The sequence below is a fragment of the Ascaphus truei genome, chromosome 6 (assembly GCF_040206685.1).
Source record: "Ascaphus truei isolate aAscTru1 chromosome 6, aAscTru1.hap1, whole genome shotgun sequence".
In the NCBI taxonomy this organism is placed as follows: domain Eukaryota; kingdom Metazoa; phylum Chordata; class Amphibia; order Anura; family Ascaphidae; genus Ascaphus; species Ascaphus truei.
In genome coordinates this window covers 109,626,676-109,769,320 of record NC_134488.1, presented here as the reverse complement: position 1 = coordinate 109,769,320, position 142,645 = coordinate 109,626,676, and the positions used below count along the sequence as shown (strand labels likewise).

At 47.1% G+C, this 142,645-nt stretch overlaps 2 protein-coding genes across 6 annotated transcripts; one reads left to right on the top strand and one right to left on the bottom strand.

Annotated features, from left to right (window-relative positions):
• The first annotated feature begins 63,241 nt into the window (after positions 1-63,241).
• RCN3 (reticulocalbin 3) lies at positions 63,242-79,158 on the top strand. 4 transcript variants are annotated; one of them, XM_075605754.1, is made up of 7 exons: positions 63,242-63,891; positions 65,966-66,200; positions 71,347-71,540; positions 74,897-75,069; positions 75,617-75,677; positions 76,485-76,684; positions 78,917-79,158. In XM_075605754.1, the coding sequence occupies exons 1-7, from the start codon at positions 63,828-63,830 to the stop codon at positions 79,022-79,024; spliced, it is 1,035 nt and encodes a 344-aa protein (XP_075461869.1). In that variant the 5' UTR covers positions 63,242-63,827; the 3' UTR covers positions 79,025-79,158. The 4 variants fall into 4 exon arrangements, with proteins under 4 accessions (XP_075461869.1, XP_075461870.1, XP_075461868.1 ...); XM_075605755.1 differs by lacking the exon at positions 63,242-63,891 and adding an exon at positions 65,283-65,351; XM_075605753.1 differs by lacking the exons at positions 63,242-63,891; positions 71,347-71,540 and adding exons at positions 65,364-65,448; positions 71,086-71,279.
• A 6,716-nt stretch (positions 79,159-85,874) lies between these two features.
• Positions 85,875-96,439, bottom strand: NOSIP (nitric oxide synthase interacting protein). 2 transcript variants are annotated; one of them, XM_075605757.1, is made up of 9 exons: positions 96,295-96,439; positions 95,575-95,684; positions 94,948-95,053; positions 94,398-94,479; positions 93,244-93,385; positions 92,642-92,769; positions 91,770-91,957; positions 90,031-90,139; positions 85,875-86,133 (listed from the first exon to the last, which is right to left on the bottom strand). In XM_075605757.1, exons 2-9 carry the CDS (start codon positions 95,642-95,644, stop codon positions 86,062-86,064), a joined length of 897 nt encoding a protein of 298 aa, XP_075461872.1. In that variant the 5' UTR covers positions 95,645-95,684; positions 96,295-96,439; the 3' UTR covers positions 85,875-86,061. The 2 variants fall into 2 exon arrangements, with proteins under 2 accessions (XP_075461872.1, XP_075461873.1); XM_075605758.1 differs by lacking the exon at positions 96,295-96,439 and adding an exon at positions 96,036-96,273.
• Between the last annotated feature and the right edge of the window lie 46,206 nt (positions 96,440-142,645).

The window sequence follows — 142,645 nt, the reverse complement described above, 5'->3', positions numbered from 1 at the left end:
CAGACAGTGGTGTTAGAAGCAAAGGAGTGAGACCTACCTGAACCTTCACAGACATGGCAGCAAATTACCATGTGGGACATTAAACTCTCCAGTGCTCCCCGCACATCATTCACTCCCATTGCTCCATTTTGCTAAACGGTCTGCACTCAGTACAAAGAGGCCCATTTATTAAAGCCTCCTAGGTGCAAAATTGGGACAAAAACCAGTGCAGAAAATAGCACAATGATTATTAAAGAAACTGGTGCAGTCATTTTTTTCTAGTTTTGCTCCAGTTTTTGCAGCAGAATGAAAACAACCCCCTATGTCTCAAAGCAAAAGAGGTGCAATTCTGGGCCACAACACGGCCCCGTAAGTAGTGATCGATTGCAATAGGATTTAAAAAAATATTTATAAATATGTGGGTATACATATAGATATATATAGATTCAATACCTCCCACCGAACCCCAGCATGATGGACACAGCACACAGCAGTCACTAAGTTGCAAGACATATGTGTATTATACAAAATCCATATTTAGAACACCAATGTTTCGGTTCACAAATCAACCTTCATCAGGGCTACGTCAATGTATCAAAGAGCTTTGCAACCATTTTTTTTGAGAAACTGGGGAAGCAGATAGTCAGTGCAATTAAAACCAGATTCAGTATCAAATGTTACACCTATAACTGGCCCAGTTTTCATGTATCTTTGCTGTGAGTATATCCGGCAGGTCTGCGGTGAGTATATCCGGCAGGTCTGCGGTGAGTATATCCGCCAGGACTGCAGTGAATATATCTACCAGGTGTGTGGTGAGAATATCTGCCAGGTCTGTGTGGTGAGTATATCTACCAGGTCTGCGGTGAGTATATCCGCCAGGACTGCAGTGAGTATATCTACCAGGTGTGTGGTGAGTATATCCGCCAGGTCAGTGTGGTGAGTAAAGGGCGTTGTCAGAATGCTCAAATACCCAGCTATGTATTAAGTAATCAATCCCAAAGCATAGGTTGGTGTATAACATGAATGTGAGTTAGTCCATGAAGTCAAATAAAGCCATGAATCCCTGAAAACCGAGAGTGAATGAGGAAACTCACCACAATCAATTTCATTGGGGGCAATAAGTAAACAATAAGAGCTGTAGACTCACAGACACCTCCTTGTAGGGATGACATGCTTCTGCTGGTAAGGTCCAAGTAGATGTGAGAAGAGTAGAGCACCGACAGAAACTGGAGTCAGGAGAGGATCCGAGTAACCAAAAAATCTTTAATGGAGTTAAAACAGCACAGGGAAAAACCTCCTACGCGTTTCGAACGTCTTGTTCTTTATCAAGGAGTTCTCCTTGATAAAGAACAAGACGTTCGAAACACGTAGGTAGGAGGTTTTTCCCTGTGCTGTTTTAACTCAATTTTAGATTTTTTAGTTACTTGGATCCTCTCCTGACTCCAGTTTCTGACGGTGCTCTACTCTTCTCACATCTACTTTGTGGTGAGTATATCCACCAGGACAGGGGTGAGTATATCCACCAGGACAGCGGTGAGTATATCCGCCAGGACTGCGGTGAGTATATTCGCCTGGACTGCGGTGCGTATGTCCGCCAGGACAGCGGTGAGTATATCCGCCAGGACTGCGGTGAGTATATCCGCCAGGACAGCGGTGGCGTTAACCTCTGCTCCAAATCTAAGAAGTAAGATTAACCCGGTTCATACATCTGCCCCTGGCACAAACTGATGCAGATGAAAATGTCTACACCATTGTTATGGAGACTTATCCCCTTTCTAGGAACAGTTGCATTTGTATAATTTGTTAAGATATGGAGCATGTGCAGGATTAGAGGCACGTGGCTAAGTTTGCCAGGTGTCCAGTATTGAACCGGACTGTCTTGTATTTGGACACTGTCCAGTAAAAAATTGGAGATAATACTGGACATGTATGTGTCTGGTATTACCTCTCTGGACATAGTGACCTGACCGGCTTGGGTGGCCGCGAGATTTCCCTGAACAGGGAGCGAGCAGGACTGTTGATAAAATATGTTAAACTTTTCATGCAGTGTCTTTATACATAATGTATAACCCTGTTCACTTAATGTAACCATGTATTTGTCATTATAACTCTGTGCCCGGGACATACTTGAAAACGAGAGGTAACTCTCAAAGTATTACTTTCTGGTAAAACATTTTATAAATAAATAGGGGGCTGGGCAGCTTCCTCCATCCTGATTGGCTGCCTTACCCAGTAGCAGCCAATCAGGAGGAGTTGTCAGGAGCATGGGGTTGGGGCCAAGGTAAGGAAGAACCAGAATGGAGTGGAGAGATGTGAGAAAGGTGTGTGTCTCGACCGTGTCGCACCTTATACCATTGTGTCCGGTATTTTTGGAGAAGCCTCCTAGCAACCTTATGACGTGGCACCCCTAGGTGATTGCATAATTAAACCAATTGTGCACAGCATTTAAACAGTACCCAAACAATCTCACTGAGGTAACTACGACCCCCTAAAGCAAGAAATACTAGTATTAAAAATTATAAGAATTTAATAAACCCCCCATTTAGAATAAAGCTGTACAATGATAACAGGTGGGAAAGTATTTCTTTCTTTAGGGGGTTTTAGTTACCCCAGTTAGATTATTACTGTTTGATTGCTGTGGACAATTGGTTTAATTCTGTATGACAGTGGTTGGGTGGGTGAATGACAGTGGGTTGAATGACAGTGGGTGGGTGAATGACAGTGGGTGGGAGACAGTGACTGGGGGGGTGACAGTGACTGGGTGGGTGACAGTGACTGAGTGGGTGACAGTGACTAGGTGGGGGGCAGTGACTAGGTGGGGGGCAGTGACTGGGTGGGTGACAGTGTGTGACAGTGACAGTGGGTGACAGTGACTGGGTGGGGTGACTTACCTTGACCGGGTGGGTGCAGCTTGCTGCCAGACGCTTCCCCCTCCTGCCCCCGATATCCCTGCGGCAGCTGCCCAGGATGGGAGGTGGGCTTGGGGGCATGGGAGGTGGGCTCGGGGGGCGCGCGGGAAGAAGTGGGCCACAGGAGGAGCTGGTACTTCCCCCTCCGTCCCACGTTGGGAGCGGGGGGGAGGAGTGGGCCGCAGAGGAGCTGTTACTTCCCCCTCCGTCCCATATTGGGAGGGTGGGAGATGGTAGCGGGCCCTGCTTGTCCTGCGCATGCGCACCAGGACCGCGGGGAATCGCCGCCATTTTTAAACGTTTTTATTATTATTATTATTTATTTAATTAACTGGCGCCCGGGACGCCAGTGCCCTTTGTCCCACCCTGTTGGCGGCCCTGCCCTTAGTTAGCAGTGGAACACCACGCACACTACGTGCTTGCGCGATGATGTCACAGTTCTACATGTTTCGGCGGCGCTTGCCGACTTCGTCAGGGAACACAATTGTGCGTGGTGTTCCGTGGGTGGGTGCTCCTACTGCAGCAAGGGATTCTGGGAAAAGACATGCAAATGAACACACAATGTGTCACCTTTTGCCTGGAATATCCATTCACATGTGATATTCTTTATTGGCTATATGCTAACGGTGGAGGTTTTCTGTTGCCTTTTTCACCCACCATAACTTAAAATTTATATGGTAAACCTACCCAGCCTAGAAATATTTCAAGGCAAGTATAAACCAACCTCACACTGATGATACCCATCAAAGTTGAAACATATCTGTGAGTGGTTTGTACTTGCTTTGCTAGTCCCATGCTGTGTTTAAAAGCTGTGTGAACGACGATGCATTAACTTAAATGGGCTCCCTGTGAATGGATATTCCAGGCAAAAGGTGACACATTGTGTGCTCATTTGCATGTCATTTCCCAGAATCCCTTGCTGCAGTGGGAGCACTGTATGCGAGGTGATAATGGTTGAAAGGCAGGGTTGCAGACCTGTCTAAGACATGTGAATGTGCTCACAAGTGATATTCTTTATTGGCTATATCCAATCCTGAGAGGGTTGAAAGGGTTTCTTGCCTTTCCGGGCCCAGGTATTAGTGCTCTTGGGCCCAGCAACAGGTTGGGGAGTGTCAGGGCTAGCAGGGGCTAAGGCCTTCGGCTGGTTCTATAGTGCGGCCGCGTGCTACGCCGTGCGCGCGCATGACAGTTATAGATGGCTGAGATCAGCCAGCCCTTCTATACAAGGGCCGCGCGCGCACACGGCAGGGAGCGGGGAACCGACAGACTGCGGCGAAGACGGTGGGAGGGATGATTTTGCGCCGCTACTGGCGCTCAAATGTGTGTGTGTGTGTGTGTGTGTGTGTGTGTGTGTGTGTGTGTGTGTGTGTGTGTGTGTGTGTGTGTGTGTGTGTGTGTGTGTGTGTGTGTCAATGAGTGCACAAATAAAACATTTTTTATTTATTCAACTTTTTTTTGTTTAAAAAAATCTTATTTACACCATTATTTCCCTCACACAATCTATATACACACACATATACTCACACACAGACATATACACACACATATACTCACACACACACACAGACATATACACACATATACTCACACACACAGACATATACACACACATATACTCACACACACACACAGACATATACACACACATATACTCACACACACACACAGACATATACACACACATATACTCACAGACATATACACACACACACACACACACACACATATACACACACACACACACACACATATACTCTCACACACACAGACATATACACACACATATACACACACACACACACACAGACATATACACACACATATACTCACACACACACAGACATATACACACACATACTCACACACACACACACACACACAGACATATACACACATACTCACACACACACACATATACACACACACACACACACACACACACACACACACACACACACACACATATATACACACACACAGACATATACACACATATACTCTCACACACACACAGACATATACACACACACATACTCACACACACACACACACACACACACACACACAGAGACATATACACACATATACTCACACACACACACACATATACTCACACACACACACACACACACACACACACACACACACACACACACACACACACACACACACACACACAGACATATACACACATATACTCACACACACACACACACACACACACACACACACACACACACACACACACACACACACACACAGTACCTGTTGCTCCTGGCAGCAAGATTCTATACAAACTAAAAGCATGCGACACATGCACACATGCGAGCACGGCCGCAACCAGTATAGAACGACCCTTAGGCTTCTCAATGTCTCTGGGCGAGTCCAATGTTTTTGGCCCAGCTTCCCCCCGGGCAGTCACTTTACCCGGCAGTTATTTCTTGGGTTCCGGTTCTGGAACCAGGGCACCCTGGAGCATCCGCTCCCAAGGCCTCAGTCCATGCCACACTTCTCTGCACGTAGGCCGCACCTTCTCTCCTGGATGCCGCAGGCAGTGACACCGCCAATTTAAGGTAGAAGGCCGAGGGCATGTAGCAGTCCGGCTGGCATCTCCACCGGGGAAGTCGCAGCAGGGACAGATGCTTTTCAAGAAGCACTCCCCATTTACTTCCAATACCAGGAAGCCTCCTGGTAGTCGATACTGAGAGATCTTACAGCTACTCATGGTAGGATAGTATAGTGGAGCAAAATTCGAAGTACAGTTCGCTTGCCACGAGGGAACTGAGGGTGCGGCAGCTCGCATCCGGCACCACCCCTGTCATTGGACAGTCATTGTGGGCAGGATTAGTGCCTCCACCCCTTGGTGATAAGAGGAGCACAGAGTATAGTGGAGAAAGGCGTGGCCTCGGCTTTGGCACCGTGCACTCACAGCAGATGGGACGCGGCTCCTGCTTTTGAGCCCTTGCACAATCTTGCAGAAAAGAACTTGCAAAATTTTGCAGATAACACGCTGCTCCCGTTTTCGGCGGGAACTACCATTTTGTATGACCACGTCCAGCATATGGCTCACTTTTCAGGGGAACCTCCATTTTGGTTTGAATAAAGTACATTTGCAGCTCCCTTTTCGGGGGCGTGTTGTGCATAGCTGCAGCTCCTCAAACAAAGGGTCTGCGGGCGCCACTCCTCAGATACCTGCCCGCTCACACCGATTAGTAAAGTTGGGTAGGCAATAGTTTCCCCGGGGATGCATCAGGGAACTACCCCCATAATCTTTATAGTGTAGTTGGTTAGGCAACAGTCTCCCCGGTGTCGCATCAGGGAACTGCCCCCACCTTCTTCTGGTAGCAGAGTGGACTGTAGTCTCCCTGGAGGTGCCTCAGGGAACTACCCCCAGTCTTCTTCTTAGGGTAGCATAGTACGGCTCGCAGCTCCCCCAGGGAAGCCTGGGGTAGCGCTCCCGCACAACTTCTAAGGGTAGAACCATGCACAGCGGCCCCTTGCTAAGGGGACTGCCATAGTATAGTGCAGCTCTTCAAGACTTGCCCCTCCTAAGATGCCTGCCAGCATATTCAGTACAGAGGGTAGTGCAGGCCTGCATGGCACAGACCACAGTCCCTTACACACCCTAGAACACTAAACACAAATCAGACATACATGTGCATGGTGACTAGGAGCATGTCTCCAGCTCTGCTGTGAAAGCCTGCCCTGTTGAGGATCTCAGCAGCGCCTCCAAATGTAGCGGTGTTTCCCCCATCCTCTGAGAGATTCCCCCATCTACCAGGTGTGTGGTTGATGCTGCATACTTGTTGATTCACAGAAAGGCTGAGATACAGCTGATGTTGTTGGGGAAACAGGACAGGCTTTAGGGGTGATAGCTGGTTCCCCTTTCTTCTGGTGTCAGCACCTCATCTGCCACAGGCTCCAGGAGAGCTGGAATCAGCCCGTGCGGAAGAACTCTCTCGTACTCCCCCTGACTGACTACAAGCCCAGGTAGGAGTATATTTGAAAACAGGAACATCTTTATTCTTCTCCATCATAGAGTACAGCATATAGGCAGCATTACATACTATAACACTGGTCGCCAGCCTCAGGATAGTCCCTAGACTCAACCCCCGGTCATGGGCCCCAGAGGTCGGTCCTAGCTCTTCCCCTACTCCCTGATGGAGCAGGGGGTATGGTACTCACTCCCACTCCCCTAAGTGAGTGGATAGAAGATGACAGAGCCCTGAACACCTCCTATGTGAGACCAGTCTCTCTCAAGGGGGAGAGACAACTGAAACAATAAAAGGGCAGAGGATCCAAAATGGCCCCGGAGCCCTCATAATGGCCGCCGGGCATCCGGAGTTTGCAGGGATTAGCTTTCTCCTCCACTCCCCCTCACCACGAGGCAGCGTGGAGTTGCGCGCACAGCAGCCGGGGGGGGGGGGGGGAGTAGGAGGACAGGCTATTTAAACCCGCAGCACGAGGGAGAATGCACTAATCCTGTTTTTTCCCACCCACCATCCCAGGAAGAATGCTGTTATGTCTAACCATTTCTTATGAATCTGTTAACAGATCCATTGTTACAGCTTTGGCGGGCGGAACTGTCAGGCCAGTCATCATAGGGACACCGTAAATACCTGAAATGGGGCTTCACCCGATGCGGATGGGCCGCCAGGTAACAGTCCCCCGGAGAAGATCGTGCTGGCTGGAGGCACCGACGCAGGCGGTCGGTCGCAGTACACCTGGCACCAATCTTAGGTAGCTGGGCTCTATCCTATGTAGGTAGGCCCACGCGGCCATGAAAAGGGGGACCTATTGTGTATGGATGACAGGGCCGTGGTAAGGGGCGAGAGTGCTCCTCGCGGCAGAGACTGTGTCTCCCGGTTGATGCGTGTCGTCATTTATGGCCTGACAGTTATTTGATAGTATTGTTAAACAATAAAGCTGTGACCATTTTTACTTCCACAAAAAACTGTGTCGTCTAAGTTTGTATGGGGGGGTAGGCAAACCACGCAGTAGGCCCGCTAGGCCGTTATTGGGTGTGCAGCCCCTTAAGTACCCTGGGGGAGGGTCCACGGTCTGAGCTCCTTATTGGGCAGAACACAGGCCTTGCCTGATTCCCCCCTTGTCACTCAAGGGAGCTGGATTGGGCCTAACACTGCCTGCACTGTACCAGGACTTAAATGTCAGGCAGGGTTGATAGTAGCAAAGCCAGGCATGGCTACACATATCAGAATCTTATAAAGCAATTTTGTGTTTACTCCTGTTTCAGTTAGAATTTACTATTTTTTATGACATAGAAACATTGTTTTAGGTTTGAAGAGAAATCTATGCTGATAGTGAAGTGTGGACTTGCCTTTTTTAGAAGCAGTGTTTTGTAACACGTCGGCATACCCTTGATGGGCAAAGAACAGATTCTGTTTTGCCGAGGTAAGGAAATTATTAATAAAAAGAAACTTGCAAAATAGGCATGGGCGTTTTTTATATTGATAAATTCTGTTCTCTATTTCATCCAATTTTGAATTAATTGTGACTACAGCAAGATGTCTATTCGTACTCTACACTTCAATATCACATGGTGTCTGGAGCAGAAAGGTTCTGGAGTTTTAAAGGAGCATACCAAGCAATTGAAAAAAAAATAGGTAGGAAGCATGAGGTGTCTCTGGAACTGAACCCCATTCATTTCAGCTACAGGGACCCCCTGTTTCCTGAGATATTTCCCTCCATAGGTGCTGTCGATGAACTATGATTATTAAATCTTAACCACTATATTGTTTACCTAGACGGGAATTCTACCAGGGGCACTTGCGGACAGGGCCGACAGGGGGGGGGGGGGGGGACAGTGATATTGCTGTCCCGGGCCCGCCCAGCAAGGGGCCTGGCCTTGGCAAAACTACTGTTTCCATTCTGTGCAGGCAAGCCGGGCCCTCCCCTTTCCTGGCTGCCGCCCTTCTCCCTTCTTTCCTGCAGTACTGCAGGGCCCTCCCCTTCCCTCAGCACCGCCCCCCCTTCCCTCAGCACCGAGTGGGAGAGGTAGGGGTGTAAGAGAGAAAGGGGGGATGGAAAAGGGCGACGGAGGAGTGTAAGAAGGGGTGTGTGTGAGGATTGGACCCCAGCTCCGCCCCAGTGATGCGTCTCGTGACGAGATGGGTGACGCACGTCACGCTACCAGGTTGGTGGATACCGTACACACCGCTCGCAGGCTCTGCCCCATGATGTCATGGCTGATGCGCATCCTACACGAGTTACAACCAGGCACCACACGGCCCTCCGAAGTCTTGCTCTCAGCAATTATGCTACACCTGCTCTTCTCCCCGCCCCTGCCTATTGGTGGACTGAATACATCTGAGGGGGCGGTTCCCATTCATTACCTTGCAGCCTTGTGCTAACCTGCAATTGGTTACCTGCCCTATTTATGCTCACCAAATCCTCCCCCAATTTGGCTGAGCATAAACCTCTGTGTATATGACGAAGTGCTTGCCCCAAACGCACCCTGCTGCCTTGCTGTTACCTTGCCTGTACTTATCTTGTTTATCTTGTTCCTGTTTTGATCTCGGCTTGTATCTGGATCTCGGCCTCTCTGACCCCGTACTTCGGCTCGCAATTGGACTTCTACCTTCTCTACTCCTGGACCCCGGCTACGCACTACGACCATCCGACTTCTCCAACCCCAGACCGCAGCAAGCACCACGACCATCCGACTTCTCCAACCACGGCGAGCATCACGACCATCCGACTTCTCCAACCCCAGACAACGGCGAGCACCACGACCATCCGACTTCTCCAACCCCAGACCACGGCGATACCACGACCATCCGACTTCTCCAAACCCAGACCACGGCGAGCATCACGACCATCCGACTTCTCCAACCCCAGACAACGGCGAGCACCACGACCATCCGACTTCTCCAACCCCAGACCACGGCGAGTATCACGACCATCCGACTTCTCCAACCCCAGACCACGGCGAGCATAACGACCATCCGACTTCTCCAACCCCAGACCACGGCAAGCACCACGACCATCCGACTTCTCCAACCCCAGACCACGGCAAGCACCACGACCATCCGACTTCTCCAACCCCAGACCACGGCGAGCACCACAACCATCCGACTTCTCCAACCCCAGACAACGGCGAGTATCACGACCATCCGACTTCTCCAACCCGACCACGGCGAGCACCACGACCATCCGACTTCTCCAACCCCAGACCACGGCGAGTATCACGACCATCCGACTTCTCCAACCACAGACCACGGCGAGCACCACGACCATCCGACTTCTCCAACCACAGACCACGTAGAGCACCATGACCATCTGACTTCTCCAACCCCAGACCACGGCGATACCACGACCATCCGACTTCTCCAACCACGGCGATACCACGACCATCCGACTTCTCCAACCCCAGACCACAGCGAGCACCACGACCATCTGACTTCTCCAACCCCAGACCACAGCGAGCCCCACGACCATCCGATTTCTCCAACCCCTGACCACGGCAAGCACCACGACCATCCGACTTCTCCAACCCCAGACAACGGCGAGCACCACGACCATCCGACTTCTCCAACCCCAGACCACGGCGATACCACAATCATCCGACTTCTCCAACCCCAGACCACGGTGAGCACCACGACCATCCGACTTCTCCAACCCCAGACAACGGCGAGCACCACGACAATCCGACTTCTCCAACCCCAGACCACGGCGAGCACCACGACCATCTGACTTCTCCAACCCCAGACCACGGCGATACCACGACCATCCAACTTCTCCAACCCCAGACCACGGCAAGCACCATGACCATCCGACTTCTCCAACCCCAGACAACGGCGAGCACCATGACCATCCGACTTCTCCAACCACAGACCACGGCGATACCACGACCATCCAACTTCTCCAACCCCAGCAACGGCGAGCACCACGACCATCCGACTTCTCCAACCCCAGACCACGGCGAGCACCACAACCATCCGACTTCTCCAACCCCAGACCATGGCGAGCACCACGACCATCCGACTTCTCCAACCCCAGACCACGGCGAGCACCACGACCATCCGACTTCTCCAACCCCAGACCACGGCGAGCACCACGACCATCCGACTTCTCCAACCCCAGACCACGACGAGCACCACGACCATCCGACTTCTCCAACCCCAGACCACGGCAAGCACCACGACCATCCGACTTCTCCAACCCCAGACAACGGCGAGCACCACGACAATCCGACTTCTCCAACCCCAGACCACGGCGAGCACCACGACCATCCGACTTCTCCAATCCCAGAGCACAGCGAGCACGACCATCTGACTTCTCCAACCCCAGACCACGGCGAGCACCATGACCATCCGACTTCTCCAACCCCAGACCACGACGAGCACCACGAACATCCGACTTCTCCAACCCCAGACAACGGCGAGCACCACGACCATCCGACTTCTCCAACCCCAGACCACGGCGATACCACAATCATCCGACTTCTCCAACCCCAGACCACGGTGAGCACCACGACCATCCGACTTCTCCAACCCCAGACAACGGCGAGTATCACGACCATCCGACTTCTCCAACCCCAGACCACGGCGAGCACCATGACCATCCGACTTCTCCAACCCCAGACCACGGCGAGCACCACGACCATCCGACTTCTCCAACCCCAGACCACGGCGATACCACGACCATCCGACTTCTCCAACCCCAGACCACGGCAAGCACCACGACCATCCGGCTTCTCCAACCCCAGACCACGACGAGCACCACAACAATCCGACTTCTCCAACCCCAGACCACGGCGAGCACCATGACCATCCGACTTCTCCAACCCCAGACAACGGCGAGCACCACGACCATCCGACTTCTCCAACCACAGACCACGGCGATACCACGACCATCCGACTTCTCCAACCCCAGCAACGGCGAGCACCACGACCATCCGACTTCTCCAACCCCAGACCACGGCGAGCACCACAACCATCCGACTTCTCCAACCCCAGACCATGGCGAGCACCACGACCATCCGACTTCTCCAACCCCAGACCACGGCGAGCACCACGACCATCCGACTTCTCCAACCCCAGACCACGACGAGCACCACGACCATCCGACTTCTCCAACCCCAGACCACGGCAAGCACCACGACCATCCGACTTCTCCAACCCCAGACAACGGCGAGCACCACGACAATCCGACTTCTCCAACCCCAGACCACGGCGAGCACCACGACCATCCGACTTCTCCAATCCCAGAGCACGGCGAGCACGACCATCTGACTTCTCCAACCCCAGACCACGGCGAGCACCATGACCATCCGACTTCTCCAACCCCAGACCACGACGAGCACCACGAACATCCGACTTCTCCAACCCCAGACAACGGCGATACCACAATCATCCGACTTCTCCAACCCCAGACCACGGTGAGCACCACGACCATCCGACTTCTCCAACCCCAGACAACGGCGAGTATCACGACCATCCGACTTCTCCAACCCCAGACCACGGCGAGCACCATGACCATCCGACTTCTCCAACCCCAGACCACGGCGAGCACCACGACCATCCGACTTCTCCAACCCCAGACCACGGCGATACCACGACCATCCGACTTCTCCAACCCCAGACCACGGTGAGCACCACGACCATCTGACTTCTCCAACCCCAGACAACGGCGAGTATCAAGACCATCCGACTTCTCCAACCCCAGACCATGGCGAGCACCACGACCATACGACTTCTCCAACCCCAGACAACGGCGAGCACCACGACCATCCGACTTCTCCAACCCCAGACCACGGCGATACCACGACCATCCGACTTCTCCAACCCCAGACCACGGCGAGCACCACGACCATCCGACTTCTCCAACCCCAGACAACGGCAAGGATCACGACCATCCGACTTCTCCAACCCCAGACCACGGCGAGCACCATGACCATCCAACTTCTCTAACCCCAGACCATGGCGAGCACCACGACCATCCGACTTCTCCAACCACAGACCACAGCGATACCACGACCATCCGAGTTCTCCAACCCCAGACCACGGCGAGCACCACGACCATCTGACTTCTCCAACCCCAGACAACGGCGAGTATCATGACCATCCGACTTCTCCAACCCGAGACCAGGGCGAGCACCACGACCATCCAACTTCTCCAACCCCAGACAACGGCGAGCACCACAACCATCCGACTTCTCCAACCCCAGACCACGGCGATACCACGACCATCCGACTTCTCCAACCCCAGACCACGGCGAGCACCACGACCATCTGACTTCTCCAACCCCAGACAATGGCGAGTATCACAACCATCCGACTTCTCCAACCCCAGACCACGGCGAGCACCACGACCATCCGACTTCTCCAACCCCAGACCACGGCGAGCACCATGACCATCCAACTTCTCCAACCCCAGACAACGGCGAGCACCACGACCTTCCGACTTCTCCAACCCCAGACAACGGCGAGCACCACAACCATCCGACTTCTCCAACCCCAGACAACTGCGAGCACCCCGACCATCCGACTTCTCCAACCCCAGACAACGGCGAGTATCACGACCATCCGACTTCTCCAACCCGACCACGGCGAGCACCACGACCATCCTACTTCTCCAACCCCAGACCACGGCGAGTATCACGACCATCCGACTTCTCCAACCACAGACCACGGCGAGCACCACGACCATCCGACTTCTCCAACCACAGACCACGTAGAGCACCATGACCATCTGACTTCTCCAACCCCAGACCACGGCGATACCACGACCATCCGACTTCTCCAACCACGGCGATACCACGACCATCCGACTTCTCCAACCCCAGACCACAGCGAGCACCACGACCATCTGACTTCTCCAACCCCAGACCACAGCGAGCCCCACGACCAACCGATTTCTCCAACCCCTGACCACGGCAAGCACCACGACCATCCGACTTCTCCAACCCCAGACAACGGCGAGCACCACGACCATCTGACTTCTCCAACCCCAGACCACGGCGATACCACAATCATCCGACTTCTCCAACCCCAGACCACGGTGAGCACCACGACCATCCGACTTCTCCAACCCCAGACAACGGCGAGCACCATGACAATCCGACTTCTCCAACCCAAACCACGGCGAGCACCACGACCATCTGACTTCTCCAACCCCAGACCACGGCGATACCACGACCATCCAACTTCTCCAACCCCAGACCACGGCGAGCACCATGACCATCCGACTTCTCCAACCCCAGACAACGGCGAGCACCATGACCATCCGACTTCTCCAACCACAGACCACGGCGATACCACGACCATCCAACTTCTCCAACCCCAGCAACGGCGAGCACCACGACCATCCGACTTCTCCAACCCCAGACCACGGCGAGCACCACAACCATCCGACTTCTCCAACCCCAGACCATGGCGAGCACCACGACCATCCGACTTCTCCAACCCCAGACCACGGCGAGCACCACGACCATCCGACTTCTCCAACCCCAGACCACGACGAACACCACGACCATCCGACTTCTCCAACCCCAGACCACGGCAAGCACCACGACCATCCGACTTCTCCAACCCCAGACAACGGCGAGCACCACGACAATCCGACTTCTCCAACCCGACCACGGCGAGCACCACGACCATCCGACTTCTCCAATCCCAGAGCACAGCGAGCACGACCATCTGACTTCTCCAACCCCAGACCACGGCGAGCACCATGACCATCCGACTTCTCCAACCCCAGACCACGACGAGCACCACGAACATCCGACTTCTCCAACCCCAGACAACGGCGAGCACCACGACCATCCGACTTCTCCAACCCCAGACCACGGCGATACCACAATCATCCGACTTCTCCAACCCCAGACCACGGTGAGCACCACGACCATCCGACTTCTCCAACCCCAGACAACGGCGAGTATCACGACCATCCGACTTCTCCAACCCCAGACCACGGCGAGCACCATGACCATCCGACTTCTCCAACCCCAGACCACGGCGAGCACCACGACCATCCGACTTCTCCAACCCCAGACCACGGCGATACCACGACCATCCGACTTCTCCAACCCCAGACCACGGCAAGCACCACGACCATCCGACTTCTCCAACCCCAGACCACGACGAGCACCACAACAATCCGACTTCTCCAACCCCAGACCACGGCGAGCACCATGACCATCCGACTTCTCCAACCCCAGACAACGGCGAGCACCACGACCATCCGACTTCTCCAACCACAGACCACGGCGATACCACGACCATCCGACTTCTCCAACCCCAGCAACGGCGAGCACCACGACCATCCGACTTCTCCAACCCCAGACCACGGCGAGCACCACAACCATCCGACTTCTCCAACCCCAGACCATGGCGAGCACCACGACCATCCGACTTCTCCAACCCCAGACCACGGCGAGCACCACGACCATCCGACTTCTCCAACCCCAGACCACGACGAGCACCACGACCATCCGACTTCTCCAACCCCAGACCACGGCAAGCACCACGACCATCCGACTTCTCCAACCCCAGACAACGGCGAGCACCACGACAATCCGACTTCTCCAACCCCAGACCACGGCGAGCACCATGACCATCCGACTTCTCCAACCCCAGACAACGGCGAGTATCACGACCATCCGACTTCTCCAACCCCAGACCACGGCGAGCACCATGACCATCCGACTTCTCCAACCCCAGACCACGGCGAGCACCACGACCATCCGACTTCTCCAACCCCAGACCACGGCGATACCACGACCATCCGACTTCTCCAACCCCAGACCACGGTGAGCACCACGACCATCTGACTTCTCCAACCCCAGACAACGGCGAGTATCAAGACCATCCGACTTCTCCAACCCCAGACCATGGCGAGCACCACGACCATACGACTTCTCCAACCCCAGACAACGGCGAGCACCACGACCATCCGACTTCTCCAACCCCAGACCACGGCGATACCACGACCATCCGACTTCTCCAACCCCAGACCACGGCGAGCACCACGACCATCCGACTTCTCCAACCCCAGACAACGGCAAGGATCACGACCATCCGACTTCTCCAACCCCAGACCACGGCGAGCACCATGACCATCCAACTTCTCTAACCCCAGACCATGGCGAGCACCACGACCATCCGACTTCTCCAACCACAGACCACAGCGATACCACGACCATCCGAGTTCTCCAACCCCAGACCACGGCGAGCACCACGACCATCTGACTTCTCCAACCCCAGACAACGGCGAGTATCATGACCATCCGACTTCTCCAACCCCAGACCACGGCGAGCACCATGACCATCCGACTTCTCCAACCCCAGACAACAGCGAGTATCACGACCATCCGACTTCTCCAACCCGAGACCAGGGCGAGCACCACGACCATCCAACTTCTCCAACCCCAGACAACGGCGAGCACCACAACCATCCGACTTCTCCAACCCCAGACCACGGCGATACCACGACCATCCGACTTCTCCAACCCCAGACCACGGCGAGCACCACGACCATCTGACTTCTCCAACCCCAGACAATGGCGAGTATCACAACCATCCGACTTCTCCAACCCCAGACCACGGCGAGCACCACGACCATCCGACTTCTCCAACCCCAGACCACGGCGAGCACCATGACCATCCAACTTCTCCAACCCCAGACAACGGCGAGCACCACGACCATCCGACTTCTCCAACCCCAGACAACGGCGAGCACCACAACCATCCGACTTCTCCAACCCCAGACAACTGCGAGCACCCCGACCATCCGACTTCTCCAACCCCAGACAACGGCGAGTATCACGACCATCCAACTTCTCCAACCCCAGACCACGGCGAGCACCACGACCATCCGACTTCTCCAACCCCAGACAACAGCGAGTATCACGACCATCCGACTTCTCCAACCCCAGACCAGGGCGAGCACCACGACCATCCGACTTCTCCAACCCCAGACAACGGCGAGCACCACAACCATCCGACTTCTCCAACCCCAGACCACGGCGATACCACGACCATCCGACTTCTCCAACCCCAGACCACGGCGAGCACCACGACCATCTGACTTCTCCAACCCCAGACAATGGCGAGTATCACAACCATCCGACTTCTCCAACCCCAGACCACGGCGAGCACCACGACCATCCGACTTCTCCAACCCCAGACCACGGCGAGCACCACGACCATCTGACTTCTCCAACCCCAGACAATGGCGAGTATCACAACCATCCGACTTCTCCAACCCCAGACCACGGCGAGCACCACAACCATCCGACTTCTCCAACCCCAGACCACGGCGATACCACGACCATCCGACTTCTCCAACCCCAGACCACGGCGAGCACCACGACCATCTGACTTCTCCAACCCCAGACAATGGCGAGTATCACAACCATCCGACTTCTCCAACCCCAGACCACGGCGAGCACCACGACCATCCAACTTCTCCAACCCCAGACCACGGCGAGCACCACAACCATCCAACTTCTCCAACCCCAGACCACGGCGAGCACCACAACCATCCGACTTCTCCAACCCCAGACCATGGCGAGCACCACGACCATCCGACTTCTCCAACCCCAGACCACGGCGAGCACCACGACCATCCGACTTCTCCAACCCCAGACCACGGCGAGCACCACGACCATCCGACTTCTCCAACCCCAGACCACGACGAGCACCACGACCATCCGACTTCTCCAACCCCAGACCACGGCAAGCACCACGACCATCCGACTTCTCCAACCCCAGACAACGGCGAGCACCACGACAATCCGACTTCTCCAACCCCAGACCACGGCGAGCACCACGACCATCCGACTTCTCCAATCCCAGAGCACAGCGAGCACGACCATCTGACTTCTCCAACCCCAGACCACGGCGAGCACCATGACCATCCGACTTCTCCAACCCCAGACCACGACGAGCACCACGAACATCCGACTTCTCCAACCCCAGACAACGGCGAGCACCACGACCATCCGACTTCTCCAACCCCAGACCACGGCGATACCACAATCATCCGACTTCTCCAACCCCAGACCACGGTGAGCACCACGACCATCCGACTTCTCCAACCCCAGACAACGGCGAGTATCACGACCATCCGACTTCTCCAACCCCAGACCACGGCGAGCACCATGACCATCCGACTTCTCCAACCCCAGACCACGGCGAGCACCACGACCATCCGACTTCTCCAACCCCAGACCACGGCGATACCACGACCATCCGACTTCTCCAACCCCAGACCACGGCAAGCACCACGACCATCCGGCTTCTCCAACCCCAGACCACGACGAGCACCACAACAATCCGACTTCTCCAACCCCAGACCACGGCGAGCACCATGACCATCCGACTTCTCCAACCCCAGACAACGGCGAGCACCACGACCATCCGACTTCTCCAACCACAGACCACGGCGATACCACGACCATCCGACTTCTCCAACCCCAGCAACGGCGAGCACCACGACCATCCGACTTCTCCAACCCCAGACCACGGCGAGCACCACAACCATCCGACTTCTCCAACCCCAGACCATGGCGAGCACCACGACCATCCGACTTCTCCAACCCCAGACCACGGCGAGCACCACGACCATCCGACTTCTCCAACCCCAGACCACGACGAGCACCACGACCATCCGACTTCTCCAACCCCAGACCACGGCAAGCACCACGACCATCCGACTTCTCCAACCCCAGACAACGGCGAGCACCACGACAATCCGACTTCTCCAACCCCAGACCACGGCGAGCACCACGACCATCCGACTTCTCCAATCCCAGAGCACGGCGAGCACGACCATCTGACTTCTCCAACCCCAGACCACGGCGAGCACCATGACCATCCGACTTCTCCAACCCCAGACCACGACGAGCACCACGAACATCCGACTTCTCCAACCCCAGACAACGGCGATACCACAATCATCCGACTTCTCCAACCCCAGACCACGGTGAGCACCACGACCATCCGACTTCTCCAACCCCAGACAACGGCGAGTATCACGACCATCCGACTTCTCCAACCCCAGACCACGGCGAGCACCATGACCATCCGACTTCTCCAACCCCAGACCACGGCGAGCACCACGACCATCCGACTTCTCCAACCCCAGACCACGGCGATACCACGACCATCCGACTTCTCCAACCCCAGACCACGGTGAGCACCACGACCATCTGACTTCTCCAACCCCAGACAACGGCGAGTATCAAGACCATCCGACTTCTCCAACCCCAGACCATGGCGAGCACCACGACCATACGACTTCTCCAACCCCAGACAACGGCGAGCACCACGACCATCCGACTTCTCCAACCCCAGACCACGGCGATACCACGACCATCCGACTTCTCCAACCCCAGACCACGGCGAGCACCACGACCATCCGACTTCTCCAACCCCAGACAACGGCAAGGATCACGACCATCCGACTTCTCCAACCCCAGACCACGGCGAGCACCATGACCATCCAACTTCTCTAACCCCAGACCATGGCGAGCACCACGACCATCCGACTTCTCCAACCACAGACCACAGCGATACCACGACCATCCGAGTTCTCCAACCCCAGACCACGGCGAGCACCACGACCATCTGACTTCTCCAACCCCAGACAACGGCGAGTATCATGACCATCCGACTTCTCCAACCCGAGACCAGGGCGAGCACCACGACCATCCAACTTCTCCAACCCCAGACAACGGCGAGCACCACAACCATCCGACTTCTCCAACCCCAGACCACGGCGATACCACGACCATCCGACTTCTCCAACCCCAGACCACGGCGAGCACCACGACCATCTGACTTCTCCAACCCCAGACAATGGCGAGTATCACAACCATCCGACTTCTCCAACCCCAGACCACGGCGAGCACCACGACCATCCGACTTCTCCAACCCCAGACCACGGCGAGCACCATGACCATCCAACTTCTCCAACCCCAGACAACGGCGAGCACCACGACCATCCGACTTCTCCAACCCCAGACAACGGCGAGCACCACAACCATCCGACTTCTCCAACCCCAGACAACTGCGAGCACCCCGACCATCCGACTTCTCCAACCCCAGACAACGGCGAGTATCACGACCATCCGACTTCTCCAACCCGACCACGGCGAGCACCACGACCATCCTACTTCTCCAACCCCAGACCACGGCGAGTATCACGACCATCCGACTTCTCCAACCACAGACCACGGCGAGCACCACGACCATCCGACTTCTCCAACCACAGACCACGTAGAGCACCATGACCATCTGACTTCTCCAACCCCAGACCACGGCGATACCACGACCATCCGACTTCTCCAACCACGGCGATACCACGACCATCCGACTTCTCCAACCCCAGACCACAGCGAGCACCACGACCATCTGACTTCTCCAACCCCAGACCACAGCGAGCCCCACGACCAACCGATTTCTCCAACCCCTGACCAAGGCAAGCACCACGACCATCCGACTTCTCCAACCCCAGACAACGGCGAGCACCACGACCATCCGACTTCTCCAACCCCAGACCACGGCGATACCACAATCATCCGACTTCTCCAACCCCAGACCACGGTGAGCACCACGACCATCCGACTTCTCCAACCCCAGACAACGGCGAGCACCATGACAATCCGACTTCTCCAACCCAAACCACGGCGAGCACCACGACCATCTGACTTCTCCAACCCCAGACCACGGCGATACCACGACCATCCAACTTCTCCAACCCCAGACCACGGCGAGCACCATGACCATCCGACTTCTCCAACCCCAGCAACGGCGAGCACCACGACCATCCGACTTCTCCAACCCCAGACCACGGCGAGCACCACAACCATCCGACTTCTCCAACCCCAGACCATGGCGAGCACCACGACCATCCGACTTCTCCAACCCCAGACCACGGCGAGCACCACGACCATCCGACTTCTCCAACCCCAGACCACGACGAACACCACGACCATCCGACTTCTCCAACCCCAGACCACGGCAAGCACCACGACCATCCGACTTCTCCAACCCCAGACAACGGCGAGCACCACGACAATCCGACTTCTCCAACCCGACCACGGCGAGCACCACGACCATCCGACTTCTCCAATCCCAGAGCACAGCGAGCACGACCATCTGACTTCTCCAACCCCAGACCACGGCGAGCACCATGACCATCCGACTTCTCCAACCCCAGACCACGACGAGCACCACGAACATCCGACTTCTCCAACCCCAGACAACGGCGAGCACCACGACCATCCGACTTCTCCAACCCCAGACCACGGCGATACCACAATCATCCGACTTCTCCAACCCCAGACCACGGTGAGCACCACGACCATCCGACTTCTCCAACCCCAGACAACGGCGAGTATCACGACCATCCGACTTCTCCAACCCCAGACCACGGCGAGCACCATGACCATCCGACTTCTCCAACCCCAGACCACGGCGAGCACCACGACCATCCGACTTCTCCAACCCCAGACCACGGCGATACCACGACCATCCGACTTCTCCAACCCCAGACCACGGCAAGCACCACGACCATCCGACTTCTCCAACCCCAGACCACGACGAGCACCACAACAATCCGACTTCTCCAACCCCAGACCACGGCGAGCACCATGACCATCCGACTTCTCCAACCCCAGACAACGGCGAGCACCACGACCATCCGACTTCTCCAACCACAGACCACGGCGATACCACGACCATCCGACTTCTCCAACCCCAGCAACGGCGAGCACCACGACCATCCGACTTCTCCAACCCCAGACCACAGCGAGCACCACAACCATCCGACTTCTCCAACCCCAGACCATGGCGAGCACCACGACCATCCGACTTCTCCAACCCCAGACCACGGCGAGCACCACGACCATCCGACTTCTCCAACCCCAGACCACGACGAGCACCACGACCATCCGACTTCTCCAACCCCAGACCACGGCAAGCACCACGACCATCCGACTTCTCCAACCCCAGACAACGGCGAGCACCACGACAATCCGACTTCTCCAACCCCAGACCACGGCGAGCACCACGACCATCCGACTTCTCCAACCCCAGACAACGGCGAGTATCACGACCATCCGACTTCTCCAACCCCAGACCACGGCGAGCACCATGACCATCCGACTTCTCCAACCCCAGACCACGGCGAGCACCACGACCATCCGACTTCTCCAACCCCAGACCACGGCGATACCACGACCATCCGACTTCTCCAACCCCAGACCACGGTGAGCACCACGACCATCTGACTTCTCCAACCCCAGACAACGGCGAGTATCAAGACCATCCGACTTCTCCAACCCCAGACCATGGCGAGCACCACGACCATACGACTTCTCCAACCCCAGACAACGGCGAGCACCACGACCATCCGACTTCTCCAACCCCAGACCACGGCGATACCACGACCATCCGACTTCTCCAACCCCAGACCACGGCGAGCACCACGACCATCCGACTTCTCCAACCCCAGACAACGGCAAGGATCACGACCATCCGACTTCTCCAACCCCAGACCACGGCGAGCACCATGACCATCCAACTTCTCTAACCCCAGACCATGGCGAGCACCACGACCATCCGACTTCTCCAACCACAGACCACAGCGATACCACGACCATCCGAGTTCTCCAACCCCAGACCACGGCGAGCACCACGACCATCTGACTTCTCCAACCCCAGACAACGGCGAGTATCATGACCATCCGACTTCTCCAACCCCAGACCACGGCGAGCACCATGACCATCCGACTTCTCCAACCCCAGACAACAGCGAGTATCACGACCATCCGACTTCTCCAACCCGAGACCAGGGCGAGCACCACGACCATCCAACTTCTCCAACCCCAGACAACGGCGATACCACGACCATCCGACTTCTCCAACCCCAGACCACGGCGAGCACCACGACCATCTGACTTCTCCAACCCCAGACAATGGCGAGTATCACAACCATCCGACTTCTCCAACCCCAGACCACGGCGAGCACCACGACCATCCGACTTCTCCAACCCCAGACCACGGCGAGCACCATGACCATCCAACTTCTCCAACCCCAGACAACGGCGAGCACCACGACCATCCGACTTCTCCAACCCCAGACAACGGCGAGCACCACAACCATCCGACTTCTCCAACCCCAGACAACTGCGAGCACCCCGACCATCCGACTTCTCCAACCCCAGACAACGGCGAGTATCACGACCATCCAACTTCTCCAACCCCAGACCACGGCGAGCACCACGACCATCCGACTTCTCCAACCCCAGACAACAGCGAGTATCACGACCATCCGACTTCTCCAACCCCAGACCAGGGCGAGCACCACGACCATCCGACTTCTCCAACCCCAGACAACGGCGAGCACCACAACCATCCGACTTCTCCAACCCCAGACCACGGCGATACCACGACCATCCGACTTCTCCAACCCCAGACCACGGCGAGCACCACGACCATCTGACTTCTCCAACCCCAGACAATGGCGAGTATCACAACCATCCGACTTCTCCAACCCCAGACCACGGCGAGCACCACGACCATCCGACTTCTCCAACCCCAGACCACGGCGAGCACCACGACCATCTGACTTCTCCAACCCCAGACAATGGCGAGTATCACAACCATCCGACTTCTCCAACCCCAGACCACGGCGAGCACCACAACCATCCGACTTCTCCAACCCCAGACCACGGCGATACCACGACCATCCGACTTCTCCAACCCCAGACCACGGCGAGCACCACGACCATCTGACTTCTCCAACCCCAGACAATGGCGAGTATCACAACCATCCGACTTCTCCAACCCCAGACCACGGCGAGCACCACGACCATCCAACTTCTCCAACCCCAGACCACGGCGAGCACCACAACCATCCGACTTCTCCAACCCCAGACCACGGCGAGCACCACAACCATCCGACTTCTCCAACCCCAGACCCTAGATCAATAAAAGTATAATTCCAACAAGTTTCGTAGCAACTATAAAGGCCACTTCATCAGGGAAATCATTCCCTGATGAAGTGGCCTTTATAGTTTCTACAAAACTAGTTGGAATTATACTTTTATTGATCTATTAGTACCCTTAGTATTCTATCACTTTGCTGGTTAAGTGAAGAGTTCTATTTCGGCATATTCTCAGCCGACGCCTCTCCGGTGACGTCATCTTTGTTTGTCGGCGTGTATCGGCACTCAGTGCACTAGCGTGGGAGGCAGAGCTGACCCTGATCGGTGAGACTGTCCCTCTACCAGCTACTCCTAAACGGAGCTTGGGACTTGTCTACCTGGATTACGTGGAAGCCTAAAGGGAACCCTCCGCTTCTAAAAGAACCCAGCAGATGAAATTGGGTGATCCGCTGCAGCCTTCTCCTGTGTTCTGATACCTGAGTGGTAACAACTGTCATAGTTACAGTTACATGCCTGTTTTACCTTTATCTGATGTACGCAGAACCTTGAATTACTTTTTAATATAAATTGTTCATTCTTACTTCACCATGAGCGTTGTGCGCTGTTTTGTGGGGGTTTTTTTGTCTAGATTCAGGGTCTTGGACCACCCTATCACAGCAGCAGACGCTCCTTATTGGTAACCTAGTTACTTATACTCACTTGGGTATTAAGTGGTTAATGCACTTTATTTCAATTCACTGTTTATTCATTATAGTTGCGCACTTGTACTGTGTTTTTCACTTGCCACATCTCCCTTTTGGGGGTGCGGGCAAAGGGTGCTACATTTGTATTTGGGGGGGTATATGTATTGTTTTTTTTATATGGCTTGCGTTTTTTTATACGTATTTGGGGGTGTTATATGGATTTGAGGGGTTTATATGGATTGTTTTTTATATATGTATTTGGGGGGTTGTATATATTTGGGGGGGGAATTTATTTTTTATGTATTTGGGGGGGTTATTTTGGTAGGTATTTGGGGAGGGGTTTGGTATGAATTTTGTGGCGAGATTGTGTGAGGGGGAGGGAATGAGTGAGGAGGGGGCATTGAGAGAGTGGGGTAATTGACAGGGATGAGAGGAGCAAGGGAGGTAGTAAGAGTGAGACGCAGGGGAGAGAAATACATGTGAGGCGGGGGGAGGGATTGAGTGAGAGTCGGGTAATTGATAGAGGGGGGAGAGTCAGAGGTGAGACGGAGGGGAGAAAAAAAAAGAGGGAGAGAAATAGAGGGGGCCCGTGAGGTGTGAAATGGGGGGGTTCGCAAGACCGCGGACATGGGGGGAGGGGGGGCAGGCGGTCGTAACTCTAGTCCTGGGCCCCGGGAAATTTATCCGTAGCCCTGCTTGTAGCCCACCAACCCCCTCTTATCAGAGAGAGATTTTGATTGCAGTGTTACCAACACACTCTGCTGATATAACAATTCAATCAATTCTTTGCTGGACCAAGTCCTGATTTAGAATGCAAAAAGCACTCAGGATATGGGTAAATGCCAGGTGGTCATAATCTGTGTCAGCATAAATCTGCTCTTCTGTTGATGGCTGTGTGCAAGAAATTCTCATTCTGCAAGTCACCTGGGATTCACGACGAAGGACGCCGAATTCAACACAGCATCTGGGACAGGGATCTGCCGTGGAGGATGTTAAATATTAACAGCCGCGTACCGGCGAGACTAGCAAATGCTTCACCCTGATTTCTCAGAGCATGCCAGCCTGGAGACAAATCAACCTTCTTTATTCACCCAGAGGCATTAACAAGCTTGGTCATTGACCCACATGGACCTTTGCCACAGCACAAGGAGGATGAAGGGTCACATATGTAATGATGTTAATTGGAAAGGGACATGAAGCTTGACTGATGACACTGCTGTTAATAATGTAGGAGAAGGTTGGATAACATTGCATTTTGTTTTAGTCCATTCACATTTACTGTTATGACGAGAAACTGGTGGTTATGTGAAACACTAGTTAAATAAACTCTTTTCTCTGTAGCTCCTTGCTGTATATAGGAAATATATTTAGCACTTGATTTGCCGGTGCTGTAGAAACCCTCTTTAAGGTAATGAGTTCGTTCTTTACAGGTGCAGTGATTGACCCTTGATTTTGAGATGGCAACACAGTGAATGAGATGGGACAGCAGCTGAGGTGCAACTCTAGTTAAAGACAAAATAGGTATTAACCATGGTGTTATCTAAAAGTTACACCACCCCTGCTGCACTCATTTGCAAATCATGCAAACTTGATCTCTCTTACACGTTATAAAAATGTTATTGCAAACAAATAATAATAACTGTCTCTAGTACTAGCTGGATCACTTCAATCTATGTAGTAAATTGAAGTCGCTCTAAAACTGCATGTTTATTTCCCTAGGGGGTTTAAGATTTTTTGGGATTGTCAAAACCCAAACTTTTGCATCTCTGATCCAGTTGAAAAACACCGCTTTGGAATGATGGGCGAAGGACCAGTTTGCATTAAACACTATTCATTCATCTTCTCTGAGCGAGTTTTAATTTTTTTAAAAAGTACAAAGTAAAAGTGAACAATATTTTTTTTTAAACCATTCAGTATTGTCAGGAGATGGAGCGCAACCGATGTTACAAAGCAGAGGGAAGAGACAGGTAACCCAGAGGAGTCAAACCTTGGCACCTCCATAGCAGGCCCATTGGGGACGCTAGGGAAGGGAATACGGAGAGCACAAACAATAAAGAGACTATGCAAGCTGTAACATATATATTGTTATTGAGCTTTCATCAACAGTGATTAATAACGCTAAGTTCCTGGCGCCCATCATTGCATTACCAACACCCAGCCTGCGCGAACCCAGCACCCTGACAGGGTAACCAACACTGAGCAAGCCAATTTATGAGACACTTGATGTAAACGCCTTAGGATGCCGGGCAAGGAGAGTTACATAAGATTATTGGATGAATGGTTCATTTTGCATCCGCATTAACTAGTAAAAAAATAAGTCACAGTAAGTCACATGATGGAACGGGATTATTCTCGCAGGATTATTGCTCCCTTAAAACCCTTAGTAAATAGCGATGTTGTTCATGATCAACTATGAAACCACTTGTTAGAGCTTAGTGAATATGACCAAAGAAGCACTAATTTCTTTATGCATGTTTCAATATCATCTGCCAGCCAATGTGTGTACAAAAGTGTTTGCAATGTATGCAAACAAGGCTGGGTCGCCGTGTTGGTCCTTTCTTCCATAGAGTAACATAGGAGGGGTAGGGGGTATGATACCTTTTATTGGAGCAACAAGTAGTTGATCTGTTACAAGCTTTCTAACCTCTCAGTAGAGTAGGACCTGATGAAGGACCCGGAGAGGTTGGAAAACTTGAAACATATCAACTAGTTCTTGGTCCAATAAAAGGTGTCATACCCGCTACTCCTTCTCCCTCCTTTGTTACTACTTTGCAATGTATGAATCCTTTTTTTTTTATCAATTCTCTTCTCACTGCCATTCCCTTTATTTCAACCCTATTATAATCCTCCTATTTAGCTTCCTTATATCCCTTCTTCAAAACCCATTCCCTCCTTTTCACCGTTTCTCCTGTATGGACCCCCCTCCTCTCCTGTACAACGTGTAAATGTTTAATTCATGTACAGCGTGCGCCTGCAGCTTCATCTCAGGCCAGTGACACCAGATCCTTTGTGACAGGCCCTCCTGCTCTCTGCAGACATCTCAATCCCAGATTCCATAACCTGAGGGCGCTAGATCTGCACCGTGCTAAAGGCAGCTATCAAGAGGCCTGATGTGTGTCGTTACCAAACTCTGAAACAAGACACAAAGGGTACTGTACCTACACCGCCTCTAAGGCAAAGGCACCTACTATATCTCCAAGGCAGCGCTCGCCTTGACATGCTCTCAGCTGCTTACTTTCCATGTTCTGTATGTCATCAGTATGTACCTACTATCAATGCACACAGAGAACCATCACTTTCAACGCATATGTGTGCACTGAAGGTGAGAATTATCTTTGTGCCTTAATGGGGGAGCTTCGGTACAGATATAGGAGCAACACAGAGTACAGGAGAGAGAGTGGAAAGCACATGGAGAGAAGGCAGAGTATAGCTGGGTACACGAGAGAAGATGATAGCACTGTCATCAAACACAGTACAGGAAACTGAGAGCAGGGAGAGCAAAGTAAAGAGGAACTGATAGTACTGGCAGAAAACAGCTCTGAGTACAGGAGGCTGGGAGAGCAAAGTGAAGGGGAGCTGAGAGCTCCCTCACAGGAGAATTCTATGTGTGCATAGCTTGGGAGCTAGCTGTGTGCACAGATAAAGGGATCCCTGGGAAAGGAAGAGGAAGCAAAAATTACAAGGGAGCGAGATATTGCTTGAAAGAGCCTTGTGAGGACACAGGTAAATGGGAGCTGTGTGCATATGTATCCTTAAGCCGTTAGGTTTCCTGCACTTGTGCCGTAACCTGAGTGCAATTAAATCTGATTAACATTAAAGCAGCAGTGCCCATTTTTTTATGCACCTGAAGCGGCAGGGGGGGAGAGGGGGGTATGAGTTCCCAAGATATTTTGGTGTTTCTTTGCTGGTGTGCGACATAATAATAAAAAAAGTCGCAACGTCATCTATAAATGATGTCGCAGCTTTCTATTGACTGCCAGAGCAAGCCTGATCCTGCGGCCATATTGTGTCTGTGGTACCAGTATTCTTGCCCAGTGGACAAAACTAGTTACAGGTGCGCCGACGAGTATTCTAAAACTTGCCTCGGAAAATCTGGGGAAACTGGGTTACGCCCTGGAGGTCAGCGGACAGCAGATTATTTTGAGGGCATAAAAACATTCTCCCACCACCCCCCTGAGCAGCACAGATCACTGCTTTAATATCAACTGTTTAAACTACACATGAGAACTCCTCGAGACTCGCAACTAATTACGTGAATAAAGGATTTATCTCCCAATATATAGTCAATTCAATAACAAAAAAACTCAGTAGGTGGTAGAACTGGGCCCTAATTTATACAGGTGTGAGACTGTCCTGACTTATAATACCGTGGGGGTCTTAGCTTACTGTTAGTCATTCATTCCAGGATGTGACCCCCCCACCCCTTACTGGAACCTGCTTACTACAGTGGAGCCTGTCCAGTGAAGCACCAGACAAGCCCTTTTTTGGTCCTTTACAACTGTTATTCCTCCTCCATCCTCTTGCAGAGTTGTCTTTGTTCCGGTTGTTAGTTTATATGTCCCAGAAGAGTAGACCACCCTCTCCCCATAGGGTAACAACTCACTGAATCCCAGCACAGCCTATTCTGGATCCAGGGTCACGTCTGGGGTATGAATGAACCCAGCTCGCTTCAACTCAGCCCTCTTTCCAAAGCACAACAAGTTCTGTATATTTTCTACACTTTATTTAGGAAAGCAGCAATAAAAACCGCCACTTGTGGATGAGATGTTTGTGTTGGAAAAGTGTATCTCTGTGGGTGCTTTGTAGTAAGGGTAGGTGAAAAGAATTGGCCTTGTCATAGGGGTGTAACATGAATGTACTCACTCTGCCAATGCCAGGAAGTAAAGACAGTGGATACTGCTTGTAACACAGGGATAGGGGTCAGGCCATACTAACTGTCAGCAGGGACAGGGGGGAATGGGAAAGCCCATTAACTTGGAGGACTGGAGATGTTGCCAGGGCAACCAGGGGTGTGACAGACTGGAAGGAAAAAAGGCAACATAATGTATCCATTCCATCTGCACTGGGAGTGAAACTGCAAGGAAAGTGACATCCAAATACAGCTAGCATGCAGAACTGCCAAGGAAATGGGGGGGGGGAGGGGTGAAACAGAGAAGGCAGACATGGGTATTTCTGTTCCATGACACAGCCGCTCCCTAAACTAACAGGGCTTGTTCATGGCATAAATGAACCATTTCCTTATCAGATGCTATGCATAGACTGGGTAGTTTTGTACAGAGCTGGAAGGCTAATTAAGAGTACAGAGAAGGGGGAGCTTAGAGCACAGGGAAGGGGGAGCTTAGAGCACAGAGAAGGGGGAGCTTAGAGCACAGAGAAGGGGGAGCTTAGAGCACAGAGAAGGGGGAGCTTAGAACACAGGGAAGGGGGAGCTTAGAGCACAGAGAATGGGGAGTTTAGAGCACAGGAGCTTTGAGTGCATGGAAGGGGGAGCTTAGAGCACAGGGAAGGGGGAGCTTAGAGCACAGGGGAGGGGGGATTTAGAGCGCAGGGAAGGGGGAGTTTAGAGCACAGGGAAGGGGGAGTTTAGAGTGCAGGGAAGGGGGAGCTTAGAGCGCAGGAAAGGGGGATTTAGAGCACAGGGAAGGGGGGTTTAGAGCACAGGGAAAGGGGGATTTAGAGCACAGGGAAGGGGGGCTTAGAGCACAGGGAAGGGGGAGCTTAGAGCACAGGGAAGGGGGGATTTAGAGCGCAGGAAAGGGGGACCTTAGAGCACAGATTGAGCTAAAAACCACTATATTATTTAAAACAAATGTAGCTCATTACAAAGTGTAAAGTGAATTGCTGTGTATGAGAAACACACAACCTAATAGTAGAGAACAATTCAGTACTTAGGTAGGTGAAGCAATCTGCATGAACAGCCGCAGGAAGCTCGGTGCACAAGAAAGCAAGTCAGGCCCCACAGCGTGCAGCCAGTCACCATATTTAAATAGTTGCTGCCACCTACAGGAGCAAATATGAAGAACTATCTCAACCTTCCCCTAATGAGTGTGTACAGTTCTGACAAGCCACACACCCAGGTAAATACATTAACCAGGGATTTCATTACACAGATATCCAAATGGATCTGATCTCACGCACACACCGACTCTCTGTCTCACAAATGCTCTGCATTCCCCAGTTCTCCGCTGCTATACTCAGAACCAAAGGGCTTTCTTTTAGAAATGGCCGTGCTAGGAAGGAGATCTAAGGCTGCGGCCCCGCTGGCGCTGACCGCGCTCATGCTTGAGAGCGGTGACGTCACCAGCTCTCCAAGCATGAGCGCCGGGTGTCCTGGCTATTTTGCAAGCACGCGCGGTGGGCATTGGGGGCATGTTGAGCGCGCTTCAAACTTTTTTTTTTTGTCTCCCCCAAGCGTCAAGCTAGGGAGAGCGTGCGTGCCCGCGCACCGCATGAGCAGGGACAGGACATTTTAAATTGCAGAAACGAAACTCGGAAAGCTCCGCACGCTCAGCGCTAGCGTGGCCGCAGCCTTAAGCATTAATGCTATCTAGTGGGGGTCACAGTGGTAATTACTGGAGCCCCTTTGGGGCCATTTCTCTAAGCCATCCCTCTCCCGTTCCTGATATCGGGACAGATCTCGGTCATATCATCACTACACTAGTGATCATATAACCAGGAAACCGTACGTTCGGTAGCACTGGGTGCCTCATACCTTCTGGCACCCAAAGAGTTAAAAAAAAAAAAAACTGCTTCCAGGAGCTTTAAACAATTGGAATTTAGTAGTTATCATCAGTGTTACTTTATACTCCATTTTGTTTACCTTCAGGGCATAGAGTACTGAATATAAATGACTGCTAGAACTTCAGTGCTGCTAGGCCCTGCAAACAATGCTTACACACCCTCCGTCCCAAACCCTGACATGAACCTGGTGGATGTATTGAGCGTGACAGAGTGTCCTGATCCCCCCAGGACCCCTTCACACATGAGTCAATCTGCTTTGCATTTTTAATTGACGCCGTCTCCGGTACAGAGGAATCTACTTATCTCTGCACGCCCCCGTGAGCATGCGACTGCGGTGAGCGGGGGTGACAGCCTGGACAACGCCAACCCCCCCCTACCACATCTCCTTACTCTCATTGTGTCCCTTCGAGTTACGGCTACTTACAGCCGCCCTCTCTTCCACTTCATACCCCCTGAAGCCTATAGTCGCAGAGCAGGGGGAGACATGAGGACGGCAAAGGAACCCAATGGACTTCTATCCTTAGCTACGCTCCGAGATTCCTAAAGCATTTGCACTTATTGTCTATGAATGGATGTTTACCGAAATACCAATAAGATTATCAGCCTTGTGGGACGGTGACTTTCTGCGCTCAGTACCTCCCTGTGCACTAGTATTATTTTCCATCTTTTTTTGTAACCTTTACCTTTTCGTTCCCCTAAATGGGAGCAGTGATTTTGCTGGCCTCTTTGGCAGTGAAAGGGTTAAAGGGTTGAGTACCTGACACTATTAAAATATTAAATGCACAATAAACCCCAAAATGTCATTGGAGGCCAGTACGGACGCGGAAGTCTCTGCATCACACAGTAATGGCCGAGATGTCCCAATAGTCATCCATGCTGTACTTAAAATCAAAAGTTTTCTGAGAAGCTACAGTATTGCAATGTGAATTCTAGGGAAATAAGTAATCAACCCCTTGCTGGGGTACAGATGTGCACATCTGCTCGAGACAGGCAAGTGTCTCCAATCAGCTGAAAGCAGCAGACTGCATTTTTACTCGTTTTAAGAGGTCTCCTTTTGCCCTTTGCAAGGCTGTTTTTATATGTAAAATCTGATGCTTGGTTCAGGAGATAGAGAAACTTGAAATATTAAGTGTCTGGGAGGATAAAACAAAGCTTCCCTTAGAGCCTATTTCAGAAGCTAAAGATTAAGAAAACCATGTTTTTTTTAAACAATAGCAAAACTTTCGTTCTTTTCTGTTTTCTAAAGAGCAGGGCATGCTCAGGGGGCCAGAAACTAACATTATGCGAATTAAACTCATATAAGCTTCTGGTAAGGACTGCTGCTTTATAATTTAAAGGATTCATACAAGCTGGGTTGCCCCGCAGAACACGGGCTAAGGGTTTGGCTGAAAAATCTCTGGGCGGTGGCATCACCCCCTGCAAATCCCGTCAACATGGCAGCGTGACGTCAAATTGCGCCACGTTGCCATGACAACGGGACGCTACGTGACATCGTGGCGTCACGTAATGCCCATTGCCATGACAACAGGATGAAGCATGATGACGCTGCATCATGTGCCGTTACATTGCCATGACAACAGGGCGTCATAAGGCATCCGGTTGTCATGGCAACTTGCTGCAGCGCAACGCTGTGCCGTCACGTTGTCATGGCAACACGTGCCATTTGACGTCGCGGAGCCATGCCGACTGGAACTTGCAGAGGGTGAAGCCTGGAGATGCCGCCGCCGCCGCCGGTAAGAGAAATAAATGTAAAAATGTTTCTTGCAAAAAGTCCCCGGGTTAGCCTCCACTAGAAGGTGGCAACCCTGCATACAAGCCAATCTTTTACACTTCGACAACAAATCAATGAAACTCTACATCTGGCTTCTGGGGCCACAGTGGGCCCAGTGCCAAACATTTCCTTAGTTTAAAGGCAAAAATGCAAGAAAATAGAAGTTCTTGCTATGATTAATAATCAGGGACTTGTGTAACCTTAAATAGTTGTATGTATTTGTATGTATGTATGTATGTCTTTATTTATATAGTGCCTCACGTTCATGTACATAGCGCTTCACGTTAATGTACATAGCGCTTCACAGCAGTAATACATGTGACAGTCATATAAATGAGAAATAATACAAATAACAGATCATGGGAATAAGTGCTTCAGCCATAAAAGTAACATTTAGGAAAAGGAGTCCCTGCTCCGAAGAGCTTACAATCATATTGGTAGGGAGAACGTACAGAGACAGTAGGAGGGCATCCTGGTAAGTGCATCTGCAGAGGCCCAAGCTTTATGTATCAAGTGTATAGTATTAGCCAGAGTGCACTCATATGCCTAGTTAAGCAGGTGTGTTTTAATGTGGGTCTTAAAGGTGGATAGAGAGGGTGCTAGTCGGGTATTGAGGGGAAGGGCATTCCAGAGGTGTGTGGCAGTCAGTGAGAAAGGTTTTTCATCTCCAATCACAACTGGTGAAACAGTGTCTAGCCTATATAGAACGAAAGACCAAGTCAATAAGTACGTTAGAACGTTTGCTCACATTAAACTTTATTACTTCCCATTCATGTTACACGAGAGGCAATTTTTTCCCCTGCAACATGGACTCATATTGGATATGCTCTGAAGTCGTCTTCATTTGAGTGGGACTGAAATCTTCCCAAGTAAGGGGAATACGGCTTCACAGTGTATTGAATAGGGGGCAGTTGTGCCTAGGTATGACTTGTGTCTATTATATCATCTGAACGTAAATACAGTACGATATTCTCTATTGGAATTGTGGAGCTGAAAGAGTAGCTCATTGGTAATGACAATGCTATGTACTAGGTCAGGGGTAGCAAAGTCCAGTCTTCAAGGGCCACTAACAGGTAGGGTTGCCAGGTGTCCAGTATTGGACTGTACTGTCCTGTATTTGGAACAGTCTGTCCAGTAAAAAAAAAATTGAGGTAATATTGGATATGTATACTGTATCAGTATTAACTCTCTGGACATAGTGACCTGACCGGCTTGGGGGTCCGCGGGATTTCCCTGGGCAGGGAGAGAGCAGGGCTGTTGGTAGGGGACTGGGTAGCTTCATCCATCCTGATTGGCTACATTACCCGGCAGCAGCCAATCAGGAGGATGCGTCAGCAGCCTGTGGGTGGGGCCAAAGAGAGGAGGAAACAGCATTGAGCGGAGAGAGGTGAGAGGGGTGTGTGTCTCGTACGCGTCGCACCTTTCACCATTGTGTCCAGTATTTTTGGAGAAGCTACCTGGCAACATTACCAATAGGTCAGGTTTTAAGTATATCCCTGCTTCAGCGCAGATTGCTAAATCAGGAGCTCAGACTTAAGCCACCTTGTCTACCTGTACATCAGGCACCAAAATGATACTGTAAGTGCTTCCTAGCAGTGACTCATTGTGCTTATGAAATGATATGTACAGCCTTGTGGGGGCTGTTAGTGCTATATTTAAAATATATGTATTATTATTACATAGCCCCTTCTATGTTATGTCATTGCTTTGAAATGTTTAAAGTGAAAACATACATAAAAAAAATAAAAATATAAATGTCTTTTTTTTGCAAAAGACCTATGGAGGGCTGGCCTCGGGATAACTTTCTGCATCAATTACCCGTGCGGGGTGCAGCCGTGCACCTGATGCAGTTTCCAACCTGTGATGTGAGCGCTCCTACCCCTTTCTATTAAAGCGAAAACATTACACTGAGGATTCCAAGACTGAAAATGCCGTTTCAGCATTTCTCACTACTAAAAGGTACTGACAATTATTGAGACGGAAACGGAAGGAAAGTAAATTTGGGGGGGGGGAGAAGCTGAATTTTTAGTAAGTGTAGAGGAAAAAAGGAGGAGCACTTTTTTCTACCAAAATGTAAGCTGGCGTGGGTGCTAGCAAGGCCTGGAGCTCTTCCAGGTACCATACTGGAGACAAAAGAAGGGGGGCTGCACTCAGGTGGTCTCGCAGAATAAAGTGGTTTCATCAACGATCGACGTTTCAGCCCTAAGAACTTGAGAAAGGTCCATATCTTAGGACTCAAACGGTGATCATTAATTAAACAACTTTATTCTGTAGCTGTAGCCAGTGCTTTTAGTAAGTGTAAGAGACGCTGGCCATGGCTTGGGAAATAAAGTTGCCAGCTACCCAAGAGTTTGGCATAGTTAGCAATGGAGGCTGGTGCACACGAGCTTTGCAGAAGAGGTGATTTTTTTGAAAGCTTGGAAGGTGGGCGCTTCCTTGATGTTGATAGGGAGAATGTTCCAGAACCTGGGCTCTTCTGCTCAGAAGTCTCCTTTTCCAGTCCTAGTGGACTTGAATCATGGAACACTGAGCAGTAACGTTGTTGGTTCATCTGAGTATTCTGGTTGGTTGAAATGTTGTGATGCATCCCAAGATGTATGTTGGTGCTAGGCCATGTGCGGCCTTATAGATTGTTGAGAAGACTTGGAATACAATCCGCTTGCTGCTAGCCAGTGAAGTGACATGGTCATAACAGATTCTTGTACTTTATGTAAGAGAAAAAAAGGGAAAAGGATAGAGACAGAGCTTCATTTTCACAGTATCATCTTTCCAACTCTGTGAGTTCATGTGCTGGAACAGCGGGGGCGCGCCCACAAGGGGAGGCAGTGGATTTTGGGGGGGGGGGGGCGCTGGCGGTTGCAGAGGCCCTGCACTCTTCCCTGAGGCATTTAAATTAAATGCCAGGGGACCGCGCGAGGCCTCTGCAACCTGTACTTACTGGGATTCAGCCGGATTCTGCTCACGGCGCAATGACACCGCGGGGTCATGTGACGTGCCGCGTCGTCATGACAACGCGCATTAAATGATGCTCTGGGGTCACGTGACGTGAGGTCACTCGGGAGGGGGGCTTGAGCGCAGGGACCAAGACACAACGGGGGGGAGGGGTGCAGCCAAAAAACTTTGCGCGCCCCTGTGCTGGAGTATGGTGGACTGTCCTGTTATTTCAGAAACACATATATCCTATAACAGCGCATAACTTCCACTTTATTTATCCATTGAATTCATCTCATAGACAGCAATGAGAGAAAGGTTTATGTTCGCTTCCCACAAAGTATCCACCAGGTATGGAATTTGTTTTGTGCAGAAAAAGTGTAAAAGATGGAGAGAAGTGTCACAAAGACTCCTAAATTCAGCAAATTCCAAAATAATATGAAGTCCATTCTATACACAAGGATGAGCAAAAGCCTTCTGTTATTTAGAACTTTGAATAAAATATTCTCACATCTCTACTACAACACTCACTTGCTAGTGCAAACAGCCCATACCTTTCTGAATTATACTCCCTATCTCAGTGTTACTATCTCCAGTCATGCTATGCTATCTATCTCAACTGCTTTCAGAATTCATTTACAAAGACTTATCTTTAATTCAGCTTCATACGCTGTCTCTTTTCAAATGCTCATTTTCTCTAATTCAGCTTCTCACGGAGTCTGGTTTTCATCCTCTTGATATCGCCTCTTACAAATCACATAAGAAACCAGGGTACATACAGTTTACCATTAATATTGGTATCCAAGCATGCATTTGTCTAGTCCTGGCAATTCCTTTGCTTCTTGAACTTGCCCTTTCTCCCCCTTGGCCTCTCTTTACCTCTGCGTCCTTGCAAATAATATTGCTTTGTTTTCTTCAGACGAGTCTCCTCACACCAGCACCATCATATTCGATTAGGTTATGTTGCTGACAGGTTCCTGATTTGGCTAATTGTAGTTTCCAAGCGGATGCGTACGCCTGACGCCCAGAATCAGTCCAAGAATTTCCCCCTCTTACTTCCTGCCTCTGAAATGAAACACAGATTCACTCTCAGATGGTCATGTTACAATAGGGTAAGTGGCTGCTGTGAGATTATTCTTTGCAAAGCTTGAACGCCAGCCCCAATGGAATTTTATAACAACAGTAAAGTATTCTTATTAGTCATAACCTTATATTATTGTTAAATACTACTTTAAATCGGCTTTAGATTGTCACTGAAAGTAACACTGGTTGTTCAGTTGATGTTTTTCAGTGACGGAGGAGCCTGCAGCACAAAACAACACAACAGCTCTGCTTGTACATGGATCTGCAAAACCATTGTGTATGTGGTCACAGGTTAACTAGTTATATGGTGGAGATAACCGTGCACTCCACAACTGGAACAATCTACCGCCACCAGTCTAAGGGGCCTATGCAGAGAGCAGCGCTTTTTAAAATTGGAGAGGGGAATAAAAAGTAGGTTTAATGGAGAGTTTTATTCTCCATATGCAGAAATGGGCGAAATCCGCTATTTTTAGCATTACTGCATGTGGAGGATTGTAAATGAGGAGATGCGCGCAGCTGAAAGGGGAAAAAAAATATCGCGCATTTTTTTTTATTTTCCCTATAGCTAGCGAGCTCCTGCTTCTTGCCGTTGGCAGAGAAAATTGAAGAAAATCGCGCCAAAAACAGCCGCTAGATGGCGAGCGCGCCTTTCTGAATTCGGATATTTTTCAGACTGGCGAGATGTAGTTTCTCGCCAGCCGCGCGGCGAGATTTTCAAATAGAAAAAAAAAATGGCGCGTTTTTCCTATCTCGCCATTTTCAGCTGTTTTTTGCGCGATTTTCTCCGGAAAATGGCGAGATTTTAAATAGCGCTGCTCTCTGCATGAGGCCCTAAGTTCTTTCAAAACTAAAGCTGTAACGACCAGTTCTCTAAGGTAGTCAGATGACATAGAATCTCTGTCTGTTAATGTCCGTAGCTGAAAGGAACTTTCCCTGCACAGGTGTCAGCCTTGTGCTTATTCTATATCCGCTGAAGCAGCCAATTAGGTTGTTTTCAGACTAAATTCCCTCTTGATATCAATAAGGGAATTTTGGTTGAAAACAGGTCAATCGGCAACTTTGGCAGATATAAAATAAGCCTTCCTTTTTATAGCCTGGTTTACATAAAGCAGTATCACTCATAAAGTGCAGTCACTGACTGGGGCAGTTTCACTATCGGATAGCAGGTCCTACGGTTTACAGGGTCAGTCTCTTGGTTTACTGGGAATATCATGTTGTTTGAGGAGGGCATTGCGCTCACTATAAAGTGGAGGTCACTCTTTGGTGGTGTACCCTTACATGTTAAAGGGCAGCTAATTGAGGCACTGCTACTAACTAGGGGAGCCCTCTCTATTCATGGGTGGAGGGAGGAAGTGTCTCTCGCTGGCTCCTTGTCCTACTCAATATGTTGCAAAAGTCTCCCCTTTGCTTAGTAAGATTTCAGCTCTCGTCAAATGCACAGCAACATACTGGACAGGTGCCTCTGTAAGCGGTGTCACTTACTGTACTCGTGCAGCCTCTCCTCCCTCCCTAATTCAGGAGCTCGTGGGATGTGTAGCAGTTGATCTGACGGTCAGAACTTTTGTCTGCTCTCTCCAGTCAGCTGGTGTGCCCATGGTATGAATCACAGGTCACTAGTAAAAGACTTAAATCCCATTGCAGGGGGGGGCAACTCCAGTCCTCAAGGGCCACCAACAGGTCAGGTTTTAAGGATATCCCTGCTTCAGCACAGGTGGCTCAGTCAATGGCTGAGCCACCAATTGAGACACCTGTGCTGAAGCAGGGATATCCTTAAAACCTGACCTGTTGGTGGCCCTTGAGAACAGGAGTTGTCCCCCCTGACCTATTGTATATTATTACTAATTAGAATGAAGAATTAGGAGTATATATACAGTATATACATATATATATATATATACACACACACACACACACACACACACACACACACAGTTGTGTGAAAAAGAAAGTACACCCTCTTTGAATTCTATGGTTTTACATATCAGGACATAATAATAATCATCTGTTCCCTAGCAGGTCTTAAAATTAGGTAAATACAACCTCAGAGGAACAACAACACATGACATATTACACTGTGTTATGATTTATTTAACAAAAATAAAGCCAATATGGAGAAGCCATGTGTGAAAAACTAAGTATACCTTATGATTCAATAGCTTGTAGAACCACCTTTATCAGTAATAACTTGAAGTAATCGTTTTTTGTATGACTTTATCAGTCTCGCATCGTTGTGGAGGAATTTTGGCCCACTCTTCTTTACAACGTTGCTTCAGTTCATTGAGGTTTGTGGGCGTTTGTTTATGCACAGCTCTCTTAAGGTCCAGCCACAGCATTTCAATCGGGTTGAGGTCTGGACTTTGACTGGGCCATTGCAACACCTTGATTCTTTTCTTTTTCAGCTATTCTGTTGTAAATTTGCTGGTGTGCTTGGGATCATTGTCTTGTTGCATGGCCCAATTTCAGCCAAACTTTAGCTGTCAAACAGATGGCCTCACAGTTGACTCTAGAATACTTTGGTATACAGAGGAGTTCATGGTCGACTCAATGACTGCAAAGTTCCAAGGTCCTGTGGCTGCAAAACAAGCCCAAATCATCACCCCTCCACCATCGTGCTTGACAGTTGGTATGAGGTGTTTGTGCTGATATGCTGTGTTTGGTTTTCGCCAAACGTGGCGCTGTGCATTATGGCCAAACATCTCCACTTTGGTCTCGTCTGTCCAAAAGACATTGTTCCAGAAGTCTTGTGGTTTGTTCAGATGCAAGTTTGCAAACCTAAGCCGTGCTGCCATGTTCTTTTTAGAGATAAGAGGCTTTTTCCTGGCAACCTTTCCAAACAAACCATACTTGTTCAGTCTTTTTCTAATTGTACAGTCATGAACTTTAACATTTAACATGCTAACTGAAGCCTGTAGAGTCTGAGATGTAACTCTTGTTTTTTTTTGCAATTTCTCTGAGCATTGCACGGTCTGACCTTTGGGTGAATTTGCTGTAAAATGATGGACTTTAAATTGTTTGAAAATGGCCTTATAACCCTTTCCAGATTGATGGGCAGCAACAATTGCTTCTCTAAGATCATTGCTGATGTCTTTCCTCCTTGGCATTGTGTTAACACACACCTGAATGCTCCAGACCAGCAAACTGCTAAAACTTTGGCTTTTATAGAGATGGTCACACTTGCCGATGATCAATTAATCAAGGGCATTTGATTAGCAGCACCTGTCTGCTACTTACAGTAGCATCTTAATTCCTATGGAAGCAGTAAGGGTGTACTTAGTTTTTCACACATAGCTTCTCCATTTTGGCTTTATTTTTGTTAAATAAATCATGACATGGTGTAATATGTGTTGTTGTTCATCTGAGGTTGTATTTACTTAATTTTTAGACCTGCTAAGGAACAGATGATTGTTATTATGTCCTGATATGTACAGTAAAACCATAGAATTCAAAGAGGGTGTACTTTCTTTTTCACACAACTATATATATACACATAAATACACACACACACACACAAACACTGCAATTCTCAGAATGATTACACATTGTAGCGTTTTTATTTTCACATAAAGGACATTAAATAAACTTCTACTTCATGTGACTTACCTATTTCCTTTAATCCTATATTATTACTCTTTCCTTGCCCTTCAGCCTCTCTCACCCTCTTCTCTGTCACTCCTTCCCTTCTAATTGCTACAGAAAATATGCTGGGAAATTAAGATACCATAAATCAATTACGATATCCTACTCATGAGTGCTCCTATATGCACAGACCAACAAGAGGCGGCAGAATTTCACAACCTATCAGAAGCTTCATCCCCCAGAACGTAATGGGTGTCACTTCCATCTTCACTGGCTTAAAAAGGGCAAAATATGTGGAGCGCAAAAGCTCTGTCGTCTTGCTGTCACACACAGTATTTATTTCTTTGGTGCACAATTCCAAAAGAAGCGGCAATATTTTTTTTTGCCTCAGGGAATACACTATTTCTTGCATCATATTTTAACTCAGTAGTTGCAGCTCCATTCCAGTATTCTATGCTCCTATCTCACTGAGGTAACGAGGGAGATGGAGTAGGGGGTATTATACCTCTTATTGGACCAACAAGCAGTTGATATGTTACAAGCTTTCGAACCTCTCGGGGTCCTTCATCAGGTTTCCACCCTAGAGAGAGGTTCGGTAGCTTGTAACATATCAACTACTTGTTGGTCCAATAAAAGGTATCATATCCCTTACTCCCTCTCCCTCTTATGTTACTACATAGAAGAATGGACCAACACCCTTCTTTGCATATCTCACCGAGTAGTTCCCACCTGGGATTAGAAATATAGGGTACTCAAATATGTACTGTGCAACTGGCATGGCTGTTATTGTTCCGATACATTACACACGTTTGTATCTATCTACAAAAAATAAATATATATATATATATGTTATGGTGGGTGAAAAACATGTGAATGTTCTCACAAGTAATATATACTAGCTGAGAGACCCGGCGTTGCCCGTGAGTTAAATTTCCCGCTAGGAAAAGGTGGGGGGAGGGACAGTGGACAGGAGATGGTGAGGGGGGAGGGACAGTGGACAGGAGGAGGGGAGGGACAGTGGACAGGGACAGTGGACAGGAGGGGACAGTGGACAGGAGGGGACAGTGGACAGGAGGGGACGGGGACAGGAGGGGACGGGGACAGTGGACAGGAGGGGTCGGGACAGGGGACAGGAGGGGATGGGACAGTGGACAGGAGGGGACGGGACAGTGGACAGGAGGGGACGGGGACAGTGGACAGGAGGGGTCGGGACAGTGGACAGGAGGGGACGGGACAGTGGACAGGAGGGGACGGGACAGTGGACAGGAGGGGACAGTGGACAGGAGGGGACGGGACAGTGGACAGGAGGGGATGGGACAGAGGAGGGGATGGGGACAGTGGACAGGAGGGGACGGGGACAGTGGACAGGAGGGGACGGGGACAGTGGACAGGAGGGGGGGGCAGTGGACAGGAGGGGGGGGGGGTTTAAATTTACGGGTCCCTCCTCTCCACTCCCACTGTATGTTTCTCTGCTCCCCCCTCTCTCTCTGCTCCTGCCCCCCCGCCCCCCATGCGTAGCTCCGGTCCCCACCCTAGAGTATCTGACACACACACAGTGTCCCACACACACACACACACAGTGTGTCCCACACACACACACCCAGTGTCACACACACACCCAGTGACACACACACACACAGTGACACACACACACACACACACGTCACCTCTCCTTCCGGCCACCGCCATCTTAGTTACTCCGCGAGGGAGGAAGGGGGTCCTTCCGGCCGCCGCCATCTTAGGCGCCACGTGGCAGCTGCAGGCTGCCTGGCCACTGCCTGTCCCCGCGCCGGGGAGGGAGGTGAGTGGAGCGGGAGGGAGGTGAGTGGAGCGGGAGGGAGGGAGAGGGAGTGGAGAGGGAGGGAGGTGAGTGGAGCACCGGGGAGGGGGGGAGGTGAGTGTGATGGGGGGGGGGAGAGGACAGAGAGAGAGGTGTGTGTGTGTGTGTGTGTGTGTGTGTGTGTGTGTGTGTGTGTGTGTGTGTGTGTGTGTGTGTGTGTGTGTGTGTGTGTGTGTGTGTGTGTGTGTGTGTGTGTGTTGGACCTTTGGCCCGTCACTCCGCCTCAGGCCAATGAGAGGTGTGCGGGGGCGGGCGGGCCAAGGGACCAATGAGATTTCCCCTAGGGACACAGGACATCCAGACAGGCATACAGTGCTTTCACTAATATAGTATAAGATACATATACACGTATATATTATCAATACAAGTATTTTATAGTAATATTTTTTAATAAGGAGTTTTCTTTTTTTATCACATCTTTTATTGATATTTTGTAGGAAGGGGAAGGATGCAAAAAAGAAAAATGGTGGGGACGGGGAAAGGGTACCACCATTATTATACAGTCCCAGATTAAACATAAGGTACATATGTTTTAAAAATTCACTTAATTTCCTCCTGAAACCAGCCCATGTGGGTTCCGCTTTTTTAAACCTTATCTGTAAATCCAAGGATCCCATATCTTTGTAAAATAAAATATTGAGTTATGTCAGGAATGCAGAGAACTTTCCATCAACATCACTTCATTTATCCTCTGGACAACGGTACTTTTTGAGGGTCATTTATTTCTTCCAAGCAGCCAAGATTGCAGTCCGGGTATGTGAAATTAGCTTGTGATTGGATCCAGCAGAATTCTTGTAAAGGGTAAGGATTACACCTTCTTGGTATCGTCTGCTTCTGCAAAGATTCTCAAAAGCAGTACATTTTTAACTAAGATGCTGAAGATCCAGGTAAGTTTGTATAATTGTGGGTAAAAGATTGTGTTAATGTACACTAACTGATAGAAGAAATGGGGAGAAAAATGAAAAAGGTGCATAGTGTACCTGGGTGCGTGCCCTGTACTGGATTGTAGTAAGACCCATACTCGGGGCACTGGGCTCTAGGGGGGACATGCTGACTCCAGGCATTAGGGACTTCAGATACAACTGCCCGGTGGAGACACCTGCCATGTTGCTTAATCTGGGTCTGTATGGACAGGGGAAGAGGGGGACTCCTGTAGTGAGAGTTGTCAGGTCATCTAGTGGTTGCAAGTCAGTTGAAGTTCTCAGGTCAGAGAGTGACACCTCATCTCGGGCCCTCCACAATTCTGGACTTACTGTGGCTCGGACGGCACACCTGAAGGTGTGTCAATTCTTGATCTCCTCTCGTCAGGCTCAGGCCCAGACGTCCAAGAAAGCTATTGGCCTCGTCCAGTGTTCACAGTGAAAACTACTTTCCATACTTGATTAATAGCAGCCTAAAGGGGAATCCCCAATGATATCAAATCCCTCGCTCTTGTAGAAGGCTGGTAATTGCATGTAATTCCCTACACTTGAAGATAGTGATCCTTGCCAGGTTATTAAAGACTTGTAAAGTTTAGTTCTCAAATTCAATATCCTCTCAGGTTCTGCAGCCATTTAGGATTTTGTCCTTCATAGCGTAGCAATGTAATTTAACTCAAAAAAATGGGTAAGACAGCACATCAATCTTTGGTTTAGATGTTGTAAATATCTGTGTGGTGCACAGGATATGAGGACCACCCCAATAGGTCCAAATTAAGGTTGTATAAAAATGGAGTCCCAGCACTCAAAGATCACAATAAATACATATTTTATCATTCACAATTTTTGTGTATTAGATCCCAAGGATAACAAAAAAAAAGATTTTTTTTCAAGGACAACTGGTGCAACATGAGAATATTGTCACTTGAACTGAGAGATAATAAACACCCCTAGTTTAAGGCAAGGTTAAAGGTACAGTATTGAGCTCCGGGTACCCCCTGCTTCCAGAGATACTTCCCTCCGGAGGTGCTGCCGGTATCTGAGCAGTTTAATGCTTCCGCATGAGCCAATAGGAAGACACACAGTATATGACATTGCGGATTCCTATTGGCCCGTAGCATGCAGGACTTAAACCGCCATATTGTGAACCAAGTCAAGGCTCCTACCGGCAGCACCTACCTACGAAGATATCTCGGGAAACAGGGAGTCCCCAGAGCTGAAATAAACGAGGCTCACCCGATTCAAACTTTAATTTAGTTTTTTTTCAGTTCTAGCACGTTGTTTATTTGGAAATGGCAGGAGACCTTCTGTGGGGCCGATCTGTTACTCTTCCCGGCATCCTATGTGAGTCTGTTTTTAATTTACAGGTTCATTTGTTCTTATTGGTTTCTGAGCAGTTTATGATCTTGGGTATAACGCGGCTCCCCGGAGATGCACCTTCGTGCATCCACCTGCCTTAGGGTCACACATGCACCACCTAAAAAGGAGTTTTCTGAAGGAAAACAGAGGTAAGATTAATATAATGGTACCTGGGTTTATTTTTAATAGAACTGCTTCATTACTGCATCCTCACTGAATTACCATTGGAATTGCTGCAGGTTAGTTTCCTTAGTTGTAGATACATCGAAAATAAAATGTATTGGTCTTTCTCCTGATGTCCCTTGAAGTATCATTTTTGCACGTGTGTAAATGCGTAGTTCAACCTTCTAGTATCCGTATTGGTAATAAAGACGTGTACTTTTGTTGTAGGTTGCGATACCTTTTATTAGCGTTACATGAAAGTCCTTCATAGTTAAAATCATAGCGTACAAATATGGTAAAACACGCCAGGTCTCGTCTGATGATCCATAATGAAAAATAGGTGTGACGTTTCAAAATATGAAGTACATTATACAAATGCCCTATTATTACTCTCTAGCCCTACTTTCAGATCTGCCATCTCCCAATATAATTCACTATCCTGCTACTAGTGAACAAGAAAGCTTTGGGACCTCTGTATCTCTCTACCTATATCTGAATTGCGTTTCCACATCATAGAGGCCTATAGGCGACATTTCCTCTCTCCATCACTTTGTGCCGAGATACCGGCACACTCTGTATCTCTGGAATCATGGGGTCCCCGGAGCGGAAATTAACGCAGTTCAGCTACAGAGACCCCCTGCTTCAACCCAGTAAAAATAAATGGAGCCGTGCTACATGTTTCGCTGCTTTCATAGATTGATCCAGCCACCTGAATCACACAATGGTGACTCAAGGCACTCTGGGGGGAGTGAGCACATGAAGCAGTGATAAGGCTCTCAAACAGTTAACTCTGCAATTAGCCATACGGAATTTACCTGAATAATAAGAGACACAATGTTATACTTGTATTATAGAACAGGTAAAAGAAACAAAAACAGTACATGAACAGATATACAATGGCATGACAGCAGGAAAATGTGAGAAAGTCCCATGTTATAGCTAACTGACATGCCAAGTTTGCAGGATGATTCTAATTAATCACTTAACCTTAGCCACAAGACAACCTGCTGTGGTATGTACTACCCTGAACACCTAGGACAGTCAAGGCCTAAACATGGCCAGTCCTGCCTTACAACTGCAGGAACAACGGCTGTGACATGTTGGAGAAGTCAAATCTTGGCGATTGACTTTTTTTACAAACATTAGACCTCTGTGTATTTTTACATATTTGTGTAAACATGTTAAGCTTCCATTTTGTGTGATATCACACAAACCGCGGTGGAGGTTGAGTACAGACGGGGCGAGATAGTGGTTGAGTTCAGACTGGGCGAGATAGTGGTTGAGTACAGATTGGGCGAGATAGTGGTTGAGTACAGACTGGGCGAGATAGTGGTTGAGTACAGAATGGGCGAGATAGTGGTTGAGTTCAGACTGGGCGAGATAGTTGTTGAGTACAGATTGGGCGAGATAGTGGTTGAGTACAGACTGGGCGAGATAGTGGTTGAGTTCAGACTGGGCGAGATAGTGGTTGAGTTCAGACTGGGCGAGATAGTGGTTGAGTACAGACTGGGCGAGATAGTGGTTGAGTACAGACTGGGCGAGATAGTGGTTGAGTTCAGACTGGGCGAGATAGTTGTTGAGTACAGATTGGGCGAGATAGTGGTTGAGTACAGACTGGGCGAGATAGTGGTTGAGTACAGACTGGGCGAGATAGTGGTTGAGTTCAGACTGGGCGAGATAGTGGTTGAGTACAGACTGGGCGAGATAGTGGTTGAGTTCAGACTGGGCGAGATAGTGGTTGAGTTCAGACTGGGCGAGATAGTGGTTGAGTACAGATTGGGCGAGATAGTGGTTGAGTACAGATTGGGCGAGATAGTGGTTGAGTACAGACTGGGCGAGATAGTGGTTGAGTTCAGACTGGGCGAGATAGTGGTTGAGTACAGACTGGGCGAGATAGTTGTTGAGTACAGACTGGGCGAGATAGTGGTTGAGTACAGACTGGGCGAGATAGTGGTTGAGTTCAGACTGGGCGAGATAGTGGTTGAGTACAGACTGGGCGAGATATTGGTTGAGTACAGACTGGGCGAGATAGTGGTTGAGTACAGACTGGGCGAGATAGTGGTTGAGTTCAGACTGGGCGAGATAGTGGTTGAGTTCAGACTGGGCGAGATAGTGGTTGAGTACAGATTGGGCGAGATAGTGGTTGAGTACAGATTGGGCGAGATAGTGGTTGAGTACAGACTGGGCGAGATAGTAGTTGAGTTCAGACTGGGCGAGATAGTGGTTGAGTACAGACTGGGCGAGATAGTTGTTGAGTACAGACTGGGCGAGATAGTGGTTGAGTACAGACTGGGCGAGATAGTGGTTGAGTTCAGACTGGGCGAGATAGTGGTTGAGTACAGACTGGGCGAGATATTGGTTGAGTACAGACTGGGCGAGATAGTGGTTGAGTACAGACTGTGCGAGATAGTGGTTGAGTTCAGGCTGGGCGAGATAGTGGTTGAGTACAGACTGGGCAAGATATTGGTTGAGTACAGACTGGACGAGATAGTGGTTGAGTACAGACTGGGCGAGATAGTTGTTGAGTTCAGACTGGGCGAGATAGTGGTTGAGTTCAGACTGGGCGAGATAGTGGTTGAGTTCAGACTGGGCGAGATAGTGCTTGAGTACAGATGGGATAGGATAGTAATTTTGTGGAGGGAGAAGGACCTACATATTACGACACAGATCGACAAAATCTGGAACATAAGGATAATGGAAAAGCCGTCATCCATGTTACACGACCCTCAACTTAAATTCCAGAAAGTATGGGGCCCGGGGATTACATTTAATGGGGGTTTGGCAGATCCTAGGCCATGGATAAACAACATTATTAACCCCTGAATTGGAGACCACCCCCCCCCCTTCTGTAAAGAAAACGTAGATACTCTTGTACGCCTATCTGTGAATGTACGAAGATTTTAACAGTTCTGTATTTCCTGAAGTGTGAAGACTTGTTTGCCCAGCCCACATTGGAATGTGGAGTAGGTCGGGTTTTTTGAAGGAGACGGTAGTGGACGCATGTAACCAAATCCTAGAGCACCGCTTGTACAGATATGGGGATGGATCTATTAACACAAACTGAGGTTTACGTAGGGTCTATGTACATTTCAGTGGGACAAGTTGTCCTCACATGTGGTCAATTTTTTAATATAGGTGCAAAGTCCCTTTTGTAACGATGATGAGCCCGGGATCCTAAGCAAACCAACATAAAAAAAACATGTATATATAAACTTCAACAATTTGTGGTAGAAACGGAATAGAATCTACTTCCAGTTACTTGTTGATTACTTGCCTTGGAGTTACTTGATGACCCTCAAAAAACGGGTGCTGTATCTGAGTCCAGAGTACCCCCTGCATATAAACTAGGCAGAGCTCGTAAATATTTGATGTGAAAGTTGGTTCAATTATCAATACTGTATATACAAATATCACAGCTACAATTTGAGCACTGAATGACATCGGCGCCATCTGGTGTTAAATAAACGTAATAACGCAATCATTTTTTTTTCTAATAAAGCACTGACAGTATACACAGAACTGTACACAGACTTTTGCAGACATGAGTCCCTACCCTGTAGAGCTTACAGTCGAAATGTTGATGCCTGAGGCACAGGGAGATAAAGTGACTTGTCCAAGAGCAGACACCGGCATTCAAACCAGGCTCCTTGCTTTAAAGTCGGTGCCGCCGTTTTCAGAGTCCGATTCTTTCCGCATGAGCCGCTCCTTCTGCCCATAACCTAGGTGCAGGTTGTCTGTGTGCAAATAAATGAGTAATTCAATAGAAGCATATTGTACCTTTTTTATTTGGACAGGATATATGTTCTTGAGGTCAAGCAGTGCTGATGTACAAATGATGTACATACGAAGTCTAACAAACAGAATAGGCAGTGCTGATAAAGATCAGGAAGATTGGCAACGGTGTCTGTGAGCAAACAGGGGACAGCAGATGCTAACAGGATGGGGCCAAAGAGACAGGCGAAGGGTTAAAGAGGCGCTCCCTAACATCTGTGCCTTTCCTAATCACTGCCACTAAATGAAAGGCACACGTTGCTATGTATAGTAATACGGAGTCACTGTTCGCAAGCAGCAACCTAGAGTTCTCATTAGCTGGTGAAAAAACTATTATAGCCTAGCCTCTCGGACGCTACTTCTCTTTCCTGGGCCCTTCCAGTGTCAGTCCTGTTAGGAGCAGGCAGTGGATGGGTTAATTCCTTCTTTAGGCCTCGTTCATGGTTGCTGCTTGCTGGTGGAGGTGCGCTGAGGCGCGCTCCCGCTCAGCACTGAGCCCCTACAGCCACAATTAGAGCGGCTTTAGTAGGGGCTCGCCTACGCTTCCGCAAGCGTGCGGAAGCGTAGGTCTTACCAGAATGTCAGATTTCCCCGCTTGCCGGCGCGCAGGGCCGGTCACGTGATCGGCCCGCCCCCTGACGGCGCGCAGGGAAAGCACCCGCAATGCCAGGGAAAGCACCCGCTTTCCCTGAGCCTCAGCGGGAAGCTTGGCCGAGGCCTTAGGCCGTGTCCATAGATGGACAGGCCGTGTTGAGGCGTGCGGACGCTCAACGCTGAGCCCCTGCATCCTCAATGAGGATGCCTTGAGAGGGGGCTCGCGCGAGCGTCCGCAGGCGTGCGGAGGTGTTGGAGGTTTCAGCCGAGCGCCAAGCTGTTTTTCAGCGCGCTGTCGACTGAAAACCTCCAATGAGAGTGGGGCTGCGTCAACGTCACGGCACCGTGACGTCGGCGCCGTGACGTCAGTGCGTCGCGGGCGATTGGCCCAGCCACGTCACTGCCCTGCCTCCCTCAGTCTCCTCCCACCTCCGATCGCAGACGCTGGCTCGCCTGTATGTGCGTGGAATCGCACAGCTTCTGCAGGCGAGCCTCAGCGTCCGCGCGGTTCAGCACGGCTCCCCCCCCCCTCTATGGCCCGGGCCTTAGGCTCTGTGTGAGTGTGTGTGTTACAGACTTGGATACAATTCAAGTATCCAAGGACAGGCCTAGCAACCACGAGAGAGTGTCAGCCTGAGAGATGGATACTGATTGGTTCATCCAAAAGTAGTGATCACCAATCAGCATTCAACCTGTTCTGATATGGGACAGGGTTCCAACCCCCAATCTCAGGTTATACATTCTGACACTCACAAATTAGTGAGTTCTGGAAGGAGAAGAGTTCTGTTGATCCTGGTTGATCTTCCTCCACGTGTGGAGTGAGGAGCCTCTTCCTCCATCCCACCAGGGGATAGGAGGAAAGTGTAACAGGTCTGAAAGGGGCCAAATGCCTGAGTCAGGGCTCTGACCAGCATGGGAGACAAGAGAGAAAAGGGATGCATCTGTGATTGCTGTATTATTACCATCAGCCTGCAATAAAGCCAGTTGTACCAGAAACAGTGTGATTACTGCCTACTGCTGTAAAGGAAGATCAAGGTGTCAGCATGGCTCATCCCCTGCCCCTGCAGAGAATCTGTGCTGACTGGAGGCGCTGCACCAATGAGGAATAAGGTAACCTGCACCCCTGTTCTGGCTCTCCCCACACCATCGCGGAGCACTCAGCCCTCCTGTTTACCCCAGGTACACAGCACCAACACACTAAGTAGTAGCCAGAGATGAAGCATACCCCCCACTATCACTTAGGGTGGGGGTAAAAGGGCTACACTATTTATATAAATAAATATTCTAAGCTAACGGAAGAGTTTGATCACATGACTTTTACATGGGACTGAGCTGTAGAACACACAATGAGGAATATCTGTGGTTAAAATCCAATCCATAAAGATGGTTTTGTGTGCTCTATTTGATTGATGTCATTCAGTATCCATTTTGTTTCCCCAGACTATTTTGTAATGTCATTCAGAGTGACCTGTTCAATTTGCAGAATCCTTCTATGTTAGGAAACCCGATTTACAGAAAACAACCAATTTGTAGGAAAGTTAGAACAAGTGAATTGATGTTAGGATTTTGGGTACAACATGGAGTCCATCAAGGTTACAGGCTTTGTGCCAGTCTTTTCCAGGGATGAGAATGTTATTGTTTAATTGTATTATTGCTTCATACGAACAAAGCCATGCATAGGTTAATCTGTAGATTAATAAAATAAGAGTGCTCCATTCTCTGTCTATAGTGTGTTTTAGTTTGGCCTGTAGCTGTATCAACCTCATTGTTGTTTTGCTTTCGATAAATAAATTAACTACCAAGTGCTCTGTTTTCAGATTTCATTTGATATTGGATAAGGGAAACACATGATTGCAATTAAAGGGACAATTATTTTCAATAGACAATGGGAAAAAAACCTATTTGTTAATTTTTGCCTGTTAATGTTTTTACATCCTGTATAGCCATTAGCTCATTTTTATGCTGTTGAACGTTGTATATCATCCTTTGTTCAGTGGAGAAATGCTTTTGTTAATGGCAGATATTTTACTTTCTACAAGTGTTTTTCTACATGATATATTTTTTATTGTCTTTTTTTTTTAAATTAAATGCATGTAATTGAATGTTCTAAATGGTATAATGTAGGAAGATTTTAGTGTATGTAAAATATATAATCCAAATCATTGAGACAATATTTGTAAGTACTTTGGGAATGTTGGCTGGGGTCCCATCATGTCACAAACATTTTAAAAGTGTTGTGTAACCCCTCTCTTAGCTCTCAGACTTACGATTTTAGCCAAGGCTGGAACCTGAGTCCCTGTCTATAACTTACTTGATCCCATGTAGACTACGCTCAGATAGCAGGACGAACACAGACTCAGTATGGGCGTGATCACTAGTTTACTATTCTAACTGACTGATCCTCACGAGGATCACCACACACAATACACAGGTTAATACACAATCCCCAAATAACGCTGTGTGGGTGTGAGTCAGCGGTGTAGTAATCACCTGGGTATGTTGGCTTGTGATGGTACCGGCACACATGGGAGCTCGTTGTACATGAACCTGTCGCAGGCCTGTTCTTCGAAAAGGGTGCTTCGGTACCACTGGACTCGCTCAAGACTGGAACAGTAGCTCTCAGCTCCTGTTTCCATGCGCTCTCCCTGCAGACCTGGAAGCTCTCAGGTCCACGCAGATCTGAACCAATGGTTTTCTTAGACATTTTTGGGGAGAAAGTACAGATTGTACACCAGAGCAAAGGGGGGGGGGGAAGGTGTCTAGAATAGTTTGCAGTCCACCTAGACCAGGGGTGGCCAACCCCAGTCCTCAAGGGCCACCAACAGGTCAGGTTTAAGGATATTCCTGCTTCAGCACAGGTGACTCAGTCTTTGATTGAGCCACTTGTGCTGAAGCAGTGATATCCTTAAAACCTGACCTGCTGGTTAACCTTCAGGACTGGAGTTAGCCACTCTGGACCTAGACAATGAAGAACTTTACACACACACACAAAAAAAATATGATCTTAAGTACAGATGCGGAACACTATCGCTACAATGTGGCAGACTTTTGACACTTGTTTTTCCTTTTTGTGTCACAAGATGTCACTGCGGCCTAAATGTTTCCTACCAGAGCATCCAAGAAAAAAACACAGCGGTCACTTGCTGACTGGAGAATATTAATTCCCACTGTGGCATTCCTCCCACCAGTGGTTGTAGACATGACGATTTAGCTACAGCACGCAAGGCAAACACACCAATAGCCTTGCAATGTACACCAAACTTGCCTTACCCCTAAGTCTTTTTGTAAAGCATAAGAACCAATAGGTCTTCAGTCAAAAGAGTAGGAGTAAGTGTTTCTGCACTTAGAGACTCCTTGTAAAATTGGGGTGCATTGCCCTAAACACATTGACAGCAGCTAACTTTGCGGCCTGGACAAAAGCTTCCAAATTGGACGTACCTCTAATCAGACTCATTTGGAACAGCAACAAGAGACCTCTGCTTGTTCACAGGCTGCGAAGAAAATTTGCTTTAAGAGTGAATGTGTATAGATTGCTGCCATTCGAACATCAATTCAATTATATTGTCATTTAAATGCTCAAGCCTGTGATCTGAAACCGTAACAGCCCTCCAATATTGCATTGATTAACTTATGGAATTTACTAGAAAAAAAAGTTACAGAACTGCATTTCCCTGGAACCTCAATAGAAAAATGCCAGCTCTGGATAAGACCTTGAGCACTAAAAGCACAGGCTAGACCACTTCTATTACTGTACCTTAACTCAATGGTGTGCAAACTGGGGGACGGGAGATTTGTCAGGGGGGGGGGGGGGCGCAGGTAGTTGCAGAGGACCCACGCTACTCCCCAAGGAATTTCAATTAAATGCCGGGGATCGCGTGAGGCCTCTGTAACAGTAACACTTACCGGGATTCAGGCGCGTCTCCATGGCAATGCGGCATCAAATGACGCCGTGGGGTCATGTGACGTCACCGGCATCAAATGACGACGCGGTTCACGTGACGTCACGCGGCCCCGGAGTGTCATTTGACGCAGCTGGCAGGTAGGAGAGGGGGAGCGAGACCGGGGGAGGCCAGGCAGGGGGGGGCGCAGCTTCAAAAATTTGCGCTCCCCTGCCTTAAAGTGGTAGGACGGTTAAACCCGCTCTGATCACTTTGAACACGAAAATATAAATATATATTATTAGTGGGGACTTGGTATGAAGCTCCATACATTTACTTTAACAGAACAATTTTTGGAAATCCCTCAAAGATCAATATATCAAGGTAGTTTACATCTGTATTGCCCTTCAGCAGCAAGCATTTGGGGAAATGACCATGGGTAGCAACGAGGAGTTATTAGGCCCACCTGAAATAGTATTCATTAGACCTCATTACTTTCATTGCTGCTACCATTAAATGTGCTAAGTTTAGGCCTGGTGAAAGCATCTTGTTAGACAGAACTGCACTGAGCGTACAAAACGTAGATATGTTTCTTACATTTTACAGCAAATAAAAATATCACTTGTGAGCACATTCACATGTCTCAGACAGGTCTGCCACCCTGCCTTTCCCCGTTATCTCCCAGCATACAGTGCTTCCACTGCAGCCAGGGATTCTGGGAAATGACGTGCAGTGTCACCTTTTACTTCATGTTCATTTCAACATGGACCCTTACACATATATGTAAATACATGCACATCTTTAAAAATATATATTTATTAAATATGATAATGCAAACAACACATAGTGGCTCTCCACAAAAAAGGCCCCAAGCTATTACGGTTTGCTTCGTGAAGACTCCTTCAAATGTTTTAAATAATTTAGAAGGCTACTTGTGGATTTGCAAATCCAAAAAGTGTACTTCTCCATGTTAATATGCAGAAGGGAGGGGAGGCCAATCTTTAGTGATGTTTGGGATCATTGCAACTGTTTTGCCTGCTTCAAATATCCAAGACACACCACAAAGGCAAGTGTTCTGCACATCTTCACCGTCAGATATCATTTATACATACTGCACAGCAAATCTGAGTGTGGTAAAACAGAATACAAGCATACCCCGCATTAACGTACGCAATGGGTCCAGAGCATGTATGTAAAACGAAAATGTTCTTAACGTGAGGCACTACTTTTTTTCCACCTATTGATGCTTCGGTACAGGCAGGGAGCCGGTATTGCTGTTCAGTCCGTGCTGACAGGCGCATGCGCGAGCTGCCGTTAGCCTATTGGGTGAGGGGAATCAGCGCATCACTACTACAGTGTTCTGTAGGGCAGAATAAGTGTCCGTACACAGGGGTATAGAGCTATTGAAAATATGTCCTTACTCGCGAGTTTGGAAGGAGCACATGATGTTTGTATTGGTTTTAGACGAATGTATGGACAATTATTTTCCTAGCTGCATACTCTAGAAAGGGATTGAATTATATAGTGTTACTGATACATTCATTTATACGGGTATGTGTGTGAGCTTACTTAATTCTGTCTCGTTAAATAATAATTGCATCTCAGAATAATTTATAATGGCGTATTGTCATGGGAGGGGGGTTTGGCCCGGTATTAAAGGGGTTACACCCCATTTGGCCACCCCCTGCTCCCACTTGGGAAGCAAGGGGTTAACTGGACTGCGGTCCAGTAAAGTGTTTTTACCCTGCTTCAGAATCCAAATGTATATTCCCCTGTAAAAATGTATTGTTCTCATCCCAGTGTTTGCACAAACACATACACTGGGGTTGATGCGGGAGGGAAGGGGTTAATGTTAATTCAGTGATTATAGCCCTTTATTCCCTTTTCCCGCCTTTTCAGGCTCCAGTTTGCAGCCTTCCATAGGTCGCCATTGCAGCTCCATGCATTCCAATGGCAGATTTAGCGGTTTTGGACCTGTTTCCAGCGACAACCAGCAGGTGGCGTCCGAGAGGAGGGGCGGCGGTTTCCCATTGTAAGTCAATGGGGCCATTGACTTCAATGGGGATTCCTCGACGCCGACCTCCAGGAACAGGTTGGCAGCCATCCAAACCGCAGACCGCAAGAGCGGAAACATTTTCTAAAAGAGAGCTTTGATCACTGTTAGTTCAAGGTCAACAACATGTGGCATGGGAACCTTAGGTTCTAGGGCACCTGGGAATAAAATTCTTTTTGCCCCTAGCTCCTAGGCCTCCCCACACTCGACCACCATCGGGTCCGGGAATGAGGGACCCCCGTAAGGGGTCGTACTCATGAAAGAGGGTCGCACCATTGACTTTAATGGCGGAGCGGAGGTTCCATTGGATCCAATGGCGGCGCGCGCCCATGCATTGCCTATGGCGGCGCCGGCCATTGATTCCAATGGGGAAAAGCTGCGTGGCGAGAAAATGGCAAAGTCCGAAATGGTAAAAAGTGTAAGTCCATATCTCCGGTTCTGGAAGGACCAGAGGGCTGGGATTTGGGTCGCATGTAGCCAAGGTTCCGGCATGAATGCATGGCCATTCCCAGCCCTCTCCGAACAACCAGACGGAGTGTGAGCAAATTTAAAGATTGGTGAGTTTCCCCATAGCCGTCAATGGTGGCGTTTCCCCATTGAAAGGCTATGGCGGAGGAACCTATTGACTTCAACGGCGGAGTCGCTCCATTGAATGCCTATGGCGGCGGAGCCCGTTGATTTCAATGGGGAAAGAGTGAAAAGCAGAGATTCATTTTTAAAGGGAAAAATCCTGTATTTAAAAAGTGTTTTAAACTGCATTGGTATATCTCCGGTTCTGAGGGTCGCAGAGGGCAGAAACTTGGCCACAACGGAGAGTCACTTCCGGTCGGAAGAACTGGCAAGTATCAGCCCACTGGGCCCAGCAGAACGGATTATTTTAATATGTGAAGATATTAAACTATGAATTGTATTTTGGGTCTGGTATGAGAACTCAGAGCCCATCTGCTATGTTAATAGGTCAGGATGGCAGACAAGTGGTCTATCATAAACCCTCTGATCAAAGGTAAATTGTATACAATAGGGCGGAGGAACAAAGGGCCTGAGTGGTCTGTAAGTATCATAATTCGCACTTGCAGATAATGGAGTTCCTAACTTCAAAGGAATCTGCTAGACAGCCAGGCGCCCCAAGGTTAAGGGATATGTTGCAGGGTGCATGCAACTACACACGCGGGTTTCTTGACAAGGCTTATTTATTTAGCCTTGAAAGATATACAGCACACAAGACAAAAATAGCTTTTCATCAGCAACAAAAGAAAAATGGCGTTTCTTCAGCAGACAAACAAAAACAGTTTCTCTTTAGCAGACAGTGTATAAATCAGGCAGTTACCCTTTTCTATGCAGGGGACAGACAGTTCACAATTCATCTACTTTGCTAATCAGACCTTGTATCAGGAAATCTCTCAGCAGCTTACTCCTCTCTCCTCAACAGCCAGGCTCCATGTGTCTACAGCCTGGGTTTAAACACACCTTGATTAGGCAGCTGGGATCCAACTAATTGTCCTGAGGTTCCCAGCTGAAGTTAACTTAGTCAGTGCTGCACTGCAGACTAGACATAGGTTTTCCAGGCATATAACTGGTGGCTTTTATTTACCCTGTCACATTCCTCCCCTGTTAGTGTGTGGCTGAGGCTACGCACGGCTGAAGCCTGACCATCCACCACTTCTCTAGAAAAGAAGTCAGCATTTGCGTTCTCTTTTCCCGGCCTATGCTGAATGTCAAATGTGAAGGGTTGGAGGGCCATATACCAGCTAGTCAATCTAGCATTGGAATCCTTCATGCTATTTAACCACTTCAGTGGAGCATGATCCGTCACCAAAGTAAAATGGACTCCTGCCAGGTAATGCCTCAAAGCCTCAATTGCCCACTTTACTGTGAGGCACTCTTTCTCAATCACGAAGTAGTTTTTTTTCCCTTGGGAACAATTTCCTACTCAGGAAAAGAATAGGATGTTCAACTCCCTCAAACTGTTGTGACAACACTGCCCCTAGCCCTATCTCTGATGCATCTGTTTGCACTATAAAAGGGCTGTTGAAGTCTGGGCTTCGAAGGATGGGACCCTCTGATAGACACATTTTTATGTCCTCAAAGGCTCTCTGACAATCCCTTGACCACACCACTTGTGTAGGGGCATACTTTTTTGTGAGGTCCGTTAAAGGGGCTGCCACTTCCGAATAGTTGGGGATGAACCGCCGGTAGTACCCTGCTAAACCCAGCAGAGAGCGTACCTGCGTTTTTGTTTGGGGGGTCGGAACTTCTTTCAGGGCGTCAATTAATCCGTCCACCCTTGGCATCGGATATGCGTCAAACTTGGATACCGCATTGACCTTTCGGAGGTCCACAACAAATCTTACCTTCCCATCTGGTTTAGGGACCATAATTAGTGGCCTACACCACTCACTGCATGATTCCTCAATCACTCCTAAGTGTAAGATTTCTTGTACCTCCTTCTCTACCAGAGCCCTACGACTTTCAGGCAACCTATAAGGACGGGAACGTACTTTTACCCCAGGTGCTGTCTCGATTGCATGGGAAATTAAGTTAGTTTGTCCTGGTAAGTCAGAAAAAACATCCTGGAATTGTGTAATTATTGCTAACAAGTCCCCTTTTTGTTCAGAGGACAACTGTTTACCCATTGGGATTTTATCGTCACTCACGATGTTCTCCCGTGGAGGCTGAGGACCCAAGTCCGTTTCCTCCTCCACCGGGTGGATGAATAGAGACCGCTGCATCTTCCAGTGTTTCAGCAAGTTCACATGGTAAATTTGTTTACCCTTCCTGACCCTGGTTGAGGGATCTCGTAACCCACATCACCCGTATGGCAGAGTACTTCGAATGGGCCCTGCCATTTGGCCAGGAGTTTACTCTCGCAACTGGGTAACAATAACATCACCTGGTCTCCTGGGTGAAACACTCTCATGCGAGCATTCTGATTGTAATGTCTCTCCTGACTGTCCTGGGCTGATCTAAGATTCTCCCTGGCAAAATGGCCGACCACATCTAGGCGCTTCCTAAGGTCTAGTACATATTGCAGGGTATTCTTAGAAGGGGACCGCTGTTCCTCCCAGGACTCCTTTAGGAGGTCTAGGATACCCCGGGGTTGGTGGCCATAGAGCAATTCAAATGGAGAGAATCCCGTGGAGGCCTGGGGAACTTCCCGCACTGCAAACAGCAGAAAAGGGAGAAGTTCATACCAGGCTCTCTTCTCTGAATCTACAAATTTCCTCTGCATCCCTTTTAGAGTTCGGTTAAATCTTTCCACCAATCCGTCAGTCTGTGGATGGTATACCGATGTCCGAACAGACTTGACCTCTAGTAACTTTAAGACATCCTGCATCAGTTTAGCCATGAAATTTGTACCTTGGTCTGTCAACATCACCTGGGGAAGTCCAACCCGTGAGAACAGTTCCAACAACTTGTTGGCTATTTGCTTCGCCGTTGCTGTTCTCAGGGGGAACGCCTCAGGATACCTTGTTGCATAGTCAACTATTACAAGGATAAACCTGTGTCCTTTCGCAGAAGGTTCTAGAGGTCCTACCAAGTCTACCCCAATCCTCTCAAAGGGAACTGACACCAAGGGTAGAGGAACCAAAGTGGCTGGTTTTTGTCCTTTTGGACTAGTTAGCTGGCACTCCGGACATGCTGCACATAGCTTAGCAATATCACTATGCATCCCTGGTCAATAGAATCGGGATGAAATATGGTCCAATGTTTTATCCCTGCCCAGGTGACCACCCCAAGGGACAGTATGGGCTAGAGTGAACACAGATTTAACAAATGCCTTGGGAACCAATATCTGTCTGGTGACCTCCCCTGTTTGTGTCTGCCTATTCACCCTATATAGAATATCCTTTGATAGCTCAAAATGGGGGAATACTATCACCCCCTGTGCATCTAAAATCTGTTCATCAATTTTCACCACCTTGTCATACTGTCTAGCAAGGACTGGGTCTTCCCTTTGCTTCTGGCGAAAGTCAGGGAGGTACAGGTCTGGTAAATCTCCAGGGCCCATATCCCCCTCCCTTTGGCCATCCCCAGCCATCACTTGTGACCTCTGACTACTAGAATGGTCACCTTGAAACCCAGATTTCTGCAACCAGTCCTGTTTGTCCAAGCGTCTTTGCTTCCGAGTCTTTTGAACCCGGTGTCTACTGGGAAAAAGGTCTGCTGAGAAGGGGAACAGTTTGCCAGGGTTCTCCTGAGCCCTAGAAGGAGGCTCCTCATGAAAGACTGGGGCCATTAGTTCCTAAAAGAAAGGCCAGTCCCGACCGAGCACAAGGGGGGGCCGGGAGCCAAGGAGCGACTCCTACTTCGAGGTAAGCCTCCTGACCTTTTACCTGTAGCCGGATTTTGGCCATCGGATAGCGTTTTACATCGCCGTGTATACATTCTATGCTCCATGGGGAGTCAAAAAAACACACGTTAGGCAGTAACAGTTCCTGGAGGACCAGAGTTTTCCCAGAGCCCGAATCTACAAGGGCCTGGACGTTTTTTCCCCCAATCAGGGCTGGAAGTAGCCAGGGCTTGTAATTTTCCCCAGTAAAGGCCGAGGCGACGGTTCTGCTGAATGAGCAATCCATCTGTGGACAGTCCACATACCGGTGGCCTTGTTCTCCGCAGGCGGAACATGGAGGGGGTTCCCTCACAGGAGGGGGCTGTGGATAGCGCTCCGCTGGACCGGTTACTGGAGACCAGGCATCTGGTGGGTCCTGTGGGCGACGTCCTCGGAAGTTCCTCTCATTTTGCGACGAGCCGACATCCGGAAGGAGATGAGGGTCTCGGCGGGGACCAGCATTTGGACTCCGTCCTTGCTGGAACGACTGCTCCTTCCGTTGGACTTGGCGGTTGCGTATGGATGGGCCGTAGGTTCCCCATAGATCCGACCTCCCTCTTTGGGCGTCCGCAAGTGCCGGTGGAGTCGGGTCCAGGACACTCGCCTGCTGCTCAGCCCCAAGGAAGTTCTCCACAAGTCGGACCGCCAAAGCTAGGGTTTCATCAGCGTGGCGTTTTACCCACGAGCGTGCGGAAGGGGGTATTATTTGTAGAAATTGTTCCAAAACCACCTGCTCCAGAATTGCCTCCTTAGTGCACTCCTCGGGTTGTATCCAGCGTGTACACAAGTCCAATAATCGCTGAGCGAGGTCCCGGGGTCTCATCTTAGCGGTGTACTTCATGTTCCGGAACTGCTGCCGGTAGGTCTCTGGGGTCAGACCTAAGCGATCCAGTATGGCGGCTTTTACTTGGCAGTAGTCCATTGATGAAAAACAATTGGAGAAAAAAACGAAGCACCGAGTCCAGCTGTGAGTACAGCAATAACACCAATAGGGATACGTACAAAAAAATAAGCTGTTTAATTGGATCAGAACAAAGTAACAAACACACCTACGCGTTTCGGACCTCTACAGTCCTTTATCAAGGTGAATACAACAATAACCCATGGAGTGCAATTTATACTCACCACATAAGCGTGTAGGCCAGTAGCGGAGCACTTCCGCGTACGTCACGTGTGTCGGGTGGGTGACCCTTAACCTGTGACGCACAGTCGCGTAGTCACGCTGCATAGTCAGTAACCTGGGGTCGCGTCATGCGCAAAAGGGGTGGGAGAAACACTACTCGCGCGTATACAAAACGCTCCCGTAGCTAGTGCCTCCCACTCGATAAAGAAATAGCGCGTGACGTCACTCCGTTGACTGACATGTGACCAAGAAGGTCAACATGCTAAGCGCAACTAGGCAACCAGGCCTAATGCGTACCGTGGTGTACATACTACAAAACAAATACATCTTTATTAACATGAACAATAAAAAATAAAAACACTCGTAATGAGGAAAAACATAAAGCTAATAAAACCAGTTAAAAAATAATTTTAAAAACAATTGAAGGTAACCTAAGATATCAGATTATCAAGATCCTCATAGTTAGTTGCATTATGTTGTAAGGGTATAGTGGAAGCATATTAATATAACAAGTAAGTATAATCATACATAAATTTATAGCTTCACTGCCCAAAGAGATAATGAAAAAAGACCTTTGTCTAATTGTAATGTAACTAATTTTTATGTCTCCATAATAGATATTCCTTATATACATGCCTAAGTCTGACAATATTACTTAATCTATATGTTAGCATCTTCAGTCACATGTAAAGAGAGCCTGAAAAATAGGAATTGCGCAAAACTAAGTATCAAACAGAAGGGTCCCAATATCCCAATCTGAATTTAACCCATATGGGGAGCGGGCCAAAGCAGTTGCCCAGCGATCTGTAGCCCAGCCCTGAGCTTCGGCAACTCTTTCAAAAGTCAGTAAAAAAGCCTCTGGATCCTCGTTCGGAGCCATTTTCCTCAGGAGTATCGGGGGTCTGCTTGCAAGTTCTGGACTGGCAGACCCCTGGAATTGGGTCAGCAGCTTGGCCATTCGCTCCTCCTGTGCTGCCTGCTGCTGGGTTAGGAGCTGGGTTTGCTGCTGCAAAAGTCTTTAATCTCTCTCTGCTTGCAGCCGGGCCTGGTCCTGCATTAACTGTCCCTGCTGTTTGGTCTGCTCGCACAAAAACTCTTTAAAAAATTCTTCCATTTTTTTTTCTTCTTGTGTGTATGTATGGCCCTTTAACTGCAGGGGCCTTTCAAAATCTCACTTCTTGACACCATATGTTGCAGGGTACATGCAACTACACACGCGGGTTTCTTGACAAGGCTTATTTATTTAGCCTTGAAAGATATACAGCACACAAAACAAAAATAGCTTTTCATCAGCAACAAAAGAAAAATGGCGTTTCTTCAGCAGACAAACAAAAACAGTTTCTCTTTAGCAGACAGTGTATAAATCAGGCAGTTACCCTTTTCTATGCAGGGGACAGACAGTTCACAATTCATCTACTTTGCTAATCAAACCTTGTATCAGGAAATCTCTCAGCAGCTTACTCCTCTCTCCTCAACAGCCAGGCTCCATGTGTCTACAGCCTGGGTTTTAACACACCTTGATTAGGCAGCTGGGATCCAACTAATTGTCCTGAGGTTCCCAGCTGAAGTTAACTTAGTCAGTGCTGCACTGCAGACTAGACATAGGTTTTCCAGGCATATAACTGGTGGCTTTTATTTACCCTGTCACAGGATAAGACTGAGATTGCATATAAACGAGGCTCAGCCTACACCCATTGTCTTTGTGCTGTTCGTGATGTCTACATCTGAACCTGTATTGTGGAAGAAATTGCCAATCCTGTATCCTGATGGCTTTCTTGTCCAAACCCCTTAAGTAAGTGTATATTTTGCCTGTTATTTGTATATCTTGTGTGTTCACCTTTTTCAAGGAATAAATTATATTTTATCATATCTAAAGTCGTGTTCAGTTCAACCCAGGTATTTTTGTGTATAATACAGCCTCTTATAAGTTACCGTGACACGCATACCTGGTCAATAACATGCAAAAATATATATTACAGCTACTTTCTTTTTAAAATCAAGTTAAAATATGTATATGTAAAAAAATATTCAATACAAGAGACCAATTGGCAATAAGGTGCCTTAAATCTTAGTGCGGTTTTGTATATACATGTAACCCAGGTCTCCAGCAGCTCCTAGAGACCCCCCTCCCTTGGAGCAGCGTGGTCGCGGGTGCCGCCGGAGCCAGCGACGGACCCGACGGCTGCTTCCAAAGGTGGGGGCCGGAGCAGGGAGTAGCGTGCTATCTCCGCGAGCAGGCTGGTTGCCGGGGACGCGATCGGGCCGTTGCTAAGGCCGCGATCGCGTTGCTGCGGTCCCGGCAGCTAGCGAGGAGGGCGCCGCCATTGCGGAGAGACTCGCGCATGCGCAGTGATCGCGCAAGCGCAGGTAAGGCCCCAGAGCTAGGGAGAAGTCGCGCGAGTGTAGGGAAAGTGCAGGAAGGGTTGAGGTGGCCTCCAAAGACTCGCGCATGCGCAGGGCAAGTGCGCACGTGGCCCCAATGTATTTGCAGCCTCCACGGGACTACAACTCCCATGAGGCTTAGGGGCAAGCACATCAGGTGCCTCCGTGTGGCCAATAAGGGCCAAGGATTTCTAGAGGAAGGCCAGGCAGGCAAAGAGATACATTGTTTGGGCTGCAGCACGTTTGTCAGTTGGAGCTGGGGAGCTGTGAGGGAAGGAAGGGTGCAGAGAGCATGTGCAGCTCCTGCATCGAGTAAGGTCCCCACATCCCAAGTAAGGCCCCAACTCCCCACCAGGTTAGTGGGTAAGTGTTGAGGGACGGCCCAGATAGGGACGCTGCCCTTAGTGCGTGTCTGTGTGCTGTCTTGTCAGGATCACGGCTGGCAGGGCTGTGAGGCCTGACAAGAAGGCATAGCTGCTAGTGTGCAGCAAGTTGCTGTACGCGTTATGAAGTTGCAGTGCGTAGCTGCTAGTGTTAGTGTTAGGGTTCAGTGAGTGTCAGGACTGGGATGAGTTAGGGGAGTGGGGCAGGTTATTACTCCGCAGGCCCTAGGAGATTTCCCCAAGCCACCCCAGGTTGCGGTTCATCAGGGACAGGCCCTAGGTTAGGGTTCCTGTCACGTTAGGGTTAGTGAGAAAGAGATAGGGATATAGCGGCGGTTGCTGTTCCCGTGATGCGGTTGGTGTTCCCGTGATTCGGTTGTGTTCCCGTGAAGCGGTGGGACCCTCGTTGGGGTTCCTGGAGAATTACCTGGATAGGATCAGACGGATGCATCGCACGTCTGACCCTTTTAGAAGATTGTTGCGGACCCGAGCATCGGAGTGCTCGGAAGGTATTCACTATGTATATGTGCACCAACAGGCCTAACACATTAATTAGTGACTGCGCAGTCACCCACGTTCTCTACTAGAGTGCGGGACATTGGGTGGGGATTCTCGGGACACTGGGTGGGATCACCTAGTGTTGGGAAGCGTCCTGCGCGACGCAGTAAGTGTCTCCTCTAGAGAGGGACACAGGTTATGATGTTGATATTGCTGTGATCTGTTTCTTGCATGTTGAGTAAAGTCCCTAGTTAATATATATATCTGTGTGAGTATCGATTATTGTGATTGTCCTGTGAGGAACCACTCCCCCTATGGTGGGAGCCATCGCAGGTGGAGGCGCTGCATCGTTGGAAGTAAGTACCCCTAGTATAATGGCCCCAGGTTCCCCATGGCGGACGCTCAGCCCTCCTGTGAGCCAACAGGTATAGCACCACACTAGAAGTAGTCAGATACACCTACACACCCCAATCTCACTTAGGGTGGGGGTAAGAGGGCTACATACAGTATGTCCCAAGGCATCTCTCTGAGAAGTTGAACTCACATGAGAAGCTTATCTCACCTGGATGTGCAGTGACCACCAAGAGAAAGCTGCCATAAAACAGAACTGCTGTACTGATGGAAATACAATAACAAACAGCCATCTTTAATGCCATTCTTGTTATACAAATCATCATCTTTTTCTTCACAGCAACAAACAAAATGGCTCTTTATGGCACTGGTGATCAAGGAATGCTATAATTACTTTATTTGATAAGTTAGCACAAAAAAAAATGTTTATAAAATGTGTAAGCATGTTTATTTAACTTAAGAGGGAAGTACAACTGATGCCCTGACAAGAGATGATAAAACATCCGTTTGTCCAAAGCAAAAGCCCAGGCTGTGACACAACAGCAGTGGTGTATATATAAAAAGCAAGCACATGCCCAGTGCATGAGAGGTAACATGGGCCATTAATGCAAACACATGCATCCAATGCTTTTTTGCTTGCTATGTTTATATAGTTATTCTAATGCCCATCTGAGACAGGAAGGGTAACAAACACAAGGATAACATTTTAACCCGGACACTGTAGGAGACCCCCCATAAGTCCACGTATCAGCCAATGCTTTGCACACGTTATATACATGTAACCCCTCTAACTACTTCACACGTTATATACATAGAACCCCCCTAACTATAGCCTAACCTCCTCCAGCCGCCTACCAGTCAGACAGCAGGCGGCGCGCGCCGTCACCCCGCCCAGAGCCACACATGCACTGCTCGTGCCAACGTGGCGACCGGCAGCCAATCGCCGGCCTCAGCCTTGTCCAGAAGTTCCTCTGGACACGCCTCCTTGAGCGGCACGACATTCTGATTGGCCGCGCTGTCCCATGACTCCGCCCATGATAATGAGCTGGTTTAAAGGGACAGTGCAGATGATACATTGCATCCTTTGCCTTTCATCAGTGCGCTGGAGCAGCAACATTAGGTAAAGTGTATGCATGGGGAGGCTGGATCTGTGCAGCGCAGGGATGCCATGGGCTGGTGCTGTGATGTGTGGATCCCTTTGTATTTGGAGCATGCACGTCAGTGTGATAATCCGTTTGAAATGGATAGCAAGATTGTTTCTCGTATCCCCCTTGTGATTTGCAAGCCCCTGAGTCTAAACTCCTTGTTTGATTCATCTGACACATCCTCACTCCAGCAATGATCTCAATCCTATAGTGATCCAAGGGAACCACAATTCAAAATAGAAAAAGAAGCCTGAAAGCTACTCTGCTAACTTTGTAGATGATACAACTTCACTGGTGCAAAACGGATCCAGTACTGGAGTGAAACACAGCAGCTGACTTGTAGAAATATATCTTATAAAATGGTTAAGATTGGCTGTGTTGATAAAAGTGCTGCTATTTTTGCATGAGTTGTGCTGCTAAATATCCCTTTAGTTGTTTTGCATAGTAACAGTTCACTCTATGCAGTTAATTGATAAACTCTTTCCTATCAATATGATATGCGGAGTTAGCACCTATTTTATGCTTTAAAACATTAGTTATGAGTGATATGGAAATGAATTTAAGTATCTGTGGTTATTTTAATTACCAGAGATCGGGAAGATGAGGTCTGTGCCTGTACTTTTCCTTGTGGCCATCTGTGCCTCCTGGGTTATGTGCAAACCCACCCAGGAGAAGAAAGACCGTGTCCATCACAGCAAGGACCTGAGTGATCACCAGCATGATGATGACAAGGACTTCCAGTATGACCATGAGGCTTTCCTGGGCAAGGAAGAAGCCAAGACGTTTGATCAGCTGACTCCAGAAGAAAGCAAAGAGAGGCTGGGGTAAGAAAATGCAAATGAACCCTTAGGGGATCTCCCCTAAGCCTGAAGCCAGACATGCACACCTGATATCACTCATGCCTCCCTGCCACCTCTTCCCCTGTAAATGGTGTTAACCTTTTCATTTAACACTGACCTTCCTTAAATTTTGCCCCACAAATCAAGCATCCCAATAGCCTGCCCTCATGGCTATTGTCCCACACTCTCACTCCCACCACCCATTGTGACCAAGCACTGCCATCTACAGCACTTACTCCCTCACCTGCTGTCTCTGTGTAAGTTTCCCATTAAACCTCTTGGATTGTAAGCTCTTCGGGGCAGGGATTTCCTTTCCTATTGTCTGATTTTGCTGCACTTATTGTATAATTATAATTCCCTGTACTGTATTCTTTGTGAAGCGCTGAGTACACTTTTGGCGCTATATAAATAAAGACATACAATTTCCTGCCAGAGGGGCAAGAGTCCATCATAGATGCTGCAAATGAGCTGTCCAAGACCTTACGTTTCTGTTTTGTTACATTTGAAGAACTCTCTAATATCACTACTAGCTAAATGCTCTAAGTAATAGCAAAATGGCATAGAGTCCCAAAGTCCTCCCTGCCTTCCAGTGGAATTTCCAACAGTATACATAAGATACTGCCCTGTTTTTTTCCTTATTTAGTAAGAGTATTAATTAGGGTGTGGCGTGCCTATGAGCACTTCAAGTTAACTGGGTGACACCTCATAGGTCCAGAGATGTTCACATGTTGCTGTCTAAAATGCATTCAGGACTCCAATCCTCAAGACCCCCACCCCAACAGGTCAGGTTTTCAGGATATCCCAGGTTCAGCACAGATGGTGCAGTCTTTGACTGAGCCACCTGTGCTGAAGCAGGAATATCCTTAAACCTGACTGGGGGGGGGGGGGGAATCTTGAGGACTGGAATTGAGCACCCCTGATTTAAGGGGTTAAGTCATTTACTTCTTAATCCATACAATGCGTTGCTGGAATTCTTTAGAAGCAATGTCATTAGAGCCTTGTAGAGTGTTCCATTTGAGGCTCTCGTTTGTCCCTGTAAGACTTGCAAATACTTGCTAAGCGGAAGAACCCAATATCTCCCTTGGATAACGGGCACATTTGTGAAGTGATCTTAGTCAAATGCTTGTAGCTGAAAGGTTCGTCTCTCAACGTCGCTTTATAGCCAGAACACCGGGCTTTCCATACATGAAATGTTAGTTGCCACTTAAATATTATTATTATTAATGCTCACTAGTAAGAAGCACATATTCTAATTTAGAATCCAGGTCTTGCTCTTCTTGCCCAGTCTAAATCATTTTTTTTTTTTAAACTCTATTCATAATTCCTTTCTGCTGGGAATCTTTGTTGTACCTTAAAGTGTGTGTGTGTGTGTGTGTGTGTGTGTGTCTACATTGCAAAGAGATGTTTTTATAAAATGAATGATGTGGAGGTAAGACAGCCCCCTATAATAATGCTTCTGTCTTGTATAGCATTGACAGTGTATGCAGCGATGATCATATCATTTTTGTATACACAAGTCACTGCCCTGCAGAGCTTACAATCTATTTTTGTGTGCCTGAGGCACAGAGAGACAAGATGACTTGCCCAAGGAGCTCACACCATGATTTAAACCAGGGTCCCATGCTGCATACTCTGTCATTGGTTGCAGATTTGGGGCCTTTACTCACTGAGCTGCTCCTTCAGCCCTTAACCCCTCTTTGACTTTTCCTGTTGAACCATTGATGATCAGTACCCGGTTGCTGGAAAAGACTGCACTGAATATAAAATCAGGCCTCCTATCAACAACAATAACTGATTGCATCTTCTGCATTATATTTATATGTAACATACTTACAAGCAGATATTGATGGAAGCACCTATCCCATTGCGCTGTTAACCCTTTCGGAGCCAGAGCGGTCAGCACCGCATGGCAGAGTAGTTAAAGGTGGTTGGTATTGCGCTGTAAATATAGCTGACCATGTTGCATTGCTGGATGTGTGAAAAGCCAGGCTAACAATAAGAACAGACATGATATTCATTATCAACGCTCCGTTAATATTATGGATGCCCGTCAGTGGGAAAATTCCTATTGGCTTCATGGGGCATTAAAAGATGGTAGGCCGCTGTGCTAAGCAGCATTGATACAAACGGGGTACAACATGCAGCCTTCAGAAAATTCCCTCTGGGGAAGCTCATACATTCAATAGTGTACCAGCCTACTCCATGTGGAAATATAACTGTATCCTAAGGTGCCTGCAACGCATTGGGGATCATCTCTGCAGCAAAGGAATTAAAGGAGCAATCCATGCAATATCCTACATCGGTTTTTATTTTTTAGATGAATCAGTTCTGTAGTATTTGATAGAACGTACTGCATTTTGTTTTCAACTAAATGCAATTTTTAATGAGCTTTAATAAATTGAGCATCCTCTGATTTCTATAGCATGTTTTAGCCCACTTCCCCAGCACTGCAAGATCTTTGTAACATGTTAAGGTTTGGGATAATTTGTTGCTAATGTTCCCAGCAGCGTCAGCTGTAATCTGTAACAATAGATAATGTTACCTTAGTAATATAAGAATACATTGTAGCTGCAGAGTTGCACTGACTGAAGGATTGATTGGAACTGAAAGGCAGCCATTTAGTGAACCCTGGGAAGCAGGATCTTTGCTGAACGAATCAATCGGCAGCATAAGTAACTCATTTTCAATCAATCAAAAAAAAATTTTTTTTTGTTTTTCGTGCCGGATGGACTGCCTCTTTTTAAGAAGCTGAAGAGCATAGAGATGGGAGACTTTGTATGCTCTTGCTTAGATTTTTTTTTGGCTAGGTCACAGGGACTCGCCCCCTCCTCTGTCCCTCCTCTCCCTTGTATAGCCTTTGTGGGAGGGTCTCTGCACACATTTCCCACCCTATAAAAAGCCTGGGTGAAGCAAGGAAGATTCCAGATTGCTAACGTGGCAATCTCCAGATGTATGTTCTTCTTCCCACCGCCCCCCAAAGGAGGAGGGATAAGATGAGGAAACAGTTAGAAAGTTGATCCATCATCACAGCAGAACTCCACCTTCCACAGTACTTGCAAAATGTTCATATATAGTGAAGAGCACATTCCGTGCATCATCTCACTGCAGATCCCCCCCCAGCCCTGAAGGGGTTAATGTGAAAGAGGCAGGCCCTTGTCAGGTTTTTCCTCGGATTGATACACAGGCGGATTGATACACAGGCGAGTAGAGTAGCAGAGCCAGGCTCTGCATCCACTGTTCTGCTCTCTCCTCTTTATAACTTCTCATTGTTAGCAGTTTGGGAAACAGGCTGACTGTGATGTAGTAAAAGATGGTGAAGAAAACAAACAAATACTGTTCAGCCAGCTCTGAACAGCAAGGACCGGTACACGGATTGGGTCATTTAAAGCAGCAATCCTGGTTGCATTGCTTGTTTTTGATTGAAGCAGGGGATCTCTGCAGCTGAACCCCATTCATTTCCGCTCTGGGGACCCCTCATTCCAGAGATACTTGCCTCTGTAGGTGCTGCCAGTATCTCTGTTAAGTTTTAATGTCCAGGTCACGCGGGCCAATAGGAAGACGCAAGGGATGATGTCACGGCTTCCTATTGGCCGGTGCGACATTTAAACACCACCATTCTGTTCTGCGCACAAGTTCCCTGGCTGCAGAGATACTGGCACTCCCTACTGGAGGTAAGTCTCTCTATAAGCAGGGAGTCCCCAAAGCTGAAATGAAAGGGGTTCAGCTCTGGAGACCCCATGCTTCAAGCCTGTAACAAACAAAACAATCAATGCATCCTGGATTGCTGCTATAACAGTGGATTTGTTTTCGCTCATTATTCCATGTATATTGGAATATCTCAGTCCCTGAAAGCGCAGACTGAATAAATATTGAACATATCTGAAGAATCCAATTATACTGAGATATATAGTAAACTGCTACAGAATAGATTACCACTATGCAGGGATCTAGGTTATATTGCTGTACTTATTTGAGTGCATTCACACTTATTAAAAAATTAACTATTTTAATTGTGACTTTGGAATAAGAATAAAGATTTATTATTTTGTGCTTAAAATTAGGAGGTTCTCTTCCGAGTGCACCTTTCTGGGTTCTGAATCGCACCCCTCCTGTATAAATATATGAACTCTTATTAACTCATTAAATGTGAGTGTAGCAGGGCCTTTACCTTGTTGACGTATCCTTCAAATTAACTTGCAATTATTCTGTGGTGTGTATGATCCCACCTGTGAGCTTGTATATAATACCTATGAATGTTGACGTTGCTGGGTTGTGGATTAATAACTCGTGTATAACCTGTCTTTGGAGAAACATTAACCCTTACAAACTTTTGCTGAAGTTACTTTTTTATTATCTCTTCCAAAATGTTTGAAACACATTTCTCTTTTAATTAAACATCCATACCATAGGCAATTAGCATTTGCATGCATTGCAGGCCTCCCTGGCAGAGGGAGGGTTCGTAATGAAGTCTAGATCCTTTATTAATTCGGATGAATGGCTCTTCACACAAAGCTCTTCCATCTACTCCTTGGTAATCAGGCATTTGTAGTGGAAATGTGTTGCAGGCTCCTTTTGGCAGCGAAAGGTTTGGCAGAAACTCACTAGTAGCTTCTGAGTGCAGGTCTTCATGTAGACCTTTTTTGTAGAGCAAACTATTTGGCCACATTATATATATATATATATATATATATATATATATATATATTACCAAATGGTTGCCATTGCTTCAACATTAATGATCAGCAATATTAACAATGTACCTGTGTTTTCAGAGTGGCTATCATAGATATGCCCTTTACTATGAGACCAGGGAAGCAGCCTCTTGGGTACGTCGGAACTGTGAGACTGAGGTCATTTTGGTTCATTGCAGAATGATAGTTGATAAAATCGACAGTGACAATGACACGTTTGTCACGACTCCTGAGCTCCTGGCATGGATGAAGCGTGTCCATGGACGCTGGGTTTCAGAGGATGTGAATAAACAGGTGCTTCTTTTCGATAAGAACCATGACGGATCAGTGGCCTGGGACGAGTACTCCAATCAGATGTATGGCCATCTCATAGGTGAGATCCTTTTAAACATTACCCCTCTAATCTCTTCCTTTTCTCTCCTTCCCACATTGTTCCTCAGGAGAATAGTTGGTAAAATAGACAAGGACAAGGATGGTTTCATTACCCAAGTGGAGCTGAGAGACTGGATTAAACATGCACAGAATCGTTACATCTACGAGAATGTTAACAAGCATTGGGCAGATTATGACGCAAACCAGGACAATAACATTGCCTGGGCAGAATACAGGAATACTACATATGGTTATTACGAAGGTAAGAGAATGAGAGCAAAGCCTGTGACAGGAGAATGGGCACGTCCTTTAGTACCCACCACACAAAAGCAGCCATTGGGAAGGGCAGGTCTGCATGAGAGCACATTATATCTCTATCTAACTTCTATTCAATGGATTAGCTTTCTCAGAAACTGGATCTAACATCACAGGCTGCATGGCTAGAATCCTACTCTGCAGTGTTAATGGGCGCGTCGCATGGCTAGTATCCTACTCTGCAGTGTTAATGGGTGTGTCGCATGGCTAGTATCCTACTCCTGCAGTGTTAATGGGCGCGTCGCATGGCTAGTATCCTACTCTGCAGTGTTAATGGGCGCGTCGCATGGCTAGTATCCTACTCCTGCAGTGTTAATGGGCGCATCGCATGGCTAGTATCCTACTCTGCAGTGTTAATGGGCGCGTCGCATGGCTAGTATCCTACTCTGCAGTGTTAATGGGCACGTCGCATGGCTAGTATCCTACTCCTGCAGTGTTAATGGGCACGTCGCATGGCTAGTATCCTACTCCTGCAGTGTTAATGGGCGCGTCGCATGGCTAGTATCCTACTCCTGCAGTGTTAATGGGCGCGTCGCATGGCTAGTATCCTACTCCTGCAGTGTTAATGGGCGCGTCGCATGGCTAGTATCCTACTCCTGCAGTGTTGATGGGCGCGTCGCATGGCTAATATCCTACTCTGCGGGGTTAATGGGCGCGTCGCATGGCTAGTATCCTACTCCTGCAGTGTTAGTGGGCGCGTCGCATGGCTAGTATCCTACTCTGCAGTGTTGTCTAAATAATGGGCGTGTCACATTCCTGTGCAGATATGAACACCTTGCAATTGACCAAGCGTCCATATTTGTCATTGTCAGTCGAGAGCTGGGAACAGAAAGTCCCATTTGGACCACACCGTCTATTCATCTTTCTATCTTGTTTTGGATTCTTACATTTTCCTTTTGATCCCTGGCTTTTTTTCCCTACATTAAAAAAATCCTTGTCCCACCTAAAAATCATATGACCACTTTTAATGTTTACTGAATGCTGTTAATCTACTACCCTTTCACAGAAGCACCTCACATTACCCCTGAGCAAACCTGTCCCTCTAGCTCCAATCCGCAATCCTTTTAAGTTCTAGCATCATAACATTTCCGGTACTAATAAATCTCTATTATTTGCTGTGTCTATTAAATACCATGTTCTGTGGCTGGACTTCACTATTATTTTTGATACCATTCATTACTGTGGTCACTGCTGCCAGTGTGATAGATCTGACACCTTTGGGATTTTTTTCACTTATACCTTTAAAGCATTATGTTCAAAAAAAAATGTTTGTCAATCGACAGGTGTCAGACATGGCTTTAATAATCATAAAGCACTGCATATGTTTCTCTGCAAGTGACATCCAGATAAATCACACTAAGACTAACTCCGAGATGGTGCAGCCTTTACAAATTAATTCACGTATTCTGCACTGCGGGTAGGAGGCTTTATTCCTTGGCTTGCTGTGGTGTGGTTATGGTAAACTGCATGTCACGGAAATGAATTGTGCTTCAGGAATTTTGCTTTCATTCTCTTATCTGCTGCCTTGTATGTGATTTTTGCATTACTCCCTCATGCATCAGAGACCATAAGTGCTGTCTCGGGTGACCTCCCCTACATACTGCTGGAATGAGCATGCAACATGTTGCTGACCCATCTAGCAGCTTGATACACCAACCATTTCCTCAACCAGCCGTGTTCCTACGAGCATGTGTACTCCTTCTAATAACTGATGTTGGTAAATACCAGGAAGGTGTTCTGCTGCTTATCTAATTACAAGGGAGAGCATTGCCCAAGGGCATAAATATGTAGGATCAGGCTGAGCCAAGAATGTACTGTCTGTACTCCTGAGAGTGCTGTTTGTTTGCAATAAGAATAGTGACTGCTGGTGTTTAAACATGGAGAGGAAATGTATTCCCACTTGATGTCTAACTCTGGACTGGCCAACTCCAGTCCTAAAGGGCTGCCAACAGGTCAGGTTTTCAGGATATCTTTGCTTCAGCACAGATGGCTCAGTCTTCGACTGCCCCACCTGTGCTGAAGCAGTGATATCCTTAAAACCTGACCTGTTGGTGGCCCTTGAGGACTGGCGTTGGCCACCCCCGACCTAGATAAAATGCTGAGTTAGGGACACTTTTTACACGGACCAAACTCCTGGTGTAACCATTTATTCCAAATGTTCTGATGCTAAATGGTTTTAAAGCGAGAGCGCGAGACCAGCTTGTATTTTCAGGCAAAGTGGATCCTCCAGATCCCATTCCCTACCTAAAAGTTTCCAGCACGGATCTCCATTCCCTTGGGGGATTTGGGATTGTGAATATCTACATTTTTGAATTGGTGAAAGCGGATCCATGTTAACAGAAAAGTGCAGATATTCTAACCGCTAATTTAAGAGGTTACGAGGGCAGTCCCTCCACAACAATTCATTGTCACCAAAAAATTGTCAAGCAGCGTTTTGGTTTTTTTACCTCTCTCTAATCTCGCTAGAGACTGACACATGTAAACAATTTAAGAAGTATACAAGCCGATATCTCTGGAATGTAATAACGCAAATCTAAATGGCTTTTTAACACGCCACATGAATAATATTTATACACCCACGTTTACGTAAAGCCGTGGTCTGCAGGCCACATCTGGCCTTTCTTGGCACACAGACCATCGGCTCGTGCTTCTATCCCTGCACTTTCTTTCTTTTTTTATATTGAAGCAGGGGGTCTTTGGAGCTGAACCCCATTTAATTCCCGCTCCATTAACCCCCTGCTTCCGGAGATACTTACCTCCTAATAGTAGGTGCCGACAGCCGCTCTGACTGGGCTTTAAAGTTTAAAGCTCCCACATTAACCGGGCCAATAGGAAGCTGAACCTGCTGATGTCACGGTTTCCTATTGGTCCACAGGGCGCGTGAGCTTTGGACCGCTGCTATTATGGGATCCACGGTAGCCGAGTAGAGTGGCTGCTGGTATCTACTACGGAGGTAAATATCTCTGGAAGCAGGAATTAATGGGGTTCAGCTACAGAGACCCTCCCCCCCCCCCCTTGCTACAAACCTGGGTAAAGACCATTAAAAACCGCTCGCTTTAAAGCTGTGCTGCGGACATTATAACCCACAGATGTTATGCATACTTAAAAAGAGGTCCCTTTTTTTTATTGAAGTGTAATTATTTATATTAACAAAATATTTTACGAATTGCATGATGCTACAATACGCTCCCTGACCTTTTTTTCTGTACCAGCAACTTTGAAAAGTAGACAGAACACTGCTGTATTGGGTCCCTGCTCCTCTAACACCCCCCCCCCCCCCCCCCTCAATCCTCATTTCTGCAGGGGAGGAATTCAATGATGTGCCAGACAAGGATACCTACAGGAAGATGATGAAGCGCGACGAGCGCCGATTCAAGCACGCGGACAAAGATGGTGACATGATCGCCACTCGCGAGGAGTTCACTGCGTTCCTGCACCCGGAGGAGTTTGACTACATGAAAGACGTTGTGGTTACGGTGAGCACTTTGTCTCTTTGGTCCCTATGTTCCCGGTAGAGATGGGCACTTATTTTTTTTGGCGGATTTGGATTTCCGCAAATCAGTTTCAAGAAGCACGATTCGCCTTTTCCCGGAGTGGTTTGTGATTTTTACACCGCGCAACGGATTTTCAACGGAAAGCTCGACAAATTCCATGAAACAGATTTTTACAGTTTCACCCCTACAGTATCTCTAGTTCCCTGCACTAAAACATAATATCCCGAAGGCATAATGTGCTGTTGTATGCTCTGCTTCCACCTTCCATGTCTGGATTTATTCTGTATATGCTGCAGTTGGTATTTGGTAGAATCTTTTGTCGGCGCCATCATAAACGTGCCCCCCAAAAAATAGTCGTTAAGAGTATTGCACTTTTTCTGGTGTAAAGTGTGGTCTGCATTTGGAAGCAGAAAGGGGCTGATTTAGAAATAACAGAGGTGAACTAAAACGTCTTGGAAATCTGGGTCTGCTCTATACCAGGGCCTCTCATGTTAGCCTGTATTAAACAAGGATGCTTGTGTTTTCACAGGAAACCTTGGAGGACATTGATAAGAACGGAGATGGGGCAGTGGATGTGCACGAGTACATAGGTAAGGAATTACGAGTAAGCGATACATTCATTAGTTGCAATGTATTTGAGAAATATTTCAGATGTTGCAGTCCATTCTTGGATTTCTCTGTCCCAAGTGATTTTAGGTTATTTTTAATTACTTCTCAATAAGGTTTATAGAATGTTTGCCTTGCCCATCAAGAGGCGAAGGAGCGACTCAATCAGTAAAGACCCTGACTCTGTAAATGCACACATCAGAAGTGCTGCAATACTTTACATTTTACAGTTTGATTTCAAAATCTGGATTGGCTGCAGCAATTTCTGATTATCCTAGGCAATTTTAGAAGCATTTTATTGGAGTTGATCAAGGGGAAACTGGTTTAATTCCCGGTGTTGGCTCCTTGTGACCTTTGGCAAGTCCCTTTATCTCCCTGTGCCTCAGGCACCAAAATTATAGATTGTAAATTTATCTGGGCAGGGACTGTCTGTAAAATTCATACATGCTGCTATACTGTAACTGTGAAGCACTTTGAATCCCATTGAGAAAGCACTATATGAAAGGAAGTGTATTATTATTAATAAGATTATACCTCTTACAAGTGGGATTTTGTCCTGCAATGCCAGGAATGTACTCGGTGCTTTTCAGAATTGACATACAGTACGTTTGTTAAAATACAGGAAACAATTGTACCATATTATGACTTTCTGCCTCAAAGAGCGTCAGGTCTTACATTGACATTGGTTCGTTTCATGTGCCCAACAAAAGAAAATATAATCTGCCTCCTGTTAAAACCTGTTTTGTTTGGCAAAGAAAGCCCAGTGAATGTGTATTCTTCCTGTGTCTCAGGGGACATGTACAATGCTGAGAATGATGAACCAGAGCCTGATTGGGTTCAATCAGAACGCAAGCAGTTTCTGGAATTCCGTGACTTGAATAAGGATGGGAAGATGGACCGGACAGAGATCAGCCACTGGATCCTCCCCCATGACTATGACAACGCTGACATAGAGTCCAAGCACCTTGTCTATGAGTCTGACAAAGACAAGGTAAGACATCCACGGGAAGATCTCCAGCAGTGGGAGATCCGGACAAGATGTTAGGATAGTTTATTCTTTCTATGCTTAATACAGGGGTGCTCAAATCCAGTCCCTACCCCCAACAGGTCAGGTTTTCAAGATATCCCTGCTTCAGCACAGGTGGCTCAGAGGCTGTCTTCAACTGAGCCTCTGAGCCACCTGTGCTGAAGCAGGGATATCCTGAAAACCTGGCCTGTTGAGTGGGTTTGAGGACCAGAGTTAAGCACCCCAGCCTTATTACACTAAGAAAGCAATCATAGAAATATGATTAAGAACCTCCTTTTAATGTAGTGTATAAAACAGGTTGCATATTGGCAAACCTAATAGCCGGGTTCATGCTCCTCACTGCAGTGCTTTGGGAAAGGAATAGTTTGTACCTGGAAAAGGAAAGGCAGTTGCCCCTTCTGATTGTATTGATGAAGCTGGAGCTGTTCACTCTTGTATGTATTTGTGCCTAATTATCGGTGTGTTTCTTACTTCTACTTGATCTCAACCACGTGGGGAAGAGATGAGGAACGGGATCTTCTGTATCTTTAATGTGTTCTGGGAAACAAATGATTGGTTGGTATCATAATGAGAAACGGTAGTGTTCAAATGAAACCGCATACATTTCTATTATAATCCGTTACATATTCTTGTTTTATGTAAACATTTATTCAAAGTACATTCACCCGCTTCATGTAAATTGCTGAATTACTGTGACTGCTTCTTCGGAATATAGTCTTCAAGGGCCTTATTCTATATCTGCCGACCCGGCTGTTACTAGCCAAATTCTCCTGATACACATTAAAGGCTATTTTCAGCCTGAACGGGCCGGTTCAAGTGATGCTGTTGCAAGCGCCAAACTCTCAGGCCCAGATCCAAAAAAGGTGTAATAAACTATAGCACCCCTTTTTTGTCAATCCGGCCCTTAAAATCCAAAAATAAGATTAACCGAGGTCCTGATGATCCTCTGATTTCTGCCAGTTGGAGTCTTTTTTGGGGCATCTTCTGATGCCCATTGCCCGAGTAGAGACTGGATCTGAAATGTACTACTGTTCTTTTTAGTTTATCAAGGTTTTACACCGTGCTGTGATAATTGCTCACACCTCCAATAACCAAAAGCAAAGTGCACATTGTACTGCAGAGACACACAGGTTTGACCGACTGCACCGTGTTTTGCATTCCTTGCACTCTCTAACCCTGCTGCGAGTTCCAGCTCTTTGTGGCAAAAGCTCTTGACAGGACTAGCATTTGGACAAACTGGGTTTAAAACCTTCATGTATATCCCATTGTCATAACACCTATTTGGGGTTCACAGTGTACTGGTAATTTTGATGGCTTAATTCCACTCAATTTAAAATGTTCGCAGAGCTGTGAATAGTAACACAATCTTGAGAAAATGGAAATGCACCTTGTAATACTCCAGATTTTTTTTAAATTAAAGATACACGTTTGCAGGGTTTAAAGCAGCACAACATGTTCAAGTTTTTTTTAATCAGTTTTGTAGTAGTAGATGTGACGTTTTTTTTTTTGTTTTGTTTTAATTCAACTCTTAATGCCATTTTTATGCGTTTGACAGCATCCTTTGATTTCTATAGCAGATTTTAGCACACCTCCCCTGTGCAAGGTGTAACACTTTTCATGTTTGTGATAACTTGTTGCCAATGTTCCCACCAGTTTGAGCTGTAAACTTTAACAATAGATAATTTTACCTTCGTGCTACCAGGATACATTGTAGCTGCTGAGTTACACTGACTGAAGGATTGATTGAAACTGAAAGGCAGCCATTATGTAAGGCACACAATCAGGATTTGTAAACATTTTATAACATGAGCACCAAACCATTTCCAGCTTGGGTAAGAATGTAGAAGTATACATTGCCACATGCTCGACATATTAAAAAAAAAAAAAAAAGTTGGAAAGTAGTATTGCTGCTTGGGTTTTAACCTGTAACAATTTGTTGATCAGCTCCACCAAATTGCATTTAAAATTGAGGTAGCTGCCTCCTGGCCTGTGATACCACAACTTGCTGCAGCCAATCCCAGGTTTTAAGTCAAACTGTAACATGTAAAGGATTGCAGCACTTCTGCTGTGCCTTTAATACAGATGATGGTTGCAAAGACAATCACTTGCTGGACCTCAGGCATATGGAGCCAGTTGGCAGCTTTGATTTTTGAGGCTACCCGGGTTGTAACAAACCATTCTATATTCCCTTCCCAGGATGACAAACTGACCAAAAACGAGATCTTGGATAACTGGAACATGTTTGTCGGGAGCCAAGCAACCAACTACGGGGAAGACCTGACGAGGCGGCACGATGAATTCTGATTGGCTGTAACACGTGTGCTTCTATCTGAGCGCATTGCACATCAGCACCTTACTGGTGCTATAGAGATTGGAGTCCTGTTGTGGCAGTGGGAACATGGAATGATGGGGGGGTGGGGAGTGGGGGGGGGGGGGGGGGGGAGAAATCCTGCAGCTTGATTTATTTATGAGGGTTATGGCTGTGATTTTGTAAGCGGTTTTCTTACAAAAATGACTTGCTGGTTATGTGCACGGCTCAGGAAATATAGTCCAAGAGCTGTTCAGTTGAATGTGGCCTGAAAGAGCCATTATGTAACCCATTTACTGCCAGTGCTCCCAGTACAACTGGCAGTGAATGGGTTAAAAAAAAAATCTGTTTCTTGAGCACATTTCACACCGTCTTGCACCCAGAAAGCAACTTGGAGTTTATATATGCCAATTATTTGTGATTACAGCCCTCTGCCGTGGTAATGTCACAATTGGATGGAATGACATTGGGCTGATTTTTAAGGTCACATCTACAGGGTCCCAATCTCTCCCCGTAAGTGTCAAACGAAACCACTGTTACTATATGGTCTCCATGCGTACAGCCTAAAATTTGGGTGCAAAGGGTTTCTTTTTTAATACTGTTTGAGGAAGATATCTTAATCCATGTATGTAAACACTTTTTTTTTTTTTTCTTCTCGTCTTTATGGTGGGGAAAATAGATTTTGGAAAAGCCATATGAACAACACAATAAATTGCCTTGTAGCCAAAACCTAGACAAGTGCTTTTATTGAGATTCTTAGGAACTTTATTTGGGACAAGCATTGTATATGTACATTTTCTCAGACAAAGCTACCTTTTATGATTCTTGCCAAGGAAAAAGTTGCAGCGTAATTATTATGGCCACATTTACGTGTATAAGTGTGGATCGTTGACACTCGATAACGTAGAAGGGAGTAGGTGGCAGAGAATCTCCTGCTGTAAGATATTCAGGGCCAATGAGATTGGGGTTTGGTAATGGGGTTTTGCATTACAACTCTTACCGGCTGCAATGATCTGAATTTCCCATCACGGTATAGGGGTTTAATTATAGAACCACCACTGTAGTCTTTAGTGTCCTAAAGCCCTGATCAAAAGAGCAGTACCTTCAAACTCCATTTTTTTTTAAATGAATACTTACTGCATTTTTATTATTATTATTTATTTCCCCCCCTCCCCCACACACTCTAGTTTAATTTTAACGTTTTAAGCTTCATTTTTGTTGCTACAGCAACCATTAAAGGACACCACACCACTTTCTCTTTTGAAATGGGCAGCCATTTTGGGTGCCCTGGGAAGCGGGATCAATCTGTACTGTAGCCTGGATAATTACATCGCGTTGCAGGCAAGGAACGGCTGCTTTTTTTATTAAAACCAAAAATGTCAAGAGCCAACGCCACTTTAAAACAGCCAGACTTGGTAGCAAAAAGGTTGTACTGTACGCAATAGAGATTATATTGAAAAAGTTCTGACGTTAACGGGAAACCTTCCAGCGAGTAAACAAGTCGTATATATATATATATATATATATATATATATATATATATATATATATATATATATATATATATATATATATATATATTTTCCTCATTTGATACATTACACAATGGCCAAGAGATTTGAAACATTTTCTGTATTAGGGAATGTGGGACACATCTCAATAAAAATGTTTTAAAAAAATGAGGACACTAGTTTCAATTGTTTTACTGCTTTCTATGGAAATAAGGTATAGGAAGACTACAGAGCTGAGAGATTGGCAGAGGATCAGAAGCATATTGCTAAGCAACTGGATCCAGGCCCTCTATGCACTATAAATGGGTGAAGATAGCACTCGCCTACTTTATTCAAACAAGTTGGATTGTCTAACAGCTTCTCTGGATTATTATTTTTGAAAAGTCTAACAGGCATTAAATATGGATACCCCAAGTATTGGTAATATACGGTTTGCATGTTTCTGTGAACTGCACATTGGGTGAGAGGGGCAAATGTTGCTTAATTGTGAGAGAACAGCAACAAAATAATTACTCCCCATATTTTACATTTGCAGGGTCTTGTTACTTAGACTGCATTGATTTAAAAGTGTTTTTTTTTTTTTTAATGATGTGTATTGACTCCCAACACGCAGGAGTAAAGTGCTCTGTATGACAGGATTCTCATATACCTGATTTCACAGTCCAATTAATAATATTCATTACAGTGTAGCCCTCCTTTGGGGACTACTAGTTGGTATAAAGGGTTAACTGTGGGATCACTCGGGTTACTCCCCTCCCCATCATGTCCCTTTCTGCAGTCATCCTGCGTCACATGATGAGGAGGGGAATGATCTCAGTTAACCCTTTATACTAACTTGTAGCCAGTGATATCCCCATGGGGAGATAGGGGATGGGAATATATATATATATATATATATATATATATATATATATCCCCTATCTCTATCCTCCCTATGTTCTAGAAACAGGTTCCACTGAGTTCAGACTGGAGCCTCACTGTGTGTCCTGGTAAAACATTTTATAAATAAAATACACAAACCTAAGGATGTCCTGTCACCATTTATTTTCAGTTAAGGAATATGCACTATATAATGATATTGTTCTCATGTGGGAAGAGGAGTGAGCATGTGATAATAGGAGTTCTCAGAGGAGTAGCTCAGGAGCATGATTGGATTGGCTCCACCGGAAGGTCCTATGTAAACGCCTGATCCAATATGCATGGAAAAGGTAGGCAGCACACAACAGAGTGATGGGATACTGAACTCAGAGGACTGTATTTCCACCATAGGCCCACCTGAGATGGGGCACTATTTACACTATGTGGGAAATTGCCAATCTAACTGTTTCCCTTAGTAATAATCAAGAGTACCTCCCTAGCATAGGAGTTGTCGTTGTTTGCAAATCCAAATATATAAGAGCAAACTCAGGTTCTTAGATAATGAGTAGTTTATTGCCTGTACAGCATAGAGTATGATCATACACACACAAGTCAATGAGACTCTCTGCCAGGGGAGGGCCCAAGCAGGCTTTTTATACATTTTAGATTCCTTTGTTTAAAATAAGTTACTGGGCAGAATATAACTACTCCCTATTCTTAAACCAATCATCTTACAGATCATTAAAACCTGGTTCAAGCTGGATTAAAACAGCTCTCTATAGGAATCAGGCACTTCTTGATACCAGGAATGTGGGCGTTACTACAGGCACAGTCGTAAATCTACTGTGAGGGAATCTCATTCATACCACACACACACACACAAAATGGACACTAAAGACATACAGTAGCGACATCTTTTATTGCACTGAATGCCGCCGGCAAGCCGGGATCTACCCCAGCTGCCGCCAGTAACAACCGCGCGCCGCCGCGTTTCCCCCACGCACCCCCCCTCCACTTCGCGCGCAATTTAAATCCCTTCCCGACCCCGTACAAGGCTCCTGCTATGCCGCTCTGCTTCCCCGCACCCCCGCTTACCTTCATTTGATCTCCAGGGGTGTCGGGGAAGCCTGCGGAAGCCGGGGAAGACGGGGAAGCCGGGCGCGCATGTTACTGTGACGTCACAGTGCGCCGCCACGCGCCGCGGCTACCCGCTTCCCAGACGCATGCAGCCGGCGGCTTTTACTCGAATAAAAGCTGCCGCTGCTGTAACAGAACAGACAAAATGGAAACAAAACACCGCCATCAATTCTTCAATCCAGAGACTCCCCCCCCCAGTCCATTTCAGTAATATATCATCCATTTCAACAGTATATTCATTTCAGCAATATTATTTCAACAGAGTGACAGCTTCCAGGGAAGCACAGATTAACTATATTATTTGCCACCAGTTCATGCCTGAAGTGAAGTTTATTGTTGTCTGGCGTGCATGATCAACGGATGTGAATAAAGCTCTTGTCTGTACTATAAAATTTCTTCCTCGTGCCCATCAATATTCTATCTGCATATCCACACCCAGCACCCTGAACAGGTATGAGACTGAGCACAGCCGTGTATATATCCAACTTGATGTAAACTCCTCTAGAGCCAGGCAGAGAGGGTTTCAACAGTATATGTAAATAATGTTCCCATTCCTGCTTTGTATTTTGTTTATAGCACAGCAACATCCAACAGCCACCTCCCTTCAGCAGAGCTTTAATCCTACTTTCTTTCCACCTTTGTGTTGAAGGGGTGTTTATCTTCTTTTTTTTTCTTTCTTGCTTTCAATGTCCTTGGGCCAACTCATTTTAATGTGCAAGGTATGGTTGTTATAAGCCTTCTAACCAAATCTGTAAATGACTATTAAAATGGTGTCGCAAAAATGTGATAGGTCTTAAATATATACCAAGCCTCTGACCTCATATACAAAAATTAAGGGGTTGCAGCTTTATTACATAAGGATCTTTGCTTCTAGTTTTTAGAATCTAAATGCAATAGAGAATGTTGATAGTTATTAATAAAGTCAATATGGGTATTTTTTATGCTCCACAGGTATCCCAATAACTTTAGTTAACATTTCCTTTCAATAATAAATCTGTTTTAAGAAGACCATCTAATAATTGCTGTCTTAGACCCAAATATTGCCCCAAAACTTTACACCTGCAACAAGCAAGGTTCTTAAACCCTCATAATGAATTAGATTTGTAGTATGCTCTTGACTTTAACCCCTATCACATCATGCCGCTTTTTGGCACACCTTTGCCCCCCTCCTAGCTTGAAAATTCTACACAGTATGATAAATGGCTATAAAGCAGAATTAATTTGGTTCAAAGATCGTTTAAATGTACAACTCAAATCCTTTTCAGAAATCCAGGATCTTCTGTTTTCTTACTGTCTTTGAAGTTTTTTTTAGATACATTTTTCTAATTCTACTCTGAAAGGTTTACCCCTTAACCCAATTACGCAATGTAATAATTTTATTTCACATAGTGCTTCTTTCCCATTGAGACTTACAGCGCTTTGCAATTACAGTATAGTGCACAGTACAGGCAGTCCTCGTTTTACAACGCTTCGCTTTACAACGAATGGCTTATCCAACGCTGTGCAATGCATACCTATGTTCATTTTTACAACGCCAAAACGGCTTATCCAACGCTCTTCCGACGCTTTGCAACGTTGTTTATGTGTATGTGTGTATATATATATATATATATATATATATATATATATATATATATAAAGGTTGTTTATGTGTATGTGTGTATATATATATACACACATACACAAACAACGTTGCAAAGCGTCGTAAGAGCATATATATAATATATTATACTATATAATATATTTATTATGTTATATTATATATATAATACAGTATATACACTATATAATTTATGTGTGTGCTGCATATCTTATTGCCTGCGTAAAATATTTGGTGTATTTTAGTGTTAAAAATGCCTTCAGAAACGGAACCTTTCATTTAAACAGTGTTCCTATGGGAAAACGTGTTTCGCTTTAAGTTTCGCTATCCAACGCCATTTTGAGTAACGCATTGTGTCGGATAACCGAGGACTGCATGTACAGGATTATTTAGACAGTCCCTGTCTGAGTTTACAATCTATGTTTTTGGTGCCTGAGGCACAGGGAGATAAAGTGACTTGCCCAAGGAGCGGAAACTGGAATTTCAACAAAGGTCCCCTGCTCCAAAGCCAGTGTCATTATCCGAGTCTGTGTCTTTACTCACTCAGCCACTCCTTCCCGCCAATTCCACACGGGTGTCACCTCCAGTTTATATAACTGTCTAGTTGCTACTGGCATGGCTAGTAGAGATAATTATATAATTGCGTGGGAGAAAAACCTTGGCCAATAGTGTGATATGGAAGAATGGCAAGATGTATCGCTGGCAGCATCAAACAGTTCAATTTGTTCTTCTATTGTATACCACATAGGTTGCATGCTATTCCTCTAAACATCCCAAATATACGCTGGGGAGAATGTAAGTGGTCTGGCTCATTGATGCATATCTAAATCGAGTTACCCATTTGATTTCTAGGGTTGTGTGGTATTGAAATCCCCTCCCAGCCATGCGTTTACCTCTTGGGAAGAACTGTTACCTAAAACTTGTCTATCATATTCTAGTTGCAGCTAGCTATGTACTAGGCAGCAATTGTAAAAAGTATTTGCCGGATTAGTTAGCCCACCTTGAAAACAATATTGCAAAAAAAAAATTTTTTTAAAAAAAAGATGTTAATGGCAACAGTTCCTAGTGACTGAAAAGCGCCCTAAAAATAAATATATATATATATATATATATATATATATATATATAAATAATATAAATAAAACCTGGGACTCGTGGATATTTGTAGAGATTGTATAAAATAATATTTTTAAGCCCTCAACTAAATAAGGACTCCATAGAATATTTAATGTAATTTTTAGTACAGGTTTGAAGCAGGTGGTGTCCGGAGCTGAACTCCATTAATTTCAGCGCCGAGGACCCCCTGTTTCCAGAGATAGACCATCAAAGGGGGTGCGGGTATCTCTATGCAGTTTAAAGCACGTCACATGGGCCAATAGGAACTGCACCGGGTCACGTCACCGCTTCCTATTGGCCCGGGAGCTTAAAAAAAAAAAAATGAGCCTGGAGCTGCTACTGGCACCAACTACATAGGTAAGTACCTCTGGAAGCAAGGGGGGCCCCGGAGCTGAAATTAATGGGGGCCACATTTCCTGCTTCAATCCTTTATAAAAAATAAAATAAAACCGGCTTGGATTGCCACTTTAAAAAAAAAAATCTCTTTAACCTGACCCGTGTTACATTTATTGTATACCACTCGAAATATAGATCGATTTCCAACACCATTCCTTTTCGCTCTCCTTGTTCATCTATTGTCCCTATGTATTCTATATAGAACACGTATATATTGTGACCAGACAATTTCCGTATGTAACTTTATTTCTGTTGTTGTACTTCTGGGTGACTGGTCCAGTAAGTTTGGAAGATTCCCTATCCCTTACTTTTTTCTGTACACTCAAATTTGTAGTTAAATATAAAACACAAATGAACAAAACCCAGCTCAGAGACATTGAGGGGCACCGTAGGGCGGGAAGATGTTCGGTTAGATTCACGCTTGCATGACAGGCCTGGACTCCTTCGCCTGTAGCTGGACTCCAGATCCTGAGAAGCCTGTGCCCCCCTGTGACAAAGAAAGGGTTCTATTAAACACAATCCACGGTCAGGCAACCTCACTTTATCTGAAAAGCATCGACACCAGCAACGAGACTTATTTTCAAGAAAATCTGTGAATTAAAAAGGAGTTGGATATATTGGTATTGTAGATTTGAATGTTGTGATAACGTCAGAATGTATAAAAAGAAGCATTGAGGTGTGTGTGTGTGTGTGTGTGTATTTACGTATCTCAGCAGCCAGCATGTAAATTGTGAAATGTATGTCAATATGGAAAAGCCCCATCAGAAGAAGAGGCTGAAAATGATGGTGCTGTAAATGAGAGGTGCTCAACTCCAGGCCTCAAAACCCACCCAACAAGTCTGGTTTTCAGGATATCCCAGCTTCAGCAGAGGTGGCTCAAATCAGTCCCTGCTTCATCATTAAGCCACTTATGTTGAAGTAGGGGTTGATTTAACCACCACCGCTGCTGAAGCTGGGAAATCCTGACATGTTGGGTGGGGTTTGGGAACCCCTGCTGTAAGATATATGCTAGCTCCTATCTTTAGGTTTGATCCAACTACACAGCTTAAGAACGGTGGATGGGACGCACAATAAACAAACATCACCCTCCCAGAGACCATCTCTGTTAGTGGCAGGGCTATACACACTTCTGACATGAGCCCCTGAGGTCTGAGCACAGAGATACACGCAGATATAGGTAGTGATACATTGTGAAGATATGCTACAATCTGAAAGATGTGACATCTGACTGGACAAGTTCAGAAAACGAACATGTCAGAGAATCCAGCAACTTCAGGAATCGATTGAAACTGTTTTTATACGCACTATTTGCACTTTTAATGGGGTACTCATTTTGTAAATATACAAAACCCCTTAAATATACGAAATAGATAATATACAGTGGCAACAAAAAGTTTGTGAACCCCTTAGGATTTTCACATATTTCAAACCTAAAATGTTATTAGACCTTAATCCAAGTCCTAATAATAGATAAAGATAACCCGATTAAAACAAATGACAAAAACATGATACTTTTTCAACATTTATATATCCACAAATGATTCAACATTCAATATCCATGTGTGAAAAAGTATGTGAACCTTTAGATTCAGTACCTGGTGCCGCACCCTTGAGCAGCAATGACTTTCAACTAAGCGTTTCCTGTAACTGCTGGTTAGTCTCACAGCGGTTTTGAGGAATTTTGACCCATTCCTCCTTACAGAACTGCTTAAACTCTGACATTTGAAGCTTTCCTTGCATGGACAGCTTGCTTCAGGTTCTGCCACTACATTTCAATGGTGTTTAGGCCCGGACTTTGAGTAGGCAATTCTAAAATGCGGAATGTCTTCTTCTGCAGCCATTCTTTTGTAGATCTGCTTGTATGTTTAGGATCATTGTCTTGCTGCATGATCCACTTTCACTTCAGCTTACGGACGAATGGCCTGACATTCTCCTCTAGAATCTTGATACACTGCAGAATTCCTGGTTGTGTCAATGATGGCAATGCTGTCCCGGCCTGAGGCAGCAAAGAGATATCAGCTGCGGGACGATTACACGTGGAACTAACGCTTTAAAAGCCAGCGGACTTGTAAAAAGGATATCAAATTTCTATAACTGATATTTACTCTTTTGGGATTTTCTGATATTTACCTGGACATTTTATTTGTTATACAAGCAATGACTGAGCACTTTGTTACAGTTACAGTTGTAATTTTGATATACACTTAATTTGGTGATATTCATTTAGCACACTTTGATATCTCTTGCATCCTGAGGCAGCAAAGCAGCCCCAAACCATCACACACACTACCATGCTTGACGGTTGGGATGAGGTTCTTCTGTTCGGATGCATTGTTTGGTTTCCGCCAAACATAACCATTCTCATTAAGGTCAAAAAGTTCTACCTATGACTCGTCTGTCCAGAGAACATTGTTCCAGAAGTCTTGTGGATCATCTATGTGCTCTTTGGCAAACTTCAGATCTGCAGCAATGTTCCTTTTAGAGAGTTGTGGTCTCCTCCTGGCTATCCTTCCATGAATACCATTCTTCTTCTCAGTACCAGTCTTTTTCTGATAGTTGAGTCATGAACACTCACATTAGCCAAGGTGAGAGGGGCCTACAGATCCTTGGATGTTACTCTTGGATTCTTTGTGACTTCCTGGATGATTTGCCGGTTTGTTCTTGGAGAGATTTTGGTAGCACGAACGTTCCTGGGTAGAGTGACTTTGGTCTTCAAGTTTCTCCATTTGTCTAACAGTGGATTGGTGGAGCCCCAAATCCTTAGAAATTGTTTTGTAACCCTTTCTAGACTGATGAGCATCAATAGAAAGAATCGGAGCACCTGGGCTCCTGTGTCAATGCTCCAGTGTACACAAATCTCAATAAAGAATATGTGCAACCATTAAATGATATATATTCATATGAAGAATGTTGACAATGATCTCAGGCTTTGAAAAAAAGAAGTTGCTTCATAAAGGTCATATGATGATCCAATTTTGAGGAAAGATAACATACATGATAGCAATATGAGAGGATGACCCCGTCACCCGTAGTAAAGTAACACCCGAACCCTTTCAGTAAGCTTAGTTCTCTCTCCCCTGGAGGCTAGACTTGAAAGCACCTGGTATATAAACCAAGCAATAGTAAAGAGCAATAAAGTACTCACAGATTGTTGAATAATGACCCGAAGTCAGCATGCTCACGGCTCTGTCTAAATCACGAAAGTAGTATCCCATGGGGGAAACAAGTGAGCGGTGGACTGCTAGTCAACCTGAAAAATGACGGAGCCTGGATCGCTTCAACGGATGGAGAAAGAAAACAAACTCTTTATTCAAACGTTCGCAACATCGTATCACACAGACTGGGGGAACCTCTGACGTGTTTCACACACGTTCCATACAAGTCCATACATGTTTATATAGCAATATTTATGAACTATGTATTGATGTTAGCTCTCCTACATCATGTTTTTATTCTTGTCTTGTGTGCCGTCATGTGGGGTTGATCATTGCTGCTGCGCCACTGTGGTTTCCTGGACACAGCCCTCCGATTTTGATTCCGCCACGGGGACTGTGTTTACGAACACACGGCTGGGCATCTGGTAAGTGATCCGCCTACATATGCCGGCACTGTGAGAGGAACCATACGCTTTGACAAAGCGCACGCATGCGCGAAACGCGTCAGAGGTTCCTCAGTCTGTGTGATACGATGTTGTGGACGATTCAATAGAGTTTTTTTCATCCGTTGAAGTGATCCAGCCTCCGTCATTTTTTAGGTTGATTCTAAGTATCCCCTTTAATTAGCTGATAAAAAAAAACAAAAAAAAAAAAAAACAGGATTTCACATACCAACTCCTAATTACTCATAGTTTGTCTAACTCATACATCATTTTGTTTCAAAAGACATGGAATTGGTTAATATAAACCCTATTGGATATTTAAGAAGACTGGTTTTGATTCAAGGTTATCATGGAAAAACTAGAATTTCCGTAATTATCATTGGGATTCACAAACTTCTCTCACCACTGTGTGTACACACACGCACACGCACACGCACACGCACACGCACACGCACACGCACACGCACACAATAAATGGTGCTGGCTACATTATTTTTTTTTATTTTATTTTTTTTACATATATGGTAAAAAATAAGAAGTTTTGTATATTTACCGCAACAAGCTGGCAGATATTCATTAGCGCAAAGTAAATGAGATATTCATTGATTTTTATATAACTTGCCATTTAAACTTCAGGAATACATTATTTTGCTTTGCATAGTAATGCTCATAATGCAAATGTTAAGAAAACCCTGGTTTAAATTAAGTCACATGCTTCAACTCATCTTCCGATACCCAAATGATCTCCATGACTTGCCTGCTCCTGTAATTACTACATGCACATACCCTCTGTAGTACGACGATATCTCTTTCCTTCAGCTTGTCCCCAGTGATTGGATCAGTCATATCCTTCTTGATTAGCCTCTCCACACACTCCAGTGTAACCACTGCCCCTCTGGTTAGTTCATTAATAATAGACAGAATGGAAATCCGTTAGAAATGCTAATTAACAGAACAGTAACCACATTCCCTTGCAGAAGGAACACATTTCCCAAAAAGAAGAGCTAACTAAATGCCCTTTTCCTTGCACTGGAAGAACATCACATAATAGAAACAAAAAGGACACGATTTTAATACTGAAACCAATTTACTGTAGGGGTCTCATGTCACTAAGACCTATGGCTAAATTATATATGCTCCCAAGTGACCGTCGACTTCAATTGGGATTTTCCGTCGACAACAACCTGAACGGCAGATCCGTACTCTATAAAATGTACCCCTTTATCTTAAAACGAAATACCAACTTTGTACAAATCTCGTGTGGTAACCTTTACTCTTCATATTGCAGTACTTAATATAGTCTCTATTATGTTTGGCTAACCAGGGCTCTACATAAAGAGGTCACCTGACAGTTGAGATCAGTACTTAAGCAGAATGGGATCAATGGAAAAAATCTCTTGTTTTCTTCATTGGTTGAGGTTTAGAGGCCAAAATCACTTAACTGCAAAATCCCCTTTGTATGATAGAGCAACTCTAATTTTAGACGCAGCTGGAAAGAAAACAGTTCACACAAACACTATGTATCCCTATCTTTCAGTTTATCCTTCCTGCCACAAGCAACATGGCCGCCTCAGGCCCCCCCCCCAAGGTGGAGCTTCCTCCATTTTCCCCTCCTACATCTGACTACTGATTGGTTCGCAAAGTGGGTACGGCCTGATTATAAGGCAAGTATGTACTTTCCAAATTAACATTTTTTTTTTTTTTAAACCGCCTTACAATCGGGCAAAACTTATGTGTGTTATATAGGGTTTATTTTATGATATAGATCAGTGATTTCCAACCTTTTTTGTTTGGAGGAACCCTTGAAATATTTTGAAAAATCTCGGGGATCCCCTATCTGGCTGACACATATTAGGTTCGACAGGGGTCAGTCACAACATTTCACACCTCACGAGCCACATCTATTTCCCACCCTCTGCCCATGTATTTCTCTCCCATCCATCTCTCTAACTCTCCCCCCTCCCGCCTCGCATGTATTTATCCCTTGCGTCTCACTCTTACTCCCTCTTTTCCTCACTCACTCCCTCCTGCCCCCCTCTTCTCTCACTCGCCCCTACCTTCGTCAATTACCCCACTCTCAATCCACCCTACAAAATACATACCAAAAAACCCTACCCCCAGGGGGCAGGGGGGGGGGTGTGGTCCATAGGAGGAACCCCTGGGACTGCTTCAAGGAGCCCCAGGGTTCCACAGAACCCAGGTTGGGAATCACTGATATAGATATATATACCGACAAGTGCAGTGTTAAGTAAAGTTAGTCCCTTTCTGAACCACCAGAGGTCAGTCTAGATCTGTGAGACAACAGATGCTCCGTACAGCCACGTACTTTCTGAACAAATGCAAATGGATGTCTAGACAACAGAATGCCATGGGGTGGTCGCAAGAAAATACATAGCGACAACCCAAAGAGCACCATCATTTTGCTGGCTGAGAATAAAACACGGAACTCTGGCTACAGTGGAATAAGAGAAGTTCATAAGACTAATATATGTAATTGAGCAGTGCATGGTGTGCCTCAGACTTACGAAGGCCGCAGCACAGCGCATGGGACGCAGTTACCCAGCATGTCCCGTGTAACAGCGCAGACATATCTGTCCTGGCGATTTATTAGGCTCACGCGATCCACCTTCTTATCCACTGGTGTGAACTTTACGGTGATCAGGTCTTTCATCTTCAGAGGCTTCCCACTCATGGGGCAGTAGACGGTCTTGTCCTGGAAAGAGTGAGCAGATGTGGACAATCTCAATCTGCCATCGATATATTTGCTGTGCTTTAATGGTGTTATAATATAGTATGTGTGACTACATTGTAACCACCAACATTTTAACTCCTCCAGTCATGACAATGTCACTGTACCTTTAAAAAAAAAAACGCTCTTAAGCCAATGCTTGTAGCAAATTTAGAAAAACTGTGCTCAATTTTAAGATATTATAAAATCTGTTTAAAAAAAAAACTGGGGGAAATGCTTTTTGGGACCTCATTTTAGGCTTATGCAAGGTCTATGCTCTAAAAACAGGGGGGGGGGGGCGTTTAAAGCTTTCAAATATATATCATAGTAGTGGTACTCTGGGTTTGCAAATAAAAAAAAGGGAGGTACCACATATCCCTAGTACCATTACACTTTGACCAGTGTCCTCAAGCCTCCCAAACAGGTCAGGTTTTCAGGATATCCCTGCTTCAGCACAGGTTGCTCAATCAGTGGCTCAGTCTTCGACAACCTGACCTGTTGGGGGGGCTGGATGACTGCAGTTGAGCACCCCTTGGCTAAGACATAGTTTATGCATGGTGCACCAGTATTCCCTGCTGTGCTGGATACTGTGGGGAGATCTACAATATGGGAAATATTTCAAACAAACAGGAAAATAAAGAGGGGACTTAAAGAGTAATCGGCTCTTACCGGCTTCTTTACCACAGAGGATTTGGCCTCTGGAGTCAGTGATGGGATCCAAAAGCTTGGAAGATGCTTATTCTTCTCACCGCTCGGCTTACTGCTGCCAGGCTGAGGAGTATCCGCGCTGTCCTCCTCTTTACCACAAAACAACAAAGTGGGGTCAATCACAGAAAGGTAAACATGTTTTTTAGTTCCAATTCAATATCATTTTGTACACCGAGAAAGAACGGAAAGAAGAACAAGCAGGTGGCTTATGAGCACACTCCTGAGTATAACAGGAGTTGCTAGACTACAGTTTGAATATGTTCTACCTTTAATTCTTTTCACTGTCTATTGGTGAACCGCTATAAATATAAATGACAAGAATAAAGTAACCCGCGTGTACTCCGCTCAACTGACTTTCAATGCAACTATTCCCGTGTGAAATGCAAACTTACAGAAAGCTGGAAGACTATGCGGCTCTGCAATAATTTGTACTGCCCCCAATAAGGAAATAGGTGCCTTTTTCCAGTTACACACAAAAACCCCAGAATAAAATGTAATATTTTCCCAGAGAAACTATTGCTTTTATCATGTAATCTCCATCAGCAGCAAAGGCCTGGACGTACCAGATTTCCGTGTGAAAGGGTTCAATGGCTTGCTGATGATGGACATTTCTTTATCCAGAAACACTTTCATTTGGGATTCCTTTGCTGCTTTGTTTAACTCCTCCATTTCTGTCTTCTTTTCATTTTTTTGTTTCTCATATGCCTGCACGAAAGAAAGACATTCCCTTCTAACTGCTTAGTGCATGTTTAGGTCCTTGCACTACTTGTACTAAGTGCTAGAGATGGAGACAGCACTCGCCACTCAAGACAAGTTAAGATATTTGTAGTTCTAAAAGAATGGGGGGGGGACAGGGCAGAGGAACAAACTGTTTAGTGCATGAAATAGATGGGAGTCCCCTCCTCATCACTAGCAACCCATCTATATGTAGCACCTGCTAAAAATATATGTATACTGTGAACAAAAATAAGTTAATCTACGCCACCTATCACATGGTGCGATATGGAATAAGAGACCCTGATCTGCCTGGCAACGACAGAACACATTAGATTGGATAAGAAGAGAAACAGATAGAATGTTGAAACAAACGTTCAGCTTTAGAGAGACAGAGAGAGTCCAACTACCAATCTGATAAGATATACAGTATATAGTTTTGTATAAGAGATAAGGGCCGCCGGCTTAAGGTAGCCAAGGGGTAATAAATCACCAGTAAATATATAAACAAATCTCGTCTGGATTAATTCAAGGGGTCCAATTATGGTGTACTATGGGAGGAAGGACGCAGGCCCCTCCACAGCACATATAGACAGTGTAAATGGGGGGGGGGGTTACATATACAAGTAAAGCACTCTCAGCACCCTAGTAATACACAAGTTCATTCACACTGCAAACAGGAGATAAAGTTAATAAAAGGAGGAACGTCACATCAGTCCTCACAGATGCAAAGTGTGTGTATTGAAAGCTTCATATATCACAAGTAAAACTTAAATATTTTATGTAAAAGGTAAAGAACAACAATGTGCCCCACTTCAACAGTGTCCCATTACATAAAAAGTGCCAGCCGTTCTCAGGACTGATGTGACATTTCCTACTTTATTAACAATACTTCTGCTTGCAGTGTGAATGAAAATACATATTCAAGTGCTGGATCTGCTTTACTTATTGCACTACTTGCAATCATTCACCCGGCCCCAAAATGTTGTAAAATGTGTTCTACCTTCATCTGCCGAGCCATCTCCTTCTTCTGGTGCAGGATGTATTCCAAAATAGCTTCCTTCTCATAAATGTACCCATCTGGTCTTTGGAGGAGAAATAAAAAAAAATTAGCAACTGTACAGTATTGTACATGGTTTACTATTTCAAGTAAAAGCATTGTGTAGTATGTTAAAACATTTCACATACTGTAGAACAGCAATACAAGTACAGGTAGTCCTCGCTACCCGTCATTTCACTTTACGACGGATGGCATATCTGACACTTTACAATGCCACCCTATGGGCCCTTTTCCGACGCCGGAATGCGTTATCCAACGCTCACCGCCACTGATCAACATGGGACTCACTTTACAACGGTTTCACTATCCAAAGCTTTTTCTAGAATGGATTGCGTTGGATAACTGAGGAATGCCTGTACTAAAATACTATGATATAATTTTTTTTTTTTTTTTTATACATTCTATTCTCCACTCCTTTGCTACCACATCACACTAGGCCAAATTGTCTTTTCTCCAAGAAATAGAAGATGCAAATATAGCAGGAAATACCTACGTCAACACAGGATCTTTACATGGTTGTAGGGAAAGGCAACAACAATCAAAATCCTTCACTGCGTCTTTGCTAAGACGAATAGTCTGCGTCCCATATCCAGAGGCAGCTAAAGTACACAAAAATGACATCAAAGAGCATTCTGGGTTTAAAAGGCTATCCAACATCCATAGAAGATGATAAATAGAAGTCTAATAGCAGTATGCTCAAAATGCAACAAACATACCCTTTGTCTGCATACACCTCCTAATACTAGCGAGTACAAATTTAGCCCCAGATTTATTGCACCCGGTGCAACAAGTCAAACTCTGCCCGGAAAAGTAAATACCACAGGATGCCTGCAGGGGGTCTCCACTTACAAATGGAACCAGCCACAGAGAAATTTCCCACTACCGTGGTATTCCACAGTTTCCCCTGGCCTCACAAACATTAAATCTGGTTATATCTGTACATGACAGAGAACCATTTTCATATACACCCAGCTACAGATAACTGGGCCTGATAGACAGTTTGGTTTAGCCGTTATTTACAAAATGCTATAAGGCATCTAATTGTAAGAGTTGGTTTTGTTGAAATGGTTCATTTGTTTAATTCATTATCCAATCAAATGAAAATAAAACTACTACACACCGGTATCTTTCCTCTTCTCATAGTAGGTGTACACAGCCCCAGCTGTACAGTTTTTTCCATGTCTTGTCATCTTCTATCAGGAACCTGGGAATGTCCTGTGGTTACAATTTCTGCAGAGACAAATTCCGATTTTAATTGCAACACATCGCAAACACAAAGTTAATGAGTGATCATATTCAGAATTGGTACTGCTTTAAAACACTCAATCTTAACTCAAGTAGTTTAAAGTCCCAAAACCAACAAGAGGTCTTCATATAGTTTCAGATCTAATCATTTTTACTTGGTAGGACAGCGCTACACAAACAGCAGGGTAGTCTGGATGTGTATCTCAAGATGACACTGTGTTTATAAACCCCGCCCCACCCCCCACAATTAATAGTCTAGTTGGGTCCGGCAATAACTCATTAAGCTCCTATGGCCCTGAAATTAAGATCTTACTTCCTATTAAACTCTCCACTTACACATATTGCGAACACACTCTGTCATTTTACTGTAAAATCATTTCCCCCCCATCCCCTGCAATAACATCCTAATCCCCAGCTGTTTTCCTGGGGGGGAAGTGAAGGGGCCGCATTGTGTATGCCCGTTTTTTCCGCGGAATCGTTATATAAACCGATAGCCGGTTCTCAACACAGAGTATAACCGCTCATTGTCTCCCGGGCGACAGCCGGTAGTTACACACGGGGTCTCAGAAGACCAACAAATAGCCCCCACACAGACCTGGGCCCTCCCGGCGCACTTCCGGTACCGCCCCCGTGTTGATACTGTTTATGTCGCGGCTGATTACCGCTGACCAAGCGTCTCAGACTGATGATGTAACTGCGCTGCCTACAAAGAACCACGTGACCTGCGTCTCTCGCGAGGGGAGCGGCTGTCCGCGGGAGGATTCCCGCCTCTCCCGGTCACGTGGGCAGAATCAGAGCGTGACTGGGCGCAAGCGGCCCTCCATTTTATTCATCCGTATTATAAGGAGCGAATGTGCGGTGTCAGGGAAAGTGAATCACACAGATAGAGTGTTGTTATGATAATAAAGGGTTGGACGCAGTGATAATGGGGTCAAGCAGGGATTTCACTATCTCTAGTAATGTGGAGATATGTAGACACTGCTCATTTGCATGTAATTTCCCAGAATACCTTGCTGCAGTGGAAGGACTATGCTGGGAGATAATGGGGAAAAGCAGGATTACAGGTCTATCAGACGTGAATGTCTTCACAAGTGATATTTTCATCCGAGATATATAGTAAAACAAAGAGTTCAACTATTTCAATGCTTTAATCACTTATGGCATAGACTCCATTCATTTCAACTGAAGCATAACAATTAATAATGCCTGTGTTCACATGAGTCAGGGTAAATACCATGTAAAAAGTTGTCATGTTTCCAATATACTGGGACAGGAACTAGATACACCCGGTTCTCAGGTTTCTGTTACCAGAAAGGCAGTGTAGGAACCCGTTTAAACGCTGCCGCATCAGATATTTCACAGAGATTAGGGCATTCCAGTTATTATATGTAGGTAACAATGTCCATAGAGTAGGGGTTCTCAAGCTCCCCAACAGGTCAGGTTTTCAGGATATCCCTGCTTCAGCAAAGGTGGCTCAATCAGCCAGACTGAGCCACTGATTGAACCACTTGTGCTGAAACTGGGATATCCTTAAAAGCTGGCCTGTTGGGGGGTAGGGGGGTCTTGAGGACCGGAGTTGAGAACCCCCTGCCATATTGCAAAGACAAGACTTTTCTTAGGCTGAGCTCAGACAGAACGCGATGCGACGTGCGTGCGCACGTTCACCACTCATTCGCTGTGTTCTGTGGGAGTTTTCAAACAGAAAACGACCCCAGGCGGTGAAGTGCTGCGTTGTACCGGCTGTAGCTCAAGCTTTCAACTGAAGTTGAAATTTCAAGCAGCAGCCGCGTCACGTGCACTTCTCCAGCCAATCAGAAACATGCACACTATTTTTTTTCTTCTTAAGTTACGCCCCCAATCGCGTCATTCTGTCTGCTGGGGATGTTCACACATCACGCCCGGCAGACAGGCTCGCGAACGCACGTCCATGTAGCAGTCTGTCTGAGCGAGGCCTAAGATGTTCCTTTCCATACGATGAAGTTCAAAGATCTACGTACGATAGGTATTGGTCCTGGAGAAACGGAAATTTGTTGTAGGTTGTACTATATTTCAGGGAACAAACATTCGAGTTCATCGTAGGCCTTGAAAAACACACTCGTCCACTTTCCCGGGCTACGGGTAAAATCCGGGGTGCCTAGCCCACGGCTGCTGCCGAACGTTTTTGGAAGCAGAGCTGCCGATCCGCGTGCTGCTTCCAAAGTCGCGCCCCATGAGGTCTTGCATCTGCTTCCAATGAGGTTCTGCAGGAGAACAGCGGTCTTTCTTGCGCCGGGCCCCACGTGTAATGAGTCACCTCCTGCATTGGACTGGTATAGGCAAGTAAAAAAAAATTGTTCATAGATGAAATGATAGTGTACAGAGACCGTACACTTTAATAAACCTATGGGACTTTTGAAAGCTCTATCATGGTTTCATCTGTGAAGAAAGCCAAAGGTTCCTTAAAGTGATCGACCTACAACAAATGTAACCTTCCTGAAGAATTAAAATGTATTTAGTTGCCAGTGCTTTTTTTTCTGTGCTTTGTGCCAAATCTCTGTTTTATAAAGTCACTTCAGACACTTTGAAAAGTAACACATATTTAAAACATTGCTGCTGTGTATCATAAAAATCTACTATTGGCTGAACTGACACAGCACCTATACACAGCATACTATTCAATAGCGTTTAGGCTACTACTGTAATGGTGCTTATATTTCCACTCTTAGGGGTATATCCAATAATCCCCGAAGTACAATGTACCCCCATTGTCCGAGGTGCAGAATATGTTGCGCTTTCCAAATTAACGATAATAATTGTATGATCGGCCTAAAACACCAACATTGAAGTTGAATACGCAACTCAATTAAATTCACGAAATTGTACTGTAAAGAATGTGTAGTGTTCTAGATACCAAAGCACTTTGGAGTTATAAAACATTGTTTTTCTCTTCATTGTTATAACTGGCATTTAGTTTGATTAATTTAGTTGATATGCTGTCACTGACAACCAATGTAACAACTAATTCAATGTAAACATTTAAATTGTTTAAAATATAACATATTTTGGTTTTAAAAGTTAATACGGCTATGTATGTATGTATGCATATCTTTATTTTGTATAGCACTGACGGTATTCAGCGAGTCACAAATACAATACAGTACAGGGGATTATAATAATACAATAAACGCAGCAAAATCAGACAATAGGAAAGGAAATCCCTGCCCCGGAGAGGTTACAATCTAACTGGTATGTTGGGAGGCTTACAAAGACAGCAGGTGAGGGAATAAGTGCAGAAAATTACAGTGCCTGGCCAGGGTGGTTGGTAGGAGAGACTGAGTGTGGGACAGTAGCCATGAGTCCAAGCTATTGGGATGCTTCTTTTGCGAGGTGAGTTTTAAGGTTGGTCGCTATTAACCCATCTAATTTAACACTATTAGCAGGGAGGAGACAGGGAGGCATGGGTGAGAGCAGGTGTGCATAAGGCTGAGTCTGGGATTAGGAGAGATATCCCCAGCAGCAAGTAGGCGTAGTAGAGAGAGAGCGAGAGAGGAGGTGAATAGAGGATTTGTGGGGGTGCTTTTTGTTGACAGGTGTCAAAGTTGTTGGGAAAGAGGTTTGTAAATAATGGTGCAGTGTTTGGGCACATACAAAGGTGGAGGGGAGGAGAGATGAAGAAATGTGGATAGACGGGGAGAGAGAAGTTGGAGAGAACAGAAAAGTTTACTAAGGAGGGAGAAAACAGCAAACAGAAAAAACAACAGGGAGAGCATAATGAGATACAGGTAGGAGTAGAGAGCATTGTTGCACTGAAGTTTAAGCAGCAGTTTAGAAACAGAGTATATAGATGTGTACAAATTGTCAGAGCATTTAGAAAGCCAATTTCTCATAGTTGCAGGGTTGTTGTTGAAGTGCAGAGTCCAGTTCTTCTTGTAGTACTCACCTCCAATATTAATTCCACAGACACTTCATATGTAACACTTCATATGTAACACAAGATGTTATATAAATCTCCCTCTCTCCCTATATACACACACACACACACTATATAAATAATCTCATCATCATCCCTTCTCGATTCTTTTTCTTTGCTGGATGAAGGCCTCCCCAATGATCTTCCAGGTATTGCGGTTGCAGCCTTTCCACGTTGCTCCAACAAATGTTATGATTTCATCCTCCCATCTTACTTTTGGTCGTCGTTTTGGTCTTTTACTCTCTTGGAATCCAGTTGAGTATCATCTTTGTCCAACACTGGTTATTTCTTCTCGCGATATGTCCGGCCCACTGCCATTTTAATTTCTTCGCCTTTGTGATGATGTCACAGACTTTTGTTTGGTTCCAAACCCATTAATTCTTTTTCCTGTCTTCGGGTAATACATCTCTCCAAACTTCTTTGCTTTGTCTGAAGTTTCTAAATTATCTCCGCATCTAGGGTCCAAGTTTTACATCCACACAGTAGGTGAGCACGGTCGAAAAAGTTTGTCTTGAGGCACAGTGGAATGTTCCCTTAAACTATTGTCTTGTTTCTTCCAAATATGCTCCATCCCATCTTGATTCTCCTATTGATTTAATTGAAAGGGTTCCAATCCATTGTTACTTGGCCAAGGTAGACATAGTCTTCAACTTCTTCTAGTTCTGTAAGGCCTCGGGGAACACCTCTCCCAAAGAGGGTTCCCCCCGCGACACTGCTCACACGGCGCGCTCCAGCTCCACTGGTTCACCGCCGCGAGCGGGACCCTCCTTCCTTCTCCTGGTCCCCGCGGCTGCTACGGGACGCGCGCACGCCCACGTCCTCCCGCAGAAGGAGCTCCCACCCCCAGCTCGGGCCGCGCGTACCTCTCCCGCGCGGTGCACACGCCTGATGCGCGTACACCGCCCACAAGCCTCGCGTTCAGCTGTGGCAATCTTCCCTCACCTATCCCTGCCTCACATGGGGCCGCTCCTCCATCCCTCCCTCTCTTCCCATTGGGCTCTCTTCTCATTTATACCCTGCTCAGCCATTCCTTCTTTGGCTGAGCATAGCTTTGTGTGACCTGCGTTACCCATGGTCGTGCCTGCCTTAGTACCTTGTCTCTGTGTCTTCTAGTGATCTCCCGTGTACCGAACCGGCTTGACTGCGGACCCGCTCTGGACTTAGACCTCTGGCTTGCCCTCTGACCTCCCGAACTCTCCTATCCTCCACCTCGGCTTACGGATTCCAACCTACCTCCCGGCTCAAAACCCCAAGGCTCTCGGCACCGGTGATTCTACTGGAACTGCCCTAGTATCCGGCGAGTATCTGAACTAACACCTTATCTCCCGTGCAGTTCCGGACGCCTACTATCCACCTTCCAGGCATGCCCCCGCAGCTGTGGGTGCAAGTATTACCCTTTTCACCTCAGTTCTGGGGTCCCTCCTTGTCCGTGGTGAGCGCAGCGTGACATTATGCTCAGCCCAACGGACATGGACCCCGGAGAGGTTGAGCAACCCAGTGCCATGGATCGACTCCTTCAGGTGGAGGCGCAACTCAACTCCATGCCTCAAGAATCTCTCTGTTGCAGCATTCCCCAGGCTCCTCTGCCATGGCAGCCGCGGTGTTGCCTTCTTTGGGTCTCCCCACGGCTTCGGACCCTCGCCTCCCGGCTCCCAATCGTTATGCAGGGGATCCCCACGAGTGCAGAGGATTCATCAATCAGTGTGAAATCCAATTCGATCTGTCTCCATCGCGCTTTCCTACTGCACGCTCCAGGGTGGCTTACATCATCTCGCTATTGACCGGAAATGCCCTGGCCTGGGCATCCCCCATCTGGGAAAGGAGGGCCGACATGACGCATGATTATCCCCTTGCATATTTAAGCAAGTATTTGATATGCCTGGTCGCAAGATCACGGCAGATTCCTCTTTGTTCCATCTCTCTCAAGGTACCCGTCCCGTCGCCCAGTATGCTCTGGAGTTCTGGACCATCGCGGCCGAGACCTCTTGGAATGACGACGCCCTCTCCGCAGCCTTCTGGCAGGGATTGTCCGAATCCATCAAGGACCAGCTGGCGACTCTGGAGAGACCCACCAGATTGGAGGACCTCATTGCTGTCTGCATCCGCGTGGAGCAGCGCCTTCGGGAGAGAAGACTTGAACGCGCGCTCCCTCGTGCCGCCTCTCCCCGGGCTACCAGCCGCAGTCTTGTCCCTTATGTCCCCCAACCAATAGATGAACCTGAACCTATGCAGCTCGGAAGTCATCGGCTGTCCGCTTCCGAGAGACAGCGCCCACGAGATGGTGGGCTGTGTCACTACTGCGAGCATCCCGGCCATCTGCTGGCGAGCTGTCCCTTGCGTCCGGGAAACGCCAAAACCTAATGAGGTATGAGGGGTTTCTCGTTGGGTACAATCTCTTCCTCTTTCCCTTCTCCGAAGAAACTTCCTACTCGGATAATGCTGTCCATCTCTCTTGCCTGGAATAACTTCCAGATTCCCGCCTCCGCATTCATAGATTCCGGGTCTCAAGGAAACTTTATTGATCAGGATTTTGCCAGCAGGAACAATATTCCTTTCCAATCTAAAGCTGTTCCCGTTGGCTTATAGGCCATAGACGGGCGCCTACTCCAACCAGCTTTTATTTCCTTGGAGACTTGCTCTCTATCCCTCTCCACAGAGGACGGTCACCAAGAGAAGATTACCTTGGACGTGATCCACACTCCATCAGTGGAGGTGATTCTGGGACTCTCATGGTTGCAACTGCACAACCCACAGCTGGATTGGACTAACAAGGAACTCATACGATGGAGCTCCCAGTGCCTCAAGACTTGTCTTCCCCTAAAACAGACGGTTGCCGGAGTGGAACTACCCGCGGAGTACAAAACTTCCCTCCCAGCGGTCTACTGGGACCTTGCAGATGTTTTTGACAAAGTGCGTTCTGAGGTGCTTGTGGCGAAAATGGGGGGGTAATCAGCGCATTAATAAAGGCAGTGGGCTCAGCTGGTTACCCCTATTTCGTATTGGGGATGAAGGGGTTAATATTATATGCTGTTCCCCTTTTAAGACTGCTAATTTAGGAACAAATGTTATGCATAGATGAAAGAACCCCCCCCCCCGGTTGGGAGATGCCGATGCGTCTAGTAGATGAAAGACTCCAGATTCTTACAATGTCACTTAATCAGGATATTTCTGAGTAGCAGGTCCTGTTACTCAGCCTGGATATTTCACACCTTGGGACCAAACTCCAGACATTGCGTCCCCAGAAATGAGTGGCCCCTTTTTACTTAGCAGTGCTACCAAGCTGCTTACTGAGCATGCTCAGAGTTACCTGAGCTGGCTGTAGGATTTGCCCATGTGACATGGCAGGTTCTGATAGGAGGAAGATAATTCCTTGCCAATGGGATGAGGCTAATGTAACACTTCACAGGCCCTTGTCCTTAAAAAGGCCTGTACCCCTCATTCCTGTGTTGTTCCTGCTGTTGTTGCTGTGTTGCTGTTGTTGCTGTTACCTGATTTCTTCAAGCGGATAAGACCTGAGTACAGCGGCTACGATTCCAGAACGCAAGGGGTTAAAAACATCGCAACAAGGAAACTTGCCCTGCTTCAGGATTTCGTTAGCCCTGGGGATCCAGCAAATCCCAGAGAACCAGAAAGGACTTTGCACATTCACAGAAGGATTGGACTGCCTATTTATTTGGCAATTTGCAAATGGACTACATTTTGAAAGACAATCTCTTGGTGCTTTGCATCTTTCTGGACATTATCCTCTGTTTCTCTACCCGTGAGTGTAATTATTAAGTTTATTCTGCAGTTGTTGTGTGTTTGCCTATCAAGGGAATAAATCTCAGTTTATTTTGCTCAACCTGTTCTGCTCAATCAGGATCCACGAAATATAAATGTGTTATTAAGCGCGTCTCCCGTCACAGGCGTTTAAAACTACCACCCTATGCCCTAGGTATAAGACTTCAGCCATCCCTACTAAGCACTTGGTGGGTTCTAAGGTGAGACCTGCCTCCCTAATCCTGGCTAGCACCGCAGCTACATGAAGTAAGTGTGATTCCCAGGAGTTACTGAACACAGCAATATCATCCAGATAAGCCCTTGCAACCCCTTGCATGCCCTCTAGCAAACGATTGACCAGGCGTTGGAAGGTAGCCGGTGCATTCTTCATCCCAAATGGCATCACTAAGAACTCATAGAGGCCACTTGGGGTGATGAAAGCCGACTTCTCCCTAGCCTCCTGGGTCAAAGGGATCAGCCAGTACCCTTTACGGAGATCCCTGGTGGTCAGATACCTTGCCCCCGCGAGTTCATCCAGCAACTCATCCATGCGGGACATGGGGTAGGCATCTGAAACCGTCCCTGCATTGAGCTGCCGGTAGTCCACATAGAACCAGGTGGTCCCATCCTTCTTAGGCACTAGGACTACCGGACAAGCCCAAGGGCTCTGGGATGGTACAATTACCCCTAGGGCCAGCATCTCCTCCACCTCCCTCTCTATACTGCCCTTCACCTCTGCTGACACTCTATAAGCGTGCTTATGCAGAGGTCTCCGATCCCCTGTAAGCACTGGGTGCTCAGTGATGTGTGTCCTCTCTGGCTTGTCCGTGAACAGAGCCCTATACTGCTCTAGCATAGCCCTGGCATCTGCTCTCTGCCTGACACTCAGCCGAGCCCCTATCTCCACCTGCTCTCTGGTACCTCCCTGCCTAGCCTCCCCTAGGAGATCTGGCAGAGCTATGTCCTCCTTGAGCATATTGATGTGATAGACTTTGGTCGTCCCTGTCTCCCTAACCCTGGCTAGCACTGCTGCTACCTGTCCTGGAGATAAACCACAGATCTGCCTGAAGCCAACTATCCTCTCCCTGTATGTCCCCACATACCTCTGCACTCTCTCTAGTGCCCTCCTGACCAGGCGGTGGGAGGTAGCCAGAGCATTCCTTATCCTGAATGGCACCCTGACAAACTCACAGAGGCCATTCTGAAGGCTGAAGACTGACTCCCCATTTGCCTTCCTCTCTACACTGTCTGCCACCTCTGCTGATACTCCATAGATATTCTTATGCAGAGGATGCAGATCACCTGGGAGCACAGGCTGATCCGTACTATGTGCCCTGCCCAGCTTGTCTGAGAACAGGACCCTAGGCTGCTCTACCCTATCCCCGGCTTCTGCCCCTGCCTGCCTACCTCCCAGGGCCCCTAGCTCAACTAGGACCCCCCTAGGAAACCCTATCCTACCTAAGAGGCCTGGCACTGCCTGAGCTACTTCCTGAAACATGTTCCCCATTCCTGTTAACAGGTTCAGGAACATCTGCTCATAATCACCCGCTTTACCCTCTGGCTGGCAGGCGTCCCAGGGGTGGCCAAAGTCTGCCACTGCCCCTGCTGCCTCCGGCCAGAAGTAAGGCTGCAACAGCTGAGTTCTCATGTGAGTGACCCCCTGATGCCCCACTAGTGGACTGGGGAAGGCTACCTGCAACAATTGCTGCCTACCCTCCCTGGGTCCCACTAACCGTCTTCTACCTGTCCAGCCCCTGGCTAACCCGGTAGAACCTGGCTCCCTACCCCAGAGCCCGCGGTGCCACAGCCCGTGGTCTGACCCCCCGCTTTCCCAGGACTTGGACGCCCGCTGTCCCATACCTTCTAAGCTGGGGTCAGCTTTCACCGCATCCCTATCTGCTGTCCTTAATTCTAACCACCCACCCTTAGTCTCTAAGTCAGGGGTAACAGGAACAGATAAAGGGAACAGTAAGTCAGTCACTGGTCGCGACTCAGTAGTCTGGCTTACCTGTCTGGTCTCCGCAGAGGCCACTGGAACCGTTGGTCCCAAATGCAGGGGGACAGAGGTTGATTCTGCTGTGATTCCTGATGACAGGCTCTTAGGAATCGCCGCAACAGCAGGCAATTCCGCAGCAACCACACAGATCACAGGCTCCAGGTTATTGCTAAGGCGCACCTCAGCAGTTTCCCTGGACAAAACCCCCACCTCCCTCATGCCATGATTGGCACCCCTATCCACAATGATCTGGGCACCCTGTAAGGACCGCAGCCGTCCATCAGGCATGGTTCTTTGCACCCCGGTGCCCGGGAGCAAATCTTCTGGCTGCACCAGAATAAAAGCAGCACCCAAATCTGGCAAGCTCCCTGCTTGCCGGTCACCAAAGGTAACCCTCCGTGGGTGCCTGCTCAGGACATCAGCAGGCTGCATCTCGACTGATGCACTTGGACATCCTCTGCTCACTGCTGCTGGCTCCAAGGTGACAAAAGCAGCATCTGCCTGGGACATCCCTCTTGGTTGTGGCTCCATGGCTGTGCTCTGTTCCTCTGTGTGGGCCAGCCCAATCTGGGTTACTGGCCCTGCAGCTTGTGAACGTTGCCCCTGATGGGGTCCCCCAGACCGCTCACGGTCCGGGCAATGTGGCCGGATGTGGCCCACCTTGTGGCAATGATAGCACCGTCTCTCAAGCTTGAACTCCCCAGTATAGGGCGTGTCGCTGCCCACTGTATGTTTGGGAGTCCGCTGAGGTGCAGACTTGTCCCCCCTAGCCGGAATGGCTGCCTCTCTGGGGACTGCTGCGTTGCTCACCAAGGCTCTGCTGGTTAAATATTCATTTGCTGGCTCTGCTGCGTCCACAGCAGTTACTCTGGGAACGTCCTGTTCCCCGCTGACCAGGTGGGAGTGAGGGGGCCTTCCAAGCGCTGTCGACAGGAGCTCGAGTCGCTGTTCATAGCTAAGCCCTTCTCCCCAGGCGGTGAGGAGTGCAATGAGTCCAGAGGTAGCAAGTCCGGTCGCCGCAGCGACTGATCCATCTGCACCCCCTGGCACCACGCCACCCTCTTCCAAGCGGTCACTGACATCCTGCACTCCGGGCTGAGTACTGTCTGCTGGCGGGGCCATCCTGCCCTCATATTCTTCTAAATCCTCCTCCAGCTGACTCTTTGAACGACTGTCTGTCGTGAACCCGTACCCCACACATCTCTCCACTATCTGCGCCCGGTTCCAGGTACAAAACCTTCCTGAGCGTGGACTCATGGTGCCACTGGGGTATAGGTCCAGAGACCAGTGAATTATCTCGTGCTTCTTTGGAAGTGTGTGTAAGTTGCCACTTGTCTGAGGAGCTTGCAATCTACAAGGTCCTCACTAAATTGCAGGATACTGCAATATAGGCTCAATCAGTATCCCACCGCTGCCACCAGTTTTAAACGCCTGTGACGGGAGACGCGATTAATAACACATTTATATTTCGTGGATCCTGATTGAGCAGAACAGGTTGAGCAAAATAAACTGAGATTTATTCCCTTGATAGGCAAACACACGACAACTGCAGAATAAACTTAATAATTACACTCACGGGTAGAGAAACAGAGGATAATGTCCAGAAAGATGCAAAGCACCAAGAGATTGTCTTTCAAAATGTAGTCCATTTGCAAATTGCCAAATAAATAGGCAGTCCAATCCTTCTGTGAATGTGCAAAGTCCTTTCTGGTTCTCTGGGATTTGCTGGATCCCAGGGCTAACGAAATCCTGAAGCAGGGCAAGTTTCCTTGTTGCGATGTTTTTAACCCCTTGCGTTCTGGAATCGTAGCCGCTGTACTCAGGTCTTATCCGCTTGAAGAAATCAGGTAACAGCAACAACAGCAACACAGCAACAACAGCAGGAACAACACAGGAATGAGGGGTACAGGCCTTTTTAAGGACAAGGGCCTGTGAAGTGTTACATTAGCCTCATCCCATTGGCAAGGAATTATCTTCCTCCTATCAGAACCTGCCATGTCACATGGGCAAATCCTACAGCCAGCTCAGGTAACTCTGAGCATGCTCAGTAAGCAGCTTGGTAGCACTGCTAAGTAAAAAGGGGCCACTCATTTCTGGGGACGCAATGTCTGGAGTTTGGTCCCAAGGTGTGAAATATCCAGGCTGAGTAACAGGACCTGCTACTCAGAAATATCCTGATTAAGTGACATTGTAAGAATCTGGAGTCTTTCATCTACTAGACGCATCGGCATCTTCCAACCGGGGGGGGGGGGTCTTTCATCTATGCATAACATTTGTTCCTAAATTAGCAGTCTTAAAAGGGGAACAGCATATAATATTAACCCCTACATCCCCAGTACGAAATAGGGGTAACCAGCTGAGTCCACTGCCTTTATTAATGCGCTGATTACCCCCCCATTTTCGCCACAGTGCTGCCCCCCCATAGAGCCTTTGACTGCCCTATTGACCTTCTTCCCAGTGCCACGCTACCAAAAAGCCGTTCTTACCCTCTTTCCATACCCGAGACCCAAGCCATGTCCGAGTATATCCAAGATAATTTGAAGAAGGGGTTCATCCGGAATTCGTCATCTCAGCTGGAGCCGGATTCTTCTTTGTCAAGAAAAAGGATGGCTCTCTTCGCCCCTGTATTGACTACAGAGGTCTCAACAAGATCACGATCAAGAACTGTTACCCCCTACCACTCATTTCCGAGCTCTTCGACCGCCTACAGGGGGCAACGATTTTTTCAAAAGCTTGATCTCCGCGGAGCCTATAATCTTGTCCACATCCGTCAGGGTGATGAGTGGAAGACCGCCTTCAACACCCGGGATGGGCATTATGAATACCTAGTCATGCCCTTCAGCCTGTGCAATGCTCCGGCAGTCTTCCAGGAGTTTGTCAATGAGATCTTCCGCGATCTCCTCAACAGTTTCGTCATTGTGTACCTTGATGATATCCTCATTTTTTCAAAATCCCTCCCTGACCACATTCAGCACACCAAATTAGTCCTGTCCCGCCTTCGAGAGAACCATTTGTATGCCAAGCTGGAGAAATGTTCTTTCCATCTATCTTCCATCCCCTTTTTAGGATACATAATTTCTAGCACAGGTCTTTCTATGGACCCAACCAAACTCAAAGCTGTCTTAGAATGGCCGCAACCCACTTCCCTGAGAGCCATACAGCAGTTCTTAGGATTTGCGAACTACTACCGTAAATTCATCAAGAACTTTTCATCCACCGTGGCCCCCATCACTGCCCTTACTAAGAAGGGAGCTAACACAGCAACCTGGTCTCCTGCAGCCCTACAAGCTTTCGACTCTCTCAAGAAGTCTTTCGCTTCCGCCCCAATCTTGCGTCATCCAGACCCCAGGCTTCCCTTTACCCTGGAGGTAGACACATCCGATATCGGTGCAGGCGCCATCCTCTCTAAGAGACAGTCCCCACAGGCCAAACTTCACCCCTGCCGGTTCTTTTCCAAAAAAAATTATTCGGCAGAACGGAACTACGACGTCGGAAATAGAGAACTCCTGGCTATTAAACTCGCCTGGCTCAAAAAAACAAAAGGCGAACACACTCTCACGGCAATTCCTGTTCGAGGACAACTCCGAAGACACCTCCGAGACAATTTTACCCCCCAAATATATAATCTCTGCTAACTCCTTCGATATCCTGGACCAGGTCATGGCAGCACAATCTAACCTCCCGAGAGGCCTTAAGGTGCCCGTTGGCTGTCTATATGCAGCCCCACGCTTCCTGAAGAAGATTCTAGAGTGGGGTCATTCTTCTAAGTCAGCCGGCCACCCAGGTATCAGTAAAACCGCTGACCTCATTAGCCGCACCTTTTGGTGGCCTACCATGGTGGAAGATATTTCGGAGTATGTGAAAACCTGTCCAATCTGCGCCCAGGTCAAGACCATTCGTAAAAAGCCGTACGGTCTCCTTCGACCCCTGCCCATACCGGAACGCCCTTGGAGTCACCTGTCCATGGACTTTGTTGTAGAACTTCCAACCTCTAGGGGGATGAATACCATTTTAGTAATCGTGGACCGGTTCTCCAAGCAGGCCCATTTTGTCCCTCTCAAAGGGCTGCCCAATTCCTCCACCCTGGCAGACATTTTTATTAGGGAAATATTCCGCATTCACGGAGTTCCCCTTTCCATCGTATCCGATCGGGGTACACAATTCATCTCCAAATTCTGGCGGGCCTTCGCCCGTAGGATGATATCACCCTCCATTTTTCTTCCGGGTACCACCCCCAGACTAATGGGCAAACCGAGAGAACAAACCAGACATTGGAGCAATACCTCCGGTGCTTCATCGCGGACAGTCAGGACGATTGGGTAGATTTGCTCCCATGGACAGAATTCTCCCATAACTCTTTAAGGAACAGCTCCACACTGAAATCCCCCCTTTTCATTAATTATGGTTTCCACCCGGTTCAGCTTCCCATCACCTCAGTCCCTTCTGGAGTCCCAGCAGTGGATGACCGAATCAAGGATCTGCAGGAATCCTGGAAAAAGATCCAAGAAGCTCTGGGAAGGGCAACCCGCAGACAAAAAGCACAGGCCGACAAGCACAGTCTTCAAGTCGAGAGATAAAGTCTGGCTCTCCTCCAGGAACATTAAACTGAAGACCCCCAGCCTTAAACTGGCCCCCAGGTATTTGGGTCCATTCCCAGTGGTGGAACAAATCTATCCTGTGGCATATCGCCTGGAACTTCCCCATCCATGAGAATACCCTCTGTGTTCCATGTATCACTGCTAAAACCTGTGTCCCAAAGCCCACGGTTCCACAAGACACCAGTTGGCCCTAAAGCAATCTTAGTTCAGGGGCAGGAAGAGTTTGAGGTTGTCTATCCTAGATTCCAGGAAAACGAGGGGTTCAGTGCAGTATCTGGTTCACTGGAAGGGCTTTGGTCCAGAAGAAAGATCTTGGGTAACCTACCATCAAATACATGCCCCCAGATTGCTGAGACTCTTCCATTCTAAGTTTCCCCAAAAGCCATATTGGAGTCCTCCTGAGGCCGCTCCTCAAGGGGGGGGGGGTACTGTAAGGCCTCGGGGAACACCTCTCCCAAAGAGGGTTCCCCCCACGACACTACTCACCCGGCGCGCTCCGGCTCCACTGGTTCACCGCCGCGAGCAGGACCCTCCTTCCTTCTGATGTACAGAAAAGCCCGGGCGCTACCTTGGAGTGAATATTAATGGGGTGATGTAGTCTTTGTAATTGAACAATACAACCTTAAAGAGTACTTAAAGGTCCCCTCTACTTCCGAACCTCTTCCTGCTGCTCAAAACCCCAAAAAGGGGGTACATGTAAAACAGACAAAAAATGGGGGAGCACAGGTTGAGGGACTATACAGACGTGTGATATACTACAATAGTGTGAAACTTGGATGTGAAATGAGGTGTAAAATAACATAAACACTTACACGGCCTTGTGTAAATGCTTGCACATCAAGGTCTCTTTGCTCTAGGTGTTTTCTCTTCTGTCTTCTTTCTTCTTGTGCTTTTCTTCTCCTCTGGTGTGCTGTAAAGCGTCTCTGGTCTTTTCCACAGGGATGGGTGGTGATGTTGTCCTCAGAGTTAAATGAAATAAAAACAGATGGATAAGGGACAAGACATAATATATGAAATATACGTCTGGGGTAGACAACTGAATCTAAATTAAACAAGCAGAGGAATACTGCATCCACTCACACGGGCAAGCGTGAGTGATCTCTGGAGGGAGGTATCTTTGATGGCACCTCACTGCAGGGCTCCCCCGTGCCCCACCGGTTCTTTGCACCAAACAATAGGGGTGAAGGGGCCAAGGTGGGTTAACATGTATCCCCGTAAGGTAAACAATAAACTCACACGGCCAAGTGTGAGTATAGACTCAAATTGGTATCTTTTCTCCCCTCTCTGGAGCATCAAATTCAAACCTTCAACTGGTGTTGTAAGAATCACTCAAATAGTGCCTGGTTTACACGATAGTACACAAGGGTACAAGGGTGAAAAAAAGTGATATTTATTGACACCAACAGGACAAAGTCCCAACAAAACGTTTAAAAAGCACTTAGTCAAAATGACTTAAGAGCTGAATTAAGCAGCCAGTCTATCAGAAAATGTTCGTGCAGGATACTCAAGTGCGCAGCTAACTCTCCGCGTCCGGGTGGTAGGCTTTGCTCCTTCTTCCTGCTTCTGACGGTGGCTGGAGTGGTAAAAAAGTACTCAGGGATAGTAGTTCCTTCTCCCTGGTCCCCGCGGCTGCAACGGGACGCGCGCATGCGCGCGCACGCCCACGGACTTTTACGTCCTCCCGCAGAAGGAGCTCCCGCCCCCAGCTCGGGCCGCGCGTACCTCTCCCGCGCGGTGCACACGCCTGATGCGCGTGCACCGCCCACAAGCCTCGCGTCAAGCTATCAGCTGTGGCAATCTTCCCTCACCTATCCCTGCCTCCCATGGGGCCGCTCCTCTGTCCCTCACCCTCTTCCCATTGGGCTCTCTTCTCATTTATACCCTGCTCAGCCATTCCTTCTTTGGCTAAGCATAGCTTTGTGTGACCCGCGTTACCCACGGTCGTGCCTGCTTTAGTACCTTGTCTCTGTGTCTTCTAGTGATCTCCCATGTACCGAACCGGCTTGACTGCAGACCCACTCTGGACTTCGACCTCTGGCTTGCCCTCTGACCTCCCGAACTCTCCTATCCTCCACCTCGGCTTACGGATTCCAACCTACCTCCCGGCTCCAAACCCCGAGGCTCTCGGCACCGACGATTCTACTGGAACTGCCCTAGTATCCGGCGAGTATCTGAACTAACACCTTATCTCCCGTGCAGTTCCGGACACCTACTATCCACCTTCCAGGCGTGCCCCCGCAGCTGTGGGTGCAAGTATTACCCTTTTCACCTCAGTTCTGGGGTCCCTCCTTGTCCGTGGTGAGCGCAGCGTGACAAGTTCTATACCATTTATTTTGATCTTTGCAGAGTTGACACATTTGTTGAACATCACTTTGGTCTTGCCGAGATTCATATGGAGGTCCACATTCTTACGTGCTTCTGCGAGTTCTCCAATTTGTTGCTGGAGCTATCCTGGCAAAAACAACAATGTCATCTGCAAATCGTATGTGATTCAAGTATTCACCGTTAATTTGGATACCTTTTTCTTCCCAATAGATTGACTTCAACAATTCTTCAAGTATTGCTGTGAAAAGCTTTGATGACATGGTGTCTCCCTGTCGCACCTCATTGCTGATCCTTATCTTGCTTGTATCTTCATGTAATCTAATGGTTGATGTGGCATTCTCGTAAATGTTCAGTATGATATCAATGTACGCTTCTTCAACACTTTGTCTTCTGTGACAGAGTCACTGACTCAGTAGGCTGGAACAGTGAAGTAAGTGTGCTTTCCAGTCCACAGAGCGTTAATTCCTCAAAGAGAAGCCAGCAGCAGCTGCTAACTAATGGAGTTAATCAGCCTGTCTGAATGAGGTAGTGTTTTAAAAGACACAGGAAGCTGCTATGCTGAGAGACTGCTTTCCTTCACAGAGAGAGGAAGTGAAAGTTCTCCCAGCCGGGAGAGTCTGGCTGTTATGGACCCTAGAACTGAAAGAAGCAGGTCTGCGGGGTCCAGCTGGGAGTCACACCCAGGATAAAGATAAGGACTGACAGATAAGCAAAAACACTTTATTGTTGTATGCAGGGACTGTGTTACCTTGTTTCATATGCCAGGGCTTGTTTTGGCTTGGGAACCAGCTTAGTTGGCCATGCAGTTAGTGAGGGCGAAAGCTATGGTGTAGTTAGCTTTCCCTAAAGGGAATAGGTGTTTATTTCCAATGTTTTATTATGATTTAAAGGGACAGTACCCATTATGTTTATTTGTTTATGGCTAATAAACCACTACAGTGAAAGCTTTACACAGCGTCTAGCGTCTTACTGACCCTGCTGCGAGGCCGTCCTTCCACAATTCTTAATGCATCTAGGACCGCTGAGTTGTGGACTGAATCAAATGCTTTTTCATAAGATATGAATCCTAAAATGGTCAATTGTAGTCATTATTCCGGGAAAATCACTTCGTGTATGACTTGGATGTTGTATACAGGTGGTCCTCGGTATCCGACAGTTCACTTTCCGTCTCCGCATAATGCAGTCCACTGGACGCATTATCTGATATCGGAACCGCTTATCTGATGCTCACTGCCATGGATTAACATGAACCCACAATCCGACGATCCGTTAGCTGACGGTGGTTTGTGGGACGCATACCGTCGGATACGCAAGGACCAGTTGAATGTGTGTGTGTGTGTGTGTGTGTGATATATATATATATATAAATTGTAAAAGACAAAGAAGACAAACACAGACCTCTTAGATTAATGTACCGATCTTGTTTGGAATTTACATACTGTGTTCTGTGGACATTCTTTACCTGTTAGTAAGGGTAGGGTGTTTGTTGCCCAATACATATATCTTTTATTCATCTAAGGTCTGTGTTTGTCTTCTTTGTTTTTTTTTACATATGTATGGAGATTATATATATATATATATATATATATATATATATATATATATATATATATATATATATATATATATATATATATATATATATATACATACATACATATATATACATATATAGCCAATAAAGTATATCACTTGTGAGACATGTGAATGTGCTCACAAGTGAAATACTTTATTGGCTATATGCTAATGGTTGAGGTTTTTTGTTGCCTTTTTCACCCACCATAACTTAAAATGTACATATCACACTATATCACACTGATGATACCCATCAAGGTTGAAACCATGTGTAATGGTGTTTCCCCCTCCCCCCCCCAATCTCATATTGGCCCCTTATATGAGGAAACTGCCCCATGTTACATGTACTATAGTGTGGTGCACCTGCTGGCTTACAGAACTCCTGAGTCTTCCGCGGTGATATGGGGAAATACATCAGGACTGGCTCGTGAGGTAATGCTGAGAACTACTCACTTCTGGTACAGCGCCTCCATCTCTTCCAGGTCCCCACGACAGCAGGGAGGAGTCTCTGAAAGAGAACCTCTGAGTGCAGCTTCCCCCTGAATGACTCCACTCTCAGGCAAGAAGGTTCTTTCAAATTGGACATTCTTTATTGTCATCTTTAGTGGCAGACTGCCCATCATTGCGGCCGGTCTCTAGCCACTGATCATAAAGGTTGCCCACCTCAAGGAAGTCCCTAGACACCACTCCTAGTCAGGGCCCTAGAAGCTGTTCTTGTTCTTCCCTTACTCTAATAGTGTAAGGCGAATAGTCTGCCCACCTCTCCCCTATAGGAGGGCCACAATCCTTGCCAGAGCCCTGGCAATGTGTTGGGTCAGACAGTCTCATTCAAGTGGGATGAGACACTCACATACACTAAATTCAGGCAGTGTTGTATACTATATAGCTCCAGTCGGCACCACCCCTGTGTCACTTATTGGACACAGAGCATGATGTCACTTCCTTCACTACACAATACACATCACAGGGGATGAGGGCAAACCTCATGATTACTCCTGGCAAACCTGCCCTTTTAACAGGGATTATTGCACAGGAGGAGAGAGGCATGTAACCCCAAAATTACTCAGGGCTACACATGTCTGTGAGGGGTTTGACTTGTTTTGCTAGACCCATGCTGTGCTTAAAAGCTGTGTGAACGGCGATGCATCTGCTTAAATGGGCTCCATGTGTATGGATATTCCAGGCAAAAGGTGACACGTGCTCATTTGCATGTAATTTCCTAGAATCCCTTGCTGCAGTGGGTGCACTGTATGCTAGGTGATAATGGTTGAAAGGTAGTGGTGCAGAGCTGTCCTGTCTGCTCACAAGTGATATTCTTTATTGGCTATATATATATATATATATATATATATATATATATATATATATGACAAGCAAAAAAGAAAAAAAGCTGCGCCTCTAATAGAAGTGAACCACTGTGGATATAATGGTTCTAGTAAATCCCAATCAATATGTACTAATATGGGAGTTTCCCTAAATGACATATGCAATTATTATAAACCCTTACAGATATTGAAGTGGGCACATAACAATAATAAAACAACATATGATTGAAATAAAAGAGCAAACAGGAAAGAAAAAACCAGTCCTCAAAATGTTCCAATAGTTGTAATGGATACTGGTATGCAGGGTCTCTGGCAGCTCTCAATGTGAACAACCCATGTCCACAGGGTATCTAGAAGGAAAAGAAGGGGAGAGAGCGCACGCCCATAGCGTAAAATAGTATTTAATGAGGGGAAGGGGGGGAGAAGGGGGGTAAAAAATGCACTTACAAAAGTACAATAAAATCAAGCATTTGTGAAAATAATCACCACCATCCGGTTCAAACTGCAAGCTCTTTGGGACAGTCCCAGGCTCCGTTGGTGAAGGATCAGCGTCCCCGCAGGTTTCCAGGGCTGGTGTGCTGTTAAAAGTCCAAGAAATCAGTTCCGTGTGATGAAATCTCTTTAGCACCTGCGCTTGGATAGGTCCGCTCCAGCGCTTCGTATTGACTTCAATATCAGTGCGTCTGACGTAATGACGCTCCCTGACGCGTTTCGTCAGTCACGGCCAACTTTTTCAAAGGGATATCCCTTTGAAAAAGTCAGCCGAGACTGACGAAACGCGTCAGGGAGCGTCATTACGTCAGACGCACTGACATTGAAGTCAATACCAAGCGCTGGAGCGGACCGATCCATGCGCTAGTGCTATAGATACCAACACTACGGAACTACTTTCTTGGACTTTTCTACAGCACACCAGCCCTGGAAATCTGCTGGGACGTCGCTCCTTCATCAACGGAGCCTGGGACTGCCCCAAGAGCATGCAGTTTGACCGGATGGTGGTGATTATTATCACATATGCTTGATTTTATTGTACTTTTGTAAGTGCGTTTTTTACCCCCCCTCTCCCCCCCTCCCCTCATTAAATTGACTTTTTTACGCTATGGGCGTGCGCTCTCTCCTCTTCTTTCCTTTATATATATATATATATATATATATATATATATATATATATATATATATACACATATATATATACATATATACACACACACACACACACACACACACACACACACATAACAGATATAATAGTGCCTTAAACTAAAATGCAAAATCCTAGTGAATCCCTATATAAGAGGTATATAAAAATAGAGTTAAGGGACTTAGGCCCTCATGCACTAAGCGCCGATAAGGCTTTTATCAGCATTTTCCCGCCAAAATTGCATTTGAGATTCAGTAAGCGCCGATAAGTGGTCAAAATCTGCATTTTGTCTTCCGGATAAAAATTTATCGGCATGCGGCTGCCGATAACCCACTTATCGGCACTTTTTGAAATCGGCTGTATTCTAGTAGCCCTGATCAGCTGATCGGCACTCAAAAATGGAGATTTCTACGGCAATTTGTCCCGCCAACTAAAGTTGGCAAGTTGGAGGGGAGAAGGATCGGCAAGGTTGCCGGGACGGCACTTAGAATAAATAGCTCATCTCTACATCAATGGAGTCAATGGAGCGGGGACTTATAACTTTATAGGAGTGTTTACGTTCTATTGCTCCTAATACAAATGTGCTTGGCATTAGTGTGTCGATGTGATTCACTTCAGCGTGTCAACGCTTACGTTTATTATTGGCAGAACATTGTACTTTTTTATGTTATGATGATTTGTGTGTCACATTAGTCTTAATGTTATGATGTGTCATGGTAAACTCCTTTAGTAAACTCTTAAAGGAAGAGGTCACATAATATGAAACATGTTACTTAAGTGTGCTTCAAATTATTATATGATGTAACAGATTTCACACATCTAACAGATCCAGTGTATAGTAATGTTGGCATACATTAGAGAATACTTTCAATGTGTAACGCATGATCAAATGTAAATGTAGCTGTTTGTTTTCATGTTTACATGTAGTTTGTGACCTCCCTCTTTTGATGACGTCCGCAATTGGACACTCAATAACATTGCATGTTTACATTGTACACGATGCATTATAATCACTTCATGCTAAGTTATACACAGATCTATAATAGTTACTCATTTTTAGACGATTGAAACATAATCAATAGCAAGTATCCTGATGGCATTAAATTATGCATATGGACATTACAATTAGTTCATGTGAACATGTGACAATAACATGCTAAATTAGACATGTTGCAACGTAGTTTTTCAACGTCAATGTCATGGTTGTATCCTAATGAGATGACTGAGTGTTGCGCTCAGAAGTGGTACATGCATTACACATTCCATAAATACTTGCGAATAAATTGTTGTACAAAGCTTAACGTTACATCATTGTCAAATATCATGATTGCCTGGTGAACACACATAAATAATCCTTTTAATTCGTACTGGATACCTGTTTGGAGTTAACTACTTGGATATGTTAATGTAACACCTTGCACTTCATCAAGTCACCTGACATCATCACATAGGTATTTAAAGGAGGCCAATTACCTGAGCATTGACAGCTACAGACCTGAAAATGATACGATTGTTCATGAGACGGAGGAAGATTCTATTGGAGGAGAGGCTAGCTGAGGAACAGGATGTCACAGGCCAAGGAAGGGACAGGGACAGGGACGCGGAGAGGAGAGGGCAAGGAGATGAGAGGAGAAGAGAGAGGAGAGAAGTTGTGCCTCGTCCTCGTTTGAATAGGGAGAGAACCATGTTAGATGGGATGAGTGAGGAGGAGATTATAAGTCGGTATCGTTTGAGTTCAGCAGCAATCTTAGCTCTTTATGAAGAGATACGGGGAGATTTAGATTTTGTGACAGCCAGAGGTCGTGCAGTCCCTGGGCTTGTTAAAATGCTGTGCTCATTACATTATCTTGCTTCCGCGTCATTCCAGACAACTGTGGGCATAGTGGGCGGGGTCTCGCAATCTACATTCTCGCGGGCCTTTACCCAGTTTCTATTTGCACTGAATAGACGCGCTAGGAATTATATTCATTTTCCTACAGCGCACACAGAGTGGCTGGAAGTGAGGAATGGCTTTTATGCCATAGCCGGGATACCATGTGTGATGGGTGCAATAGATTACACCCATGTTGCTTTGATCCCGCCTAGCCAGAGTGAGCATGCTTACCGCAATCGTAAGCACTACCATTCCCTGAATGTACAGGTGGTATGCGATGCCACAATGAAGATTATGCATCTGGTAGCCAAATTCCCTGGTTCCAGTCACGATTCCTCTATCCTGAGAAACTCATCAGTCTTCCATGCTTTCGAAGAAGGCTATTTTGGACCTGGTTGGCTGGTGGGTGAGTACATATTATGATGTGTTAACAAACAACTCTTGTTTTTCTATGAACTGTTGAATGTAATAATGTTAACACAAATTGTTTCATATTTGTGCACGATGGATTATAGGTGACTCAGGATACGGAATTAGGCCGTGGCTGTTGACCCCGGTGGCAAACCCTCAATGTGAAGCAGAGGAGAGGTATAATGTGGCACATATATCTACACGATCCGTCATAGAGAGGACATTTGGGCTTCTGAAAACACGATTCAGGTGTTTAGATAGAACTGGTGGGGCACTTCAATATAAGCCTGCTAAAGTGTCAGATATTATAATTGCATGTTGCATTTTGCACAATCTGGCACTCCGCAATAATTTAGAAACCGACATACGTCAGGGCTTGGAGGAGCATCCTGTAAATTTACCAGCTGACACTGAGCAAACAGCCTGTGGTGTGGAGACACGTCGGAATGTCATAAACACATATTTTTCATGTAAGCAAATACATATATGTTCATAGTACTACATAGATGTATTAATTCATTGTAATGATAAATACATGGTCCAAATACCATTCACTTAGGAAACAGATGAATATGGTTCTCCCACCTTTCTGTTCTCTGCTGTGTGGACAATTGCATGTGGCACTGGTATGTCATTCATCAACAGGTTGTATTATACTTCTTACCACTAAAAGGTGTTGTGTGTACGTGAGGAAATAATGTGTACTAAATCTATATTTTCTGTACATGCTCTTTTTGGTTATGCATACACAATAAACCTACTATGTCGATAGCCAATAGCTAGTGCAATATGGTTACATACAATTTTTCTTTTGGAGTGTGACATGTGTGTCACAATGATGTGTAGACCATTGTGTATTTAAGATCATATTTGACGTATTATATATTTTGTTTCATATCACATAGAAAATTGTCACTTCTGTGTGTTGCTTACCTTAATGAACATGTCATGACAATGATTTATATTCATTCATGTTTTCTTTTTCAAGGTATATCACTCCAAGGACTGCTCATGGTATGTATTTGAATTCACATATGTAATAAGATGTGCAAACCTCGATACAGGTATAGTTAGAGGATGTATAAAGAGAACGTAATGAAAAAGATGTGACAATTGAAAAATGTCGTTTCTGTATTGTGTCCGTGAGTTTATCTACACTTGGTGGTTATTTTGCAGTGTGTTTTCAAATCATTACGTACATTACATAACATGTAATTTTTACAACGTAACAACATCCATTCATGCACATGAGCGATGTTAACACTCAATGCATGTTTGTATGAAATGACCCAAATGTGGTAAACATTATTAACATTGCAATGTATGTCATTATTTATTCTCTCACTTCATCTTCATGTTGATTACTACATTGTCACGTGTATGTATAAGTGAAAGATGTGTGTTGATTTGACGTACATCTAACATTTGTCAAAATGTTAACACCATTCCAAAGTATAGTTCTTTGGATTCTCAACTTTTCCTAAATCATTCAACACAACTACATTGTCATTAATAACATTTTTATTTCATTCACGTTACTTATTCATAATGATCATGATCCTTTATAACTACTGTCAACATATGAACATAAATGAAGTAGACATTTACATACACACACATTTCAGCAACATAGTGTGTGTGTGTGAGTTGTAGTTTGTGTGTGATGCATGTATTTCTACCAGAAATAATATTAACCTACATAATAATGTTGTTTTTATCATCGGCGTAACTTAACTATGTATGTGTTGAACGTTTACTAATAACACTAAACTATAGTTAATTGTGTGAATGAAATGTACACACAAATGTTCATGGTTTAATGATCTGTACCTAACATTCATTAGCTCATGCATGTTAGGTTACCACTACAACCTAGGTGATAATATAACATTCACACGACTAAAAAGTTTCTATCACCTCCCTATTGTTATTGTGTACATTCAGATACAATGTCTACGAGTTGTTATGTAGCATTTACATTCTTTGACAAGTCACACGTGAGAATATAATATATAGTAGATTAATGTGTTTGCAGAGTGATAATGTGGGTAGCATATATCACATGACAATACATATAATGTTAGTAGAAATGTAAAATATATAATATAAGATCTAACTTCAGTGCTTAGCAACATCATTATGATAATTAAGTGCATAGTAAATATTTGCACAATAGGATAACATTATGTAGTGATTGTTAATCTGCGCACCAATCATTGAAAGCATTGTTACATATTTATTATAATAGTTGTTCGCTAGTCGTCACAATCATCTAATATAATGATTGTCCAATCTGAAATCATACATTGGTCCCATGTATTCATCCTCAACATCTGTGAAATACAGCAAACACATGATGTTCAAAGATGGCACATTTATCTATGTTTCAGCATGACAACGCTTAACACATCTCTATATGATTGTGGATATTCACGCATAAGTTACGTATATGTTTAAACTGCAAGGATCAAACTAAAGATACAGAACTATCTCATTTTTCAAATGGCGTTGCTCGCATTACTACTGATATGTTTGTTCCGGTGCCTGCATACATAATAATGTGCGCGCACAACGTCTCTTGCGCGTGCACGTCACGAATGTGTGGACTAAGTCTTAGCGCATGCGCAAAACGATGTGTGCGCCGTGCGTTAAATACATGTCCCGCCATGGTGCTGCTAGCAGTACGCATATCATGGCTGAAAGTTATGATATGGAAGCGAAACAAATTCACTTCTACACGTACATATCTAAACTTTGTAAACAGACGTGTGCCCACAGTGTAAACGGACGTGTGCCCACGGCAAAAACGGACGATCAGCCAATGAGCGAACAAAATACGTGTGACGTCATGTTAAGGCACCATGAAATGCACCCAAACACCCCTCCCACTGACTGAACATTGGCCTCCAGCGCTGTGCATGCACCACCCCACCGACTCGCGCGCGCATGACACACTGCACTGACCGTAACAATAAGCTACGGGCACAGCCAATACTGTTTCACGCGCGCACGTCGGTTGGGGGTGGGGCTTGCATCGGTAACCTTTTAAGGACGCCTTGGGACATGACCACGTTCCCACGTCATATGTGGGCGACATTTTGTTTTTATACGTTGAATGCTAAACAATGAGGTGTGTGTGTTACAGTTAGTGTAACATGTTGAAATGATACTTTAAAAGCGATAATAATCTATGATTTAGGACTCCGTCACCAATGTGTACTAATGGTTCGTCGTAGTATATTGTTATAGGAAATAATGTCTTTGTGCACGCTACATGTAAGGCTGTCTGCAATGTTAAGCTGTATCCACTCATTTGGCTAACAAATTGTGTATATTATTAATGTACACATATATAATTTGAGTAAAGGCATAACGAAATTTGTAATTACCATTCTTGTAGAAGTCAAAACTGATTTGGCTGCAACAACTCGCTCCAGGAAGGCACAACAGTCTCATCCATGGTTGAGGCAACCGTTGAATCCTGAATCAGACACATCTCCGTGAGGCCGTCATATGGATCTGCAGTGGCTTCTTCAAACAAGACGTCCGGAGGTACGTACAGTTGTTGGTTGTTTTCACCTCCACATTCGTATTAGCCATATAAGTTTGGATACATATCATAGTAGTTATGTCCATCTTGCATCTGGTCTTGATGAATGGACGGTGCAGGTACATCAGCAGACGCGACAGTCTGTGCAGCTTCAATGTAACTGGTATTAGGCAAAAATATGCTATTTAACAGAAGATATGTTCCATGTTCCATGGTAAGTTTAAATGATGAAGCAACATGCCAGCATCCATATCGTTGATCTTGACGATCATGGACACGCTCAAAACATTCATTTGCGGATAAAGTGAAACGTACATAAGTTTTAAAATTTCTTTGTTTGGCTGGTTCTTGGTAGTATGGATATTTGTTTTGGATCAAGTTATAGATTTCCCCCACGGTTGCCTTTTTCTGTGTCGTTGACTTGATTGCTTCATAAATCAAAAATTTGTATGATTTACGTGGATGGCTGTGCAATGTGTTAGCTCCTGCCATTTCTTCTCTCTTCAAGTGTACAGTGTCTAAGTTGAACGCATACGGATGTCTGCTGAATGTGTGAATAGTTACATGTTATCTTCGCGGTTTGTTCCAAGGTTATAATACAACCTAACAGTTATACGCCTAGGTTTTCTCCCACAAGAAATTTGTTACAATAATTGACTGAAATTCTTTGTCTAAGATACCCTCTTTTCACGGGAATCGAAACTTTACTTTTGGCTTAGGCAATCAAAATGTACAAAACAAGTTTACTCTTTTAATTACAATAACAATGTGTGTGAAATCATCTACAGTGCTATGATGAACAGATTTCTACTTACACTTAGCTAAAATTAACCATACACACACATCTCTCTCTTTGTCTCTTTTTCTGTCTTTCTCTCTCTCTCTGTTTCTCTCTCTCTGTTTGTCTCTCTTGATATATAGATATATATAGATATATATATATAAATAAATATATGTATAATTAGATATAGATATATATATATATTTAACTATATATTGTGTGTATATATATATATAGTATGTATATATATGTGCGTGTGTATATATTATATATATATATACTAGCTGAGAGACCCGGCGTTGCCCGGGATGTAAATGCGTAATAGGTAGTATTATTTATAAATTGTGGAACAATAGGTGAGTATTTGTTGTAAAGGTTGGATAATAATATTGAAAAGAAAGATGGAAGAAAATGTAATACGATGTTGTATAAAAATGGTTTATTGTAACCACACCACAGTACAATGTATATTTTGGTGCCATAAGTGATGTAAAAATGTGAGGCGTGTGTCCTGCTAGGGTGTGAGGCGGCGGGTGGTGCGTGGGTTGTGAGTGCTGTCTGCGAGTGGGGGTCCTGCTAGGGTGTGAGGCGGCGGGTGGCGCGTGGGTTGTGAGTGCTGTCTGTGAGTGGGGGTCCTGCTAGGGTGTGAGGCGGCGGGTGGCGCGTGGGTTGTGAGTGCTGTCTGTGAGTGGGGATCCTGCTAGGGTGTGAGACGGCGGGTGGCGCGTGGGTTGTGAGTGCTGTCTGTGCGTGGGGGTCCTGCTAGGGTGTGAGGCGGTGGGACAGTGATGTCGGTGCGTAGGGGCGGGAGGCAGCAGGTGTGTGTGGCGGCAGGTATGTGTCGAGTGTGGTGGGTGTCTGTTGAGTGCATGCAGCGGCTGTGAGGCGGTGGGTGAAAGGCAGAGGCGGCCGGAGTAAGGGCGGGTGAAAGGCAGAGGCGGGGGTGGGGAGGCGGTAAGGCGGGCAGGAAGGCGAAGGGCGGCGGGAAGGGGAGGAGGGGGTGGTGGAGGGGGGCAAGGGGTGGAGGAGGGGGGCAAGGGGTGGAGGAGGGGGGCAAGGGGTGGAGGAGGGGGGAAGGGTTAGAGGAGGGGGGAAGGGTTAGAGGAGGGGGGAAGGGTTAGAGGAGGGGGGAAGGGTTAGAGGAGGGGGGAAGGGTTAGAGGAGTGGGGGGGGGGAAGGGTTAGAGGAGCGGGGGGGGGAAGGGTTAGAGGAGGGGGGGGAAGGGGTGGGAGGGGGTGGGAGGGGAGGGGGGTGGAGGGGAGGGGGGTGCAGGGGTGGAGGGGAGGGGGGGGGTGGAGGGGAGCGGAGGGGGGGGAAAGGGGAGCGGAGGGGGGGGAAAGGGGAGCGGAGGGGGGGGAAAGGGGAGCGGAAGGGGAGCGGAGGGGGGGAAAGGGGAGCGGAGGGGGGGAAAGGGGAGCGGAGGGGGGGAAAGGGGAGCGGAGGGGGGGAAAGGGGAGTGGAGGGGGGGAAAGGGGAGCGGAGGGGGGGAAAGGGGAGCGGAGGGGGGGGAAAGGGGAGCGGAGAGGGGGGGAAAGGGGAGCGGAGGGGAGGGAAAGGGGAGCGGAGGGGGGGGAAAGGGGAGCGGAGGGGGGGAAAGGGGAGCGGAGGGGGGGAAAGGGGAGCGGAGGGGGAAGGGGGGGGGAGGCGGTGGGAAGGGGGGGGGGAGGCGGTGGGAAGGGGGGGAGGAGGCGGTGGGAAGGGGGGGGAGGCGGTGGGAAGGAGGGGGGAGGCGGTGGGAAGGGGGAGGGAGGCGGTGGGAAGGGGGTGGGGAGGTGGTGGGAAGGGGGTGGGGAGGTGGTGGGAAGGGAGGCGGTGGGAAGGGAGGCGGTGGGAAGGGGCGGTGGGAAGGGGGGGGGGCGGTGGGAAGGGGGGGGGGCGGTGGGAAGGGGGGGGGGCGGTGGGAAGGGGGGGGGCGGTGGGAAGGGGGGGGGCGGTGGGGGGTGGTGGGAAGGGGGGGGGCGGTGGGAAGGGGGGAGGGGAGGTGGTGGGAAGGGGGGGGAGGCGGTGGGAAGGGGGGGGGAGGCGGTGGGAAGGGGGGAGGGGAGGCGGTGGGAAGGGGGAGGGGAGGCGGTGGGAAGGGGGAGGGGAGGCGGTGGGAAGGGGGAGGGGGGGCAGTGGACAGGAAGGGGGGGCAGTGGACAGGAAGGGGGGGCAGTGGACAGGAGGGGGGGGCAGTGGACAGGAGGGGGGGGCAGTGGACAAGAGGGGGATGCAGTGGACAGGAGGGGGATGCAGTGGACAGGAGGGGGGGCAGTGGACAGGAGGGGGGGGGACAGTGGACAGGAAGGGGGGGGGCAGTGGACAGGAGGGGGGGGGGCAGTGGACAGGAGGGGGGGGGCAGTGGACAGGAGGGGGGGGCAGTGGACAGTAGGGGGGGCAGTGGACAGGAGGGGGGGCAGTGGACAGGAGGGGGGGGGGCAGTGGACAGTGGACAGGAGGGGGTGGACAGTGGACAGGAGGGGGGGGCAGTGGACAGTGGACAGGAGGGGGTGGACAGTGGACAGGAGGGTGTGGACAGTGGACAGGAGGGGGGGGCAGTGGACAGGAGGGGGGGGGGCAGTGGACAGGAGGGGGGGGGCAGTGGACAGGAGAGGGGGGGCAGTGGACAGGAGAGGGGGGGCAGTGGACAGGAGAGGGGGGGCAGTGGACAGGAGAGGGGGGGGCAGTGGACAGGAGGGGGGGGCTGTGGACAGGAGAGGGGGGCAGTGGACAGGAGAGGGGGGGCAGTGGACAGGAGAGGGGGGCAGTGGACAGGAGGGGTGGGGCTGTGGACAGGAGGGGGGGGGGCTGTGGACAGGAGGGGGGGGCTGTGGACAGGAGGGGGGGGGGCAGTGGACAGGAGGAGGGGGGGCAGTAGACAGGAGGGGGGGCAGTGGACAGGAGGGGGGGCAGTGGACAGGAGGGGGGGCAGTGGACAGGAGGGGGGGCAGTGGACAGGAGGGGGGGCAGTGTCACACACACACACACACACACACGCGACACCTACCTGTACTTCCGGCCGCCGCCATCTTCTCACTCGGCGCCGCGAGGGAGGAAGGGGGTCCGCCATCTTACACGCCGCGTGGCAGCCTGTTCCCACGCCGGGGAGGGAGCTGAGTGGAGCGGGAGGGAATGGAGCGGAAGGGAATGGAGCGGGAGGGAATGGAGCGGGAGGGAATGGAGCGGGAGGGAGGTGAGTGGAGCGGGAGGGAATGTAGCGCGAGGGAGGAAGGGGGTCCGCCATCTTAGGCGCCGCGTGGCAGCCTGCCTGTTCCCCCGCCGGGGAGGGAATGGAGCGGGAGGGAGTGGTGTGTAGCGGGAGGGAGTGGTGTGTAGCGGGAGCTACACTGTGTGAGGTAGCGGGATAGGGGGAGGGACATTGGTGGCATGGTGTAGCGGGGTAGGGGGCCTCGCGGTCTGGTTGCGGTAGGGAGCTGTGTGAGGTGCAGGAGATGTGAGGCGTGCTGTGCGGTTCGCGGGAGCTACACTGTGTGAGCTAGCGGGATAGGGGGAGGGACATTGGTGGCATGGTGTAGCGGGGTAGGGGGCCTTCCGGTCTGGTTGCGGTAGGGAGATGTGTGAGGTGCAGGAGATGTGAGGCGTGCTGTGCGGTTCGCGGGAGCTACACTGTGTGAGCTAGCGGGATAGGGGGAGGGACATTGGTGGCATGGTGTAGCGGGGTAGGGGGCCTCGCGGTCTGGTTGCGGTAGGGAGCTGTGTGAGGTGCAGGAGATGAGGCGTGCTGTGCGGTTCGCGGGAGCTACACTGTGTGAGGTGGCGGGATAGGGGGAGGGACATCGTTGCCATGGTGTGTGAGTGGAGGCCGCGGCCTCGCGGTCCGGTTGCGGGAGGGAGATGTGTGGCGTGGAGGGGAGGGGGGGTTTGAAGAGGCAGTCTGCAGTGTTTGGTGTTGTGTGAATGTGTGTGTGTGCTGTGTTTGTGCGTTGTGTGTAGATTCTGTACCTGATTCGGCAGTCTGTGGTAGCAGACGTGAAGGTTTTGATAGCTGTGAAGCGTGGCCCCAGAGCAGGTTGAGGATTAGAGGATTAGGTGTTGCAAAAGCAAAGCGTTCCCAAAACTCAGTGAGGGGTGGGACAGTGTGGAAGTATTAGGGCAGTGGTTCCCAAACTTTTTCGGTTCAAGGCTCCCCAAGGCAATCAGAATTTTTTCAAGGCTCCCCAAGGCGATCAGGATTTTTACGCGGCGCCCAAAGTAAAAACAAAGGTGTACATACATACATAGGTGTACAAACATACCTAACAGTTGCAGTGCGCAGTTGGTGTCTCTCTCAGACACTCTCACTCTCTCTCACACACTCTAACTCTCTCTGACCTCACTCTCTCTCTCTCTGACCTCTCTCTGACCGCACTCTCTCTCTCTGACCGCACTCTCTGACCTCACTCTCTCTCCTCACTCTCTCTCTCAGAACTCTCTCTCTCTGACCTCACACTCTCTCTCTCTGACCTCACACTCTCTCTCTCTGACCTCTGACCTCACATTCTCTCTGACCTCCCTCTCTCTCTCTCTCTCTGACCTCACACTCTCTCTGACCTCACACTCTCTCTCTCTCTGACCTCACACTCTCTCTGACCTCACACTCTCTCTGACCTCACATTCTCTCTGACCTCCCTCTCTCTCTGACCTCACACTCTCTCTCTCTGACCTCACTCTCTCTCTCTCTGACCTCACTCTCTCTCTCTCTGACCTCACTCTCTCTCTCTCTGACCTCACTCTCTCTCTCTGACCTCACTCTCTCTCTCTCTCTCTCTGACCTCTCTCTCTCTCTGACCTCACTCTCTCTCTCTCTCTCTCTGACCTCACTCTCTCTCTCTCTGACCTCACTCTCTCTCTCTCTGACCTCACTCTCTCTCTCTCTCTGACCTCACTCTCTCTCTGACCTCACTCTCTCTCTCCCTGACCTCACTCTCTCTCTCTCTGACTTCACTCTCTCTCTCTCTCTGACCTCACTCTCTCTCTCTCTGACCTCACTCTCTCTCTCTCTCTCTGACCTCACTCTCTCTCTCTCTCTCTGACCTCACTCTCTCTCTCTCTCTCTGACCTCACTCTCTCTCTCTCTCTCTCTGACCTCACTCTCTCTCTCTCTGACCTCACTCTCTCTCTGACCCCCTCTCTCTCTCTCTCTCTCTGACCTCACTCTCTATGACCTCACTCTCTCTCTCTCTCTGACCTCACTCTCTCTCTCTCTCTCTGACCTCACTCTCTCTCTCTCTCTGACCTCACTCTCTCTCTCTCTCTCTCTCTCTGACCTCACTCTCTCTCTCAGACACACACAAATAAATACACACATAAATACACACACACACACACACACAAATACACACACACACAAATAAATACACACACACACACAAATAAATACACACAGATACACACACACTGATGCAGATACACACACACACAAATAAATACACACAGATACGGGGGGGTGGGGGAGGGTATGGCTGAACGGCCCGGTCCCTGCACGGGGGAGGTCAGTGCTGCGGGGGCCTGTGCCACGTGGGGGGAGGGCCGGTGTGCTGCGGGGAGGGAGGGGGGGGGGTGACGCTGCAGTGCTGCTGGGAGACATCTGTCTCCCGGTGCTGCTCCTCCAGCGTGAGCGCCGGGCCTCCCTCTCTCAGCGTAGGCAGCTCAGCGTCGCTGAGCCGGGCTGAACAGATGCACAAAGCCCCTGCATCTGTAATCAACGCGGCTATAGTTCCTCCGGCCTGGGACATAGTAAGCGCTTAGGTGCTGCTGCTCGCTCTTGCTTGCTGCCGCTCGCTCTACCAGGAGCTTTTTGCTGTCCTGGCAGAGGAGACAGCAAGCGTGCTTGGGAGGCGGGTATCCCTGTGTGTGTTTGTCACTTGGTAGCTGTGTGTGTGTGTGTGTGTATATTATATAATATTTTAAACATTTAAAAAAAAAAGACATGTGAGAATAAATTATTAACATTGTGCAACTTTGATAAATATATTCACACACACACACACACACACACACACACACACACACACACACACACACACACACACACACATATATATATATATATATACACACACACCACACATATATACACACACACCACACATATATACATATATATATATATATATATACACCACACATACACCACACACACACTGTGACAAACGCCCCTCTTTTGTAGTGCTGACGTCTGTCTGGGTTCTTCCCGACACTGTCTTCTAGGGTTAATTATACAACAAACAGGATCATGCAAAGTATTATGCTGCTTAACTCAGGCTTCTGCCTGCTTTATTTTCATCCAAGTAAGGTACTGCAGCTTTAACATGTGAAGGTTAGAGGTACTCAGATACTTTCATTCAGCAGTTCACATATTTCAGTGTTACCATATTTCCCACACTGTTATTTCAAGAAATAAAACCAAAATCATATAAGCAAAATCCTATCCCTTTCAGGGATCTAACTACACATCAGAATCAGTCTCTCTAACAGCTGCTGGCCAACTAAACTGGTTCCCGAGCTTAAAACAATGCTCTCTCATTTAGGGTCACAAGATACAGTACAGTCTTTTAGCAACAGCAGTAACCATTTGTTTTGTCTTATCTGTTCGTGGAGTCCAGGCAAATCCTCTGGTACTGTGATACGTGGAGGGGCCGTCAACCCCGATACTGGATGCAGGGGAGCAGCGACACCCCCAGCCCCCAGGCTCCAAGGAGAGAGAGTGAAATGCAAACCTCTCTGCTCTAAATACCTGTGCATGTTATTAGAAGAGCAGGTGAGGGAGAACTAGAGCCATTGTAATCTGTGGTCTGGATTTTCCATCCAGCTGCCTGAGTTAATGGGAAGCTGTGGAACGGATCATTTTTAACTATTCCTGCACTTTCTGCTCTAAAATGGGGCAGAAAGCTGCCTAACATCTTTGGACTATGTCACATATCCCCCTCCCCAGCTCACACCTACTGGGGTGAGCGGCCATGGACCTCACTGGGGTGAGCGTCCTACCTGAAATACTTGAGCTAACTCCTCAGTACAACATTAAGTATTCACATGACACGAATATGAACTTTTTCCACGGCAATTATGGACAATAGGTTTCGTCATAAGAGACTATACTTGGCAAACATATTTTTTTTTTTGCTCTCTATTAGGGAACTATTTTGAAAAATAAATGTCTAGCACACATTCTTACAACCCAGGATCTGCTAAATATATTCACAAAACCAGACAATTTCTATTACCTCCCTGGGTTTTTCTACTCTAGAATATGAACCTCATTATAAATTTACCAACCGAAAAGGGCATTTTTTTTTTTTTTTCATATTGTAAGCAACCAATATTTTTTTTCCTTATACTACAGCCTTGTAATCTTAAGGGCCATCAACCCTGTATATTAATTTGTAGTTTAGCTACATTTTCAACACAGAGAACCAATATAACATTGTAATATTGACAAAATGCTTATTTGCATAGTTAAGTGTCCGTGACATAGTCCACACGTGTAATAAAAAAAATAAATCGGTCAGTTCCCCCAAACATATTTTTTTTTTTTTTTTTTTTTTTTTTTTGACTTCCAGTCTATTGCATCCTTTGACTTTATTTCATAGCGCACTGCAACCTGCAAATGACTGGACTGTTTCTTTAGCTTCTGATGAGACCCTTGGACCGGATTCTCCTTGGCTCCACAGTGTGGTCCAGATTGGTGAGATATGGAACTATTCAGGCGCCGTGTTAACCTTCGTTGTTTTTTCTTTTCAATCTTTGATTTCCCTTTTGTGGCCATTACCAGGCCTTTGGGTTTTGGAGACCTAGTTGCCTCTGTACAAACGTAGTCCATATTAACCACGTCATCAGGATCTGTCAACAAGTTTGTGTTTTCAGGAACTGCCACCCACTTGGCTAAAACATCTTCTGTGGTGTCCTGGGTGTGTCCACTAGTTTGATAATCTTCTGGACAACGTAAATGAAATTGAGGATCTGGATTTTTGAATCCCAGATCAGGGAGAATATTCTCAGGAGGGTGCCTATCTGTTTCTGGAATAACAGCAGCACAATCAAAGTCAATTCTTTCTCCTTCCTCTTTGTCATCAGTGAGGGCATTGAGTTTACGTTCCCTGGTCTCCTTTTGTGACCGTGTCTCTTTTAGCCTTGGAATCTCTTTCTCCAACTTCATCTTTATAGCAAATCGTAATATTGCAACAGCATTGAAGATACACGTATAGGAACGTACAGCTTGCTTGGTTAGGAGGTAGGATTGATAGCCCGACTGAACCACTTTAGCCGCTTCTCCCATGTCCGTCATCTGTTTCAGAGCGAGGTTTAACTCTGTTTCATTTTCTCTATTCTTGACCTGCAGCTGCAGGTGCTCCTTCTGGGTCTTGTCCAGCTCCAGCTGCAGCCGGGCCCCCTCATTTGCCGTGTGGTCCAGCTGCTTGTAGATATCGGCCATCTCGCTTTCATAGCGCAATGTCAGGCAGACCACCTGACGGACGGAGATCTCCTCTCTCTTGGCGCACTGTATCTCGCGCTCAGCCATCTGCTTCTGCAGCTCTTCAACCTGATCGTGCCAGACCTCCCTCAGGGTCTTCACCTCTATCTGGTGCTTGCTCTGGGTTTGCATCAGCGCCTCCATTTTTTGGAGCTCTGCAGTTTGTGTCGCCTGGATCGCCGCTGATTCTGTATTCTGCAGTGCTTCCTGCATTTCTAACTTTTCCTGGATCAATTGCTTCTCCACTTTTTCTGCTTGGTGAAGCTTCTCATCACCTTCACTGATCTGGTCAGTCAAGTCTGAATTTTTCTGTGTCAGACTTACATTCTCTCTTTTTACAGTCTCTAAATTACTCAGGGTATTCTCATAGGTTTCCTTCAATGTACACAGCTCTGTGCTGCAAGCGTAGACCTCATGGCGTGAGAGTTCCAGCTCTGCTTTAAGCGCGCTAGCCTCTTGCCGAGAAACCCCTAACTCTGTGATGAAGTTTTGCACATCTTTCTGGGACATCTCATAGCATAGTTTCCAGTCAGTTCTTGTTTTCTTTGATTCGCTTGGCTCTCTGCCTATGATGGTAGCAGTAGCCTTTGTCATCTCTAGGCGTGTCGTCATTCCTGGGACGATTGCGCCAGGCCCTATGGGCTGTTGCTCATCTCGGCGCCTTTCTGACGCATGTCCTGACAGTGCAGGTTCAAGTGGCTCGTTCACTTCCCCTGTGACTTGAGGAACAGTTTTCTTTCTTTTTGCTTTATTAGCTCCAGAGATATCAGTGGTACTGGGCACACACTCACTGTTATCAGCTTCCACATCTTGCTTGCACTCACAGGGCGTTGCTTGCTTTTGCAGCTGTTTGTCTTTGAAAATTTTGGGGCACACATCTTCCATGTGACCTACTTCACGACAGGCCCCGCATACTAAATTCATCTGTGGGTACGGCTCTCCTCCAGGGTCGTGATCATAGTATGGCCTGAAGGGACACTGTTTTGTATGGTTACGTACATTACACAACAAACATTTCACGTCGGCCATTTTAGAAACCCGGCAGGGACAATTTGCTAGCTGCAATTTCACTCACTTCAGCAACTTGCATACAGCACTTGCTAGCTGCAAATTCACTCACTTCAGCAAAAGGCATTAGCTTTACAAACAGCACTTGCTAGATGCAAATTTTTTTTTTTTTTTTTCAGCAAAACATTTTGGTTTTCTGTTTGGGTTCAGGGTGCTATTGCATCCACACTTCGCACATTCTCTGTGTATGCTAGAAGCACAACTGATATACCCAGTGGGACAGACTTCACTCATAGCATCTGTACTTTAGTTCAGCTCGGCGGCCATTTTAAACCCCCGCATTTATTTGCAAACCCACAGACTTTTTAGTGTCTGCCCGCATTCTCCACCATATGTGACAAACGCCCCTCTTTTGTAGTGCTGACGTCTGTCTGGGTTCTTCCCGACACAGTCTTCTAGGGTTAATTATACAACAAACAGGATCATGCAAAGTATTATGCTGCTTAACTCAGGCTTCTGCCTGCTTTATTTTCATCCAAGTAAGGTACTGCAGCTTTAACATGTGAAGGTTAGAGGTACTCAGATACTTTCATTCAGCAGTTCACATATTTCAGTGTTACCATATTTCCCACACTGTTATTTCAAGAAATAAAACCAAAATCATATAAGCAAAATCCTATCCCTTTCAGGGATCTAACTACACATCAGAATCAGTCTCTCTAACAGCTGCTGGCCAACTAAACTGGTTCCCGAGCTTAAAACAATGCTCTCTCATTTAGGGTCACAAGATACAGTACAGTCTTTTAGCAACAGCAGTAACCATTTGTTTTGTCTTATCTGTTCGTGGACTCCAGGCAAATCCTCTGGTACTGTGATACGTGGAGGGGCCGTCAACCCCGATACTGGATGCAGGGGAGCAGCGACACCCCCAGCCCCCAGGCTCCAAGGAGAGAGAGTGAAATGCAAACCTCTCTGCTCTAAATACCTGTGCATGTTATTAGAAGAGCAGGTGAGGGAGAACTAGAGCCATTGTAATCTGTGGTCTGGATTTTCCATCCAGCTGCCTGAGTTAATGGGAAGCTGTGGAACGGATCATTTTTAACTATTCCTGCACTTTCTGCTCTAAAATGGGGCAGAAAGCTGCCTAACATCTTTGGACTATGTCACAACACACACACACACACACACACACTCACCACATACATACATATATATATATATATATATATATATATATATATACACACCACACACACACACTCACACACACACCACACATATATACATATATACACACACACACCACACATATATACATATAAACACACACACACCCTGCAGCCCGTTTTTCACACACACACACACACACACACACACACACACACACACACACACACACACACACACACACACACACACACACACACACACACACACACACACTGCTGTCTGGTGGCTTTGTAGTTGCAATGCCGGGCACTGAAGTTGCAATGCCGGGCAGGCTGCAGTCCCATTGGATGGGAGCGGTCACGTGACCGCTCCTCTGCTTCCCCTCAGAGGTTTTTTTTTTTTTTTTTTTAAATGAGCTAGCAGCCCTTGTTTCCCGCTGCTGGCGGCCCTGATCGCGGCGCCCCTCTAGCCAAGCCGCGGCGCACCAGGGCGCCGCGGCACACAGTTTGGGAAACACTGTATTAGGGCATTGGTGTTGGACGCAGGCCAATGAGAGGTGTGCGGGGGCGGGCATTGGACGCAGGCCAATGAGAGTCAGTGAGGAGTGGGACGCAGGCCAATGAGAGGTGTGCGGGGGCGGGCATTGGACGCAGGCCAATGAGAGTCAGTGAGGGGTGGGACGCAGGCCAATGAGAGGTGTGCGGGGGCGGGCATTGGACGCAGGCCAATGAGAGTCAGTGAGGGGTGGGACAGTGTGGCATTGGTGTTGGACGTAGGCCAATGAGAGGTGTGCGGGGGCGGGCATGGCCTGAGCCGGAGTGACAGGGCCAAGGTCCAATGCGATTGACCCTTGGGACGCAGACATACAGTGATTTCACAAATATATAGTAGATATGTGTGTGTGTGTATAGATAGATAGATAGATAGATAGATAGATAGATAGATAGATAGATAGATAGATAGAAATATAGATAGATATAGATATTGCTACATTGAAGGCCTTGTTGTGTGCAAACAGGCCTTGTTGTAATTATCTTAACAGTTCATTAAAGTTTATAACATTACTGGGTCAGTATGTTTGAGGGCCTAATTGAGTCAGCTGTGTAGAAGTTGTATTTAACAGCAAACAAGGCCTCTTTGCAGCCATGAAGGCCTGTACTGTTCATTCTGATTATATATATTATATATAGAGTGCAAAACTAAAGGCATTGATGTGTGTAAGCAGGCCTTGTTGTAATCATATTCAAAGTTCAATACAGCTGAGTGAATTAGGGGCTCACTCATACTGATACCATAATTGTAGCAAGTGTCCTAACATTTATATCTCATTAACACAAGGCCTGTTTGCTGACAACACTGGCAGAGATATACAGGCATACCCCGCATTAACGTACGCAATGGGACTGGAGCATGTATGTAAAGCGAAAATGTACTTACAGTGAAGCACTACCTTTTTCCCACTTATCGATGCATGTTCTGTACTGCAATCATCATATGCGTGCATAACTGATGTAAATAACGCATTTGTAACAGGCCCTATAGTCTCCCTGCTTGCGCACAGCTTCTGTACAGGTAGGGAGCTGGTATTGCTGTTCAGGTCGTGCTGACAGGCGCATGCGTGAGCTGCCGTTTGTCTATTGGGCGATATGTCCTTACCCGTGAGTGTACTTAAAGTGAGTGTCCTTAAACCGGGGTATGCCTGTATATATCTCTATATATCAGTTATATATATATATATATATATATATATATATATATATATATAAACAAAAAAAGAGAGAGAGCGCACGCCCCATAGCATAAAACTGTGTATTTAATATTAAAAGGGGAAGGGAAGGGGGGGGGGGAAAGAAACACACTCACAAGATAAAAATGATAATTAGGCAATATGTGATAATATCACCACCATCCGGTATCTGTGCTGCAAACGTCCGCACTTGTAGGCTCCCTCAGGGCTGCGTGAAGAAGTCGCAGCTCACCGGATACCAGGGGTGTTGTTTGCCGACTAGAATTAGTCCACCGGAGTCCAGACAATCGCCTCTCCACTTCGAATGGCTGCCGTATGTATCTCACGCTGGATGCGGCCTCGTGCCTGTGCGCAGCGTCGTAATGACGTAATCGCGCTATCAGAGTCCCTGACGCGTTTCGTCACCAACGGGCGACTTTCTCAAAGGGCTGATAGTGAATAGACTGCAATCCTGTATACTTATAGCTAGTTCGTTGCTAAGCAACCCATAATTGAACAAATATTTAACCCGTGATGTTCCGGTTAGAGTAGGTATTACTATATAGGATGTATAATATATCAATAACTGGCAAAAGAACAAGATATGGATAAAGCTAAAATTATAAATAAATAATGCAGGAAGGATCTATGAAAGGATCAACATATTTTTCAATAAAAACTCCTATTCATTATGAATATTTAAAAATGGATTCAAATTACTGATATAAATTATTTAAATGAAATATATATATATAATTTGCACCGAGTGTATTCGTAATGATAATAATCCTGAATTATCTAAAAAACATGAAATTAACAAGGATGAAATGAATTAAAATAAAAAGGGTGAAATGAATTAAAATAAAACAATAAAATTACTCATTTGTAAAGCAGTAAAGCAATAAAAACTCATCCTTACAAAAATGCACATATAGACAATATACTATACACATATAAGATAAAGAAAATAAATAAACACTGCTAATACAATCAAAGTATATGGGTAATACAGGTAATACAGGCAAAAATATATATAAATAAAAAATGATAATAAAAAAGATTGATAACATTAACAAAACAGTCACCTAACAGCCAAATGGCTCAATTACGCTTTACTGGTACCCAGATATATGTACATATTAAAATGTATATGATTAATTAACCATCACAAATGAGGTAAAAACTACCCCCTAAAAATATAACAATATAACAGTAACACATATTCAATCATGTCCATTTATTCCCAGAGACAATGTACTTGAAATTAGATTTCAAAGAATATAATGAAATCACTGGTAAGAGAGTTTTCACTTTTGAGAAGGAGGTAACAGAGAGGAAGGATCTTAAACTTAGTCGAGATAAAGAAGACTATGCTACTGATAAAATTAGAGTTTGGAAACGGGCCAATAGTTTTAATAGGAGAGGTGGGCGATTTCATTCAGGTTCGAGACGGGGTGGAGGGGGGGGGGCATTACCCCTATACTCCAAGGGGGAGGGAGGGGCATTCATCTGCCCCCTGGGACAACAAACATGACTCCCCCCTCGGCCCATGAGGTTGAGGCATGACCGAAGCAGGTCCTAACACTCACCTGGGTTAAAATTCTTATTTACCTGTATAATTACAGAAAGAATGATCACATTGGATCTGTGTGTTTTGTTAAGAATTTTAACCCAGGTGAGTGTTAGGATCTGCTTCGGTCATGCCTTGTAAGTAGCAACAGGCTTAAGACGCTTTGGCCAAAGGTTAAACTAAATGACCCTTTTTTCAAGAGAGATATATATATATATATATATATACAGGCATACCCCGCATTAACATACGCAATGGGACCGGAGCATGTATGTAAAGCGAAAATGTACTTAAAATGAAGCACTCCCTTTTTCCCACTTATCGATGCATGTACTGCACTGCAATCGTCATATACGTGCATAACTGATGTAAATAACACATGTGTAACAGGCTCTATAGTCTCCCCGCTTGCGCACAGCTTCGGTACAGGTATTGCTGTTCAGGACGTGATGACAGGCGCATGCGTGAGCTGCCATTTGCCTATTGAGCGATATGTACTTACTCGCGAGTGTACTTAAAGTGAGTGTCCTTAAACCGGGGTATGCCTGTATATATATATATCACTGTGTATTTTTGTCACAATGGAAGTAGCTTTGGGCATTTTTGTTTTTTGATGTATACAGTTAGCCACGCCCACTAGCACTCCTTTTGACACTTATATGCATGTATATATTATGTGGTAATGGTTGGGGTTTCTCAGGGCTTGTTGGGAATCTGTGTGATTCTATTTCATGGCTAAATCCACATGAGGATCCCCTGAGGAAGCTGCGACCAAGCAGTGAAACGCGTAGGGCGATTGGAGAGACAGATACACAGGAAGCATAGAGGAGTCCTTGCAACATCAGTTGGACACCGTTTGAGTGACGACCGGGGAGCTGTAAGCGGTTGCAACGGAAGAGCAGAGCGATGGAAGAACGCCAATACCTCAATTACACCCACCGGAGGCTCGGAGTAACCTCTATACGTCCCAAAGGCCATTTACTCACCTTTGTTTGTGAGTTCTATGTATGAGTTTTATCCTTTTTTATATTTAGTAAATGTTCTTACACTATGTATTTTTCTTTTTTCTAATAGATGCAGAAGATCTATCCCCCACTGTGGATTAAGTAATGTCATCCACATAGCAAAGTTTTGTATCTACCTTTAACTACATCCCAGAGAGACTTTCACGCCCAAATAATTTCTACTTTGGATACCCTTTTTAAAAGTCTGATCTTTTGGAGCTGCATTTAAATCGAACGTCTGGGACATATTACTATATGTTATACTCTGTGACTTTTGTGAGATATGAGGGTGTGAAGTCTTATGCGCACAATTGCACTTACATACTAAGATATCTCTTCACTGCTAAATCCACAGAACACTATTTTTTGATTTCTATTTTCTATATTTGACTTATTCAAAATCTTCTGCTGCTACTGAACAATAATTAACAAGAAAAGCCACCAAAGCTTTCTTTATCCAATTATCTCAATATTTCTCCTCATTGTCCATATTTAATAGCATGTGATTCATTCCTTATTCAATGCTGATTTTGCAGTTTGCCGAACTTACTCAGAAAATGTGACTGTTAACAAGTAGTCACAATATATGGGGGATACACTAGAGAGCTTTGCTGACAATTCATCAGACTAGACATTGGTGTCATACACATAGAGACCAACCGCTAGCAAATGGCCTGGCTTGCTCAGGTCTGTAGAAAAGAACAGATAGGCCAAGAATAACGGCAGCCAGCATAAAAAGGCTTCTTAAAGATTGTGAAAACTACGCTCTATTTTCAATGGCGTGCCACAGACTACATTTTTCAAGCAGGGTCCTCTTCTCTCCACTATGTTGTTGGCTCAGTCCAGACTTAGTTATGTTCTAGTTGAGTCTTCCAGATACTTAGTATGGTTTCCAATTTTCTTGGGCATACCCACCATTGTCTTTGTTTTTATCACCGACCTTGACAGATAGATGGAGTTATGATGTCCAACTGGAATTACACTGTACCACATGTATGGTTAATAAAATGTATTTAATTTGGAGAGATATATCCTTTTTGTATACGATGTTTCCCCATTTAATAGTATGACTCACTCAAATCAGCGTTTTAATGGTATTTAAACCAATGAGCATTACACACACTCCTAAGAACAGTTTGCCTGTGGTGATGTCAGAGGGAGGCTGACATTCTTCCAGGAAAGTATATAAACTCTTGCCGTTTGGTGATTAAGAGGAAACCGTGTAGAATTAATATAGGTTGCCATCTGTTTGCAGATGAGCCAGTGCACATTTGTGAATTATGGATGGAGATTTAAACTGCCTCATTGCCAAAAAGAACTGCAGCTCATTGCTCTATATTCTACCTTAAAAACTCCGCCTGTCTCCATGTAAGTGAATAAAAGAGATTGGGAGTATTCTGTCTGCCTTTGCTGTCATCTAAAACAGGGGTGCTCAACTCCTGTCCTCAAGCCCACCCACCCAAGTCAGGTTTTCCAGCTTCAGCACAGGTGCTCAATCAGAGGCTTAGTTGAAGACTGCACCACCTGTGCTGAAGCTGGGATATCATGAAAACCTGATCTGTTAGGGGGGGGGGGGTGCTTGAAGACTGGAGATGAGCACCCCTGATCTAAAAGATGTCAGACAACTTAAAATACAGCCAAAGTGATACAATACAGGAAGCGAAAGTCATGAAAGCAAAGAAAGGGTAAGAGAACCGCTGTCCTACAGGTTGGTGAGTGGAGACTAAGCACATCGTTCACAAAATAGCTGTAGCTCTACCATTATTTCATTGGAGTGGATTGGCCTAATGCGAACACGTCAACTAATGCAGTTTCACAAATGAGAACCTTTTTGTTGCTGAACGTGTCTGAGAGGAGGACCAATAAAAAAATACCACTGCCATGGATCTGTATGATTCGCTTTCAAAGCAGTAATTCTGATTACATCTATAATCCAGGTTCTACTTATGGTACAGTCCACTGGCCATTAAGTTAAATGCACATGTAACGGTGTTCCCACACCCGGTGTGAGATTTTGCCATTACTGGTCGTGTGGTGCATGATACCTGCTGGTAACTGTAGGGCTGTGTCGTCTGCCGATGGTAGTGGGGACACAGGACCAGGCTGCTGGGGTTCATACCCCACATATCTCTTCAGCAGTGCAGCGCCTCCATCTGCCGTAGGCTCCAGGGACTGAAGGTGATCTCCCATGGTAAAAACTTATTACCTCTGCCCCCAGTAAGGTCACGCACCAGGCAGGAGGTATATGCAAACAGGAACGGCTTATTACTCTTCTGTACAGTTACAGGAACTAGCAGGCTTCTGCCCGATGCAGTCTCTCAGCTATTCACTCAAAGATGTTCCCTGGACCATTATTACAGGCCAAGGACAGCCACAGCCGTCCTAGCTCTTCCCCACCTCCCTAGCAGAGGCAGAGGTATGGTCCACACTCACTCTCCCCCGGAGGGAAGAGGACTGGAGAAGGCCCCAATCTCAGCCTTTCCACTTTGCGACCTGCCTTCCTCAGTGGGGAAGGACAACACTTCTGAATTTGGGCGGTACCTGCCCTTAAGTACAGCCAGGAGGAGGGCACCAGGTCCGACTCATGATTGGTCATGCCCAGGCCTGATGTCACCGCCTCCCGCTGTCACTCTAGTGCAGTACCAAGGAGGGGGAAAGCCCCATATCAACTAATAGCAACCTGATTGTACCAGGGTTTACTGCCAGACAAGGACAGAATAGTAGCCATCAGGTGACCTGGCTACACACAATTTTTGCAGGACTAGCTTGTCATGGGCCAAAACCCTTGTTGTTTTAAACCAGGTCTTGCTGGTTTAAAACAACAATCCCGGCTGGTATTTTTGTTGTTGACTTTTACAGCATGGGAACCGGAGTACCTGAAGCATTATTTGCAGTTTCAATGACACCCCCGGTTAACTAGTAATGTTATCGTTGTCTCTGCTCCTTCAAGGGGAATCAAAATAGCCATTCAAATTCTGCGGTTCCCATAAACCGATCGAAAGCCGCTAAACCATCAAGTGCAGCGTCCTACATGACAGCCATTTAAATCCCCCAGCGGAGAAACTAGGAAATAATGCAGATGACAGCACATGTAAGCAGGGGTGCTCAACTCCAGTCCTCAAGCTGCCCCCCAACAGGTCAGGTTTTCAGGATATCCCAGCTTCAGCACAGGTGGCTCAATTAGAGGAAACAGGGACTGATTGAACCACTTGTGCTGAAGCAGGGATAGCCTGAAAACCTGATCTGTTTGGGGGGTGGGGGGGCTTGAGGACTGGAGTTGGACACCCCTGCATTGTCAGTATCCCTGGAACCAAGAGGTCTCCGGAGTTGAAAATAAAACAGTTCAGCTTTGGGGGACCCCGCTGTACGCATCATGTAAAAAATAATAGGGGGGGGGGGGGGGTAAAATGGTGGGATTATACTGCTACACACACACTCACCCCATTAATACAATACTTTGCTCGGGTTGTTTTTTTTTTTGCTGCATAGAAGGAACAATTAGAGTCGACACATCTTGCTTACTAAATTATGCTTTCATCTCGCGGATTGAAGGCTTGTTTCTGACCCAGGAGAATTGCCAAATCTCCATACTTACTTTGATGATATGGACGCTCGATGAGTTTATTTAAATACTCAATACTACATCAAAATTGATCACATCAACTATGCATGAATATTAACAGCGATGCCGACATTTAAATGAATGGGCGTTCGGTAGCATCGTAGGGTTGCCAGGTGTCCAGTATTGAACCGGACTGTCCTGTATTTGGACACTCAGTCCAGTAAAAAATTAGAGGTAATACTTACATGTATGTGTCTGGTATTATCTCTCTAGACATAGAGACAAGGCCGACTGGTGGAGCCACGGGATTTCCACCGAGCAGGGCTATTGCTAGGGGGCTGGGCAGTTTCATCCATCCTGATTGGCTGCTGTTGGGTAGTGCAGTCAATCTGGAGGAGGTGTCAGGAACCTGAGAGTGAGGCCAAGGAGAGGAGGAAACCGCATGGAGCGGAGGGAGGTGTGTGTGTGTGTGTGTGTGTGTGTGTGTGTGTGTGTGTGTGTGTGTGTGTGTGTGTGTGTGTGTGTGTGTGTGTGTGTGTGTGTGTGTGTGTGTGTATCTTGAGCGAGCGCGTGCATTTTTCACCATTGTGTCCAGTATTTTTGGAGAAGTTACCTGGCTACCCTAGTAGCGTGTGACCTAGCACCACTTAGTAAATATGGCCTAAAGTGACAACCGAAATCACAAGAATCTCACATATGAACCGATCCCTCCCATGTCATACAGAATAACATCGGACAAAATGAAATCTGCACTCAGTTGTGTTATCTGGAGCGCTACAAGTTGCTTAGATTCCCTGAGCCTTGATGTACCTTAGGCCGCGCCTATAGTGCCGTCGATAGCGATGGCGACACGACGGGTGACGTCACCCGTCGCCACCGGCGAAAGTTATATTTCGCCGGGCAGCAGCGGTGCGTAATTCCAGCAATTTGATTGGTTCAAGGGCCGTCACGTGACGCGACAGTCCATGAAAAATCAAATTTTGCCGGCTACCAGTTTTCTCACTATAAGCGCACGAGGCGGCGGCAATGCTTTTGTTTTCGAGCGACATCGCGTCGCCGGCACTACAAGCGCGGCGGCGCTCATGCTTGAGAGCGGTGATGTCACTATTGCAAGCGCGTGCAGGGGGGGTGGGAGGGGGGGGCATTGGGGGCACGTTGAGACAATTTGAATTGC

Excerpts from the sequence above, each read along its gene's own strand:
- NOSIP (XM_075605757.1), bottom strand. The coding sequence starts at position 95,644 with ATGACAAGACATGGAAAAAACTGTACAGCTGGGGCTGTGTACACCTAC. Across the intron at positions 95,054-95,574 it reads TGAGAAGAGGAAAGATACCG|CTGCCTCTGGATATGGGACG; the intron begins GTGTGTAGTAGT and ends TGTGTACTTTAG. Across the intron at positions 92,770-93,243 it reads CCCTTTCACACGGAAATCTG|AGGAGGACAGCGCGGATACT; the intron begins GTACGTCCAGGC and ends TTTGTGGTAAAG.
- RCN3 (XM_075605754.1), top strand. The coding sequence starts at position 63,828 with ATGCATCGCACGTCTGACCCTTTTAGAAGATTGTTGCGGACCCGAGCA. Across the intron at positions 71,541-74,896 it reads TACATATGGTTATTACGAAG|GGGAGGAATTCAATGATGTG; the intron begins GTAAGAGAATGA and ends TCATTTCTGCAG. Across the intron at positions 75,070-75,616 it reads TGAAAGACGTTGTGGTTACG|GAAACCTTGGAGGACATTGA; the intron begins GTGAGCACTTTG and ends GTGTTTTCACAG.